Below are 144,179 nucleotides of genomic sequence, written 5' to 3' on the forward strand. Positions count from 1 at the left end.
TTATAGAATCCATCACTGTGTTTTCAAATGTGCGAAGAACATTTACCAAGACAGACCATATTCTTAAATCAACTCTCAATAAACTTAAAATAATCCAGTCATACCAAGTACCTTCTGATCACGGTGGAATTATAAATCAATAACAGAAACATATTTGAAAAATCCCAAATGTTTCAGAAATGAATAACAAGCTTCTAAACAATCCATAGGTACAAAAAGAAATAGCAAAGGGAATTTGAAAAGTATTTTGAGCCAAACAAAAATGAAAAACAAACATATCAAGTACTGTGGGATGCATTTAAAGTAGTGCTTATTAGGAATTTAACTTGTAGCATCTTTACAGGAGCATCTAAGGGATTTTGCTTTTGTCATCTGTGGCTATTAAAATTTTCATGGGTTGAGATAATCTACTAAGTCAGGAGTATGGATTTGAATGGGTGCCTTTAAAAATATTTTCTAATTGAATTATTGTTGTTCATTGCTACTGACCTTATGAATTTAGAATCCTTTATTGAGTACTTTTATTAATTCTCATGATTTTTTTCAGCAAATCTGTCTGGCCTTTCTGAGTACATAATAATCTCCTTTTCTTTTCCAACACTTATTTTTATTTCATTAGCCCCACATCTCAGAATTAGTATGAAATAGTAATAGCAATTATTAGTAACAATGCCTTATTTATGATTTTCACCAGAGTGCTTCTGATGTTTATCAACTTCTCAAAGAGATCTGTGCCTGGAGAATCCCAGGGACGGCGGAACCTAGTGGGCTGCCGTCTATGGGGTCGCACAGAGTCGGACATGACTGAAGTGACTTAGCAGCAGCAGCAGCAGCAGCAAAGAGATCTGTAATTCTGAAAAATTAAGAACCATTGTTTAGAATCCTGAGTTATTAGCATTCATACAATCTTTATTCTGCAGGTAATGATTCTTAAGATCAGAAAGTTTAAATGACTAGTTCCAAGGTCTTAAAAGTAGGCAGTAGAAGAACCATGACTAGAATTCCCTTTCATTTATGGTTTTGTTATCAAACCTTACAACACAAATAGTAATAGTTTTCCTCATCTCTGATTCTTTAAAAATTGAAAACATTGCATTTGTATGTTTTTTGGTAACAAGTTTATTAAGATATAATTCACATACAACTCACACATTTAAATGATACAGTTCATGGTTTTTAGCTCATTCACCAAGCTATGCATCATCATCACAATCATTACTAGGATATCCTCATTACTCCAAAAGAAACCTGGCATCACTTAGCCATAACCTTCCAATTCTCCCATTCCTCCTGTCTCCCTCTTTACCTCCAGGCCTAGGCAAGCACTCATCTGCTTTCTGTCACTATGGAGGTACCTACTCTTAATATTTTTATACAAATGGAGTCTTATGTGGTCCTTTGTGACTGGCTTCACTTGGCATGTTTTCATTGTTTATTCATGTTGTGGAATGTATCAGTACTTCATTTCTTATTGCCAAATACTATTCTACTGCACACCTATAAAGTGAAAGTGAAGTCGCTCAGTCGCATCCAACTCTTTGCAACCCCATGAACTGTAAGCCTACCAGGCTCCTCTGTCCATGGGATTTTCCAGGCAAGAACACTGGAGTGGGTCGCCATTTCCTTCTCCAGGAGACCTTCCCGACCTAGGGACTGAACCTGGGTTTCCTGCATTATAGGCAGACGCTTTATCATCTGAGCCACCAGAGAAGTCCATTGCACACCTATAGCACTTATTTATCAGTTGATGAATATTTGGATTGTTTCCACATTTGGCTATTATGAATCTACTGTTATAAACATTCAGGTGCAAGTTTTTGTGTGGACACAAGTTTTCATTTCTTTTAGGAGTGAAACTGCTGAGTCAGTAACTCTGTGTTTAACATAGAGTTAAACATAGGAAAACAGCTTGCCTTCCAAACCACCTGCACCATTTTACATGCCCACCAGTGGTACATGAAGCTTCAAATTTCTCTATATTCTTGTCACATTTGTCATTGTCTTTTGGATTATAGCCATTCAGTGGGTGTGAAGTGGTATTTTATTATGGCTTTGATTTTCATTTCCATGTGGGTTAATAATGGTGAACACTTTTTCATGTGCTTACTGCCTATTAGTATATCTTTTATTTTTTTTTTTTTTGAGAACCATCTATATCCTTTGCTCATTTTTTTAAAACTTTGAGAATACTTAAATGTGTATTAGTCATTCAAATTTCCTCTTCTGTGAATTTCTGTCACTTGCATAGTATTGTGTTGCAGTCTGGCACTTCAGTTCAGTTCAGTCGCTCAGTTGTGTCTGACTCTTTGCGATCCCATGAATCACAGCACACCAGGCCTCCCTGTCCTTCACCAACTCCCAGAGTTTACTCAAACCCAGGTCCATCGAGTTGGTGATGCCATCCAGCCATCTCATCCTCTGTCGTCCCCTTCTCCTCCTGCCCCCAATCCCTCCTAGCATCAGGGTCTTTTCCAATGAGTCAGCTCTTTGCATCAGGTGGCCAAAGTACTGGAGTTTCAACTTCAACATCAGTCCTTCCAATGAACACCCAGGACTGATCTCCTTTAGGATGGACTGGTTGGATCTCCTTGCAGTCCAAGGGACTCTCAAGAGTCTTCTCCAACACCACAATTCAAAAGCTCAGCTTTTGATTGATTCTTTGGTGCTCAGCTTTCTTCACAGTCCAACTCTCACATCCATACATGACCACTGGAAAAACCATAGCCTTGACTAGATGGACCTTTGTTGGCAAAGTAACGTCTCTGCTTTTTAATATGCTATCTGGGCTTCCCTGGTGGCTCAGACGGTAAAGCGTCTGCCTGCAATGCAGGAGACCCAGGTTCGATCCCTGGGTGGCGAAGATCCCCTGGAGAAGGCAATGGCAACCAACTCCAGTACTCTTGCTTGGAAAATTCCATGTACTGAGGAGCCTGGTAGGCTACAGTCCCATGGGGTCACAAAGAGTCGGACACGACTAAGTGATTTCATCTTCTTCTTCTTCAGGTTGGTCATAACTTTCCTTCCAAGGAGTAAGCGTCTTTTAATTTCATATACAGTATCAATTGTATTATTGCCTTTTTCCTTATTAACTATAGGAGCTCTTTAGGGTAGATATGTATCTTTGTACATTTGTAGCTTGAATTTTCACTACTTTGTGATCTCCTGATAAAAAAAGACCTTAAATTTAATATTTTCTGTTCAATTATCAATCTTTCCTGTTATGGTTTGCAATTTTTGAATCTTGTTTAAGAAATATGCCCTTATATCCTTCATGAAAGGCAGGCAGTGTAGTGTACTGGTTAAAAGGGAGACCTACGATTTCCCTGGTAGTCCAGTGGCTAAGACTCCCACCTCCCAATACAGGAGGCTCAGGTCTGATCCCTGGTCAAGAAACCAGATCCCACATGCTATAATTAAGACCTGGCACAGCCAAATAATCAATTAATTAAAAATAAATAAGTAAATAAAACAGGAACTCAAGATGCAGTTTACCAGAGTACAAATCATAGCTCTTCTACTTTATGGTACTGTGGCCTGGGGAAATTTAGTTAACCTCTTTTGCCTGAGTTTCCTCATCTATAAAATGGAGACAATATTAGTAGTACTTACTTCACAGCGGTGTTATGAGGACTAACTAAATTGGGATACAGAAAATGCTTAAAATTGTACCAGCACATAATAAACATCAAGTAGTATTATTATTGTTTGCATCTTTATTCCACCTGATTTATTTTGTGTGACGTAGAAAACTAATTGGATTTTTGTTCCATACAGATAACCAATTCTTGAAACACTGTTTATTGAACAATCTGTCCTTTCTGCATGTTTTTGTCAACGTTTCAAGTTGGTCTGTCCCACACCTCTCCATTCTATTCCATTGGCCTACCTGTATCCTCCTGACTCTTAAAAACTTTAATATACCTTGCTTGCTGTTCAGGCAAATTCCTCTACCTTTTAATTCATCTTCAAAATTATCAACTATTCTTACACCTTTGCTCTTAAGTATGAATTTTAGGTTTACCTTGTCAAATTCCATAAAATCTCTGTGGGTATTTTGACTGGATCTCTGGTTAAATTCTGGTGGAATTAAGTTTATGGTACCTCTGTCACTACCAATGACAGCATAACTGAAAGCTCCCCAAAATGTGTTTCCTCATACAATTGACTATCAGATAGGATTCTTGCACATATATGTCTAGTTGACAAAACCCACATCAAATGATGATGTCTTAGCTATAAGAGAAGGTGAAAACATGAGTTCTGCCTCCTATTTTGGGGAGGGCAACTGAAGAGGAGATGGAGAGTTACACAGATATGATAAAAGTGTGCTATATATTTAGCCCACTATAGAATTTCTAAATAAGTAGTTTTGTTCTTTTTGAAATCTTAAAAATTTATTTTTCTTGTCCAGCTGCTTTTGTAAGGAAACTAGAAAATTACTGAATAGAAACAGTGATAATGAGACAAGATAATTCTTGTCTCATTCTGATTTTAAAGGGAATGAGTCTTACATTTAACCATTAAGTGTAATATTATGAATCTTTGTTACATAACCTTTAACTGATTAAGAGTTTCCTTTTTTTTTTTAATTTTATTTTATTTTATTTATTTATTTATTTTTATTAGTTGGAGGCTAATTACTTCACAACATTTCAGTGAAGAGTTTCCTTTTATCTAGCTATAATTGACATATAATAGTATATTACTTCTAGGTGTATAGGGTAATGATTCAGTATATATTGTGAAATGGTCACCACAAAAAGTCTAAAAAATGTCTATACATTTAAAAGTTGCTAAGAGAAGAAGTGTGAAAAGTTCTCATCATAGGAAGAAACTATTTTTGTTAACTACATTATGGTGATAGATATTACCTAGATGTTGCACATTTTTAACTGGAAAATTTATCCTTTTTATTAAGTTATAGTAGTTCTTTACATATCCTAGGTTTTTCCCCTTGTATCTCTACACTTTGGGTATCCAAATCCCGTTTTTAGTCATATTTATATTTATCATATTTTCACCAAATCATTTTAGATATGTGATTTGCAAAAAACTTCTCCAATACTGTCAGCTGTCTTTTCACTTTCTTAACAGTGTCCTTTGAAGCACAGTTTTTAAAATTTGGTGATGCTCGGTTAGTATCTTTTTGTAGTTGTTTCTTCTGCTTTTGCTGTTATACCTAAGCAACCATTGCCTAACTCCAGGTTATGAAGATTCATGCCTATGTTTTCTTCTATTGGTTTTATGATTTTAGATGTCACATTTAGGTCTGAGTTAATTTTTGTGTATATGGTGTGACGTGGGGGTCCAACTTCATTCTTTTGCATGTAGATAACCAGTTGACCCAGCACCATTTGTTGAAAAGACTATTTTATTTTCCTTTAATTGTCTTGGTACCCTTCAAGAAAATCAATCGCCTTAAACATGAGGGCTTATTCTGGGACTCTCATTTCTATTCCATTGATCTATATGTCTATTCTTATGCCTATTATCATACAGTCTTGGTTACTGTAGCTTTGCGGTAAGTTTGTAATTAGCTGGTTTGAGTCCTTCAACTTTGTGTTTTAAAGATTATTTTGGCTATTCTGGCTCCCTTGAATTTTGACATACTTTACCATCAGCTTGCCAATTACCATAAAGAGGTCAGTTGGTAATTTGATATGAATCTACAGGACAATTCGAGGAGTGTTGATATCTTAATACTAAGTCTTTTGATCCATGAACATATCATTTCATGTATTCAGGGCTTTAATTTCTTTCAAACTGCAAATATTTTTTTAACATGCAAGTTAGCTGACAAGTATTCACACATGGCTTTTGGGAACTGCTTAGCAGCTGTAACTATTCCTTTTATTTTTATGTAAAATCATTTTAATGTGTCGAAATTAAAAGCACAAAGATGTATAAAACAATATCTGTTGCATTAAATAATTTCTGAAATAAGGAAGGGCAAATAAGTAAAAATCTTTTAGTTAATATATAAACTGGGGAAGTATAATGAAACATGTTTGAGACTGAAAGGAAACTGGGAAGCTTTTTCCATCTCTGTGCTTAACTAACCATATGACCTTGGGGAAATTATATCTCTAAGATTGTTTCTTCACATTTAAAATGATATTGTGATTTTTCCTAAATAGAAAGTCATGGGTCTATGCAACCAATCTATAACATAGCATGCAAATTATTTTTAGCCTAAATCTTGAGGATTAATGTTTATAGAATTGTTTGAAGTTGAGACCTTCAACATCCCCACCCACTGCTTCCCTCACTTATATTTTTCTTATCCAAATCCAGTTGCTTTTGGAAGTATTTACCCATGATTTAATACCAAGTACTAATATTATTCCCTATCTTAGAAGCCTAAAGGAAAAAATATGTATAAAAGATTTTTACTTGCTGCAGATTAAATTAAAGGAGGATTTATATGGGGCTTAAATACCTATAATAAGTATAAAATAGAATTATGAGCAATACTGTGGCTATGATTCATCATTAAAATAACCAGGAAATGGATGCCATCTGTTTTAGTCAGAATGTTAATGATAATAAGCCGACTTAAAACATCCAGTACAGTAAATAAGATAACAAGTGTGGGCCAATATGAGGACTATATATTTAAACCTCTCTTTTTTTACTGTTTGAAAGTATCCTAGCATAAAAATCTTTAAGAAACTTTTTAAAAAAGTAAAGTATCTTTAATATTGTGTTAGTTTCAGGTATACAACATAGTGATTCAGGATTTTGCAGATTGTATTTCTTTATAAGTTATTACAAAATATTGGGTATAACTCCTTATGTATACAGTAAATCTTTGTTGCTTATCTGTTACACAGAGCAGTTTGTATCTGTTAGTCCCATACTCCTAATGTTCCTCCTTTTCCCCACCTTGATAGCGGTGTGTTTTCTATGTCTGAGTCTGTTTTTGTTATACATCCATTTTTTTTAGACTCCACAAAAGCTAGGAAACTTTTAATGCACCACTTTTCTTAGCATCCCTGGACCTCCAGTTATCTCCCATGTGAGATCCATGTATTCAGGAATTGTTGTTTTAGTGGCTAATTAGAACCAGTTTTTTAATTGGCTTTTGAAGCCAATACTCAATAGCACCATCTACTGTTAATACGGTGGAATTTAATAATAGTGAAAAGATCTTCACATTGGAATGAATACAAGAAATCATCTAGTCCCAACTTCATAAGCTCACAGATAAAGAATGTGAGGCGCAGAAAAGACACGTAACTTGTTAAAAGTCACAGATTTACTGCTAAAACTGTATTGCAAGGTATTGCAAGTTAAAATTTCTGTAGGTGCTTTCAAAGTAAGGAAACACGTGGAAAAGCAATTTATCCTAGCGATCAAGTCTCTGAGGTTAAGAACCGAGCTGGTTCTGCTCCAGTGTTATCTTAGGGCAAGTTAATTAACTTCTCTGTGCTTTAGGTGCTATATGTGGTAACTGGCTACCCATGTGCTTCTCAGGGTTTGTGTAAGAAGAAGTATCAGTCAGTACACGTAAAGTGCTATGCTTGATTATGGTGATCGACAATGGCGGTATGACTTTTATGCACGAGTGGTGGAGCTACCTTCAAGTTCAGGCCTCTCTGATTTCAGTGTCCATGTTTTTGACCACAGCAGATATCAGAAGAGACTGGCATTATCTTACACGCAAAATAATTCACAGGCATTTGATAACACAGTATTTCAAAATATAAGCCTACTGGCATAGCATGTTTTATGGGATTCTTTGATTTTGGGAGTCTAGGAAGTTGGGTCTCATCTTCAATACTTGGAAAAGAGATCCTTAGTTGTTTGTGTTATCATTTGGCCCAGCAAGCTTCCTCTCTTTTAGTGATAGATCTTATTATCCTCTTTTCCTTGAGGGTTCTGTAGAGAGTAAATGGTTCAGAGAACAAGTGATGTAAAAAGGGTCAATGTCCAGAGGAGTCAGAGAAACAAGAGACATGTGATATCTTAGAAATCAGGCAAATACATCCTGTGGGGTACCTCATTCCTAATAAAGTGGGAAGGAGAACCTTGCCCTGTCATCCCACTTTCATTCTCTTCATTTAGCAACAGAACTCTCAAGCCTATACTTTCTAGTCTCCTCTGGAGACACTAGAGCCAGTGATGTGAGAGTGAAATTGCTGGATGCCATTTTTAAATTTGATCTGAAACCATTAGTCATTTACTTTTCCATTCTCTTTTCCCCATTCCTGTAGGCTGAAATGCAAATATGGCAGTGACTCAGCTTTAATCTATAGAGAAAGAAAATACCTTAGAAGATGAAGATGTGAGGTAGTTTAGAATAGACTAAGAAATAGATTTTAACAGTGCAGTCACTCATTGGAAACTGTGCATGTGGTGTTAAGATAGTAAATTCAATGCATAAGCCAACAATCCATTTATGCTTAGACATAAAGAGGAATGACATACTGATTCATGCTACCTTATGGATGAGCCTTGAACATTACTCCAAGTGAAAAAAATCAGACACTGAAGGCCATGTATTGTATGATTCAATTTATGTGAAATGTTCAGAATAGGTAAATCCACAGAGACAGAAAGCAGATGAGTGATTGCAGGGGCTAGAGGGGTGCTCTAGGGACTTCTCTGGTAGCTCAGGCCATAAGCAGTCAGCCTGCAATGTGGGAGACCCAGGTTCAATTCCTGGGTTGGGAAGATGCCCTGTAGAAGGAAATGGCAACCCACTCCAGTATTCTTGCCTGGAAAAACCCCATGGCTGGAAGCGCCTGGCGGGCTACAGTCCACAGGGTTGCAAACAGTTGCTCACAACTGAGTGACTTCACTTTAGAGCGGTATTGGGGTACAGAGTGACTGCTAGTGGGCACCAGGCTTCTTTGGGGGGGGTGATGAAAGTGGTCCAGGATTACTAGTAATGATTGTGCCCCTTTCTGAATACAGTAAAAACCACTAAACTGTACATTTTAAAGGAGTGAATTTTATGATATGTGAAGTCTATCTCCAAATATCCATTTGGAGTAAATTACACTTGAGAGTTCTTCTCCCAGAGTCTAATACAGTTAGTTTACCTCCAATGTAAAAAACAAGTTGCCTTCTTAACTTCTGAGTTGAGAACTAAAGTATCATGCTTGCACTGAGGCGCCCTGTTACAAATAATGTATAACTTGAATCACCTGCAGTTACATAAGATTCTCACATAAAGCATAAGGGACATATCAAAAGTATTCAAAAGGGAATATGTATACTCCAGGGGATAAAAGATAACTTTCCAAGAGGTTCTCAGGCACAGATGGTTCTAAGAAAATGAATTTCCAGATCTTCAACTTGCACGTATTATCGTTTCTAGACTGGTCTGTGGCTCAGTTGCCATGTCATTAAGTCCTATTGACCTTTCCTACCTCCCAGTTTTCAATTTATAGGAGAAAGGCATACTCACCTGTCATGAATTCTTACCATCGTGGAAACTTCAGGGTGCCAAACAATCCGACAGTTTGAGATACTCTTGTTTGGGGAATGTGCTTATTCGCTCAGTCACGTCTGACTCTGCGACCCCATGGACTGTAGCCTGCCAGCATCCTCTGTCCAACCGGTCTCCTGTGTCTCCTGCATTGCAGGTGGATTCTTCACCCATTAAGCCATCAGGGAAGCCCCCTTGCTTGAAGCCTCCTTTAAACCAAGGACCATAAAGCCACGATACGGCGTTGCATTTTTCCCTGTCTTGTATTTTTGACATACAATCCAGAATAAGTCCAATCAGTTGAATATTTTAGTAAAATTCCTTTCATTCACTTATACACGTTTAGAAGAAAAATCTACAAAAATGAAAGCTAGGAAGAGAAGCAGCCAAATCAGGTCTTCATTCGGTACATGATTACTGGCTTCCCACACCCCCATCCCTAGGAAGTAATTTCTCCAGCAGAGTGTGAAAAGGAAGCGCCCGAGGATGAAGGGGTCGGGGGCCAAGGCTTTCCCTGAGACCAACGAAAAAGCAGGAGTTTCTCCTACACTCGGGTTAACTGCCACATATTTATGTGCCACAACGGCACATATTTATGCCCGCTGGTTGAGTCCACCTTCGTAGCAGCCCCTTCTAAAAGCATGGTTGTGTTCAAACGGTACGTAGGCGGTTTAAGCCGGCACCAGAGAAACCTCCAAGAATCCGGCCGGCAGCTAGCTCTCTACGGTGAGCAGGTGCCCCTAATCATTCCAGCAGAAGCGTGGGAAAGGCGGGGCGAGCCGGCCGGAAGTTGCGAGAACAGCCACACAAGGTTTGTCCACTGTTTCCAGGGAGGACCAAGTCGGCGTGGAAGGCGAATGGGCACCTCCCCAACTGTGACAGCGCCGACCACCAGCGTCATCCTATCTACTCCCTCGTCACACCTCGCTGATCTTTTACGCGCTGAGAGAACCAGGCCGAACGTCGCGCGGCTCCCCGCCTGGCTCCGCCCACCACGCTCGTAGCCCCGCCCCAGACCCGCCCAACAGGAGGTCCACCTATCGCACTTCCGGCATCAGCCGGCCGACCAGCCTCTTTCCCTCTTCCAGGCTCTGTTCTCCCGCCCCTATCGACTTTAACACTGTCACGTGAGGGGCGAGCGCGGGGGCTGCCGGGATAAGTACGCCGGTGGGTCAGGGTTCGGCCTCAATATGGCGGTCCCAGTCTGGCAGTGACCAAGGCTTTGCTGTCGAGAGGACTACCTGGCGACTGCCGGCGTCTCCACCTATCAGGGTGGAATGCGAGGACGCCGGGGCGAGCGCTGAGGAGCGGCGGTGACGGGGAGGGGTCGGTGGCGGGTGCTCCGGGAGCCAAGGCGGCAGCGTCTGTTCGTTCTATTGGTCTCAAGGCTTCAGCGCCCGGCCCCGCCCGGCCGGGCCAGGCCGGCGGGCGGCGGCGGTAGCTGCTGCAGCCGCAGGATCAGCCTCCGAGGGTGGGCCGGAGGGCGGACGCCGCCGCTGCCTTTGCCGCGGTGATGGCCCAGTGTGTACAATCAGTGCAGGAGCTCATCCCGGACTCCTTCGTCCCCTGTGTGGCCGCGCTGTGTAGCGACGAAGCCGAGCGGCTTACTCGCCTCAATCACCTTAGCTTCGCGGAGTTGCTTAAGCCCTTTTCTCGCCTCACTTCGGAGGGTATGTGGTCTCCCCTTTGCACTGAGCTCCCGCAAAGCCGGGGTCGGGAGAGGGAAGTCGGGAGCCGGCGGGGAAGAGAAGGGCGGTGTTTACATCTCGGAGCCGGGAGAGTGGCGTCGGGCTGGGGCCCCGCGGTGTCTTTAGTGGCCGTAGGAGGCAGTTCCGTAAAAGAGATGGTCAAGACAGCAGCGTGGTTCTGACCTCCAGTTTTTCGGGCACTTCCCGGACAAACCAGACTGTTGGGCAATTAAAGAAAAACGTGAGCCGCGGAGAAGGGCATTGAGCCTGTTCTCAAGGGCCGTAGGGAGGGAATTAGGAAGTTGCAAGGCAGGTCAGCCTTAGAAGATGCTCGCTGTTAGACCAGTGAGGTCTTAGTAAAGAAGACGAATCGTCTTCCCCTGGGAGTTAAACTGGGTTTTCAAAGTTGCCTTAAGTATTATATTCTTTAGCAGTGAGGCGTATCCCTTTCAAGACTTCCGTTTACTTTACTTTTTTTCTTTTGAAAACATCTCTCTAGGTATCCAGAATTTTACTTTACCCCTCAAGCAAATAAAAAGTATTATAAAAGTAGTGAAACTTGCAACAGCCTTTTTTTTTGCCTGATGGATGAGGAAATAAGGACAAGTTGTAGTTATAATAATTTAATCGAGTTAGTTGCAGTTATATAGATCTATAGGGATGGAAAAGTCCTGAAGTTTGTGGGGGTTTTTTTTCCGGATAAAAGTTTAATCAACAGGAGAAATATCTTTTATTGAAGAGTTGCCTGTTTTCTCCAGCTTTAGATTCTTTATTAGGGAAAAGTAAGCGTAATAGTAGTCTAGTGTGGTTTAATCAATATCTTTACCTGTACTTTGCAAACAGAACATTGAAAAATATGGGTAAGATTTTCTGTTAAAGACTTTAAAAAGGTTCTATAATAAAGGTTGTCAAGACAACGACCATGATGTTTATTTGGTTATGATGACTTCTTCACACACAAATTCTGTGCCGTAAGTTTTATGTATTTACAGGCCACACGTGTGTATTCTTTGGGAGAATACTTCCATTATAAGTTCACTTTTGTATTTAAAAGAGACAAGGAGCTATCCAAAATAAAACAGGTTGAGAACTCTTGAATTTCCTTCAGCGTGTACCTTAGCCATCCATCTCATCTCCTGCAGTATTTTTTACTAACTAAACAAAAAATGACAAAGTGCTCTACATTCTTAAATTCTTAAAAAACAAAACAGGGGAGCAAATTTGCCTATGATTGGAGTGCTCTTTCCTGCTGTGTTAATAAAGAATAGTAGCTAACTGATATATATACTTAGCGTTTCTCTTTTAGTCCGTCTTGAGTCCTATGAGAAAGGTACTGTTAACACCATTTTAAATTTGAGGACATCCAGGCATGCAGATACTAACTTGGTCAGTCTTAGACAGGTGGGAAAGATTTAAAAACAGGCAGTGTGATTCAAGACAAGGTGTTCTTAGGAAAATCATCTTATCTCCTGGCAGTGTTTAGAATTACTTATTCACAGGCAGGAGCAGTACCTTCCAGTAGTAACAATGTGACTAGCATGCATAACTTGAAGTTGCTTTGTAGTCACATTGTAAAAAGATGAAAAGAAATTGGTAAAGGAGATTAAATAATATCTTACTTAATCCAATATTTTCAAACTTGTCATTTCAACAGATAATAAGTATACAAAAACTTAATGAGATATTTTGCATTCATTTTTTATTGCTAAGTCTTTGAAAGTTGATGGGCATCTTACACTTATATCAACACCTAAGTTTGGACTAGATATATTTGAAGTGCTCGGTAGACACTTGGGCCTGTTGCCTTCTGTATTGGACAGTGCAGTGAATAGAGGCTGAAATCTTTACTCTTTTCCTTGTGTAGACTGCAAAAGATTTAGGGATGGAGTATAATGAGATGGACTTGAATAGGTAGGTGTTGGTGGACTGGAAGAGGATGAGCATTCCCTTTTGAGAACAGAAATGAGGTTAGAATGGTAGGGACTAAGGTAGAAATGATAATTGAGTGGTTGGGGAACAGTGGGAAAACTCCCTTTTTAGTACCAGATAGTAAGGGAAAAGGCCTAGATAAGAAAGGATCTTGAATTCTGGGAAAGGAATTTTTGATTTCCTATCTTGTGGGTATGTGATAGTTAAAAGATTTCTTGAGCAAGGGCATGGAGTTTGGGGGAGTTGTGTGGTTCGTAAGCAACTGAGGTTTTATTTTTTAATACAGTAAAGTTTTATGTGTTGCATAAAGTTAAAAGATATTATTTTTCAAAATACATTCTGTAGAACACCAGTTATGTATGTTTCCTGAAAAAATTTTGTGGTCATGCTTAAAAAGCATGTATTTGGGAGAATTAGTGTCATTTAGTGTATTAAGAGCTCTGGGAACACCTACTGTCAAGAGACCTTTTAAAAGTGTAATCTAGTTTCCCAAATTTATTTGAACATGAAGTTGACTTTTTAGAAACATTTGTCTTGAGCAGCCAGTAGTCTGTGGGCAGCACATACTGGGGAATGTTGCTTCAAGGAGCTATATGTGGTAGTCTATAAAAGTAAGGCAGTGGTGGAGCTGAATTTCACCCTGAAATTGAGATGTTATATGCTATGTAAAGTCACCTTTTGTGACGTTATAATCTTAATAAAGCCTTAATTATTTAATTTTGAAGCTTTTGGATTTTTGTGCATGAATTAAGAGCTTTTGTCAGTCACTTTTAATTCTTGCCTTTCTCTTTATTAAGCTGGGTTTGTGCTACTCCAGTGTATTACGTATCAATTGTTATGTAATAAATTGCCCTGAAACTTAGCACCTTAAAACAAAGTGTTTTTAAAAATTAATTTTATTTGCTTGTTTTTGGCTGTGGTGGGTCTTGGTTGCTGTGCGGGCTTTTCTCTAGTTGTGGCTGGGGGCTACTGCTGTTCCAGCGCAGGCTTCAATAGTCGTGGCTCCTGGGCTCTCAGGCACACGCTCAACAGTTGTGGCACACCGGCCCAGCTACTCTGTGGCACGTGAGATCTTCCTGGATTAGGGATCGAACCCGTGTCTCCTGCACTGGCAGGCAGATTCTTTACCACTGAGCCACCAGGGAAGCCCCCAAAGCATCTTGTGCCTCTCAGTTTCTCAGGGGTCTGGGAGTGGCTGAGCTGGACTATTGTCTCTTGAGGTTGCCCTGGAGCTGTCCGCAGGGGCTGTGGTCATCTAGGGCTGGGGGATCCACTTGCAGGCTCACTCCTACAGTTGTCATTTCACTTCTTCACTGGGTGTTGGCCTGAGACCCCAGTTCTCTGCCATATGGGCCTCTCCAGAGGTTCCTTGAGTGTCCCTATGACCTGGCAGTAAGTTTCTCCTAGAGGGAGTGATGAGAGAGAGAACCCAAGATGGAAGCCATACTCTTAAAACCTTATCACAGTAGTTTTTGCTGTATTCCAGTGGTCATACATGGGCTTCCCAGGAGGCTCTAGTAACATATCCACCTGCAGTGCAGGAAACATGGATTTGATCCCTGGGTCAGGAAGATCCTCTGGAGAAGGAAAAGGCAACCCACTCCAGTATTCTTGCCTGAAAAATCCCATGGGCTGCAGAGCCTGGTAGGCTACAGTCCATGGGATCCCAAAAGAGTCAGACATGACTTAGCGACTAAACAACAAGAACATTGGTCACACATATCCATCCTGGGATGTGGGAGAGCATATACTGGGAAATATCGGGATCATCAGGTGCCGTTTCAGAGGCTGGCTGCCACACATTGACTCATTTCTGGTTTATTGATAAAATTACCCAACAACTAATGACCCATTCTGAATATAGGACACAACTCTTAGTAGAATAATTTTTTTGTGTTAACACTTAAGAATACCAGAGTCAATTTAAAATTTTGAGAGAGGTTTAATATACATAATGGTTGCTTATGTTATTTGACAGTTATGGATCAACTTCAAGGAAACTGCTTGTATCCTAAAAATATCAGAAATGTATCATAGTATTTTGATGTTTTTTGGTTTCTCTATTTCATAGACCAGCTGAGAAGTTTAATTAGGGAGCTTGAGTATGTTTATTTAAATCATTTAGAAAATGAGCAATTACAGATGAGTGCAAAGAATGCAAGAAGCATCTAGCTCCCTACTACCTAGAGCCAGCAAATCTTGTCATATTTGCTTTGTATCTTTTTCTTTGCTTTAAGAAACGAAGTTGAATTCACCTTTTACCCTTCCTTAGTCCCATATCTTTCCTGCTTTTACCATAGGTAATCATTATAATAGAATTTGTGTGTATACTTTCTGTACATATATTTAGTTTTACAAGTACACATATTCATGTCATTTAGTATTTTTAAAAGCTTTTTGTCTTATATTTTTTAATTGAAAATTTAGACATCAGCTGAGAGAACACGTTGGAAATTTAGGAAGAGAGTTTTAATGGATAACTGGTAACTTTATTTAAAAATGGTAACTTTATTTAAAACATAGGCGGACCTGAACTTAAATGTTTATTATAAAGCATTTCCTATTAGGAGAAAATGTCATTTTTTTAGTGGGTAGGTACGCAAAGTCAGTTTTCTAAGAATTGCCTTGTATTGGTATATGATGATTCATGACATACTTGAAATAGAGGATATTATATGTGCTGCCACCATCCTAACTACCTACTCATGTGTTAGGCCTGTGCTGAGTGCTTTATACTTACTATGTCTTCTAACAATATCTCATCTAAATGTTAAAATAACCCTGTGAAGTAGGTTATTTCCTTCATATGTTATAGGTGAAGAAAAAAATGAAGCATGGAAAAGGTTAAAAGTTGTTTAGGATAACCCAGTTAAAAGTAGTGGGTTAGTATTTCAAGTAAAGTCTGACTCCAGGATTTGGGTCCTTAATCTGTATAATGGACTGCTTCTAGTGCTACCATGGAAGCTAATCATCTTGTCTGATAATGAGAAAAAAATATACTTACATTTCCTCCTGTGCACCTTGGGCCCTGTCTTACTACAGTTGCCTGAGAACCTCTTGCCCGGCCTTGAAGCTCTGAGCCCTGGTTATAAATAATCTAGACTGAGACAAGGCCTGTAGTAGGGAGGAGACTAGAGGTATTTATTAGGTTGGGAGAAGGATTATGGTTATTGATTTTTGTTTTCTTCCTTTTTACTAGACTTTGTTTTTTAGAGCAATATTAGATTCACATCAGAATTGAGCGGAAAATACAGAGTTCTCGTATACCTCCTGTTACGTATACACCATCATCTACTATCAGCATCCCACACTAGAGTGGGCATTGATCTTTATGATAGTACAACAGGGGCTGAGCATTCAGGCATCACTGTCAGGGACCCAGAGGAACCCCGCGTGCAGCATTCAATGCCTTTTCTCCCCTTTACTATTTTCAGTTTTGATACCATAGATCTCACACTGCCCTGGACCAGCCTTAGGGAAAGTGAGAATCAGAGATTTGGTATGGATGGTGGTTGGGCTTCCCAGGTGGCTCGATGGCACAGAATCTGCCTGCCAAGCAGGAGATGGGGGTGTTTGATCTCTGGGTTGGAAAGATCCCCTGGAGAAGGAAATGGCAACCCACTCCAGTGTTCTTGCCTAGAGAATCCCAGGGACGGAGGAGCCTGGGGGGCTGCCGTCTGTGGGGTCCCACAGAGTCGGACGTGACTGAAGCGACGAAGCAGCAGCTAGTGTTGTTGCCTGGAAAATTCCATGGACAGAGGAGCCTGGCCAGCTACAGTCCAGGGGGTCACAAAGAGTCAGACACAACTTGGCGACTGAACCACCACCACCACCACATGGATGGTGGTTATGTGCTGCGTGGTCAATCGCTTCAGTTGTGTCCAGCTGTGACCCTATAGCGGAGAAGGCAATGGCACCCCACTCCAGTACTCTTGCCTGGAAAATCCCATGGATGGAGGAGCCTGGTAGGCTGCAGTCCATGGGGTCGTGAAGAGTCGGACATGACTGAGCGACTTCACTTTCACTTGTCACTTTTATGCATTGGAGAAGGAAATGGCAACCCACTCCAGTGTTCTTGGCTGGAGAATCCCAGGGATGGGGTCGCACAGAGTCAGACATGACTGAAGTGACTTAGCAGTTAGCAGTGACCCTATAGACTGTTGCCCGCCAGGCTCCTCTGTCTATGGGGATTCTCCAGGCATGAACACTGGAATGGGTTGCCATGCCCTCCTCCAGGGGATCTTCTCAACCCAGGATTGAACCCACATCTCTTATGTCTCCTGCATTGGCAGGAGTTCTTTACCTGCTAGTGTGTTCTTTACCACTAGCCACCTGAGAAGTCCTCCCTGGCAATTCCAAAGGTAAGAGAAAGGAAAAGACCTATGGTAGAGTAGCTGTGAGCAGTAGCGTTACCGGAGAGGAAGGTTAGACTGTCTAGCTAAGCCCTTTGGTGTGTAATGGAATGTTGTTGTTCAGTTGCTAAGTCCTGTCCAACTCTTTGGGACCCTGTGGACTGCAGCACACTATAAGTCAGTTGTATTTTGGAAGACTGTTACACTTGGAATGTCTGGTTTCCAAATTGAGCATCCTTTGTAAATCATTAACCCAGTTTTTTTCTTTTTAATTGTTATTATAATCGTTGGCTTGTTATCCTTTGTGTAGAATTAATTTCAAGTGTTTTTTTCTTTTTTAAGTTCATATGAGAGATCCCAATAATCAGCTTCACATAATTAAAAACTTGAAGATAGCTGTAAGCAACATTACCACCCAACCACCTCAGCCTGGAGCCATTCGGAAACTCTTGAATGATGTGGTTTCTGGCAGTCAGCCTGCAGAAGGATTAGTAGCTAATGTGATAACGGCAGGAGATTATGACCTCAACCTCAGTGGTATGTAATAAGGTTTATTATTATTTTTTAAATGATATTTCTTTTGTTAGAAAAGGTAATTCTGTAACTTGGAAATCATTCAACATACACTTAAGTACTTGCTGAGTGCTTGAGCCTGAGAATACGATGTGGAAGACAGGTCCTTGCTTTTTAGGAGATTACAGTCAAGTAAGCAGGCAGCCATTCAAATAACTACGAAATACATGATTTTACTTTTTCATAATGAAAAATTTTTTTGTAGTTCTACTTGTAAATGCCTAGAACATGTGCATAATATTTCTTAAATGAAAGAAACAACAGTAGACAAAAAAACCTATTCTTTTGTGATATTAGTAATACAGTGATTATGTAAAAGCATTAAGTTTATTGTCTTTTATCTTGCTTAGTGTTAAATGGAGGAAATGTTTATAGTATATAAATAAATACTTATCCTAATCTGATGTGACTGGTAAATGTTTTCATAATAAAATTTGTAGGTGAAACTATGTGATAATATGTAAAGTCAGTTAGCAGTATTTGGTGTGACTCTTTGCCAATGTGGAAAAGACTTGATGGGGGGACACGGGATAGATTTTTAGAGGGAAAGATGAAAAGTACATCATCTAGGAATTTTCTGGTGGTCCAGTGGTTAGGACTCCAAGCTTCCACTGCAGAGAAGCATGAGTTTGATCCTTGGGCAGGGAACTTAGCTCCTGCATCCTCCATGCATCATCTAGTTAGGCTATTTTAGCTACCTAATAATCATCTTAGATCAGTATAACTTATAATCTATTATATTAATGCCTCTTAATTGCATAGTTGAAGATTTTCCCAAACATACAAAGAGAAATTAAGAGGACTCTTGTTTTAGATCATGTAGTTACTTGGTTGCACTTGTATAGTTAGAAATATTTGTAGATTTACTTTGTTTAAAAATTAATAATTTTTCTTCTTTCTATGTCATTTTAATTCCAACAAGATAAGTTACCTTGATAGGATTAAGTTTAGAAAATTTTGGTTATCTTTACAAATCAAAAGAATCCATTTCAGGATATGTACTTTAAGCAGTTCCTGGCATAACTAATTTTCGTGAGGCAAGATTTGTGTATTTTTGGGAGAAAGTGATGGAATTTGAATTATTTCTCTCATCAGTGGAAAATTTGAAGTGTGAAAGGTGCTGAATCTAATGCCAGAGTATCCAGGTTTTTATATTACCATTGCCAGGGTTAGTTGGATAATCTGAATCAATTACTTATTCAGAATCAGTTCTGTTCTCTGAAGATGAGAGAATTTGACTACATTACTTCTTAAGGCCTCTTCTAGACCTTTAATCCTGTGATTCTGTTTTATAGGGACTTTAACATTTTTATTATTCATGCAACAAATATTTATTGATTTCTCTCTATATGCTTTGCACTGAGATAAGATGGTATATGTAACTTCATAACCTGATCAATAATTAGGAGACATTCTAATTTATAGTATCTTAAAATACATTATAATAGAGATATAGCATATCTAATATGCCAGAGTGCTGAGGGGCACAGAGAGAGGAATTAACTATCATATTTTTTCAAAATTATCTTTTTTTATAGTGCAGATACTTTCCTGACCTCCAAAGCTCATGTACCTTTTACTTTAAAAACAATTATTAAAATGAAACATGCACAGAAAGAAAGCAAAAGTGTTAGTCAGTCATGTCTGACTCTGTGCGACCCCATGGACTATAGCAGGCCAGGCTCCTCTGTCCGTGGAATTTTCCAGGCAAGAATACTGGAGTGGCTTACCATTTCTTTCTCAGGGGATCTTCCCAACCCAGGGATTGAACTCTCATCTCTTTTGTCTGCTGCATTGCAGGCAGAATCTTTACTGTCTGAGCCACCAGGGAAACCCCATACTAATAGAGATAATGCTGAAAAGACTTAAGAGAAACAAGCAACAGTAATCTGCTCTCTGAACCCCTGCCCCACCAACTTTCATTGGTTTTCTCTGGTATTCATTTTGTGTTTCCAAGTAATATTTTTATATGGTTGTTTATGGCTTAATTATCCTAAAGGAGATAAGTCCTGGGTGTTCATTGGAAGGACTGATACTGAAGCTGAAACTCCAATACTTTGGCTACCTCATGTGAAGAGTTGACTCATTGGAAAAGACCGTGATGCTGGGAGGGATTGGGAGCAGGAGGAGAAGGGGACTACAAAGAATGAGATGGCTGGATGGCATCACCGACTCAATGGGCATGAGTTTGAGTAAACTCCGGGAGTTGGTGATGGACAGGGAGGCCTGGTGTGCTGCAATTCATGGGGTCGCAAAGAGTCGGACACGACTGAGCGACTGAACTGACTGACTGATGGCTTAATTAAAATTTTTATTTATTGATTTCTCATTATAATTGATGAAGATTTAGCTTAAGTACGCCCCTTCTTCCATCTCCCTAATGTGGTTTTTTATAATATTTGGTTAATATTCACTGTTGACAATACTAAGTATTCACTTCACTGCTGAGCCGAATATTGGGCTTTCAGTTCGTTTTTATACAGCATTTTGTTTTTTTCGGGATTTAGTTAATCACCTTTTGAAAAAACAACTTGCCCAGAGTTCTTTGTATTTTTTGCTAGTTTCTCAACCTTCCAGTAGCCTCCCAGTAAGATTTTCCCTTTGATAGATTAATTTGAGATAATCCATTTATTAAGGTCTCCTTCCTAATGTCTTCTCTCTTTCTACTCCACACATTCTCAATAGGGAATGATAAGCATTCCTCAAGTGGGTGAAAATTTGGTAGTTGGGGGACAAAAAATATATACTACAGTGATTTGTGGCTCTCCAAAGGACCACAGTACATTAATGGATACATAGTATATCTGTGGTATTATGTAAGAGTATTCTGTGGGGAGAAGGAACAATTAGAAGAATATTTTAAAAAGCTCACCAGGCGGGTTGGGGGGTTGGAGGGGAGAGGGAATATAATGAAATGGAAGTTTCAAACACTGTTCTACTCTGTCATGGTTTGGCTGCATTCCGAGACCTGCTCCATAACTGCTAACCTGGAGATTTCCTTCCCTACTCTGTAGCCTCTCATTCATATCTTTAGGTATATTTCATTGATTTGGTAAAGGACATCTCCAGTATCTTCCTAAAAAGATTTATGTTTTGGAAGGTAAAATTTTTCAGGAATGAATGCCTGAAACTACTTAGGCAGACTTTAAAAAAGAATCTCAAGTGGTTCGGACAAGCTTCAGAAGAAAGCAGTTTCTTTAGCTTCTTTCTCTGCTACTTAAGGCATTTCTCTTTAGCTTTATTGTTACATTGGTCTTGAAGGCTGAGAATGTGAGATGCTGAAGTACTGAATTTATTTTAATAAAATTCTGTTAGAATAATACTCTGGAGATTTGAGAATGTGAGATGATGAAGCACTGAATTCATTTTAATAAACTTCTGTTAGAGTAATACTCTTTGGAGATTTGAGTGGTTTTATCCATTTTAAGTAAGATTAATTCTTTGTCTAGAAATACTCTCTAGTTTTACCATTAATGTGAGTCGTCATACTTTTCACCCATTCTGTTTATGAAATACATGTTAGATACTTACCTCATAAGCCTAGCTTCACAGTGCCATTTCTTCATCAGATTGGTCAGTTAAAGCTAGTGTTCCTTGGTATAGTAGTTGGAGAGACATAATGATGGAATTGAAAGAATCCTCATTATGTATAGCTATTTCCTCTGGTGGTCTCAGTTTTCCAGATTGTTCATAATCTACTCCTTGTCTGTTACTTTTTTTCCACTCAGCTACTACTTTTTGGTATTTGTTTCCATTAACATGTCTGTTTAATTTTTCTAAAATGGAGATAACTTTTGTTATCTTTTATCTATTACCTATTGTATTTACTCTTGATTTACAGTATTATCTGCTAAACTCAGACATTGACCTTGAAAAGTATAGTTTGGGCTGCACCTTGTTTTGGTAAGAAGGAGGAACATATTTTCCATCCTTTTTCAGTATGTAGTGTACTTTTTTTGGTTGTCTTTATGTTAACTACTATTACTCTGTAAGATACCATGAGACTTTAGTGAATAGTCATGTGTAAACAGTGTTTTAGGAGATTGTTTAAATATTCTTTAATGTCTTTCCAAAGATTTTTACTTAAAAGCATAAAGAACCCTTTTAAAAAGTGGTTATTATTTAAAATGTGGGTAGTGCAAAATAGGAAATTATTGTTCTTATTTTTCTAGTATCTTGAAGTATTTTTCTGTTTTTTGTCCTGGGAATTGCTTATCAATACCAGTTACTTTGAACTATAAGAAAGTCCTGGCATAATGAAATTCCCTAGGATGATACAACAGTGAACAAAATCACTGTTATATCATCCTTCAGCTTGAAATTTTGTATTGCCCACAGTTCTACATCTTCTTTCAGGAAGTTATGAAAGAAGTTTGGAGACAACATCTTTATAGTCATATCTTTATCTTTTTTTTCTCCATTGAACACAGTTGAGACTTGGGAATTTTTAGTCCATATTAACAAAGAAAAGAAAACTAACAGTGGAATACACAATTTTTCACAGTTACTAGACAAATCAGAAGATGAATACAGTGACATATGGCAGTTTAGACTCATGCTATCTAGTAGAAATAAATGAGCCACTTACATAATTCTCAGTGTTCTGTAGCTATAATAAAGAATGTAAGAACAGGGAATTCCCTGGTGGTCCAGTGGTTAGGACTCTGTGCTTTCACTGTCAGGGGGCCCAAGTTCAATCCTTGGTCAGGGAACTAGATCTCACAAACCTTGTCACTTTGCCAGGAGCGGGGAAAGAAAGAATATACAAAGATATGAGTGAAATTAACTTTAATATATTTAATTTTAACACAAATATTATCATTTCAAATGTAATCAATGGAATTTTTTGTGTGTATTATCTTCAAATTTTTATGTGTATTTTCTTTTTTTTAAATTTTATTTTAATAAATTCTTAAAAAAAATATTGGCATGAATCAGCATGGGTGTACTTGACATGAATCAGCCATGGGTGTACATGTGTTCCCCACTCTGAACCCCCTCCCACCTGCCTCCCCATCCCATCCCTCAGGGTCATCTTATACTTACAGCACACCTCAGTTCAGACAAGCCACATTTCAAGTGCCCAAGAGCCAAGTGTGGCTAGCGGTTACTTACCTTACTGGACTGATGACAGGGGTGAAATTGGTCATATATAGAAATCCCAGTCTTTGGGTCTTCAGATGACGGTATCTAGGACAGTTGTCTTCAAACTCAAGAGCTGATGACTGAGCAATGCATTTCTAAAAACAAAAAGAAAATACAGTATTTTCACCCAATTTAACAGGAAGGACTTAGTTTAACAGGAAGGACTTCATATAGTATTTTGAAATGCTAACCTAGACCATCCCATTTTGTTAAAGGACATGTGACCATATTCTTTGATCTTTTATGATGTTTGGGTAACAGAATTTACTTGATACAGTTTGTTTCAGGCATGTGTATGAAGGTAATTGGAAGGAATCAGATGATGTAGAAATGAAAATTCATTAACTTAATCACTGTGTTTGCTGTTTAGAAGTCTAAAGAATGAAAATGCTTTGCAGTGATGGAGCAAAATAAAATGACCTTTTTTGTTTTCAGCAAAATTTTGAGCCATCATGTTTTTCCAAAATGTTGCACCTTGGCTGTGCAAGAAAAACCAGAAACAGTGATAAACTAGAAGTTGTTAGACGTCTTTAAATCTGGAATCAGTATTTACATGGTGAATGTGTTCTAGGTTTGTGCATAATAGTTGATGGACTTTCAAAAAACAGTGCCTAATTGAGGCATATATCTTTGAAACTGGGAATAGATGGAATACAATTTGAGATTGCTTTATTAAAATTTCTAAAAAGTTTGTTTTGGTTTTATTCTTAATTCTGTGAATAATTTATAAAATGAATTAGAAACACAATAAAATATCAAGGGTCGGTTAAATCCAGATAGTAAATGCAATGACTATTTTTCTTGATATACTGAGGGTTAAAAGGAATATAGTTTCAAAACAGAATGATCTGTTTTTTAAAAAAATCTATGGTGTATGAGAAATTTAATTATTGGGCATAAGTTATCATGGCTTGCATCTCTTTAGAATACTTTGATTTTTGCTGATTTTTTTTTTTTTTGGAAAACACTTGATTACAACTGTTTGGAAACAACTCTTCAAGGATAGTTTTCAAAAAAAAAAAAGGATAGTTCTCAAGGGTGTTGTTAAAATACAAGGTTAGTGTTTCTTAGCTCTTCATATTATTTAAGATTATTTGATTTGCAAAATGCTCATAAATTTTATATAAAAGTTCTGGTTTTAGTTTTTTATAGCTTTTGTAGTCTGAGATCTTCTGAATTAAACCATATATTCTGATAATCACTGTCAAGTATTTTTGACTCGAGACTTCTTTTATTGAATTAAATAATTATACATCTAATTATCATATTTCTTTCCCTTACTTGAATATTTTCATTTGGGAAGATATTATTTTGCTACTACTGTTTATCAAAAGTTAAAGTTTTAAGTGCCAGCATTATGTGGAATTTGTAATATTTCTTAGTGCTTTTTTGTTTAGTCTGAATGGTGGTTTTCTGGTACTTTCAACGTTTGTGAATGACTAGAAAGGGAAAATAGTGATTTATGGGTGATGTTTCTGTTTAGGGTAGCCAGTCTTTTTCCCTTACAGGTTTGGGACTACTGATAGAGAGTGTTTGGTTTCAATAGAAAGAAGACGAGAGTTGCTATAGGTCTGTCTCAATGCCTGCAGCCCTTGTTAGATATGTATTTGAACACTAATAACTTTGGCTTCCCAGGTGGCACATTAGTAAAGAATCCACCTGCCAGTGCAGGAGAGACAAGAGACACAGGTTCAGTTCCTGGATCCGGAAGATCCCCTGGAGTAGGAAATGGCAACTCACTTCAGTATTCTTGCCTGGGAAATTCTGTGGATAGAGGAGCCTGGTGGGCTACAGTCCGTGGGGTCGCAAAGAGTTGTACACGACTAAGCATGCACACACAACTCTGTTTGCCAAGTTACTGGCACTAAGAAGGGAATGAAGAATAAATGGGGAGAGAGAGAGATGGCTGCCTTTTGTATGAGTGGAGGATAGAGCATTACATTTTTTTTTTTCCACTTCTTGGCTGCCGCCTTTACCTTTCTTACCAGGGGAAGAGTACATTCTACATAGAGAAACTAACTGGTAGGATATCATGGTTGCTGTTTCAGTTCCAAGCAAAGAACATGTAGAGAGGGAAAGGAATATGAGCAAAACACTGATTTCATCCCAAAATATGTACAAGAGAATTTTTAAGGGATGAGAAGTGTCACTAAATGTTAGTCTTTTGTTAACATTAAAAAAAAAAAAACAACCTTTTTTTCCCTACATGCTGCTAAAATGTTGCTTGAAAAAGCAGAAAGAGAGGGATACCCTAATCTTCTGCCATGTGAGAAAAATGGAGGAGGACTTCTTAATTAGCCCTTCAAGGAAACATGTGGCTGAAGGAAAAAGTTACCTCATCAACCTGAATGTGACCGACTTGAAGGATAAAACCCACTTCTGCCATATATTTAGAAAATTTTCCTTTGTTCCTATATTCTTTGTTGAGTACCCAGTGTTTTCTTGTACCAGTATTTAGAAAGTATTATTTCAGTTTAAGAACTCCTACATGTGTATGTGTGCTTTTTTCTTTTTGATTTTTTGTTGTTGTTGTTAGATTTTGTTATCTGGAACATACTGTTGCAGAGTCAAAACTATACAAAAAGGTACATTCACAGAGGCCTAGCTTCTGTTCAGGCCCTTCCCCTTTCTCATCTCTTCTTTCTGTTACACATGGTGGCATTTGTTAGATTCATCCTGTCTTTTCTCTTGGACAGAGTAAACTAATACATGTGTGGCTCTCTCTTTTTCCCTTTTTTTCACAAAATTGCATACTTTTCTACTGTTGTCTTTTTTCACTTAATTGATCCTGGGGGCACTTCATAGTAATCATGTGGAGATTTCCCTCTTTCTCTTAAAACTTCATAGCACATCCGGTGTGTGTCCCATAGTTTACTTAACTAGTCCCCTCCTGGTGGACATGTGCATTTTCTAGTCTTTTATTACAGGAAATGTTGCAATGAATAGTTATTTTGGAAGACCTAATTTGTTTATTCAGAACTCCCCAACCCACTGTGAAACAGACCCCTTGTCATATGTCTACAACTTACCTGTTTTTTTGTTAAATTTAAGCATTGTTGAAGCAACAAAGAAAATAGAAAAATAAAGTTGATAAAGTCATTTCCCCTATCATCTGTGGTGATTTCTTATCTAACCAAATTTTTCATTATTTATATTTTATTTTCTCTTCATTGGTACTGAGTGAAAATAAAAACTAATTTTCAAGCTAGAGACTCATTTTGACTGATTTAGGGGAAAGATATATTTACTGGTCAGTAAGAAAATTGGTTTCCTGTTGTAACAAACTAGTCTGTGTCATTCTCCAATTATGCCACTGTTCGTGTATATGTATATATATAGTACTATTTCTGGGAATGTTTTTCCTCTTCTGTAGCAAGAAAACATGAAAATTTTGTAGTACTAATCCTCCTAAACAATATGTGGGTTATTCTCATAATCCGTTTGTTGAAATTAAAGTTATTTTGTATATATGATGCCAGGTTGGATATGCTACTTGGTTAAGATGAGTAGCTTTATTATTTCAGCCTTCCCAGTTTAACGTAGTATTGCAGTGTAAAAAGAAAATATACTTGCTATGCTTTCAGTGATTATAAAAATAAAACAAAAAGTACATAAGGTTTTATAGTCAGCATAAGTAACTAGGAATAGAGTGTCCTTTTAGTAAAACTGTGATTTAGATAATCTGCTTAAATCTAATGAAATGACCAAGTTTAACAAAATTCAAGTTTTTAACAAGTTAGAATAGTTGTAATGTAAAATGCTTAGCATGGAGTGAGAGAGATTTGACATTTTAAGAATCACATGACATACATCTATACAAAAAGTAAAAATACACATCTTTGTATTTGATTGTGAGGTAAGCATGTTTTGAAATTCCATTTGAAGAGGTTTAGTTGCTGTCATACTCAGGTAATGATGTAAGGTTTATCAGCTTGACCACTATTGACATTTTGAGTGAGATAATTCTTTGCTGGTGTTGTAGTGGGATGTGTGTGTGGGGTATTGTTATCCTGTTTTCCTCAGTGTAGGATGTTCTCATTATTCCATCGTTCCTGACCTGTTTCCCTAGATGCCAGTAGCACCCCTCCTTGTCCCTATTTGTGACAACTCACAGTATCTCCAGACATTGCCAGATGTTTCCTGGGGGTCATGATTGCTCTTGGTTGAGGACCACTGTTCAGAAATAATGCCATTTATGAGAAAGAGCTACTTATAACAGCGTGACTAGTGGAAGGGAAAACTATAGTTCTAACATCTGGTTGTTCACATAGGTAATATTGAAAGCATTAATAAATAAACTGTGGTATCATTGTGTAGGTTTGGGAATAGGTCAGTTTTATTTTTGCAAGTGCATGTACTGCCATGTATGAATATATTTGTGTGTATAGCTTATGTATGTATATATATATATTAAAGCACATGTGAAAAATGCTTGTTTATTGCTAGAAATGATGTTTCATACCTTTTAGGAATATGAACTTGAAATGTGGTCTGTTGTAAACTGATTCTACTGAACAGTTTTAACTTTTTCTTTATTAATTTTAGCTACTACTCCATGGTTTGAGTCTTACAGAGAGACCTTTCTTCAGTCGATGCCAGCGTCAGATCATGAATTTCTGAACCACTATTTAGCATGTATCCTTTGACTTTTATGTTCTCTTAAAATATTTGGAAGTTACTGATGTCAGAAAGAGTTACATAAATGCAAAATTGTTGAGAGGATGGAAAAATTATTTTTTATTGAAATGCTTCAGGTTTTCTTGTTGTCCTTGTTAAATGGCATCCTAGATTCAAGACTGGTAGAACTAAGTTTTGGTTAAAAAATAAGAATACTAAGAGCCTGCTTATTTTTTGTCATCCAACTTGCATATTTCATGCTTAATGTGTTTTTAAGCTATTTTAGAAAGAAAAAATGTAAACTGTCAGTGTTAATTGCTTTTGCTGGTTGTCTCAAAATTCCCTGGTGGTTCAGACAGTAAAGAATCTGCCTGCATTGCAAGAGACCTGGGTTTGATCCCTGGATCGGGAAAATCCCCTGGAGAAGGGAATGGCTACCCACTCCAGTACTTTTGCCTGGAGAATTCCGTGGACGGAGGAGTCTGGCAAGCTACAGTCTGTGGGGTCTCAAGAGTCAGACACAACTGAGGGACTAACTCTTTTACTTTCAAAATTAACTGCTTATGCAAAAGCTCAGATTTAGAAACAGCTTTCCATCCTTTAGTAACAAGTTTTATAGCTGTTAACCTCCTTTCACAGTTATGACTTTCATTTTTTTTTTAACGTGGTTACAGAGAAAAGTTGAGAAGGGACAGAGTATGAAATTGCATCGAGATGGAAGGGAGAGGATCAAGACTCAGCAGAAGTTTTATGTTGGTAGTTGGACAGTTTTCATATTGTCCATTTTTATTTTCATAGATTTCCTTATTGTATAGATAAGTGATCTAAACAGCTGTCAGCAAGATATCTTTAGTACTTAGAACCTTGAATTATATAGAAGTGTTGAAGAAATTATTTTATGCTTGAAGGAAAACCTGTAAAAATCAGATTTTGTTTGTTTTAGCTCATAAAATACCTCCTTAAATTTACTTTTAAAGAATAATATTAAAACAAAAATAAAGAATAATATTAATTATTGGACTTCCTAGATGGCGCAATAGTAAAGAGTCCGCCTGCCAGTTCAGGAGATGCAAGAGACACAGGTTCGACCTTTGAGTCGGAAAGATTACCCTGGAGAAGGAAATGGCATCCCACTCCAGTATTCTTGCCTGGGAAATCTCATGGACAGAGGAATCTGGCGGGCTGCAGTCCACTGGGTTGCAAAGAATTGGACATGACTGAGTATGCATGCATGCAGTTTATTTTAATAGGATAATAGTTACTTGATAAGTGATAATTACCTTAATGTGGTTTACAAGGTATGTTGGTGGCATCCTCTGGTGAAGCTGAACCTGTGGAACAGTTTTCAAAATTGTCACAAGAACAGCATCGAATTCAGCACAATAATGACTATTCCTACCCCAAGTGGTTTATACCAAATACACTTAAATATTATGTACTTTTACATGATGTAAGTGCAGGAGATGAACAGAGGTAAGCTTTATTTTTTTTAATTTTAAAATATTTCCTGTCAAATGAGTTGACATTAATTTGGACATGGCTGAAGTTTTTGATACATTTTTCATCTAAGAAGGTAAAAATTTATTAATAAATTAGCTAGATCTTTTATTTGAAGTTATATTCGGCAGCTACATTATTTTATTTCATATGCTTATCCAAACTTTTCCTTCAGCATATATGTCTATTAATCTTTGTTCACGAGTGCTTGCCATTTTATATCTGTAGATCTTAGCTGTTGTTTCTTACTTTGTATATTATTATTGCTCATTATTTTCTCTTGTCCCTTTCCCAGTTTTCCTGTAACTTTTCGTTTCCTGGTTTATAGGCACTTCTTTTTTCACTCTTCACTCTCATCACTTTATATTTTTAAACTTGATGTTTTTCACAGTCTCAAAAAAAACATCCAAACACTTATTTCGTATGTCCCCTTTAATATTCGTTGTTGGTGATTTGCCATAGTCCTTTTATGTTTGGGATAAGAGAATAGCTTATCTTTAAAGATGAGTTCTTAGAAAAGTAAGATAATATTAAAACAGTTTTATGGCTTTTTCTGGCCAGTGGGAATGGGGGAGAAGATGGGACACCCAATACTTTTTTGTTAAGAGGGAAACTTAAATGTCCAAAAAAGGTTAAATGCGTTGACTTTTTGCTGCTTTGCAGTTTATTTTGATTTTTGGTTTAAGATATTGATCAAAATTAATCTTTTGTTTCAAACTGTTATTCTGTTATGTCAATGCTGTTTAGAAAATGCAGTTAAGTAATTGTTTTTTTGTCCTTGTTCTGAGCACACGCCACCGTTTTAAAATAAAAGTTTTCTCGATAAAACCAAAGAATTGTTCTGAGGATTACTAACCTTTATAATTTTTTTTGACATCATAAATAATCTGTATCTTCTTGGATAAAGTATATTATATAAATAGGAATAATTTGAACTGGCTTTTATTCGTTTCAATTGTTTGAATATGGATACCTTCCATATTAAATGGTTATAACATAGGTATTTAAGTGGTAATTAAAGTGTTAGAGCAGTGTTTTTTTTTTTAATCAGTGGTTCTTATGCTTAACAGTGTCATTGGTAAAGCAAGTAGATGTTTAGTTTATTGTACGTGAGTAAATATACATACACATATACTTTATGTGTTTATACAAATTTATAACTGTTTTACTTAACCGACCTTAATTTTACAGTGTGTAATAGGATTTAATTATTTGTTAGGTTTGTTATTTGTATAGTATTAGTATCTGCATTGAATGGGATATGTCCACATGTTTTTTGATACCAGATAGCTGATGAGTTTAGCGAGAAAAACTAATTAGGTTAGCTCTATGTTCCAAAATTTCATTTCCATTAGAATATACTATTTGATTCTTACGCTGACTTACTTGAATTGTCTTATCTCTTACCAACTAGCAAGTCCAGTTAACTAAAAGTAAGGAAATCAACTGCTTTTTGTTGCATCTGAGATTAGCTTATGGGTCCAGCTGATAATAAACTAAGCAAAAAAGTTGGATTTCTATATAATAAGTATTTTGACTGCTTTTCTTGTTTTTTTTTTCTTCTTCTAAACTGTGTTTTCTTTGGAGACTGCTTAGGGAAGGGTAAAGTGTAGCAGTAAAAGATGATTTTTTTGGGGGGATGCTATAATTATCTATTTTAGCACTTATATTTTTTGGTAAGTATCTGTTATCTAAGGCAGAATTTCCCAAAGTTATTTCCTGAAGACTAGTCCACATAGTTGAGTTTCTGATTTATAAGTTTGAACCCACTGTTTGGAAATTCACTGTACACAGTAGCAAATGGAAGACTCAGAGGTGGTCTGCTGCAAAGAAACTGGTTGGCTTGATTACTGTAGTTCCCCAAACTAGTGTGACCACTGAAACTTTCTTTTTTAATAACATGAGTATTTTTAAAAATTTATTCTATGAGACGTACTTTGGTAACTGTACTTTAAGGTGATAACCAAGCTAGCTAACTTCAGTTAGAATCATGAACTTTGTTTTAAGTTTTAAAATTATGCTACTTCTAATATCTTTTTTGGGAACTATGTTTTTCATGGTTTTTGTATTATTTTAACATCTATTATTGCCTAAGATCCTCTCTCCATTGGCTACACACTTTTCCACTTTTTATTTTAGAGCTGAGTCAATTTATGAAGAAATGAAACAGAAATACGGAACTCAGGGTTGCTATCTACTTAAAATTAATTCTCGAACATCTAATCGAACATCAGATGAACAGATACCAGATCCTTGGAGTCAGTATCTCCAGAAAAATAGTATTCAAAACCAGGTATATGTAAAAAACAACAATGAAGCAAACCACAAAAGCTGTATTTCAGTTTTATGGCTAATGGCATCACTGTAGAATTTGTAGAATTACCAGTAGTTATTTTATGGAATCTGGCTAGTTTTGATCCATTAGTATGTGAGCTCTTAATGTTTCAAAAGCTGTTTTTAACTGCAGTAATCCCTTCTGTGTATACCCTTCAGGTATAAATATCAGTGTTAATTGTTTTCTTGAAAGATGAAAAGTGGAGACTTCCCTGACAGCCCAGTGGTTAAGACTCTTGTGCCTCCACTGAGGGGGGAATTAAGATTCCACAAGGCGCATGGTGTGGCAAAAAAAGAAAGATGAAAAGTGAATTATACATTAAGAATTGAATTAGATTGACTAAACACGTATATAATAGAATTTTTGGCTTGCACATTAAATTCATTATGAATGCTTACAGTCAATTCTTTATTATCCACATGCTCTGGGGGTTGCCTTCCTTCATTTTCAACATGCTGTTCTTATGGCCACCTTTTAGAGCTCATACTTTTTAGGTGGGTGGGCTTTTTTCCCTAACTTTCCTTTGATTTCCTTTTCTTTTGAATTTCCAGGAAGTTTTGTTTCTTCCTAATCAACTCTTCTAATGTTGATTTCTAGACTAATGTTGGCTGGTGTGTGGTGGGTGTAAAGTTTCACGTTCTGTCCAACTTTTAAGATAGAATTTTATGCCACTTGGTACTGGTCAAATGCCAAGTTATATGCTTAATTCAGATAATCAAGAGTTGACTGTTTTTTGTTTAGAAGGAAGATTTCCAAAGTAAATGGAAAATATATTTATATTTTGTATAATTAAGCTATATTATATATTTATGTGATACTATTTTAAGAAATATGAATTAGAAAGTATGTACATTTTGATGTTCTAATAGAAATATTGTTTAATAATCTGTTTATTTGCCTTTTTTTGTCTTACATATGAAATTTTAAATCACTTTAGATTTAAAATTTTACTCACTTTAATATTGAGATGATTGTTGACCTTCTTTAAGATAATGCTGGGGAAGAATGTTTGAGAGAAAAAGAACCAGTTGGAGGTAGAAGAGCTTTTAAATGGTGTTTCAGGGCCATACCCAGAATAGGAATAGTATTGAAATACTCAGTTTAGAATCTAACCATCTAAGGTTGGGAAAGGGAACATAATAGGTCAGATTGTGCAGTTGGAGAACTTTTAACAGAAGACAGAGCTATAGATATTCTACAGCTTAGAATTCTAGAAGTCCAGGATTGGAGGATAGTTTAAAGGTTGTCAGACCCAGTCGTCATTCTGATGCTTTAATTTCCTTTAAATCTGTGAGTGACCTCATCTGTTGAAAGTACTCACTGTCTTTTTAGGTGACCTGCTCCATGCTTAAGCAGCTTGAGGATCAACCAAAATTTTTCTTCTTTTACTTGTACTCAATCCTATTGGGACCATGTCAGTTTTTCATTAAGATGACTTTCAGAATATAGAACATAACTCTCATGTCTTTTAAAATATTTTTCTAGGCTAAATATACCATTTTTTCAGCTCTTAACTGTTTTTAGGCAATTTCTTGTCCTGATCACCTTCCCCTTATTAAGTTCTAGGTTATATATTTTTCTCAAAGTCTGGCACTCAGAATAATACCTCATGGTATTAGTGGGCTCATGGAGTAGTATGGACATTGTTTTTTTGGTGGCTGAAACAATACCCTTTGTACAAGTAAACATTGCATTGGATATTTTTCCAAAACTTCTGTTTTCAGAATTCATTCCAGCCTATTAATACTGCGTCCATGAGCCCGCGGATTCCATACCATCCTTTTTTACCCCTGCTGACTCCAGTAGTCCATCTGTCTTGCCATTCTTCCTTACATAGTTGCACATACAGGGATTCATATAGGCCTGTGCATATCACATATAAACATAAACTGAGATAGAAGTAACTTGAATTCTGAAGAATTAGGGTAGTTTGCATGTGAAACAATATAAGGATATAATAAGTGTGGATTTAAGTGATAGAATATGATACATGGAAGAAGTTAAGAATTTGGAGGATTAGAAATTTTTTGCTGTAGGAAAAAAAATGAGGTTTATTATAGTTGATAAATTTGGTAATATCTTAAACATGATTAAGTATAATCGTTAACACTTTTTGTATTTTATTTTGATAGGAATCATATGAAGATGGCCCTTGTACTATAACTTCAAATAAGAATTCCGATAGTAACTTGCTTTCATTGGATGGATTAGATAACGAAGTCAAAGGTCTTGATATACTTTCTCTTAAGTTTGTCTTTTGATTGAAAATAGCACTCTTGTTAAAGCATGCTAATCTTTATATATAAAAGATGGGGGAAATTTTCATAGTGAAAAGAGATAATGGACAGATTAGCTTTTCCTCTGAAGATTTTATTGAGTTATTTGAGTTTGATGTTTTTTGATGTTTAAAAATTTGTTTTATAAGAGTAATAAGTCAAACTTCATAAAAATTTTTTTGGTAGAAAGCAAAGGATGGTATGATATGTAGCATTAATTATTCCCCCATTCACGTAATTTTGAGAGTTTTATTTTTGTATTTTAAATTACAGTTTAGATAGTGATAGCTTTAAAATTTTTTTGTTATAATTTTTTTCATTGGTTAGTTATGCTATTTAAAAATAATTTTTGTATTTTAACACTATTTTTCTTCGTTTATTTACATGAATTAAAAGTTTTCTATTACATATACTATGTATTAACCCAAGTCCTGATTTTAGGGGGAAACTTGAATGCTGTTGTCTTAGACTTCTAAGACATACAGTAAGAGAAAGGGTTCCAATACTGTTTCTTTTCTTTAGCAGTATGGTAGTAATGCCGCAATTTTCTGTTGCTTTCTGAGAGTAAAAGAAAGATCTGTTTCTCAGTAGATGGCTTACCAAATAACTTTAGAGCTCACCCGCTTCAACTGGACCCCGCCAGTGACTCCTCTAACAGCACTGATGGCCCAGATCATGTCAAATCCGCCTCGTCTTTACACGAAGCAAAGAAAGCAAATGCGGGAATTATCCATGGTGCATGTTTAACCCTTACTGATCATGATAGAATTCGACAGTTTATACAAGAGTTCACATTTCGGGGCCTTTTGCCACATATAGAGAAAACGATTCGGCAATTAAATGATCAGGTAAGACTTAATTATTTGCATTAGTATTTTTTAAAATTTCAGGAAATAATAAACTTGAAAATATAGTAGTATAAGTTAAAGAGTTTATGTTTTTATTTTAAAAATAGACCAATATTAGAATTTATTAACTTATTATCAGTGATGAAATTCTAGTAAATCCTAGAAGAGGCTTATTTATTTTTACTAGGGATTTTGGGTGATTTTCTTTAAATCATTGTTATTAAAGTGCACATTTGCTTACTCTTAAAACTTTTTAGTTATTTAGAATTTTTTGTTTTCTATGTAAGTAAAGAATACTAAACTCATGTTTGTCAACATATTTCATTTGTTTTCTTAGCTAATATCAAGAAAAGGTTTGAGTCGATCTCTATTTTCTGCAACTAAAAAATGGTTTAGTGGCAGTAAAGTTCCAGAAAAGAGCATTAATGAGCTAAAAAATACATCTGGATTGCTGTGAGTAAAATATTACTGTTTTTAGTTTCCCTGTATTTAACTCTGATTAGTGTTTAACTAATGATGTTCTGCAAAAAATGACTATATCTATAGTTTATTAGTTTCATTTTGGTCAGAACTCCAGTAGATAAGAACAGTGACCATAAATAAGTTATATTAAATAAAAAAAAAAAACTATAAGTAATTCCATATCTAAAAATAAACAAGATCACAGGGAGGTCACATTATTTTGGGTCTGTTTTCCTTAAAAAGATAAGGGTTGGATTAGGTATTCACTGATAACTCTTCTTTATTAAAGTACTGAGGTCTAGTAATTCTAAGACATAACATCTATTTAGAAATTTTGTCTAAAATCTGGTTTTAAGGGGAAATAAAATTCATTTTAGATTTTTTTTTGACTGTACATAAAGGTGAGTCACCTGGAATTGATCATTTGCTTCCTAATTTGACCATGGGGAAAGTGCTTGCCTTCTGAGAAGTTCTCAATATAGGGATATAAATTATATAGATACAGGTGTAACAGTCTGTTTCCAAATATCTTTGAGAAATTCTGCCTGAATTTTTATAAGACAGAATCAGATTTTCCTGTGTTTTGGACAGTTGGGCATCTTTTTAGACATTTTGTAATATTTAATGGCTGAGAGGGCATAGATGCTGAATTCCTTTCTTGTGTTGTACCTACAGGTATCCACCAGAAGCGCCAGAACTTCAGATCAGGAAGATGGCTGACTTGTGCTTTTTGGTGCAGCACTATGACTTGGCGTACAGCTGTTATCATACTGCAAAGAAAGATTTCCTTAATGATCAAGCAATGCTTTATGCAGCTGGTGCCTTGGTTGGTATTCTGTAGTACTATAATCTCTTGTTTCTGCTACCATGAATGACTTAGAAATTTTTTTTATGAAATGGCAAGTGGAATTTTCCCTAGGGATAAAGTTGTACTCAAAGAGCACATAATGCTTTACAGCTTTTGAATTAATTGATGATAACTTGATGGATTTCTCTTAAATTAGTATCTTCAAACATGGTCATACATGAGGGTTTCTTAGATTTGATTAGTACTTTCTATTTAATTTGAACTACAGTTTGTACTGTATTTCCAGGATAAGAACTTCTCGTTTTTAGAGGATTCTTTTTTTTTCCTCTTCAAAAATGTTTTAAAATTGTTTGAAATTTTTTTTCTGATCTAAGACTGTTTATTGGTTAAGAACATGTACTTTGGTGTGCAACAAACTTTCATCTTAGGCAAGTTACTGAACATCTCTAAGCCTTAGTTTTCTCATCTGTAGAATGTGAATCCTAAATATGGTTAGATAAGGTACAAGGTTTGTAAAGTGCCTGGCACACTACCTTATATTTAGGCTTGTCAGTAGGCATTGGCAATGTTAGTTTTGTAATTGATATAAAACCTAGGTATTTCAGAAAGAATTTTCTGTGTTGCCTTATAAACTTCTAATGTAATTGAAAAGTTGTCACAAATATGTTTGTAATGTGCTTTCTGTGCTTAGAAAAGTGTAAACTAGCATTGTTACTTTCTACATGGTCTATTTATTTAAACAACAGGACACGTGACTTAAAGGGAAACTAGGATTCATTTCTTTTAGGGTAATTTATCCCACATAAGGACAGATTGCCCTGCATGTAACAGCTACATACAGAAAAGTTACAAAATTGTTCTTGGTTTTAAATGATAAATGAAAAACATTAAAATTTTCCAATTGGATATGGTATGCAAGGATTTTTATGTCCTTTTTGTATTAGAACAAAGTGAGTTGCTGGAATATAAAAATAAGAGCTGAAAGAGTATGCCACTAAATGGAGAAAAGAGAAAGGGATATTTTCAGAGAACCAGTATTTTTCCCCATCTCATCCCCATTTGATGTTGAACAAAGCATACCATTGGCCATTTGGTTTTAAAAAAAAATGCTGTGTGCTTGTGCACATACACCAGTTACTTTATGTTCAGTTAAAGAATGGGGAAGGGGAAAAGGAAAGAACAGAGAAACTGTACTGTAGTAGTCAGGATGTGGTGGAACCAAATTGCAGCTTCCTAACTGAGAATGTCTTCTTGGTCTGGAGGAATAGAATTCTGGAGTTAAGTAGCAGGTTCCCTTTTTAGTAGAAACCTCTTGTCTGCCACTGGAACACATCAGTTGTATCTTCAGCCTCCATTTTCAACTGTGCAGGTGTGTCTGTTTCATGGATTGGCATCCAGACAAACGGGAATCTGGTCTGCCTCGTTGACAAAGCCTGTTGTTCACAGTAGGCTTCCATTAGTTTACTAAGTAGTGTGTGCCTCTTGATCTTAAACTGCGTCACAGAACCCTCTGTCCTGCCCCCTTCAAATTAATAGGATTATCACTCTCAGTCTTGACTCCTCCCTTGGGCTTTTCATTGGCCGTGCCATGTGCAGGAGTCTCCTCAGCTGTTGCTTCCAAAAAGAGGTACCAGGTCCACACCAAAGGGGCATACGAGCGAGTGGCAGAAGGAGGTGGCGGCAGAGGTGGCGGAGGCAGAGGGCACACGTCGTGTGCTCGCTTCCCCACGCTGCGTGCCTCTGTAGTCTTCTTAAAAACGTGTAAGCTATAAACAGTGTGAAGAATAAAAATACATGAGAACTCTACTTCATTGATAATTATCATGTAGATAACCTGTTTAATAACTGCCATCTATTTTGTATTTATTTTAATACTGTATATATAAAAATAAGATAGTCATTTTAAAAAGTAAAGCTAAAATAGCAAAAAGTCATCTAACTTTTAAAAAATCTTCAGGAACTGAAAATGTTGATGAATGAAAGTATTTGAAAAAAAAAAAAAAGTATTTGAAAAAGTATTTGAATTGTCCTTGGTTAGACAACCTCTGGTGTATGGTTAACTAACATAAGCTAATAGAAAATCACAAACACTTAAATGTTATTTCATCAATACTTTATAATGTAAGTTCATAATTACAAAATTATGCATAATGTATCTGAAAATTGAAAGTTTGAGAAAACCTTATGGCAGAAAATTTGTATGATATTATGGTATTTAAGCTTTTTCATTTCTGTCTACGATCTGATTAATACTGCATTTAAACCATTTAGATGGAGGCAAATTAGTGGCATATCGGGCATATTAGTAGAGGCATATGAAGGGAAAATAACTGAACACTGGAAAGAAAAGGCATAGCTGCTGTAACGTATGCACACCTAAAAATCGTTGTAGTCTATGATTACCTTAAAATAATAAGCCTTTAGAGAAAAACTGGTCTGGTAGAGTCCTCTAAAAGCTATGTATCTTTGTAACCAGAGCATGAGGTGTTGTGTGAGACAGCTTAGCATAGTGGAGGTTATCCCAAGAAATAAAAAAAGTACACAAAACCAGTTTGTGAACCCTGGGGTGGAGAAAAGAACTCGTAACCAGTGGCGTTGTCCTGAAGGTAAGCATGGAAAGAAGTGCAGCCTGCCTTGAGCAAGAGCTGTGCAAGGCTGGGAGTATACATCTCCAGAGAGACGCCCCCTGCCCTCAGGCACACACACTTACAAAGAGTAGGCATTCAGTTTTTATTTCTTAAAGCACAGATTACAAAAGCTCCTGCTTGGGCAAGAGCTAAGTTCAGAGCTTTTTCCTTTCCTGCTGAAGGTTATAATTCTTATTTGCTATTTTTGATCCCCTTGCCTAAGAAAAACTATTTTGAATGAGTAAAAATTCTGTTTGTACTGATACCACTTTCCTATTTAGCATTCACATAGTAGATAATTGATCACAGACTATACTGCCTGTCTTTTTTGATGAAAATTAAGATACTTAATTATTTTAACTATAAAGTTAAAAGTTACATCACAGCAAAACCAATAAAAAAATTTTGGAGAAATACTGTTTATTTTGTAGTTTAATTTGTCATAACTAGCTGAAGGTTAAGTAGGTCACTCCAGTTCTTGACGAAAGTCTTTGTAAAATGTGTTAACCTGTTATTGTATACTGTAAGAAATGATTTAATGGTTGATTATTGAATATCCTGCAGTTACTTGGGGTGATCATTCTGAATGTTTCATTGTATCCTTAGAAATTGTTAGCTTGTATGTATATTGATTTGTAATTTCTTGCAGAATTAAATTTGAAAGTAACTTAGAATTTGAAGCTTATTTTTCTTACAGGATTTTTTCCTTTGTACACTTTTATTGATGTGTGTATGTATGTATGTGTGTGTGTATATATATGTAGTATATATAGTAGTATAATGCCTATGTAGCAAATATAATGTATTTTTATATAGTATTATACAATATATGTGGGGCTTCCCTGGTGACTCAGATGGTTAAGAATCTGCCTGCAATTCAGGAGACCTGGGTTCGAGGTTGGGAAGATCCCCTAGAGAAGGGAATGACTTACCCACTCCAGTATTCTTGCCTCAAGAATTCCATGGACAGAGAAGTCTGGTGGGCTACAGTCCATGGGATCTCCAAAAAGTCAGGCATGACTGAGCGACTCACGTTTCCACTTTCGTGCTCTATATGTAATGTGTTTTAGTTTTTTTGTGTAATGTAGAACCCTCTGTATATTCATTATATGTATTAGTTAAAATATAAGCTGGTTAAGAAAACATGATGTTTCAGAGCTATAGAAAATTTTGTCACTTGGAGATCACATATTCAGTTGCTTCAGTAAATTTTTGCACTGGATGCTGAGGATACAGATACTCTGAAACAGGTAGGGTTCGTACTGTCATGGAACTTAACTAGGCTGTCAGGTTAAAGGCTTTAATCATCCCAGTTTTTTACCCCATAATTTATTTTTGTGTTTTTTTCCTCTATTTTAAAAACTATTGCAGAAAAGTGTTTATTCATCCTATAAGTAGGTTGGCATTAGCAAATTTCCCCCAATTTATGGAAGTTTCATTTATTTCTAGTTAGATTTTTATTAAAAGTTGGTGTATATGAGACTACAAGTATGAATGTAATACAGTATTTTACTAAGAGTCCAAAACCTTCATTTTTATCTTCATTTCTTTCTCTTTTTTGGCTGCACAGTGAGGCATGCAGGATCCCAGTTCCCTACTAGGGATGGAACCCGTGCCTCCTGCATTGGGAGCATGGAGTCTTAACCACTGGACTGCCAGGGAAGCCCCTCATCTTCATTTTTATATCCTTTAGCACCATTGTATATTATTTGAGTTATTGACAATGGAATGGGTCTTTGAAGGAAGAAGTCCTAAGAAGTTGAAAGATCAGTTTCAGAAATGGTTTTTGTGTCTTCTGATATAGAACATGAACCATAGAGTTTGTAAGAGGTGAAAGGTATATAGTACAAGTTGTTGTGAGCTCTGTTTTCAGATATTGAAGCCAATAAATTGGAAACAGATGTACTTTGTTTCTCTGTCTATGGTTCTATCATTGGTTTGTTCTCTACTCTCTAAGGAATAGGCAATAATGAGGAGGTGGCAGCAGAAATCTTACTTGATAGTTACAGACCATGACCGAAAGTGTTTACTAGGTCTTCTTGAAAAAAACTCATTTAAATAATGAATGACCGACTTTGGAATGTGATTGGAGAACTGTAAAACTGAAAGCATATAAACATAATTATTTCCAAGTCTGCATTAGGCTATCAAATTTATATGTGACTACATAAAAAAACTCAGTGAACTGCATTCCTATTTTTAGACTCTGAATGCTAAACTGACTACAAGAATTTTCTTGTTTTGAAATACTGTAATGTCTTTTCCTCTAGGAAATGGCAGCTGTGTCAGCTTTTCTTCAGCCAGGAGCACCCAGGCCATACCCTGCACATTATATGGATACAGCAATTCAGACATACAGGGATATCTGCAAGTAAGTGACTAGAATATTTATGTTCTATCCCTTTAGAGATAAACTTGACATTTATATTGTTATTAGATATAAGTGGTTCTTTGTTTTTTTATGTTTTAATCTAAAGCTCCCATATCAAGTTAATATATAGATGAGGAGGTCATTTTTACTACATTTCCCTTTCCTGGAAGGATTTGTAGTTAGGAATTAGTTATATGTAAGTTGAACTTACTTGTTTCATTGAGGGCGATTTGTATTTTGAGAACATTTTTAACTTTAACTACTGTCAAGCCAGGAGTTAGCTAGTTTGAACTTTCCTTGTTAAATAGGCAGATACAGAGAGTTAGATAATGGTCTCGGGAAGAAAAAGAGAAACGTTTTGTACATGTAGTGAGTTCTGTTGAAACTCCTTGGAAGTCAGAACTCACCACCTGTAAAGGAGACTATTAAAGTTGGTCCAGAGAAGGTTTCATGGTATGTTTGAAGAATAGACCTTGAAAGAAAGGTGGTTGGGATTTGAGAACCATAAAGATATTTCAGGAATTTTGGTTGGCAGCAACAGTATTTTGGATGTAACACTACTGGAGAAAAGGAAGAGAGCCCAGGCTAGATTAGAGGGTTTTGTGTATATGGAAAGGTGTTTTGAGAGAAATCAGTGTGGCAGAGCATTAATTCTCATTTATTACTATTTTTAATCTGTAGTTAAGCTTTATGTTTAATAAATGGGGAGTTACTGAATATTTGAGTAGAGCTTTGACATGGTTGTTTTTCAGAAAGATTAATACTAGCCTTTTCTATGTAGAATGGAAAAATTAAAAGATGAGGATACAAAGGCAGTTTTGTCTGCTATAGTGTTGAAGTAGTAGTAGTAGTCATAATAATGTGTTTAGAATACAGCACTAGTAATAAAGATTAACACTGATATAGCACTGTGCCAAAGTAATTTATTTGCTCATTTATTTTTTACAACAAACATATGAAATGGTGGATACTATTATTACTGCATTCTACAGGCAAGGAAATTGAAACATAAGAGTTTAACTTGCTGGAATGGGTGAATTTAACTCAGATGACCATTATATCTACTATTGTGGGCAAGAATCTCTTTGAAGAAATGGAGTAAAACTTCACAGTCAACAAAAGAGTCTGAAATGCAGTATTTGGATGCAATCTCAAAAACAACAGAGTGATCTCTGTTCGTTTCCAAGGCAAACCATTCAATATCACGGTAATCTAAGTCTATGCCCCAACCAGTAATGGTGAAGAAGCTGAAGTTGAATGGTTCTATGAAGACCTACAAGACCTTTGAACTAACACCCAAAAAAGATGTCCTTTTCATTATATGGGACTGGAATGCAAAAGTAGGAAGTCAAGAAACACCTGGAGTAACAGGCAGATTTGGCCTTGGAGTACGGAATGAAGTAGGTCAAAGGCCAACAGAGTTTTGCCAAGAGAACACACTGGTCAGAGCAAACACCCTCTTCCAACAACACAAGAGAAGACTCTACACATGGACATCACCAGATGGTCAACACCGAAATCAGATCGATTATATTCTTCGCAGCCAAAGGTGGAGAAACTCTGTACAGTCAGCAAAAACAAGACCGGGAGCTGACTATGGCTCAGATCATGAACTCCTTATTGCCAAATTTGGACTTAAATTGAAGAAAGTAGGGAAAACCACTAGACCATTCAGGTATGACCTAAATCAAATCCCTTACGATTATACAGTGCAAGTGACAAATAGACTTAAAGGATTAGATCTGATAGAGTGCCTGAAGGACTATGGACGGAGGTTCATGACATTGTATAGGAGACAGGGATCACGACCATCTCCAAGAAAAAGAAATGCAAAAAAGCAAAATGGCTGTCTGAGGAGGCCTTACAAATAGCTGTGAAAAGAAGAGAAGTGAAAAACAAAGGAGAAAAGGAAAGATATACCCATATGAATGCAGAGTTCCAAAGAATAGCAAGGAGAGATAAGAAAGTCTACTTCAGTGATCAGTGCAAAGAAATAGAAGAAAAGAACAGAATGATAAAGACTAGAGATCTCAAGAAAATTAGAGATACCAAGGGAACATTTCATGCAAAGATGGGCTCAGTAAAGGACAGAAATGGTATGGACCTAACAGCTATTAAGAAGAGGTGGCAAGAATACACAGAAGAACTATATAAAAAAGATCTTCATCACCCAGATAATCATGATGGTATGATCACTCACCTAGAGCCAAACATCCTGGAATGCGAAGTCAAGTGGGCCTTAGGAAGCATCACTTTGAACAAAGCTAGTTTCAAATCCTAAAAGATGATGCTGTGAAAGTGCTATACTCAGTATGCCAGCAAATTTGGAAAACTCAGCAGTGGCCACAGGACTGGAAAAGGTTAGTTTTCATGGCAATGCCAAAGAATGCTCAAAATACTGCATGGTTGCACTCATCTCACACGCTAGTAAAGTATTGCTCAAAATTCTCCAAGCCAAGCTTCAACAGTATGTGAACCATGAACTTCAAGCTGGTTTTAGAAAAGGCAGAGGAACCAGAGATCAAATTGCCAACATCCACTGGATCATTGAAAAAGCAAGAGAGTTTTAGAAAAACATCTATTTCTGCTTTATTGACTATGCCAAAGCCTTTGACTGTGTGGATCACCACAAACTGTGGAAAATTCTTAAAGAGATGGGAATACCAGACCACCTGACCTGCCTATTGAGAAATCTGTGTGCAAGTCAGGAAGAAGCAGTTAGAACTGGACATGGAATGACAGACTGGTTCCAAATTGGGAAAGGAGTACATCAAGGCTGTATACTGTCACCCTGCTTATTTAACTTATATGCAAAGTACATCATGAGAAACGCTGGGCTGGATGAAGCTCAAGCTGGAATCAAGATTGCTGAGAGAAATATCAATAACCTCAGATATGCAGATGACACCACCCTTATGGTAGAAAGTGAAGGGGAAATAAAAATCCTCTTGATGAAAGTGAAAGAGGAGAGTGGAAAAAGTTGGCTTAAAGCTCAACATTCAGAAAACTAAGATCATGGCATCTGGTCCCATCACTTCATGGCAAATAGATGGGGAAACAGTAGAAACAGTGATAGACTTTATTTTTTGGGGCTCCAAAATCACTGCAGATGGTGATTGCAGCCGTGAAGTTAAAAGACACCTACTCCTTGGAAGGAAAGTTATGACCAACTTAGATAGCATATTAAAAAGCAGAGACATTACTTTGCCAACAAAGGTCCGTCGAGTCAAGGCTATGGTTTTTCCAGTGGTCATATATGGATGTGAGAGTTGGACTATAAAGAAAGCTGAGCGCCAAAGAATCGATGCTTTTGAACTGTGGTGTTGGAGAAGACTCTTGAGAGTCCCTTGGACTGCAAGGAGACCCAACCAGTCCATCCTAATGGAGATCAGTCCTGAATATTCATTGGAAGTTCTGATGCTGACGCTGAAACTCCAATACTTGGGCCACACAGTGCAAAGAACTGACTGATTGGAAAAGACCCTGATGCTGGGAAAGATTGAAGGTGGGAGGAGAAGGGGACAACAGAGGATGAGATGGTTGGATGGCATTACTGACTCAATGGACATAAGTGTGGATAAGCTCTGGGAGTTGGTGATGGACAGGGAGGCCTGGCACGCTGCAGTCCATGGGGTCACAAAGAGTCAGAGACGACTGAGTGAGTGAACTGAACTGAAGGGCATGCATTTAATAAATGGTTGAGCCAGTATCAAATCCTGCCCTTTTTATTATTGTTTGAAACTATATTGGAAGTTTCTGGCAGAAGAAACAGCCTTCCGTCAAAGAGGAACCTTCAAAGAAGTCTGAAAAAAAGTTTCAAAAGATAGAAGAACTATGAGAGGGAGGCAGTAAGGAAGCCAGAAGTCCTTTAAAGTCCTTTCTCCGCAAAGGGCTAAAGTTCTCATAAACTCTTCTCTCTGAGAAGATTTTCCTTGTCTTCATGAAGCCCAGAGCTTTTGCAGAGAGATTCACATTCAAGACAAAAGTGAAAATATCCATTGACCCCGATAGCTATATGGCAGTCTGGTTTTTTCCTCCTGTTCACAACAGACTGTATGCTTTTTCTAAATACACTCTTAACTGTCATGCATTTACTGTATAATCTTCCTTCTAAGTTACCATGTTTGGTAAGGTTTATCATAAACGTAATAGATATTTGGGGATATACTACATTAGTTACACATAGCAATTTTAAGAATCTCCCCAATCTGAGAAATATTAAAATATAAATAAATTTTCTTAAAATACAGGAAATAGAGTATACTTTAGCTGTGCCCTTAGAATGCCATGCCCCACTTTTTAACTGATGTAGTCCTATTTATCTGGATAAATTTCTTATGAAGCTTTCCCTTCCCTCCTTTATCTCTCATATCGTAATAAAGATCAGTTGTACTCTTCATTATCTGTTTTATGTCAGTTTCTGCTTTTAAATAGGGATTGTGTTTTAGAAACGGCTTGAATCTGTAGCACTTCCACTGCTTGACACAATGAGTTTAAAATGTTGCTTAAAGACTCAGTAAAGTCCTAGACTTGTAGTAGCCTTGTCACTTCGTAACTGGTCATATGGGGGAACATGTGAAGACAAAAAACAATTACGTTAAGATTTATAAAGTTTATTAAAGATTCTTTAAGAACTGAGCTTATTTGAGCATGTTGTAGTATATGTAAATTGTTGTTGTTTAGTTGCTAAGTCATGTCCGACTCTTTGTGACCCCATGGACTGTAGCCCACCAGGCACCTCTGTCCATGGGATTTCCCAGGAAAGAATACTTAATTGGGTTGCTATTTCCTTCTCTAGGGGATCTTCCCAGCTCAGGGATCAAACCCGTGTCTCCTATGTCTTCTGTATTGGCAGGTAGATTCTTTACCACTGAGCCACCTGGGAAGCCCAAAGCACTCTCAGATAGTCATAAATACCAACCCTCTAAAAAAAATCATGGTTTGTAGAAAGTTTATGGCAGATGACTACAGTAATTTTGGAAGCAATGAACTGTATTTTAAAAGTATAACTGTTCAGAATGGCCTTCAAGTTAGTGATCCTTGGTTGTAATTTTAAGGCCAAGCGGTATTTTCATATAAGGATTAGAAAGTAAAATGAGAACTTTGCTGCTTCAGTTGACCCTTGAACAAAATGGGTTTGAACTCTGCGGGTCCAACTTATATGTGAATTTTTTCACAAAATATGTACTACAGTACTACACAATCCTAGGTTGGTTGAATCCATGGATATGTAACCGTGGGTACTGAGGGCCAGCCGCGTAATTTTGACTACACTGAGTGGTCAGCAACCCCACTCCCTGAGTTGTTCTAGAGTCAGCTGTATTTCTGAACAAAAGGATTCCATCTTGAAATTTCTCAGTTTTCATTTACTTTTATTCAAGAATAAATAATCCAGTTCTAGATTTTTGATGGTAGAAGTCCATGAGAAAAATCAACTGATTTCATATTTTCAAAAAGAAGATTTTGGTCAGGAACAGCTAGATAGCACTAGCTCCTCGATATCTCCAGGTGAAACATCTCAGTAGTACTACCAGAGAGAAAATGTCTCATTATTCCCAAAAGTAGTCAGTAAAATGAAATACACTGTAAACCAGAGTTTACAGTAAGGAAAGAAAAGAAATCTGGACGAAATGTTTACCTTCCTTTATGTCTGAAAGCAGGTTTTGTTTACTAACTGCTGGTTCCAGTTATGTTCTAGCATTTTTCATATAGGAAATGTGACTTTTTATTGTGTTCTTTTTTTTTCTCTAAACATTTATTTATTTATTTAACTGTGCCAGGTTTTGGTTGTGGCACGTGGCATCTTTAGTTGAGACATGTGAGGTCTAGTTCTCTGACCAAGGATCAAACCTGGGCCCCCTGCATTGGGAGTGCAGTATCTTAGCCACTGGACCACCAGGGAAGTCTCCTTATATTGTATTCTTACTGCAAAATTATACACTGATAAAAAGTTTTGATGAGTTAAGAGATTCTTTGAAGTTGTTTTATTTAACCGTTTTTGGTAAGTGGAAAACAGGGATATGGATTTCTTTTAGAATTGGAAAGTTTTGTTGAATTCATGGTTACTGTGATGTACTAAAATATTATTCTAGTGCTAATTATATTTTTCTTGACTTTTTTTCTTTAGGAATATGGTATTGGCTGAAAGATGTGTATTGCTTAGTGCTGAAATCTTAAAAAGCCAAGGCAAATATTCAGAGGCTGCAGCTCTCCTAATACGGTTGACCAGTGAGGTACTATAACTGTGTAGTACTTGTTTTAATTAGTATTGTTTCATATTTTTAAAAAAGCATTTTCTTTTTTCTTGAGAAGGGTATGCAGAACAAAATTAAAGGGGCATCTCTTTTTTGGAATTTATAACCTGGCTACTTTAGTAATTTGTAGAATTAATTTTAAATGCAATGTTTTGTAAACAGGATTTATTTTATTTACACATTTTATGTCTACATGATTATTAACCACAGCCATGCATTGTATGTCTTCTGTGAATTAGGTTTTGACTTATGGATAACAGTATTTAAAGCAGCATGCATATGTATCATTCCTGATGTAAAATCGATACTTAAAAATATTCAGGAATTTTTAATTTTGTTTTCATTCATATGAACTTGTTAAATCATCCTAAGCATTTTAAAAATTCTATATTATGAATATTTCAGAAGGAGGAAAAACCTGCTCATAGCTGCTTTTTAAGGTTTCCAACAGACATTAAGTTGCATTAACTATAGGCTTGTAAAGAATGGCAGTAATATGATTAAAGACATGTTTTTTTAGATGAGTGCTCAAGAACAGAAAAAACAGACACGTTTGTTTGCCCATTAAATATTAACTTACCCTAGGGTTTTAATCCTTGGACCGTTGTACCTTTTTACTTTTGTGTAATCTATTTACAGTTACGATTTTCACTCTCAAATCTCTCCAGCCCTGGAGCTTTAGATTTGAATGACCAACTGCCTTTTTTTTTTTTTTTTAATTAATTTATTTATTTTTTATTTATTTTTTTTATTAGTTGGAGGCTAATTACTTCACAACAGTTCAGTGGGTTTTGTCATACATTGATATGAATCAGCCATAGATTTACACGTATTCCCCATCCCGATCCCCCCTCCCACCACCAACTGCCTTTTAGACTCACCTACTCGAGTGTTTCCAGTGCACCTTTGAGTTCACATATCAATAACTAAACTTAATACTTTGTAGATCATGATCTTAAATTGTAGCCAACCAGCTCCTAATTTGCTCAAGGCAGAAACTATTTGAGATGCTTCTGTAGTCTTCTATACTGTTAGTGACATAGAGGATTTTTTAACTTCTTAAATATGTGTTCTTTTTATAACTTCAAATATTTCACTTATCTTTCTCTTCTTAAAATCCCTCCTGTTACTATCCTAGTTCGTGTCCTTAATGTCCTTCTCCTGGACTTTGTCCCATTTCATCTTTTCTTCACCTCAGTTCAGTGGTTCCGATAGCAATTAGATCCTTCAGATGGTACCCAGGTTGTCCTCAGTGTGTCTGTCCTGCCCTCTTATATGCTGTGAGACCTGACATATCATATATTGAAAATTTATGTTTAAGCTGTTAGCTTCTTGAGGATAGGAAACTGTTGTTTCAACTTTGTTTTTCCCTAGTGGCCAACACTGGGCTTGACACATGGTATATGGTTTACAGATGTTTGTTGAGCTGAACCATTAACTATTCTAAAAAGGTTTCTTTAGGATACAACTAAGTAGGCTAAGGGATGAAAATAAAAATATTTTATAATTGATACTGTGTGGACAGTGACCAATATGAACAGTTGTCAGACATAAACTGTTTGGTAGAGTTGAGTATAGGCTCTTGAGTGTGTTGATGTTCTCTCTTTTAATAAATAATCTTAACTTAGGTTTGAATATGTTGGCTATGTTTTTCAGCCTAGGAATTATCCGTGACTGTAAAAGGAGTTTATGGTTTAGAAGCTTGGAATAAAATTTCTTTTATTAGAGCAGATTCTTGCATTTCATTGTAACATTATTTTCTTTCACTGTTTTTTCTTTCAAACTTTTTTTTTAACCCTTTTTCAAACCTGGATGATTTATTTTGTTATGAAATTCTAGAAAATTTATCATTGTCTTTTAGTGCTTTGGGGTGAAAGATGGGGGTGAATGTATTTCCCTCGAAGTTGTGCTTTTTAGTGGCCTTTTCTACTGTGCTTTTCAGGTATTTCTTTGAAGTAACTTGAAAGTAGAGACTGCTAGGCATAATGTGTCTAAGATTATTAAATTTTAGCTAATAATTTACATTTATTGTGCTTTTGTTTACTGGAAAAGCTGTATAAAATGACAAGTCCGTTTATCCTGAGGATAGAGAACTGAGTCACACAGTCTTGACACTCAGGAATTGTTTTTCCTAGTTTTTTGTTAATACCATCATAGCCCTTGACAGCTGTGATGCCTTGGTGAAAAGAGTTGAGCTTTGAGTTTGTTGTTTGCACTGTAAGTGTAGGGGCAAGTGGATCTTACTCTTGTGTCGTGCCCTGGGATTTTCAGCATGGCAGAGCAAATAGAGCTTCATGATAAAACATGTCCCATTGATCAGCACATAGGTAGTATGTCTAAATTTGGTGCTTTAAAGCATGATGCTTTCCCCCTACTTGTGTCTGTATTTCTGTGTTGAACATTTATTCTGGTCATATGATGCTTTTTGTGTGTTACTCCATTCAAATACAAATAGATCAGCTTATCAGAGGTATTGTAATAGCAGCAATTTGCTGTAAGTTTCTCCAGCTTGGGAGGAACTGTTCTGTTCCTGTGGTAAGTTGGTCAGCTGTTAGCACCTTTCCTATTAATTTCACAGTTATGCAAGGGAAAAAAATCTTAGTGCCATGCCATCCTTGAGATCTGATTCAGTGAGGTTTGTACAGCTGTGGTCTTCATCAGCTGTGTTTTCATGTAAGTTTTTACTGACGCCTCTACCCCAGGTGATTTTATACCTGGTTGCGGGCAGAGTTCACAGACTGGAGTTCTTGCTGAAGTGGCAGCCTGGGTTTTTCCTTTTCTCAGTTCCTCACAGAGCATGCATGATGGCCTTGTCATAGCATGGTTGTGAGCTGCCACTGAAGTAAAATTGTATACTTCAAACATTCAAAGCCTCTCCTTTGTGGATAAAGCTATCCCTCTGTGACGTTCTGCCATTTTTCTTCCGTCAACAAGAACAAAGCGGCAGTGAGATGTAAGTGCAGTGTTTAGCTCTGCAAATCAACTCTCAGAAAGCAGCTTTACTGAACGCAGGAGGCACATTTTGCTTCAGCTAAGTTAATATATGCTGTGGACTTCCAGGTCTTTCTTGGGTTGGTCAGTCCAGTTAAAGTGGAGACTGTTGAGGGTTTACTGTCCTGGTTCTCAATTGATGTACATTAGAATTATGTACACACCACCAAAATCATCTCAGGTATATTCCTTATTTTAATCAGAATGTCCAGGATTGCTGCCCACCAAGTTTTGCAGGATAATGAAGCTTTGTAGAGAATTAAGATGTTTTATGCTCTGTGTGTGCATGCATGTGTGCGTGTGTGGATGTGTGTGCATTGCTGGGCATAAACTTAAGAAATTTACTAGACTTAAACTGACTCCATTGAGAAACCTAAATTCCAAAGTAGATTTAGAGGGAATCTACTTGTTCTAGATATTAATGATAAAGTAATAGAATAGAATGAGAATTTAAATGCTACATATGATTGGCTGTCATTGTGTCATATTAGTGGGGAATGTTAGATTAGTCACTGAATGGTATTGTGACACCTGATTAGCTGATTCCTATCTAATTCATTGCATAATATAATTATAGCTTGATTAAGTTATAATATGAAAAAATGAAATAACCTCAAAGAAAATATGGAGCATCCCAGGTGGCGCAGTGGTGAAGAATCTGCCTGCCACTGTAAGAAATGCAAGAGACATGGGTTTGGTCCCTGGGTCAGGAAGATCCCCCTGGAGTAGGAAATTGACAACCATTCTTTGCCTGGAAAATTCCATGAACAGAGGAGCCTGGCAGGCTGCAGTCCATAGGGTCACAAAGAGTCGGACATGACTGAGTGACTGAATATACATATGCACACACACTGGAAGAGCATATTTTTAAATTTAGGAATGATAACATTCTTTCTTAGTTTGATGCAATATTTTGAAGCCGTGAAAGTGAAGATAATGTGTTTGACTACTGAAGAATAGACTCTTTTATAGCAAAACTGGGAAATACTATTTGCAAATGTATGACAAAGGCTTAATATTGATTAAGTGTACAAAGGGCTCTTACAAGCTAGATAATCACAAAAACCCATTCACAAATGGGCATAACAGACAGTTTGAAGAAAAAGTACAAAGATCCCTAAACATATGGTAAATGAACAGCCTTACTATTAAAGAAGTCTAAGTTGAAGAACTAAGTATTATTTTTCTTTTATGAAAAAGGTAAAAAATCTTAAAACTAATTTTTGGCTGGGTAGAGTAGAAAATAAACTCTTGCTCTCTGGGAGTTTTTACAGATATGATCTTTTTTGTACCGATATACACATATATTGATTAGAATTTGAAGTATATGCATAGCTTTCATTAACTAAGCACTTCTATTTCCAAACACTTGTCTAATAAAAATATTTGTATAGTTATTAAAAAATATTTTTTAAAGATGTTTATTGAAGAGTTTTTTTTGTAGTAGTAAAAGTTTGTGGCAATATTAAATCAGTCAAGTGGAGACTATATTAATAAATTATACATTTATATAATGGAATATAAAGTGGCTTTAAAAGAAATGAGAGATGTAGATGTTTTGGAAAGATGTTGATGGTACTAAGGTAAAAAGCGAGATAATATTGTGTGTAATACAATTTCTGTATAAGAACATATGAATATCAAAACTGTGGCATTTAGTATATAAATACATACGTACTTAGAGAATGAGAGAAATGGAACAGGCCAGTACCATTTTGGTAATGGTAGTTATCCCTGAGTCAGTCAGATGAGGCATGAAGTGGGGAAGAAAGATACTTCCTTTTTTTCTTCAACATTTATTCTTAAAGGAAAAAAAAGAGGCTACATTTAATAATTTTTTAAGAAGAAAGCATTTTCCTAAAAAAATAGAGATGTAAATGCCCTGTCTTCCCCAAGTAATTCTGATGCCTTGGTTAACAACTGTTTGTTAATGTTCATTCCTGGTTTTTCCACTCACTAGCTTTTGGATCTAATTAACTAAGAAAATCATCTAATCATTTAGTTTTTGTTATGAGGAGGTCTGAAATAGATAATATCTACCATCTACTGAATGCTTTTCCTCAGATGTTTCCACTCTAATATAATTTTATGATTGCTACGGAGATAGTTGCAGTAATCAATAGTCTATGAACACTTTTTGATGTGACTATAATTTGTTGAAATTATTGCATTTAAAGTCAATGTTTTTTGTTTTCAACTTTCCCTGGGGAAAATAATGGCAGCAGAACACATGGAAGGGCATGGTAAGTTCAGCTTGAGAATAGCTGAAAAGCTAGAGAAAGTTTGGTGAAAGAGTTGTTGATGCTTGATCAGCAACCTTCCGTGCTTTCTCAGTTATTTGTCAAGTGATGATAGCTCTGTCAGTTGAAAGATTGTCCTTATGGTGAGGCTATAAATGTACAATGTGGTTTTTGTAGACTCTGTTGTAAGTCAGTTGCAGTGGAAACTAATTTGAGTTGTATCATTTACTAATACACTAATAGTAGGTGATAATCTTTGAAGGGGAAACCTTCTGGATGTTTTAATGAAAAGCAGTTATTTTGGCTGTTTTAAACTAGAGCAAAACTGAGAATTCCTTTTAAGTATAGTAAACCTTTAGAGAGGATAAAGTAACATTTGATTATTTAATGATCTACATACATTCTGTTTTAGCTTTCTTCTTTTATTGGATGAATAGAAATAGGCTATTGTATGTCACAGATCAGTTTCCAGAAGAAATTAGATTTGACTCTTATTCTGTACTCCGTTTTCTGGTTTGAGTCAGTATTCCTATATTAAATTCTCAGTTTATAATCTTTTTTTGCCATTTGAAAAGGGATTGCATTTCTTCACAGATTTATTACATGGTGCATATCACAACCAGACTTTTGACTTTATGTAAAGTGAAAGAAAGTGTTTCATGGTAGAGACTTCTTTGAACTTTTTTCAAATTTGTGCTTGTTGGAAGAAAGAATCATCAAGACTGGATTGTCTATTGATCTCTGCTCTTAGATACTACCAAGTTAAATATTGGATGCACTGTATATTATTTTAAGAAAGAAAATGTTTTTCACTAATTAACTCTGTAATTTTGTTAAATTAACCTTCTTTTTCTTTAAATATTCAATAGGATTCTGATCTTCGAAGTGCACTTCTTTTGGAACAGGCGGCACATTGCTTTATAAACATGAAGAGTCCCATGGTTAGAAAATATGCATTTCATATGATATTGGCAGGCCACCGGTTCAGTAAAGCAGGGCAGGTGAGTGTGCTGGCTTTAAACAGAAGATAATTTGTTATTTATTTTAATTTTTATTTGTTGTAGCTTGTTTATTTTATAAATGTATGTTATTGCTAATTTTTTTATTTAAAATTATTAAGATGAAACTAAATTTTGTATTGAGGTAATGTGTTACATTGGTAAGGACATGAGATTTGGATTTAAACACGTCTAAGTTTAAATCTTGATCTTGTGCTCACAACTTTTTAAAGTTATGTCTTTGAGCCCTTTTTTTTTTTATTTATAAAATTTGATTTTGTCCAAATTTCTGTGAGGCTAAATGATATATGTGAAGGCCAGGTATACTGCACTTAAGTAACTTTAATCCTTCTTAAAGGTGATTACTTCAACTCTGGTCTTCTGTTGTTTCTCAGAGTATCTTTTAATGGTATTTGCTAAATATTTAATAGATAGAAGTCATCTATTTCTTCTCACTGGGAGCAGCTAGGTTGGAAGAGATCTTTATTAATTTGGAGAGATTCCCTGGCCCCCAGTAGTCCTTTTAAACATTAGCTGGAGGGAGCTTTCTTGAGGCAGAGAATGGTAATAGCACCTGAGATAGGGTCATTTGAGTCTGTGTGTGCTCAATTGTGTCTGACTCTCTGCAACCCCATGGACTGCATGACTGTGACCCCTGCCAGGCTTCTCTGTCCATTGTGGTTTACTATAAGTATACATAAAAACGTGGGCTTAGTATTCATCTGTATATTCCAAGCACTCTGCTAGGAGCTGAGCTTACACTTGTAAAGCTAACATGGTCTTGTCTCTTAAGGAATTTTTTAATCTAGTCAGAGAGTATGAGGATTTTTTAAATTTAATTAATATGAATTTTTATGAACATTCCTTTTTCAAAGTCTGTGATAACCAAAACATGCCAGTGTTAATTCAAAGGTGCAAAGAAGGAAAGGTGTTCAAAATTACTCTCAATTTCATGGAAGAATGTCATGATTTATAAAAATCAACTTTTCAAGATTGAGTTCCTCTACTTTTGGAAAATGGGAAGTTAGAAAATATGTGAACTTGCTTTATATTAAATACAAAATTGTAAAAATATTTATGAAATTAAGTCTTTATAATAATTTTATGTACTTTATGATTAGAATTTCTCAGATTCTGAAGTGAGGAAAAAAATTAAAAAGCTCTGATTTTTCACAGCCCATTTTCCATAGTTAGTACAAATGCATCTGAAACACTATCCCGTTGTTTATCTTTGCTTAAAGTGTTCTATTAAAGAAATCTACAAAATATGTTAAGTAGAAGAAAAATTATATGCCCCACTAGGAATGGTTCTGTCATTTTCCCACATCTTTGTCCACTTCTGTGAATGATTTCACTTGTGGTTTTGATGTCATTGAATCCTGTATTTACCTTCTAAAGGTACAGGACATATTGCCTTTAGGAAGTGCATGGCAGGTTAAAAATGCTACATTTTGGTAGGTTGAGATACATTTGCTCTCTGGCCTAATAATCATCTTTAACTGTAGTTATCTTGTGGAGTTAATGATTCCAGGGTAGCTGGTTTGCTGTTTTGTGACCTATATACCTTGAACCCAGGGGATTGCTTTCTCAAATAGTAGAAATCTGAAATATACAGACCTGTTAGAAAAGCAAATATATGTCCCACTGAAGTTGGTAAAGAACAGTGTCTTCCTTGGACAATAAGGTGCTCATCGTGCACATAATTCTGACTCGGGCCAAGTTGTTTCTGAGAAGCTCCAAAACTTTTCATGACATTTTCATTAAAAACAGATGTGGCTATTGACAAAGATGAGTGTGAAGCATAGAGGAGATTATATGTATATAGTGATGTCATTTTTCAGTCCTCTGTGATTGCAAGTTCATGCTGAATTGCTTATCTTATCCCCAGAAATTGTTTATAGTTCAGTTTTTTTCCATTAAGAATATTAACAAGTAAAAGGTATTTAAAAAGAGAGCCGACATTATAATCAGTATTAAAAAAATTAAAGTGCTGAAGAGGTGTTTCTGTTTATGCCCAGTATACCCTGTATGATCTTTCTATTACTTTGAAAGGCAAACTTTAAATCCTTGTTACCTCTTAAATCTCTTTAGATGCTTTTCCAAGAGATCCTAAAAAATGCACTTGAACTTGACACTTTTAGACACATTTTATTGTTTCTCTGTATCTCTCAGTTTTTTTTTTTTTTTTTCTCTCAGTTTTTAAGATTCAGTATTTGTTCCTTTACTAAATGCAATATGGAGATTGGGATTTTGTTTGTTTGTTTGTTTTATTTTTAAGAAACATCACTTAAAAATTATTTTGAAATGATCTCAAACCTATAAAATAGTTTCAAGTACAGTTCAGAGACTTTTGTTTACCTGAGCCATTTGGGAGTTAAGTTGTCTACCTGGTGCCCCAGTACCCTCCCAATGCTTTAGGATATATTTCGTCTTTCTTAGAAACAAAATTCTTTTCTCCTGTACAACAGTAAAACAACAATGCCAGTCGAGAACATAGCACTTAATACAGTATTACTGTCTAATCCTCAGACCCTATTCAAGTTTTGATAGTTGTATAGTGAAGGATCCTGTCAGAGGGTACTCTGACTTTTATGATGTTGACACTTCCGATGACGATAGGCCAGTTATTGCCTCCATTTAAGCTTGTTGAATGTTTCCTCATCCTGAGATTCACATCAGGTATATTTGTAGGAGTATCACAAAGAAGAGACTGTGTTCTCACTGCATGCTGTGATGATTTTGATTTTGATTTTGATTTGCCTTTATTACCTCTTGATCAAGAAAACATTTCCTAAAAAAAATTGACCAATTCTGGTTGAAAATGATACAGATTTTGTTAATCTACCAGGAAGAGGGTGGGTATAAGAATTTACTCTGAAGCAAAAGGTTTAGTGGAGAGAAACCTTTTTCTTGGTGAAAAAGTGAAAAAAAAGTTCGTTATTCAGTCAGGTCCGACTCTGTGACCCCATGGACTGTAGCCCTCCAGGCTCCTCTGTCTGTGGGATTCTTCAGGCAAGAATACTGGAGTGTGTAGCCATTTCCTTCTCCAGGGGATCTTCCCGATCCAGGGATTGAACCCAGGTTCCCTGCCTTGCACACAGGGTCTTGAGCTGCCAGGAATACCAAATCCCATTTTTAGAATGGAGGTTGTCTGAGTTCAGAGGGTGGCATTAATACGTAATTAAAGCCTAACACCTATTCATGGGTGTGGCAGCATGCAGCCTTAGGCAGAAGAAAAGAAAGCCAAACACTGTCACTATCAAAGACCAACAAATACATGTACACACATAATCACTGCAGATGGTGATTGCAGCCATGAAATTAAAAGGTGCTTACTCCTTGGAAGGAAAGTTACAACCAACCTAGATAGCATATTGAAAAGCAGAGACATTACTTTGCCAACAAAGGTCCGTCTGGTCAAGGCTATGGTTTTTCCAGTGGTCATGTATGCATGTGAGAGTTGGACTGTGAAGAAAGCTGAGCGCTGAAAAATTGATGCCTTTGAACTGTAGTGTTGGAGAAGACTCCTGAGAGTCCCTTGGACTGCAAGGAATCCAACCAGTCCATCCTAAAGGAGATCAGTCCTGGATGTTCATTGGAAGGACTGATGCTGAAGCTGAAACGCCAATACTTTGGCCACCTCATGCGAAGAGTTGACTCATTGGAAAAGACCCTGGTGCTGGGAGGGATTAGAGGCAGGAGGAGAAGGGGACGACAGAGAATGAGATGGCTGGATGGCATCACCGACTCGATGGGCATGAATTTGAGTAAACTCCAGGAGTTGGTGATGGACAGGGAGGCCTGGCGTGCTGCGATTCATGGGGTTGCAAAGAGTCGGACATGACTGAGTGACTGAACCGAACTGAACTGATACCTTCATACTCATATATGTAGAATTAGAAGACACTTTACTGTTCAGTCCAGGGCAGTGGTATAGAGAGCTGACTAACCAAATTTAGACTTCACAAGATAGCTCTCAGCTACAAACTAACAGCAAGTCTCTCACTGATCCATGACTCCACGTGCTGCTGCTCTGGAAAATCCCAGATGGTTTTTCACAAAGTCAGTATCATCCCTGACTTCTCAGACTTCTTACGCTTGGACAGAGCAGCTGCTTGTTTGCTTCAGGACCTCTTGGTTTTTAGCGATCATTGCAAAGTTTAGTTTCATTTTCTTCATCATCCCAGTCTCTGTTAGAAGAAGAACTCGTTACTAGTTATTTGATTGTGTGTGTGTGTGTGTGTGTGTGTTGATTGTGTGTGTGTGTGTGTGTGTGTGTGTGTCCGGTCCCAGAGAAATTTGGATTGTAATACTTTGCTTTATATATTTTCTTGCAGAAAAAACATGCTTTACGCTGCTATTGTCAAGCCATGCAAGTTTACAAAGGAAAAGGCTGGTCTCTTGCAGAGGATCATATTAACTTCACCATTGGGCGACAGTCCTACACTCTCAGGCAACTGGACAATGCTGTGTCTGCTTTCAGGCATATTTTAATCAATGAAAGTAAACAATCTGCTGCTCAACAAGGGGCCTTCCTCAGAGAATATCTTTATGTTTACAAGGTGAATACTTATTTTCAGCAGTGGATATTAAAATTACATTTGTCATTATTTTCAGCATAACTCATTTTCAGTACTATCTAGTAAGAGTCTTACAAATGGTTTTATTAGACTACATATAATTATCTTTCATAATAAAATGTAGCAGACTAGGCTTTTTGGTCATAAATCTGAGTTACATTGCCCTTCTACAGTTCTCATAAAAGAGAATTTTAATATTACAGTAAACATTTGATTTGTGGCTGTATTTGGAATCTTAAAAAATACCACGAGCTTTTGGGACTGTTTTCTTATGTATTTTTGAATTATAAGTGGTTTTACAGCATTTAGGTTATTGTACCATTCTTTGGAAAAGTACATTCCTCTCAATTTCCTATGGAAAATGAGTAGGTATGGATCTGTGAGAGGTAGACATTACTTTGATGTAATGCAGAAAAATTAATAGGAAGAAAAAATATTTCACTGGACAGGAGGATAGCAAATTTAAAGCATTATTTTGTGGACAGAATGGAAAGTTGTAATTTTTTCCTCAGGGTCCATGAATAGTAAATAGTTTATCTGTCCTGCAGAATATAATTACCCTTTTTTACTTTATTAATTTGAAACCATATGGGTAAGAATTTTGGCAGATAGAATGCTAAAATGAGTCTAGGGGAGGGGGGATCGGGATGGGGAATACATGTAAATCCATGGCTGATTCATGTCAATGTATGACAAAAACTGCTACAATATTGTAAACTAATTAGCCTCCAACTAATAAAAATAAAGGAAAAATAAATAAATAAAATGAGTCTAGGAAGTAAAATACATATAAAAATAATATTTGGAGCTTTAGCATCCAGAGAGAACTAATTTGCTGAGTAACCTTAAGGAGATTTTCTTGGACCAAAATAAATATATCTAAAGTTCTTCCTCGTAAAATTTTATGACTCATATATTAAGTAAAAGCATCACTACGAACAAAGCTAGTGGAGGTGATGGAATTCCAGTTGAGCTATTTCAAATCTTGAAAGATGATGCTGTGAAATTGCTGCACTCAATATGCCAGCAAATTTGGAAAACTCAGCAGTGGCCACAGGACTGGAAAAGGTCAGTTTTCATTCCAGTCCAAAAGAAAGGCAATGCTAAAGAATGCTCAAACTACCGCACAATTGTGCTCATCTCACACGCTAGTAAAGTAATGCTCAAAATTCTCTAAGCCAGGCTTCAGCAGTATGTGAACCGTGGACTTCCAGATGTTCAAGCTGGTTTTAGAAAAGGCAGAGGAACCAGAGATCAAATTGCCAACATCCGCTGGATCATTGAAAAAGCAAGAGAGTTTCAGAAAAACATCTATTTCTGCTTTAGTGACTATGCCAAAGCCTTTGTGTGGATCACCACAAACTGTGGAAAATTCTTCAAGAGATGGGAATACCAGACCACTTGACCTGCCTCTTGAGAAACCTGTATGCAGGACAGGAAGCAATAGTTAGAACTGGACTTGGAACAACAGACTAGTTCCAAATAGGAAAAGGAGTATGTCAAGGCTGTATATTGTCACCCTGCTTATTTAACTTATATGCAGAGTACATCATGAGAAACGCTGGGCTGGAAGAAGCACAAGCTGGAATCAAGATTGCCAGGAGAAATATCAATAACCTCAGATATGCAGATGACATATGCACCCTTATGGCAGAAAGTGAAGAGGAACTAAAAAGCCTCTTGATGAAAGTGAAAGAGGAGAGTGAAAAAGTTGGCTTCAAGCTCAACATTCAGAAAACTAAGATCATGGCATCTGGTCCCATCACTTCATGGCAAATAGATGGGGAAACCGTGGAAGCAGTGTCAGACTTTATTTTTGGGGGCTCCAAAATCACTGCAGATGGTGACTGCAGCCGTGAAATGAAAAGCCGCTTACTCATTGGAAGGAAAGTTATGACCAACCTAGATAGCATATTGAAAAGCAGAGACATTACTGTGCCAACTAGTCAAGGCTATGGTTTTTCCAGTGGTCATATATGGATGTGAGAGTTGGACTGTGAAGAAAGCTGAGCACCGAAAAATTGATGCTTTTGAACTGTGGTGTTGGAGAAGACTCTTGAGAGTCCCTTGGACTGCAAGGAGATCCAACCAGTCCATCCTAAAGGAGATCAGTCCTGGGTGTTCATTGGAAGGACTGATGCTGAAGCTGAAACTCCAATACTTTGGCCACCTCATGCGAAGAGTTGACTCATTGGAAAAGACCCTGGTGCTGGGAGGGATTAGAGGCAGGAGGAGAAGGGGACGACAGAGAATGAGATGGCTGGATGGCATCACCGACTCAATGGACATGAATTTGAGTAAGCTCCGGGAGTTGGTGATGGACAGGGAGGCCTGGTGTGCTGCGATTCGTGGGGTTGCAAAGAGTCAGACACGACTGAGTGACTGAACTGAACTGAGTGATTCTTAATATTCTTTCTTAGCATGCCTTTAACAGCTTGTGTATTAAAAATGAGGACGGATGAGAGTTCTCTCAGAAATTCCTTTCGTCTTTTGTGTCTCTCTCAGAATGTGAGTCAGCTCTCCCCAGATGGCCCTTTACCGCAGCTTCCTTTGCCATACATTAACAGTTCAGCAACCCGGGTTTTCTTTGGCCATGACAGACGACCAGCAGATGGTTAGTAAAGTTTAATTTGGCTTTGTTACCTAGTGACTTTTTCTTTGGAGTTATTTCATCTTTTTCCACTAAAAAATAATATGTAATTGTTAAAGAATATTTGAAAGTAAACAACTATACCATATCATCTTGTCATCCTGCCACTTGAACCTACTACTTTGGTGCTTTTCCTTCCAGCTTTAAAATCTAAAAACAATAACAACAAAATAGCTGTATGTATCATGAGTTTTCTCACATAATATAAAGAAATTCTCATACAGATTATATAATCTTGATAAACATTTTTAATGGTTGTAATGCATTCAATGGATATAAAGTATTTTGATATTTGCTATATGGTGTCCATCTTCTTTGATTATATGAAATCTAAGTTGTAAGGGACATCTTTGTGGATGAATCTTAACATTTTATTATGGAAAATTTCAAGTGTACACAGATGTAACGAACAGTTGCCAATATAATTGCTGTTCTTGTTCTGAGACTTTTTTAAAATTCAGGATTATTTCCTTAGCATTGAGCTTTAGAATGGCAATACTGGGCCAAAAGTTTAAATATATTAAAGGTCTTTATGCATGTTAAACTTTGTAATTCTAAGTCTTTTTAATTGGAGCTTAGTATGTTTCTTTTTGAGAGCGAATTTAGTATTTTATTTAAAATATTTATCAGGGTACTTGTAGCAGCATTGTTTTTAGTAGTAAACAAATGAAACAGAATGAATTGATAGATTTTGGTATCTTCATATATTGGTTTCATGCTGTAGGATGTGAGTGAATGAGTTCTGTATATTTCAGTGTGGATAATACCACAACATAAAGTTGAGTGAAAAAAGTTGCAGAAGGATGAATCAAAAGTTATTTCATTTATATAAATTTCAAACATATAAGCTAGTTCTATGAGCTGTTTATATACACACTCATATTTGATAAAGTAAAAACAAAAATTATGAATGTGCATGCTACAACTTTGGAATAGCTCTGGGAAGAATTGGTACCAGTGGAAGAGATGAAGAAGAGAGAGTTGGGGAAGGTGAGATAGAGGAAATCAGCTTCATCTGTAACATTTATTGTATTTTTTTAATAAAATTTAGTTTCTTATAACAAAGTTGACATTTCTTAAATTTTGATACACAAGTATTTGTTATAATATTTTCCATGTTTTGTCCGTATGTTTGAAGTATTTCATATAAAATTGTGGGCACTAAGAAAATATATTCTGTCAGAGTCAGAAGGAAAAGGGCATCAGTATTACAAGTTGAGTTCCAATTAGGCTACAATTAGTAAGAGAATATTTTTCTCTCAGATAAAATTGAAAACAGGCAAGAATGGTATATGTATTTATTTGGATACCTTAGATTTTTATTTAAAATATATTTCATTTGAGGACAGGTGTTAATAAATATGTATATTTAATAGTGACACTTTTCTTTTTTTTTTTTTAAGGTGAAAAGCAAGCAGCTACTCATGTAAGTCTTGATCAAGAATATGACTCTGAATCCTCTCAGCAGTGGCGCGAACTTGAGGAACAAGTGGTGTCTGTGGTCAACAGAGGAGTCCTTCCACCCAACTTCCATCCCACACAGTATTGTTTGAACAGTTATTCAGATAACTCAAGGTTTCCCCTTGCAGTTGTGGAAGGTGATACACTTGAATTTTTATTCATGGTTTTTTACTTGTTTGTTTTGCTTACAGCGTATTCACAGTAATTTTTTGCATGCCAAATATGACTGGAGGCTGAGGATACAAAAGTAAATTGAGTACTTATTACTTAGTGAGCTGCATTTATAAAACCAAGCAGTGGGGACTTTAATACAGGAATATTCAATGTGCTTTTGGAATGTAGAAGGGAGAATGACAAAGAGTACAGAAAAATTATGGGGGAAGTCTTCTAAGGAAGGTAATTTCAAAACTGTATCCTGAATAAATGCACATTTACAAAGTGATAAAAGACAGTCTAGGCAGAAATGCAGAGCTTTGAAAACAAGGTGTGTTCAGAGAATTGAAGCATATGGTGATGTGTAGGGTTTATTAAAATTACTAATTAAGGCTTTTCTTTTACAGAACCAATAACAGTGGAAGTGGCTTTTAGAAACCCTTTGAAAGTTCCACTTTTGTTGACTGATTTGTCATTGCTCTGGAAGTTTCAACCTAAATATGTCAGTGGAAAGGATAATGAAGAAGTTAAAGAACTAGTAAGTTGTTAAAAGGTATTTGTAATAAGCATGTTTCAGTAATAGTCTAACAAATGCTGTAATAACATTTCAGCAGTTTCTGTTCAGGAAGCTGAACTTACTCTTTTCTTATGCTTATTTTCCCTCATTACAAAATGTATGATAATATGCTTATTGTTGAAAATTAAGAATATAGAATTTTTCCTTGTGATGAGAACACTTGGGATTTTCTCTCAATAACTTTCTTGTATCACATGCAGCAATATTAAGTATATTTATTATGCTTTACATTGTTTCTTATATGTTATAACTGGAAGTTTATACCTTTTGATTGCTTTTATCCAGTTGCTCCTCTCCCCGCCTCCTACCTCTGATAACCACACATTAGTCTCTTTTTCCATGAGGTTGTTCATTTGTTCTGTGTTTTCGAAGTACAGTTGACTTAAAACTCTACATTAGTTCCTGATACACAACCCAGTGGTTCGCTATTTCTTTGCATTTCAAAAGGATCACCATAAGTCTAGTTGTTGTCTGTCACCATTCAAAGATGTTACAGAGTTATTGACTATATTCCCCACTTTGTACACTTCTTGTGACTCATTTACTTTGTAAGTGGGAGTTTGTACTGTTAAATTGCATTCACCTATTTCTTTCTTCCCCCCAGCCCCTCCCCTCTGACAACTATCTGTTTCTTCTCTGTATCTATAACTGTTTCTGTTTCATTATGTTGTTCACTTTGTGTATTGCTTAGCACATAGTAAAAACCTAATAAATGCTAACTATAGCTATTGTCATTGTTGCTAAGTGTTGATATGTAGCAGTGTTAATAATCTGATACTTTATTCATTAGAATGTATATTTTACATATTTTACATACATATATTTACATATATTTTACATATTTACATATATTTTACTTTTCAGGTAAAAGGTGAACCTGAAATGATCGGAACTGAAGTTATTTCAGAATTCTTAATTAATAGTGAAGAATCTAAAGTGGTAATTACTTTATTACTTTTCTGTCACACCTTTCTAAAAGTAAGATGACAACAGATTTTTAAAGCCTGTGTATTTAGTTTGTTTTCTAGTTTTCTTAAAAATTAAGATTTATCATTTTAGGAGACTGAAATTACATAGAAGGAAATAGGTTGGGAAAGTAGGTTTGCAGTGGTTTTTAGTTTGTTAATTTCCTAAGAAGCCTGGTGAAAAAAGGTTTTGCTTTCTTCGTGGGTTGAGTGTTTTAATTTCATATGATATTTGGTTGGCCAGAATATCTTGGTTTTTATTAAAAGTTGTGATGCCTATAGTTACTGAGTTTAGAAAGTTTCTTTTGAAGAAAATGCTTTCCAGTAGGAGAAATCAATTGAGAATTAAGTAAATTTAGGTCTGAGCTTTTATTTCTGTAATACTACAGAATTTAGGTGTTGCACTATTTAAGATATTGTGAAAACAGGTAATAAGAGTGACTTAAATATCTCCACAGGCAAGGCTAAAGCTCTTTCCCCATCACATAGGGGAGCTGCATATTCTGGGAGTTGTGTATAATCTTGGCACCATTCAGTGCTCTGTGGCAGTAGATGGCATTGGTGCTCTTCCTGGATGTCACACAGGTAAAGTTATGGCATTGCTGAACAATTAGGAGCTAATAAGTAAATCTCCTTAGAATAAATTGAGAAATGAGCTATTTTAAAATTAGGTTTAAAGTACCTTTAATAAAGACATTCAATCAGATGAAAGAATGAATAATTTGGATTATTTTTAACTCTGCCATTGCTTAAAAAAAACAACTTTATTCCCTTCTGATGTATTTTTGATAGTTCTGTGGTTCTACCCTATGTATTTTTCTTCTTTGTTACTGATCCACATTTAGTAAATTCTAAATTAATGTATTCTAACCATTGGTTGAGATGTCTGCTGCCAGTACAAAGGTTGACTAGGATAGTCTCTTTTTTTTGAATATTTATAAAAACATAGAGTGAACCAAGGACCAGTGTTTTCACATCCCTGAATGTGAAATGACATAAAATTCTGTCGTCTGTTTTGTAAAAAGAGAAGGGTTTAGAATTACGCTGGTATTCTTGGTTCCCCAGAATTGGTAGGTTTTACAAATTTTTGAAGAGTGAAACTACCAGATACATGTTTAACACAGCTTGCCTTTTTTTTCCCTTTAATTTCAGGAAACCATTCTCATATTATTTTGTAATAATTATATGTTGCTATTTGAGTTTAAGTTGACAAGACTAGAGAGAGGGTTTACTATAAAATTCCTCACTTCTGTCTCTTCATTTTAATAGCTGTCTATTTTTAACAAATTAATAGTCAGCAGACTTGAGTTTGGCATTTATAAAAGCTGATTATTAATATTGAAAAATCTTTTGGGACCCTTGGAAAATCTGTTGGTTCTTTTAAAATTTAGTTTGAAATTTCTCCTTGCTTGCATATCTAGGATAATTTAGTAAAACATTTTTTTGGAGCGTATACTGAAATAGAATGAATCCATAAGAATTCAAAAATTTTAAAACAAAAAATTGCCACTAAATGTATAGTATTCTGCATTTTACTACTACATGTATAATTCTTGCTTGACAAACACCAGAGAAGATGCTTTTACAAATAATACTGCTAATTTTTAAATACTTTAAGTAAGTTAGCTGAGTGTTAAAAACTTTTTGAAGCTTCTTTCCTTCCCCACTAACCTATGATTTTAATTTTGTACCACAAAGTTATGATTGTCAATAAATTATAGCTAATTACTTCATTAAGGTACCAAATATATGCATTAATAAATAGTTTATAAATTTTTTATGATGTTAGTGGGAGAAGACCATGACTTAACTATTAAATTGTACCTTATAGTAGAATTTGAGTGAGGTTTTAGTGTAAAATGCTAATAGGGATCTGGGTCAAATGAGGTAATGGAAATGCTACCTTGTACGTCTGGTCTGGGCAAATCACAGTGATCTTCAGCATATTAAATGTTCTAAGTATTCCTGCTAAGAGGGAAATGGCAACCCACTCCAGTACACTTGCTTGGAAAATCTCATGGACGGAGGAGCCTGGTAGGCTACAGTCCATGGGGTCACAAAGAGTTGGACGTGACTGAGCGATAGGTTCTAAGTATTCCTGCAGGAAATACAGTTGTCCGCCTTCGCTGTTTTCACACCTACATGCAATGTGTGGAAGCTTTTGGGGAAGAGCTCACATGCATATTAAATGAGTTTAATTTTGAGAAAGCTATGTATATTATAATTTGCTTTGTGTAGTTTATTGAGAAGGTACAGTTAAGTCTGTTGAGAAAGTATATTTATAATCCAGAAATAATTCAGATTAGTATATATATTTGAATATGAGTAGCTGTTCTGTCAGATAGATCTTTTTGGTTGATTATAGGTTTCAAAAACTTTCCATTTGATGATGTGCAGTCCTTCTGCAAAGTAAGTAAATCCTAAGAAAATGAGAAATTAAAGCAGCATGCAGTAGTAGATGTGGTTAAGCATGAACATAAAATATGCTTAGTTCTTTGCTTAACCATGTTAATTGGTAATTGTCTAGAGTTCTTCTAGAAATAATCTGAAACATACAGTACTCATATATTCAGACTAACTTGATGTCAGTTAACTTATCAAATTATTTTAGGGCATTGATTGTTTTTTATTTCAGGAAAACATTCCTTGAGTATGTCAGTCCGAGGGAGACAGGATTTAGAAATCCAAGGTCCTCGACTTAACAACACAAAAGAAGAGAAAACGTCTATTAAATATGGTCCTGATCGACGTCTAGATCCCATAATCACTGAGGAAATGCCACTATTGGAGGTATTTCAGTTTTTAAAATTTCATGGGCTTAATAATTTATCTCTAAGGTGAGGATGATATTTTGGATAGATTAATTTTAGACTTTGTTGATATATTGAAGTGCAGTTTTAAATTCTTGGTAAGCTAATGTTAAATAGATGTAATTCACAAAGACAAGATAATCATGCAAATTGGCATTAAGTGACAGCCAGGTTATAAGATATAATCCTCAAAATATTAATAGAAGTTGCGAAAAAGCTTCTAAAAGAACACTTTGATTGTTATTAAAATCAGTGGCTCTTTCTGGGTAAGATATAAAAATAACATAGGAGTTAATTTTTATAAAATACTTAAGCAGTAGATAGGTGTATGAATAAAAGCAATATTCACTTCACTTTCTTTGTGTCCCACAGTGTCCTGCCTTCATGCAGTCTTTTAGCTGCAAAAGATAGAAATTGATGCTAGGTAGTATTAACCCCCCCCCCCCCACACACACACACACCTATTACTTAGTTCAAAGGAGTTTGGAATAACCTCATGAAAACTATAAAGCATCATAGAACAGTAAGCTCAAGGAATAATAAGGACTCAGCAGCTCCAAGAAATTTGTAAAACCTTTAGAAAGCATTACTTCCTAAATAACTTTTTATTTTATATTGGAGTATAGCCAGTTAACAATGTTGTGATAGTTTCAGGTGGTCAGTAAAGGGACTCAGCCATACATATACATGTATCTGTTCTCTTCCAAATTCCCCTCCCACAGCCTACTATGTAACATTGAGCAGAGTTCCACGTGCTGTATAGTAGGACCTTATTGGTTATCCATTTTAAATATAGCAGTGTGTACATGTCCATCCCAGACTCCTATTTTGATATGACTTTATTAGTCTTATAACTTCTGGTCTTTGTGCCACTTCATTACAAATATCAAGTGTCTGGGACAGAACTGTGGCCCACTTGAATCAGGTATCTGACTGAGAGGCAGGCCACTGGCACAGCCATGAAGTGTAAGTGTGAACCCTGGAAGGAAGTTCTTCCTCCTGCATCCTCAGATTTCCCTGGAAGGGGAGTTAGAAGCTTAGTCATTCACCATCAGAAAGCGCCAGTGATACCAAACTGATGTTTCTCTTTTCAGACCTTTCCTTGTATATTTGTATATATTTTTAGTAATCATACTGCACATTTTATTCTGTGACTTGCTTTTTGCCTTTATCAACAAAACCTGGCCTTTGTTTTCATTCAGTAAAAATTCTTTCACAGCTGCATAAGGAATGCATTTATTCAGATAGTTATACTGTATTTTAGTCATTTATATATTGATGGGTATGGTTCTGGCTTTTCATCATTACTGACAGTTCTGTAGTAAATATTATGTAATGTTCTGTCCATGCTCTAGTTTAGGCAGGACTTCCCTGTGGCTCAGACGGTAAAGCGTCTTCCTACAATGCAGGAGACCTGGGTTTGATCCCTGGGTTGGGAAGATCCTCTGGAGAAGGAAATGGCAACCCACTCCAGTACTCTTGCCTGGAAAATCCCATGAACGGAGGATCCTGTTGGGCTACAGCCCATGGGGTCACAAAGAGTCAGACACAACTGAGTCACTTCACTTCACTTAGTTTAGGCTATAGACTTTTAGAAATGGAATTGTTGGATCAATTGTGCAGTGTACCACAGAAGTACCTTTAGCAAGCCTCTCAGAATTGACAGTTTTCCTTACAGAATGAGAGCGCCATTGCCTCGTGCCAGTGCCATACTGGATACTATCATGTTTTTATTTTTGTTTTTTTTTAAACTTTTGTAAATCAGACTGGTGAAAAATGGCATTTATTTGGTAACTGATAAGGTTGGTTAGTCTTCATTTTTTTTTGTCTGTGTGATTTTTTTCTTCTGTAAGTCCATATGATGCCTTTTAATTGGGTGTTACTTCCTTTTTCTCATTGGATGATTTTATGGGTACTAATCCTATACTTATAGTGGTGGGAAAGGCAACATGCTCATGAAAATGGTGGTATCTGTTGGTGTTGAGCAAAAGGTATTGTTGAGCTGCTTATTTTCTGCCCAGATTTTACACTTGCTTAATTATGTTGCAGACTTCCCAGGTGGCTCATTGGTAAAGAGTCCACCTCCCAAGTATGAGAACACGGGTTTGATCCCTGGGTTGGGAAGATCCCCTGAAGAACGAAATGGCAAGCCACTCCAGTATTCTTGCCTGGAGAATCCCATGGACAGAGCAGCCCGACAGGCTGCAGTCCATGGGGTCTCAGCAGAGTCAGACATGACTTGGTGACTAAATAGCAACAACAATTATGTTGCATTTAAAGAGCTGTATGGGGGATTCCCTGGTGGCTCATGGTGAAGAATCCGCCTGTCAATGCAGGATACACAACAACGATAATAATAATAATAAATAAAGAGATGTGTAGGGCAAGTAGAAGACGTACAGACTGATGTCAGTACTCATTTCTGGTTAATAAATACTTGCACATACTTTATCTTTCATCTGGCAGTTTTCATCATTTAAGATTTTTTTAACTTAGTTAAGAGAACTTCCATTATATTTGAATGAGTAATAGTATACCTTAATATTAGTAAAAAATTCATAGAATATTCCCATTCCTAATATCGTATGTCAGAAATATTTCATAGAGTTTGAAGTGTTTTAAGGAAGTAGTGAAAGAAGTAATCAGTCTACAACATCTGATGAAAGTCTCTTAATCAAAACAAGAGTGAGCATGAAAATTACTGAAGCTGAGAAAAGATGAAAATTAAAGTGCCCTGTGTTAACTGTCACGTGTGTGGCGTACTGAAAGCATACAGCTGTGAGCTGTATCTACTGATTAGAAATATTTTGGTTTTAAGTTCTATTGGAGAAAAAACAGTGTCATTGCAAAACTTTTTCTTCCCTTATTAATTTTTTTTACATTTCATTAGAAAAAAGTTTTACATAGAAAAGTAGAAAGAAGAGCAGGCCCTTCAGGTTCTGTCTGTAGGCAGTGTGTTGTGTATATGACATTGATTCAACCAGACTTGCCTATGTCAGATCACTTGATGTTACAGATGAAATCACAATGATTAGCCTTATGTGTATCATTTTTACTTTATATGCCTATCACACATCTTGAGGAGTTAGTGGAAGTGAAAGTCCTGGTTCTTGGTCTTATTTTCCATTAAAATTTGAAGCTGTTTAAAACATCAATTTTTTATGAGGACTTTCAGCAGAAATGCATTTGAAGTAAAGGCTAGATATACTGGTTCTCCTTAGAGTCAACATAGTCTATTTAGTAAAACCTTATTCTGAAGATATATACACAGTATCCTACATACGGTTTATCACTGGTCCTATTCTATCACCCTTCCCGTTCTACCCGTGGCTTACCCGTGTTATCTGGGTATCTGTGTGTTTTAGTGCATCTTTACAGTACTCTTACTTCACTGGTTACTCATGCGGTTGTTTTTGATGTAACAATTCCAAAATTGATATTCCTTCACAAATTTTAGCTTATTTGATATTGGCTAATTAGTGCATTATCTGTGTTTTCAGTATAATGTTATGCTTAGTTTTTTTTTTCCCTAACTTCTTAACCTGTGTTTTGGATTTCTGCATTAATCCCTTATTTTCTCGTGTCCATTTTTGAAGCTTCTCATTTCCCCTGATTTTATCTGATTCCTTAAGAATTTGGCCAGAATGAAGTCTTATTCAAACTTAGATTGAAAGACACAGATGTTTCCACTGGACTTTGATAACTCCTTTGGGACAGCCAGCTATAACTTTACTCTTTATCCTCTTTACCCTTACTCCTCCTTTCTTTGATTCTGTCAGTACTTCTGACATTTATGCTTGTGGATCTTTTAAATGCAAATGACTTACTGGATGATTTTGTTAGTCCATATTTCCAACTCTTTAGTACTGGTCGACAGTCCCTATCTGAAATCCTGAGGCCAGGCATGTGTTCAAAGTCTTTTTTTTTTTCTTTTTAATTTTTAGAAATCACACATATGCATGTGTGTTTTTATCATCTACATTTTGTGACCCCTGTTGGGTTTGTGGCAGCACCGGTTATCAAGCACATTAACATAGCTTGAATGAACCACATGAATATCGCACAAAATGGGAAAGGCTATAAAGAGTCTCCATTAGTCAGATCAGGTTTCCCTCACACATTGGGTTATGGAAACCCTGAGGATACTCAGAGATGCCAGGTTTAAAAATTATGGATGTGGAATCATGCTTCTGTATGTTCTCCTCTTTTCAGACCTATTGTGCATCGCTTCATTTTAATGATGTATGGATAAATAGATAAGCTACTTTTTAAGTTGACAGTGTTAGGGACTCTTCAACTGATAACTGTTCATGTAATCATGTTAAATTACTTATAGCTTGTCTTAACCATAATCTACACAGTTGTGAAAATTTTGCTGGTGGCCCTCGAGTTGTTGACATTGTACCTTTAATATGTAACTCTGAAATCTGCTACTGAGTAACATTGGTCTCTGTCTTATCCCTCTTTTTAAAAATGGAGTTCTTAATAACCACATACACAGGGAGATATCAAAGAGAATGAATAAAATACTTGTAACCCTGTAGTAAAGAAATAACAGCATCTTAAAGTGTTATTCAGTAGAGTTCAGAATTTTTAACAGACAATATAATAATATTTTTTCCCTCCAATGCAGGTGTTCTTTATACATTTTCCTACAGGGCTCCTCTGTGGAGAAATCCGAAAAGCCTATGTAGAATTTGTCAATGTCAGCAAATGTCCTCTTACTGGATTGAAGGTTGTTTCTAAACGTCCAGAGTTCTTTACCTTTGGTGGTAACACAGCTGTTCTGACACCGCTGAGTCCCTCGGCTTCTGAGAACTGTAGTGCTTACAAGACTGTTGTGACAGACTCTACCTCTGTGTGTACAGCACTTGTATCATCAGCTTCTTCTGTGGACTTTGGCATCGGCATAGGAAGTCAGCCAGAGGTGATTTCTGTTCCCCTTCCTGACACTGTTCTTCTACCTGGAGCTTCAGTTCAGCTACCAATGTGGTTACGTGGGCCAGATGAAGAAGGTGTCCATGAAATTAACTTTTTGTTTTACTATGAAAGCATTAAAAAGCAGCCTAAAATACGGTGAGTATTATAAAATTTTTTAGATTTAACCTCTGCATTGAGGATACATATATATGAAAAAAGTGAAAGTGTTGGTTGCTCAGTGGTGTTCAACTCTTTGCGACCCCAAGGACTGTATGTAGCCCACTAGGCTCCTTTGTGCATGGAATTCTCCAGGCGTGAATAGTGGAGTGAGTTAGCCACTCCCTTCTCCAGGGGATCTTCCTGACCCAGGGATCTAAGCTGGGTCTCTTACATTGCAGGCAGATTCTTTATCATCTGAGCCATCGGGAAAGTATATACCCATTCAAATAAACATTTTATTATTTGTTAACATATGTCATTGTTTACTAAGAAATTACCCTTATCCAAATTATGCATGAAATTTTTATCTGAGGTTGTCCCTAATCTGAGTAGCCAAAAGTGGAAAAAAATTAAGCTACATTAATCTTTTTCATGCTTCTTTCTGTAAACTTCATGGTTTTTTGATACAGCTAAGTACTATGGTCAGAGTTACCACATAATAATAAAATTCACAGGTACCATGAATTAAGAGTGTCATTTGTATATGAAGACAGGTTGCCTGCAGTCATCCTTTTTAAAGAAAATTATTTTAACTTTTCCTTTTCTCTAGCCCTCCTCTGCCTCCCCAAATTTATGTGTTTGCAGAGCAAGTAATTTGAGTGGTGGTATGGGTATCTCTGAAGAAATTAAAACACAAGGAGCTGTAGCTTGTATATTTGCACAACAGTATTTCGTGCTAATCCCATTGTCATTTCTACAGAATTAACTTGGAATAGTTGTGCTACTTTAAAAAATTTATTAACTATTAAAAATATCGTAAAAGGCTTACTATGAGAACAAAAAGATACAATACTTGTAAGGAAAAGTATGTTGTAAGTCCTCAGTAAATGTTAATTCCCCTTAAGAAGATGAGTCATCTGGCCAAAGCAATTCATTAAGGCTTTGTGGAATGTAGTAGTGGTGAAATGAGCTTCCAAAGAAAGTAAAGATTTCAGAATTTGAATGTCAAAGGGTATAGGCAAAAGAGTAGTGGGTATTCCAGGAAGTAGCTGTATATGTGGATGAAAACTGACAAGTTAGGAGATACAAACTGAATATAGTTAGTTTGGCTACAGTGTAAAATGTGTAAAACGGGAATAAAGATTGAATTGTAAAGCTCTGCCAGGTGAAAGTGTGTAATTTATCAGTACTTGGTCAGCATCCAGTAACTTTGGAACTGTTATCAGAAGAGTCATAATCAAGACATACGGAGAAGGCAGTGGCAGCTCACTCCAGTACTCTCACCTGGAAAATCCCATGGACAGAGGAGCCTGGTAGGCTGCAGCCCATGGGGTCGCTAAGAGTCGGACACGACTGAGCGACTTCACTTTCACTTTTCACTTTCATGCATTGGAGAAGGAAATGGCAACCCACTCCAGTGTTCTTGCCTGGAGAATCCCAGGGACGGGGGAGTCTGGTGGGCTGTTGTCTGTGGGGTCGCACAGAGTTGGACACGACTGAACTGACTTAGCAGCAGCAGCAGCAGCAGCAGCATAATCAAGACATAACTATATGATGATTATTTTCAGGTCTGTGCTATGGATGAGTTTGATGAGCAGGGAAAAAGGGAGACTAATAGTTTTCTTCCAAACTGGGAGTAAAGAATTGAACCAAAGTTAGGCTAACTAGATACTCTTACATTATTGTATTTGTCTTTGTTTTTTTAAGAGTATAAATGGTCCTGAGAGTGAATGGGTTTTAAAAGCTTTATTTGGAATTAGAGAATCATAACTCTGGGAGAGGTTCTTAGATTAAATTTGTAACTTTTACTTCTTTAGTCACAGAATATTAAGACATACTGCAGTCATTTGTACCAGCCGATCTTTGAATGTGCGAGCCACTGTCTGCAGAAGTAATTCTCTTGAAGATGAGGAGGGCAGAGGAGGCAACATGCTAGTCTTTGTGGATGTGGAAAATACCAATACTGTAAGTTGGTTTAAAAATAGACTTTGTTTTTAATAATGAACTTTTTTCCTTCACAAGACAGTATAAGCTAGGAATTTAGGGAGTGTTCATTTTGAATAGAATATAAAAATATCCTACTTCTCAATTTGCTTTTGTGGTTTTATCCTTTAGTGCTTCAAATAAAAGGATCTAGTGGTATTAATATGCTGCATAGTTGTATGATATATAGCCATACATACCAGTAATTCAACCCAAAAGAGATCTTATAAAATGCTTTCTAGTCTCACCATTGAGAACGTCTTTTGATGTAATTAAATTTACAAAGTTCTATTAGAAATTCACATTCAGTAGTAACTTGATAACCCCTCACTTACACATTTCCAACAGTACCATTTCCTTTATATAAAGCATTTCAAACATATTATTTACCATTCCTGTTTATGTACTCTAAATATCAAAATGAAAATCTTGAAGGAAGGGAATGTGATCTTATTAAAATAGAATTTTAGTTCAGATTGATTCAGTTTAGATACCTATTTGAATTGTTATTACTTCTGTAATGTCCTTTTTCTTTCAACTCCATTAATTTGTTAAGGTCACTTTGTTTGGTGATCTTCTCCAAAATCAGTATTTGTAATAGGAAGAATGTCTGGATAATTTGAAATTAGCTCTTGTTAAGGAGAATAAAAAAATTGCATGCAGTTTAAATAAATGTAGTTGATTGTATTTTGGGATTCTGTTCTTTGTTGCTTTTTTGCCTTAAGAATGTGATAGAAAGATGAGAAAAAATAAAATGAGAGTGCTATGGTTTTGATTAAAATTGATAAGAAATAATTTTTGATAAATAACTCAGTATGATAGATTCTAATAACTGAATGCCTTTCAATATTTAAAAATTTGCCACCAGAAGTATATTATAATTAAATCTGTTTCTTGGATAGGTGATGACTTACCTGTTTTCAGAATGTTTGTGGAGGAGTTTAAATAATTGCCATTACTGGCAATTACTGAAATATATAGTGTTAATTTATTTCAGAATAAAAATTGCATTTTATGTTAACGGATAGTGACTTTGGTAGCAGTGTCCTTCTCAGTAAAATATACTAAATTAGTGCTTCTAAATCCTGAATGACTCTCTTCTTTTTGATAGAGTGAAGCAGGTGTGAAGGAATTCCATATAGTACAAGTATCAAGTAGTAGTAAACACTGGAAGTTACAGAAGTCTGTAAATCTCTCTGAAAACAAAGGTTTGTGCTTTTTCCCTTTTCAGAATAAATTCTGATATCTTTATTAGTTGACTTTTCTTCAGAACAGTACCACAATGTAATAAGATTATTGGTGCCTTTCTTATAATTAACTTTTTTAAGCATTAAATTGTGCGTTCATTACATTGCATGATTTTTAATGGAACTACTCATCTTAGTCGATGATTTCCCATCTTTTTATTCCACATCTTTTCTATTTGTATATTCTTTTTAAAAAAAAATTCAGTTGTGGGACTTCCCTGGTGGTCTAGTGGTTAAGACTTCACCTTCCACTGCAGGGGGTACAGGTTCAATCCCTGATTGGGGAGCTAAGGTCCCACATGCCTCGTAGCTAAAAAACTAAAACATAAGACTGAAGCAGTACTGTAACAAATTCAATAGCAACTTTCACAAATTGTTTGCCAACAAAAATAAAAATTCAGTTGTAAAATTAGTGCTTGGATACATGGTCACAGTCAAAATTTCAAACAGTACAGAAGCATATAGACTAGTTTCTTGTTTCCTTTACTGTTGGTAAGCTGATTTTTCTGTGTATAATCATACTTGTATGTTGATTGGCTTTTCTGTGTATTTTCAAACCCATATAACACTTAAAAGAACATGCACACTTGTGATACGTATTGTCTAATTGTTTTCCAAAATATTTCTATCATTTTATCATCTTGCCGGTAATATGAGAGTGCTTAGTGCTTGTCAGAATAGATTGAAGCTGGCAAAATGATACTTACTCTTTCTAGAAAGAATTGTACATGTATTTAAAAGATTAAAATAATGTTTTAAACCCTTACCTAGCCTCACAGTAATCCTTAATTTTGGAATTTATACAAAGGAATTAATTCAAAAATATAAGAAGATTCATATATTCAGAGCAGTTTATTGCAGGGTTATGTTTAATAGGGAAAAATCGAATGTATCTTTAATGTGAATTAAGCTACAACTCGTCATTAAAATATATAAGCTTTTAAAATGTGTCTGTAATATAGTGGGAAAATGCATCATAGCAAACTGTGTGCATATAATAATATTGATATAAATTATCCACATGAAAAAATACTGATAGGAAATGAAATGATAGAGTGGTGGGGTTGTGTACTCCCTGGCTCCCAGATTCTAAATTTTCAAAATTTCTGTTTATCTGTATGAACATGAATTTCAGAAAGATTTAATCTTACCCTTTTAAAGAATTGAATGAGATTTGCCTCATTGAGAGAAAAGCAAAGATGTTTTCAGTCAGTCAGTTCAGTTGCTGAGTCGTGTCCGACTCTTTGCGACCCCATGGACTGCAGCATGCCAGGCTTCCCTGTCCGTCACCAGCTCCCGGAGCTTGTTCAAACTCTTGTCCATCGAGTTGGTGATGCCATCCAACCATCTCATCCTCTGTCGTCCCTTTGTCCTCCTGCTTTCAATCTTTCCCAGCATCGGGGTCTTTTCTAATGAGTCAGTTCTTCGCATCAGGAGGCCAACGTTTGGAGTTTCAGTTTCAGCATCAGTCCTTGCAGTGAATATTCAGGACTGATTTCCTTGAGGTTTGACTGGTTGGATCTCCTTGCAGTCCAAGGGACTCTCAAGAGTCTTCTCTAGCACCGCAGTTCAAAAGCATCAATTCTTCAGCACTCAGCTTTCTTTATATATAGTCCAACTCTCAACATCCATACATGACTACTGGAAAGACCATAGCTTTGACTATACGGACCTTTGTTGGCAAAGTAATATCTCTGCTTTTGAATATGCTGTCTAGGTTGGTCATAGGTTTTATTCCAAGGAGCAAGCGTGTTTTAATTTCATGACTGCAGTCACCATCTGCAGTGATTTTGGAGCCCAGAAAAATAAAGTCAGCCACTGTTTCCATTGTTTCTCCATCTGTTTGCCATGAAGTGATAGGACCAGATGCCATTAAACATTATTTCTAATGATGAAATGTTTTCCAGTTTGACTATAGAAATCTGAGTAATGAACTAGCTTTTACCATGTTACAAATGGAGAAAGATCTTTGAAATTTTCTCTTTTCTTTTCCTAGATGCCAAACTTGCCAGTAGAGAGAAGGGAAAGTTTTGTTTCAAGGCAACACAATGTAAGGAAGATGAAGGTAAATTCATTTTAGTGTCTCGCTTTCTAAAATGGTCATTTTCTATTTCATGCCAATGATATGATTAGTTTATTCTCCTCCATTTTTTAGTTACGGAGGCCTCTGAAAAATACACCTTTGCAGATATCATCTTTGGAAATGAACAGGTATGCAAGTAAACCTAATAGCATTTGATATTTAAAGTTATAGTTCTGGAGTATCTTGACTGTTTTGGCAAAACTGTTACCCTAGTAATCTCTAAATTCTTTGGTGGATGAACATGTCAGCTTTGTTGAGTTTTGCAACTTGATGTCATGCCCCCAAGCAAATAAAAATGCTATATGTAATATGCCGTTTTAATTAGTAATTTAACATTAGCTTTCTTTTAGATTGTAAGATACTCAGGAGATAAATTTAGCCCTTGGCATTAAAAAAAAGGAACAGGATTATATGAAAGAACCTATCTATTTGGAAAAGTGGTCATAGTGGAACATACAGATGATGATCCCCTGGATTTGGGAATATCAAACGGTTCTGAGACCCAAATAATAAGCTGTTTGTAATTTTGTTTTTTGGTAATGGGATAACTGTGAAAATTTTTTGTAATTTTCATAATGAGCGAACTATGTGAACAATGGTTTACCAGAAAAAAGTTCATGTCTGAGGGGGAAAATCTTATGTATTTATTAATATTTAATAATTAACTTGGAAGCTTAACATCTACTTAACAGAATTTATAATGCAGGAAATTAAGTGTCGAGATTCTACAGTGAAACACAGTATTCCATTAACTAGGGGAAATTCTGTAGTTCTGAGTCTGTTAAAAACCTTTTCTCTTATTCTCTCCCTTCAAGTGTAAAAGTCAAGTTAATGCTAATAACTTCATTTGAGTTGTGTTTCATTGGGTATCACCTAGTCTTCTAAGTATTTGATTGGGAAATACTTGTTATTTTTAATAGTAAAAAAAATCTTTTAATAGGAAAAAATAATTTAAAAAATTTTCTTTTTAACAATTTACTTTTTTAAAAAACTGAAGAATAATTTACAATATTTTGTTAGTTTCAAGTGTACAGCAAAGTGATTCAGTTATACATACATATTTATATATATGTTGTTCTTCAGATTCTCAACAATTAACTTTGAATTTTCTTTGAATACCCATTTGTCTTCCCTGGATACTTGGAAGGTCCAAGTTAATGTCATGGCAGTCTAGATTTAAGATTCAGGGTAATTTGAACCAAATGTTTTAGATGTTCAGGCATTAGGGTGGCCTTCTTATATTCAACCAAATTGATAAGAAATATGTAAGTTGTAGACATATAAATTTTGACAGGGTATATTTAATTGAAAACACATATAGACAAGTGATTTTCTTTTAACAGATAGTAAGTTCAGCAAGCCCATGTGCAGATTTCTTCTATAGGAGTTTATCTTCTGAATTGAAGAAACCACAAGCCCAGTCTTTGGTGCATACAGAAAAACAGTCAGTAGAGGATGTTATGAGATTAATCCAGAAGTGCAATGAGGTGGATTTGAATATTGTGGTGTTGTGGAAGGTATGTGTTGTTAAATTATTTCAGCAAGCCTCATTTATACTTGATTCTTAAGCTGAACAGTAAATGTAAGCTATTGTGTATATTTTTTCTGCTTAAATTTTCCAGTTTGAGTTTGAAAGCTGTTTTATAACTTTTTGTTAACAGTTCCGGATGACTTTTTTTTTTTTTTTGCCTAAAGGAAAAAAAATTCATTCAAATTAAATGACTTTGTTCTGTTACTTATTACTTACAAGAGGTACTGAGAATATTGTAAAACATGATAAGCTCCATGAAAGCAAAGTGCTATTATTAAACTCTTTATTGTGGGCATTTTCAAACTCTGTAAAAGGAAAAATAACACCATGTACCTCTAGGTACCCATTACTCAGGCTCTAGCAGCCACTAATTTGCTGCTGTTCATTTTCCACCTGTATTCCATTAGCTCCTTTATTTTTACCTTCATTTATTTTTTATGCTGTACTATATATTTTTAGTGACCATAATATTGCATCTATAAAAGCATTTTGTAAACTGCTTTTCTAGCAGATGAGGACTTTCTTGTTTAATATAACCCTGCCATATGATTATCTCACCCTAATTAACAGAAATTCTCTATAATTACCTAATTGTTGGTCTTTGAATTTTCCAGATTGTTTGAAAATATCATTTTAATTAAAAAAAAAAAATCAGATTAAATGCCATCTACACATACACATGGCAAACTAGAATGAGGTAATTTAGTCATTGGTCTCCCCTAAAGTCAACTGAGGGTTTCATCCCTGGGTTGGGAAGTTCCCTTGGAAGAGGGCATGGCAACTCATTCCAGTATTCTTGCCTAGAGAATCCCTACAGACAGAGGAGCCTGGCGGGCTACAGTCCATAGCGTTGCAAAGAGTCGGACATGACTGAAGTGACTTAGCACACACGCAAAGTTAACTAACTATAATACAGAGATTTATTTTTCACAGTATACCCTTTTTATCTTAAGTATGTGTTTTTAGAAATGATTCTACACTGAAATTTAAGGTCTTGCCTAGGGATATTCACCTGAACTATGTGAAGAGGTTTTATTTTTGTATTGTCTAATACAGAGGCCTAACATTGGGACATATTCATGTTAGATGATTGGAACATGCATTTTAAATTGTTGCACATGTTCTAGAGTGTTCTTTTTACTAAGCTGTACATTTTAAAATAAACTTTCTTGAAACCAAGCGGGCTTTACATGAGTTCCAATAACAGTACTTAAGCAAATTGACTTTTGTTGATTATAGAAGGTGAAGATGCTTAATGCTTAAAGGATAAATTACACACTGTTTTCTTGAAATAAAATGTCCTTGAAGCTTTGAGTCAAGAAAATTCTATTTTTAGCCTCAGTAGCATTGCCCCTTTATGTAAACCAGCCATCCATTAAATGTATAATAGACCATATGCATTTGTAGCTGTCACTCCACAGATTCCTGCCATGTAACAATTATAATATATCCAAGACAGGATCTTGAGTAATGTATGCTGTATTCTGTACTTATTGTTGAGCCCACAGTAACCTTGGTTGCAGGGGTGAGTTATCATTTTAAAAATCACCCTGAATGAAAATCAACTACTATTATTGCTGATCACATGAAGAAGAAGAAAACTACCCAAGATTGTGATGCTCCTTAGTTAGGGAATGGAAGTTTGAATAGATTAAAGGATGGGATATTGTCTGGTAGTGGCTAGTATCTGTGGTAAGTTTGTGATTCAGCTCATTTGAGAAAGTGACTAGTAGATTTTCCTTAGTGAGGGCTCTGGATAATGCCCAAAGGATCCCCTTGACTGAAAGAAAACTTGACAGTTCATTTAAGTTGTGGAGTGGATGCTTAGGGAACATAGCACTCTAATAAAATATGATTCAGAAGAAAACTAAGACCTTGGACAACATTTTTCTTTAAAAGATAAATTAGTTGTAAGGGGCTATAATGAAAGTGTGAAAGTGTTACTCACTCAGTCGTGTCCAACTGTGCAACCCCATCCAGGCTCCTCTGCCCATGGGATTTTCCAGGCAAGAATACTGGAGTGGGTTGCCATGCCCTTCTCCCGGGGGTCTTCCCAACCCAGGGATTGAACCCAGGTCTCTTGTATGGCAGGCAGATTCTTTACCAACTGAGCCACCAAGGAGAGCCCAGGGGGTTGTATAATACAGCTTCTAATTATTTTTAACCAAAAATAAAAGTTTGTTTTGAAAAACGAAGACTTTGTGCAGGAGAGACTGCATTATAGGATTGAGCATGATTTTTTTTTGATCCCTTGAGACCACTGAAAGAGATGTATGTCCTGTGTCAGGACTTTATCAGCTGTCATCCTCTCGATTAAAGGTCACTTCATCAAATATTTATTTAACTCCTCCTGCATTTCTCAGTTGTGCGTGGATGGATGCTAAGCAGGCCCTGGGCCTGCCTGGGCCTTAGTGCAGCACTTCTCCAAGTGTGATCAACGGATGGCAAATTGCCACACATGATAAGTATAGAAATTGAAAATAAACATTTTAGGAATGTTTATAGCATTTGACTAAGTAATTTTGAATCTGTCGAGTCTAATAGTTAAAAAACATTGGGCTTGTCAAAAAAAAAAAGAATTTAACCATCTGTGTTTGCGTAATTATAAGTGTATCAGAGCCATTTAGAGATTTTATTTTCTCCAGGATAGAAGAAGTTCAAGAAGAAGAATTACATGCTGGAATAAGTTTTAATATAGATTAAATCAGGCCATTGTATAAGAAGAAAAAAGCCCTTTTTTTTTTTTTTAAAGCTTACATACTTAAATTTAAGATCTCCAAGGACATGGCGTTTCCACTGGATTTACAGTTGTATACTCACTGATTTTGCTCTACTATGTGATAACTCTGGTGCATCTTAGAAGCACAACTATAAGAAAAAGGCTTCTGCCCACATATTGTCAGTCCAGTAAAGAAAAAAGCTTGTGTCATGGTATAGCTTTTTAGGCTAGCTTCTTAAGCACTCTAGAGAAGATTGGGAAAGGTTTCAAGATTTGTTTCTCGAATATCCAGGCCAACTGTTTTATATTGAGGCAGAGCAGATTTTGACACTTCATTGATTGAATGAATGAATGAAAGTTAGAAATGCTGACACAGTCTTGAATCTTGGTATTTGATAGATATTAGCTATAATACCTCAACTTTCCAGCAGATTTTGCCTTGGTTACTTTTGAGGTTAACTGCCAAGCAGGGGTAACATTTTTGTGTTTTGTTCTTCTTAGGCTTATGTAGTGGAAGACAGTAAGCAGCTTATTTTGGAAGGTCAGCACCATGTTGTTCTTCGCACTATTGGAAAGGAAGCCTTTTCATATCCTCAGAAACAGGTAATGACATGTTTTGGGGCCTCCTGTGAACTTGTCGGGGTTTTTGTTTGGTTGTTTTGTGTTTTTGAAGGTGTCTGATTTCTGCAAGCTTTTATTTATTTGTTTATTTATTTTCCCATTTATTTTTATTAGTTGGAGGCTAATTACTTTACAATATTGTAGTGGTTTTTGCCATACATTGACATGAATCAGCCATGGATTTACATATATTCCCCATCCCGATCCCCCCTCCCACCTCCCTCTCCACCCGATCCCTCTGGGTCTTCCCAGTGCACCAGCCCCAAGCACTTGTCTCATGCATCCAACCTGGGCTGGTGATCTGTTTCACCCTTGATAATATACATGTTTTGATGCTGTTCTCTCTAAACATCCCACCCTCGCCTTCTCCCACAGAGTCCAAAAGTCTGTTCTGTACATCTGTGTCTCTTTCTGTTTTGCATATAGGGTTATCGTTACCATCTTTCTAAATTCCATATATGTGCGTTAGTATACTGTATTGGTCTTTATCTTTCTGGCTTACTTCACTCTGTATAATGGGCTCCAGTTTCATCCATCTCATTAGAACTGATTCAAATGAATTCTTTTTAATGGCTGAGTAATATTCCATGGTGTATATGTACCACAGCTTCATTATCCATTCGTCTGCTGATGGGCATCTAGGTTGCTTCCATGTCCTGGCTATTATAAACAGTGCTGCGATGAACATTGGGGTGCACGTGTCTCCTTAAGATCTGGTTTCCTCAGTGTGTATGCCCAGAAATGGGATTGCTGGGTCATATGGCAGTTCTATTTCCAGTATTTTAAGAAATCTCCACACTGTTCTCCATAGTGGCTGTACTAGTTTGCATTCCCACCAACAGTGTAAGAGGGTTCCCTTTTTTCCACACCCTCTCCAGCATTTATTGCTTGTAGACTTTTGGATAGCAGCCATCGTGACTGGCGTGTGATGATACCTCATTGTGGTTTTGATTTGCATTTCTCTGATCATGAGTGATGTTGAGCATCTTCATATGTTTGTTAGCCATCTGTATGTCTTCTTTGGAGAAATGTCTGTTTAGTTCTTTGGCCCATTTTTTGATTGGGTCATTTATTTTTCTGGAATTGAGCTGCAGGAGTTGCTTGTATATTTTTGAGATTAATCCTTTGTCTGTTGCTTTGTTTGCTATTATTTTCTCCCAATCTGAGGGCTGTCTTTTCACTTTGCTTATAGTTTCCTTTCTTGTTCAAAAGCTTTTAATTTTAACTAGGTCCCATTTGTTTATTTTTGCTTTTATTTCCAATATTCTGGGAGGTGGGTCATAGAGGATCCTGCTGTGATTTATGTCAGAGAGTGTTTTGCCTATGTTCTCCTCTGGGAGTTTTATAGTTTCTGGTCTTACATTCAGATCTTTAATCCATTTTGAGTTTATTTTTGTGTATGGTGTTAGAAAGTGTTCTAGTTTCATTCTTTTACAAGTGGTTGACCAGTTTTCCTAGCACCACTTGTTAAAGAGGTTTTTTTTTTTTCCATTATATATTCTTCTGCAAGCTTTTATAGTGAGATTTGAGTTGGGGGTTGGTGGCAGAAAGCTGATTAAAATTAAAAATGAACATAAATTGATTTTGAAGTTCACTAGCCCTTAATAAGAGCATTAAGAGGCATTTGTGATCCTGGAGTTTCCTAAGATATACTCTTTATTGAATCTAGAACTCATAGTTATAAAAAGAATTGACTTATGAGAGGACGGAACCGTATCCCCTATCTTACCTTGCTTATTGTTCAGCAGGCCCACACCATTGCAGAACTCCACGGGGCTGGTCACGTAGTGTAAAGGAGGGCCTCTGGAGTTGTACAGCAGCTGGTAGTACTGTTTGTTTTCTTAGTTCTCCTAAAGTACTGTTTAATCTTATCAAAAGTTCTCATATATATAAATAAAATGTAAGCATATTTAGTCCTATGATTCAAACAGTGACCTTGTATTATGTTCATAAATAATTGATTCTAATTGTCATGCTTTTCTCCCCGTTATTTTTGACAGCTTGTAGTTTGAAATAATTTTGAAACTTAAAGAGAAAATCTTATAAAGCTTTTCTTGGACCTTTCACTCAGGTTCACCACTGGTTAACATTTTGGCTTATTTGCTTATCTGTTAATGTACATAATAATTTTTTTCTTCATCATTCTTGGATTATCCCTTCCAAGTAAGTTGCAGACATCTTGCCTATCTGCCCCTAGATACTTGACTGAGAGAGTATTCCTGAAGACAAAGACAGTCTTCTCCATAATCACAAAAACCATTATTAATTCAGGAAGTTTAGCATTGATGCAATACTCATATATACAGTCTAAATTCAGATGTCATCAACGGTCTTGGTTATAAGGCTTGGTTTGCTTTTTTCCCATTCAGAATTCAGTCCAGGATCGTGCATGGTGTTCACTTCAATCTCTTAGTTATTTCTGAACCTTTATTTTTCAGTTATCATGTAGACATTTTTGAAGAGCCTTGGCCAGTTATTTTAAATATAGAATAATACTTTGAATATTTCTTATGATCAAACTAAAGTTACACATTTTTGACTGAAATACTTCCTAAGTGATGTTATATCCCTGTCAGTGTATTACTTAAGAAGGCACATGAGGGTCTCCCCTGATGGTCCAGCAGTTTTTGCCTTTGAATGCAAGGGGTTGGTTCGAGCCCTGGTTGGGGAGCTAAGATCCCACATGCCTCAGGGCCAAAAAACCAGAACATAAAACAAAAGCAATATTGTAACAGATGCAATAGAGACTTTAAAAATGGTCCACGTCAAAAATTTAAAAAAATAAAAAGGCATTTGATATTAATTCGTCCCATTATAGGTGATGGATCATTTGATTAAGATATTACCCACCATGTTTTTCCACCATATTACTATTTTTTCTTTTTATTTATAAGAAGAAGTAATAGTGGGGAGATAATTTGGGACTATGTAAATGTCTGATTTCTCATCAAAGTTAGATATACTAGCTTTATATTCTGTTGGTAATATAATTTGAATTGATTTTTACTTTAGTGATGACTAATGGTAATTTTCTGTTAGGTTTAATGAAGATATATTTAACCCCAAATCTGTTTCTTACTTTAAGAAAGTTGTTTTTCTCAAACTGATTTGATTAATTAAAAATCTCATTTTATTTATAAATTGTCATATTTTGATAATTTGGAAAGGCAAGATTTTCACTTATAAAATGAAACAAGGTGTTCTGTATAAAATTTACTCATGTTATATTCCCATTTTACAAAAATACTGTCTAGGGCATATCCTTTTTATTTCTCTGTATTTCACTTTTGAAATATTTTACATGATTAGCTGAGTTGCGAGATGTGGCATGTTCATCATATTGAGGATAATATATATAGAGCTCAGAGACTTTTGGATTGATGACTTAGTGCAATTTACTTGCATAACTTGATAAACTTTCGCTTACTTATAAAACAGGAGAGTATTTTATATCTTACCTCTCTTGTGATGGAACTCTGTCTTGGGGTATAACTGTCTGTCACCCTTATTGGAAAAAACTACTGTACAAATTGTCCAGTACTTATTGTGAAAATTGTTGCTGCTTTTAAGCTGAGAGAGAGGGAAGCTTCTGTCAGTATTCCCTTGGTAAATTAGCTTCAGGTTTTTGGTATCCTTTTATGGCTGTTGTTCATGTGTTTGCCTCCTGGTAGGTGGTATGTAGAGATTTATTCAATATAGTTTAGAGGTCTCAAATAACAGCTTGTTTATCGTAGATGATTATACTATGTTAAACAATAGGATACTTCTTGAACTTTTTATTAAAGTTTAACAAAAATGCAGAAGAGCCACTTTTCACAAATTGAAGAACACTCCAGTATAAGCAGGACCCAGATTAAGAAAGGGAATACGACGTGCACTTCAGAAGTTCGGCTCCTTCTGGCTTCCAGTCACAAGTTTTTCCTTCTCCAGAGTAAACCTCTACAGTCACCTTCCTCTCACTCATAAGTCAAAAACAAATTTGAATATTGCTTTTGAGGCTGTATAAATCAAGGATCAGCAAACTTTTTCTGAGAAAAGCTGGATAATAAACATTTCTGACTTTGCTGGCCAGGTCTTTGTCTGAATTACTCATCTCTGTTGTCCAAAAGCAGCCATAGCCAGTATATAAACAAATGGATGTGGCTCTCTTTCCATAAAACTCTCTTTACAAAAACCAGAGGCAAGCTTGCTTTGGCCCATGGGTTGTGGTTTGCCAGTCCTGGGTGTAGATCAGATTCTAACTAGGCTACCAAGAATTAAAAAACAAAATTTTCTGATGGTAAAGGAAAACGGAGAAAAAAGTAATGAAGGAAGAGGACTTCCATGGTGGTCCAGTGTTGGGAGTCTGCCTATCAATGCAGAGAACATGGGTTTGATCCTTGGTCTGGGATGATCCCACATGCCTGGGGACAACTGGGCCGGTGAGCCACAACTGCTGAAGCCCATGCCCCTCGAGCCTGTGCTCCACAGCAAGAGAACCCACTGCAGTGAGAAGCCTGTGTGCTGCAACTAGAGAGGAGCCCCCACTCACTGCGGCTAGAGAAGGCACACCCACAGCAAGGAAGACCTAGTGCGGCCAGAAATAAATAAGGAGAATATTTTTAAAAACGCACGAAGCAGATGATATACAATTGAATGTCTATAGCCTAAGTACTAAGCAGTTTTATTAGATGAGAACCACAGCAACTTTTGAAATTATTATTATTGTGAACCCTTTTTTATATGTGAGGAAATTACCCAGGATCATAGAACTATTATGTGTGATTGTTGGATATCAAGTTAACACCAGCACATAATAGAGAATGAATAAATGATTACAGATCCTAATTTTTTATCGTAGGTTGTATTGCACATGATTCCTACTGTTTGTTAGTTTTTACAGCAGAAAAAATATTGTATATGCTTTATTTTATTTCCACTGGTTTTTTTTTTTTAATTTCCACTGGTTTTAAGCTTCTTTTGTTTGTATCTGTTATACCTTATTTTAAGAAGGCAGTGTTTTCATTGTCGTATTTTTTCTTTTCTCAGGAGCCACCAGAAATGGAACTATTAAAATTTTTCAGGCCAGAAAACACTACAGTTTCCTCAAGACCATCAGCAGAGCAGCTTTCTAATCTTATTAAAACGAGTCTTCACTATCCAGAATCATTTAATCATCCCTTTCATCAAAAAAGGTTTGAGATGTATTTTTGTTAAAATTTTTCTGCAATGTACACACATGTATGTGCATGCACACACATCAACACATTTATTAATAGCATTAACACAAATATTGAAGAAGAAATCTAGAATAATATTGAGTATACAGAAATTGCCATTAAGTAATTTACCCGTTACTATGGTTATTATTACTGTAATTAAGAGATGGATATTTCCTCAGCCAATTAGTTGTCAAAAGTTTTCTTTTGATGAATATATTTATCATTAAGTCAAAAAGAAGGAAAAAAATAGTATAGCATTTTGTTTTTGTTTTAGATACAGAATAAACCTAAGACATGACTTTGGTATAGATTCATCAAACAGTTTAAATTTAGACAGCACCATTGACTTAAGGTTTACCAAGTGTTAAACTTTTGGGGGGATGATGTATTTATAATTTTGACAAATAGCTTGATTACATAAATTTGAGGTTCTAAAATAAAAGGTCCTAAGTCAGGTGATACTTCAAAAAGGAGCTGGTTTGCAGATAGAAAACAAATGGAGTGAAGTCTGTTAGAGCCAGTCTGTAAATTAGAATTGAAGATTGAAGGTGTGAGTTTTGGTGAAGTCACTGTGGGTAGGGGTAGGGAAGAGGTGGGATCGAACAAAAGAGAATGGTGACCCATAGAACAGTGGTATTGGAGAGATGAGCTAAGGAAAAAGGATTCCATCAAGAAGAATGGTTGAGAAGTAGCAGTCAAAGAATTAGGAAGACAAGATCAGTGAGTAGAAAGTGGGATCACAGAGGTGGAGCGAGAGCAGTTCAAGGAGAGGAAAGTGGCTACCAGTTTTGAGTGCTGCAGAAAAGTCGTTTCATTGGTTCTGACAGTAAAGAAATTGTTCCTGATTTTGAGAAGACTATTAACTGTATGGGAAGTGGAAGCATGACACAGTAGGTTTTGAGGAGAGATGGGGCTGGGAAGGAAGTAAGGATTCTAGTGTAGACCAACCAGCCTTTCAAAAAGCCTGACTGTGAACAGGGATCAGAGAATATCCTTCAGTATTGCTGTTTTCTTACTTAGAAGATATGGATGTATTTATGGTCTTGAAGGAAATGATAGGATGCAAGAAGGGCAACAAAACCCTTAATAGATGAAACGGTAACACTGAAAAGTGGCAGGATTAGCTTTGGACAGAAAGATGAAAGTAGGGAGAAAATTTTAACAAGTTTGCACATGCCTCCCTTTTAGAGAGTTTGTAGGAATGAGGTTAAGTACTCAAAGTTCTCTAGGAAATAAGAGGAGAAAGGGTAGAGAATTTTTAAAAGTGAAATTTGAGGATAACTACTGAGAGGAATGAGAAGCTGGCTGAGAACACACAGAGTGCTGGGCAACACGAAGACCTTTACAGAGACTTAGGAGCATCAGAGATATCTAAAAAGTAACTTGAATGGTGCTAACCATTTTTAAACCTTTTTATTGTGAAATATAACACATAAAAAGTGAAGTCATTCAGTCGTGTCCAACTCTTTGCCCACCACACTGTAGCCCACCAGGCTCCTCCATCCATGGGATTTTCCAGGCAAGACTACTGGAGCGGGTTGCCATTTCCTTCTCCAGGGGATCTTCCCCATCCAGGGATCGAACCCAGGTCTCCCACATTTTAGGCAGATGCTTTACTATCTAAGTCACCAGGGAAGTATAACACATAGAAAAGTTCTCAAAACTGAAAATGTGTGGCCACAGTGATTCTTTTTCACAAAACTAATACCCAAAAAATCATATCTAGGGAAGAAATTTAAAAATTGCTAGCAATCTCAGCAGCAGCAGCAACAATCTCAGAAGCCCCCTGTGTACTTGCTGTCCATCCCCAGTATTAGCAGTCATCTCTTTGCTCCTCTTTCATTATAATTTTCCAACCAAGTTTACATCTCTGTATTTTGATTTTTGTGGGGTTTTTGAACTTTATTGTATAAGTGGTATTATACAGAGTTTATTCTTTTTATGCCCAGTTTCTTTCAAACTAGCTTTACTAATTCGTACATCCCACTAGTAGTACAAGGGAGTTCCTTCTGCTGATATCTTCACCAACACTTTCTGTTGTCAGAGTTTTAAAAATTGTAGCTATTTAAGTTATTTTTAAATACTTTTGGTCTTAAATATTTGTCTAGGTCTTAATTGCTTGGTACTCAGTCTGTGTGCCTTTGACTGACAGAGGCATGCTGGGATCACTTGGGGAAATTTTTTAAAAAATACAGATGCTTTGATCCTACTCCCAGAGATTCCTGTTTGATTGGCCGAGGGTCGGGGGCAGGACATCCAGAGTTCCTGAAGTTCTCCAGGTGACTCTAATGTGCAGCCAAAGCTGAGGAAAGAAATGTTTTATCCCTACTGAACCTGTCTTGACTTCACACGCATCCATAGATAGTTTTGATTCCACAGTGTTTCATTTTACCTCACACTTCTGCTTTGTCCCTATTTATCAAACCCTGTCCTGCTTCATGTATTTCCTGAACATCTTAGATTCCACGGTGCTGCTTACTGTTTAAGACCTGGGCTGTGTGTTAGAGGCTGGAACATGTAGGACTTCTCATTTTGTTAGGGTTGAAAAGCATCATAGAAACCTGGTAGTGCAGGGAAGTATGTAAAACAGGATAGATTTGGTCAAACTAAAGCAGAACAGTGAGCTAAAATAAAGCACCACAGAACTCAAACTGTGCATGGAAGTATGTGAAAGCAAGGAAGGCTCGAGAAGGATGACATACAGCAGTTTCTTCCAACTTGGCTGCACATTAGAATCACCTGGAGAATTTTTAAAATCCTGATGTTCAGGCCAGTTAAATCAGAACCTCTGAGAGTAGGACCCAGGTGTCTGTATATTTTAAATAAATCCTCAGATTGCCACAATAATGCTTTGTGAGACACCACTCCAGAATTCAGTAGCTTACAGGGTACTTATTCCCACACTCATGGGTCTGCAGAGCATTGACAATTTCACTGATTGTCCTTCAGGTTGTGGGTTGGTTGGATTCATGTCTGTGCACATGTATTTTGGGGGTCAGTCCAAATGGGCAGCAACTAGCTCTTCTTCTCATGGCATATCTCTGAAGTACAGAAAGTGAGCCACGTTGCAGTAGCACATTTAAAGCTTCTGCTTGCATCAGTCATTATCACTCCATTGGCCAAATAGCCTCTCCTTCACAGTCAACAAAGATGATCCCCCATCACACAGCTGGAAGGTGAGGGGAGTGAATAATTGTTAAACAATCATCACCATTACCACAGTAATCAGGGTTTAGAATCGGTGAAGTAGAGGGTCAAATGACTGGATATACCTGTGAAACTGAAGATCAGAAGCATAATGGAGTGAGAGAGCTGGCGATTATGGTCAGTGAGTGGAAAAGCTGAGGAGTATTTCAGAGGTAGTTATTTTAGGTGACTAAAAAAAAAAGTTCACAGTTAAGTCATGAAAGATAGATGACTGAGTTTTGAATACTCCTGGTGGTTATGGATGTGATAGATCAAGGGTTTGAGAAGGAGCTGAATAAATTGTCTACCTAAACAGTGAAGTTCACCAAAAAGATGACAAAATTCAGGATTGAAAAGAAGAAAGCAAACTCATGCAGAACCTTGTAATAAATGAAACCGGTAAGATGATGTGGAAGAGAAGCCCTGTGCAGTGCTTTCTATCCAGGTGGCAGGCCTCTGCTTGACCCACATAGTAGATGAATCAAGGGTGGGGTGGGGAGAAGCAGATGCTTCCCTCAATCTACCTCCGATATTTCAAAATGCTTATCCCTTCCCCTGCCCCAAGGAATCTCTGTTGCACTGAGTTACGTTCCTTGGTTTAGTTTGTCAGTTTGAGGGCAAAGAAAAAGAATAAAAACCTTGGAGTAGTTTATGACAAAAGTAGAGGTGTTTTTATAGGAGAGAGAGGAGGAAGAACTCAGCAAGTGGTATTAACTATATTAACGAGACATTCTGGCCTGAGATGCGGAAGATCCTGGAAGAGAAACAGTATCTGTCATGGCGAGGCCTGTAGAGGCAGCTGTGTCCTTAGCCAGATTTCAATTAAAGTGAGATGTGGACACACAAAGAGAAGAGACTGAGGATCTAGAGGAATGTTCTTAATGCCGTGGAAGGGGGGCGGCGGGACAGGAGGCAACTTGGTCACGGCAGTGGGACACGGGTCAGCAAGGGAATGAGAATATGGGAAAGAGCAAAGCGTCATACTGGGCTTAGCTGCCATAGCTCCTCACAATAAGAAGTCATGTTAAATAGTGTTTGTGAAGCTTTTGAACTTGTGCTAGGCATTATTGTCAGCGCTTAGCATATTTGATCTTACCCAGCCACAAGAAACTCAGGAGATGGGGTAAAGTTATTATTCCTAGGTTACAGTTGAGGAAACTGAGAAACAGAATTGTTGAGCTGACATGTGAATCCTAGCAGTCTGACTCTAGAACTCATGCCTTTAATAATACCAGATTTTAGTGGTGGGGGAATGGTTGTTAGCAGTTTGGTCTCAAGGCACTGTTTTTGGCTCATCAGATGAGCGTTGTAGAAAGGCTGTTGTGTGAAGCAGTGACTTTTCAAAGGTAGTCCCAGAGCAGCAGCAGTTGGGAACTTAATAGAAACACAGATTTTGGGCCCCACCCAGCCCTTCTGAATGAGAAACTCTGGGGATGGAGCCCCAGTCTCTTTTATCAAGCATTCCTGTGACTGTGGTGCACGTTGCAGTGGGAGGATCGCATGTCAGGTATGAGAAACACCCAGGTGAGATTGGTTTACATCAGAACACTAATTCAGAGGTGATTAGTAAACCAAGAGATGCAGTGACTTGAACTTGTAAGGAATGTGAATTTTGAGTGAAGTCACCAGCCTCCAGAGCTGTGTAGGAGACAGAATTGATAGGAATTTGTGACGAGTAGTAAAAAGTTGGGGATAGGGGGCTAATGAGGCAATAGCCCCCATTCCCACTTTAAAAAAAAACCAAACACTTGGGATGATGCCCAAGCTTTGCTGGGGAGATGAGGGTGCTATTCAGTGAAACAGTGTTGGAGGAAGAAGAGGAGTGAAGATAATGACTTCAGGGTTAGGAAGCATCCAGATGTCCTCATTTCTTCTTTCACTGGAAGCATTTAGATAGAGCATGGAGGATTTGAGGCTCAAATGGTAACACTGTTAGAGTTCCTGAGGTTTTGCTTTGGGTTACAAGTTCCATGACTGGAATCTAACTTGATGAGGGGCTCTAGACTGGACCCCCAGTCGTTAGTCTTGGTTGTCCTCCATTCCTGTGAGAAGTTTGTGGGGGAGGTCAGGGTGGAGCACCAGTATAATCTAAGGATGAGTTTTTGAAAGTATCTTAGCTTTTGTCTAGGGAAATCTGTTATTTGCAGTGTGGTTTAGGAATCGTTTCTTAGTAAGAGGATATAAAATTTCTGAGAGGATAAAATATATTATCTGAGCAGAATTTTAATATTGTGTGAGCTCATAAGATTTTTTTTTATTATCTCTCTACTATTGTTCTTTATGTTAATAGGGTAAAATATTTTAAGTAATAGTATGTAACCAGGCTTCATGTGTGCATAGATTATGTTCATTTATTATGTTCTTAATGTGTACTCTGCACCAGTCTGTTCTTAGATCCTCTTCTCTCACTCCGTCCTTTCCCCTGTGCTGTAGTGACTTACTGATCATAAAGTGAGATCAGAAACTAGGTTAACTGAGCAAATAAGTCTACTTGAAAGGGCTTTTCTCATAACTTGCTATACAGAAATAATTCTCATAGTTTCCCAAGCGTGATGGCTTCTGTGCAGATTTGATAGGATAGCAAATGTCAGTCTAGGCCAAGTTCTCAAAGTTAAGTAATTTTTGAGAAACACAAAGAACAGCATTAGTTGGCGTTTTCACGATTTTTTTTTCCCTCCATTTATCTTTCTTAGTTGCAGTTATTTCCTTCTGTTTTTCATTTTGGGAAATAACCACTTAGAAACATTTTGGTTATTTTTAAAGATTAGCTTTAATAAAAGGAAATAAAAATGGTTTTGTGAATGTATATATTCTAATATTTAGTATTCAAGCATTGTATTAATAATATGTTTTACTTCTTATTTATGTAAATCATCTGGCTTGAGTGATTTTAGAACTCAGTTTTTTCCCTTACTTGAATATAATTGTTTTTGAGGATCTTATGCTGCTAGGTAATTGTAAGTTTTATTTTCAAGAAACTGTTTTTGTTTTCAATACCCCATTAATCTTTTTTGGTTTTTCTTTTCCACAGCCTTTGTTTAGTACCAGTGACCCTTTTACTTTCCAATTGTTCCAAGGCCGACGTCGATGTAATAGTTGATCTTCGGCATAAAACAACAAGGTAAAGATTTATTTAGAGCAAGCTTGTTTTGTAGTTAAAGATTGAGTTGAAAGTAGTTTAATATTTCGAAATAATTATCTAATAATTATTATCTAATATAGATATTAGATAATAGATAATTATTATCTAATCTATCTAATATAGACACAGTTTACTCAGACATACCCTTTTTTGTTTGGTATTAAGAAGTGTTAGCAAAGGGACTTGCCGACTCTGCTCTCCCGAGGCAGGCATCCCAGGTTCGATTCCTGGTCGGGGAACTAGATCCCACATGCCACAGCTAGGATTGAAGATCCTGTGTGCTGCAGCTAAGACCTGGCACAGCCAAATAAAAAAAAGAAGTGTTAGAGAAGAGTTACAGAGATTTGTCTTAGCATTTCAGTAGTCAGAAATGAAAACTGGTTTCTAAAAGCAGCAATTCTGGCCAGAGATGACAATTTTTATAAAAGCTTGTTGGTGATAAAGAACTCTAAACTTGAAAATCAGTAAGTTCATGATAGAAGTTTTTTTGTCTTGTTTTCTGATTTATAAAATAATGCTTAACAGCAAAAAAAAAAAAATGCAGGTCTGTACCGGCACTCTTAAGAGCTAGGTGCTTTTCAGAATTCAGAAAATTTGGAATCTATAGAAAAACAGTGTGAAACATATGCTGATTATTAATTACAGTATAACACTGCAAACAGGATCTGGGTCAGCTCTCTGAAATCCGAACATGTTTTGTGTATCATAAATTAATTAACCAATGTCTTATTGGTAGACACTGGGTTGCTTTCCATATTTCAATATTATAAAGAGTCTCAGTATTGTAACCATTCTTATATATACGTTTATCTTTATGTGTGGAGAACCAGGTGGTTAAAAGCTCAGGTTTGAAATCAGGTTCCCTATTTACTGGCTGCTGTCGTGAGTGTTAAATGAGATAATTCATTCTTAGCATTAAGTCTAGAACATAGTAACTGTTAATAAATGTTAGTTATTATAGAAATAGTAATATTAGTTATTACTATTGATGTTATTATTAACAAACAGTTGGCATCATAAAATAATTTCTAGAATTAGAGTTGCTGGATGAAAGGGATGTGTTACTGGGGCTTTGGGAAAAAATTCCTGAAGAAAAAATACCTTCCAACTTACCCTTTTCCTCCTCCCTTAGCCCAGAAGCTTTGGAAATCCATGGATCATTTACATGGCTGGGACAAACACAATATAAACTTCAGCTTAAAAGCCAGGAGATTCACAGTTTGCAGCTGAAAGCATGCTTTGTCCACACAGGTGTTTATAACCTTGGAACTCCTAGGGTATTTGCCAAGTTATCGGACCAAGTCACGGTGTTTGAAACAAGTCAGCAGAGCTCCATGCCTGCCCTGATCATCATCAATAATGTGTGACAACTTACAGATTTGTACTGAAATCCACGGGAATCAGTTTTATTTTACTGAATGGGTTTTACAGCAGTATTTGAAATGCCTAACTTGTTCGGGAGGTTGGTGTTGGATCACTGCAGAATACTTTTGGTTTGTCTATTTGTTGATGATGCAAAGCACGTTGGACTGAGAATACTTAAATTCTTTTTTTGTATTTCTTTAAACCTTGGTAATAATTTACATGCTCATAATACAGAATTTCAGCATATCCATGCACCTTATTAAGCCCCATCTTAAAACCAGTGTCTAAGTCTGCTGTTACAGCTTACTGATGGTATATGAACATTAGGAGATGATTTGAAGGAAGAAAGGGCCTTGTTGGCAATACTCCTGTTAAGCCATTAGTCTATAAATTCCAGCTTTACTGTGAAGTTCTATAGAGTGTTAAATACACGGTTTCTTGTCTTACTTCACACAATTCTCTAAAATCAGTTTGAACTTTGGTTATGAGTCTTCATACTTCAGTATCTGGTCGTTCCTATGGCTTATACATAACTTTGTAAAAAGAAAAAAATTTTTTTCTGATGCTTTGAATATAGTTTTGAAAGGAGTTTGACTTTCCTCCCCCCTCATTCATCTCAGCATAGAGTGCACTATTTCACAATATGAGATTTTTGTCATTTAAATTATCATATTCTTTATTATGTAACTTTAACAATTGAGTTGATCTGTTTAAAATATAAATCTACTCAAGTTAATTAAAAATAAGCTTTTAAAAAATGTATTATATTTATAACAAATGTACTGTAAATAGAATAAAGACATGCTATTCACTGTATAGATTTATTAGATGCCTTTTAAAAAAATTCTGAGAACTTAATATATTCTTTATTCAAAATCAGTGCCAACCATATTATTATAGCAGGTAGCAGATGAGTTTCCTGAGAAGGCATTACCTTTGTTTCCAAAAGTGAAGAACAGTCTTTATTCCTACAGTCCTTGGTGGCTGTGTTATAAAAATGAGCAAATGAATTTTGTCTTTATATGTGTCATGTCTGATAACCAGTTACAACTTTGATAATCCTTTCATATCTTGGGAGAAAGGAAGATCTATGCTTATTGACACTGTTGTAAATAACCACAGTGCAGATTCTGATGCTGGTTATGGAGGACTAGGTAATTTAGCTCTCCTGCTGAAGAAAAGCAAAATGTCGGAACGAAATCAAAGAAAATGTTTTACTACTAAAAAAAAGCATTGTCAGTATAGTTCATTATTAGAAGACCAGAATCCAGGAGAAGAAGTCTAGAGAGATGAGACTTGGGCCTTCTTTGCCTTGGGAGGTTTGCCCACGTGGGAAGAAGCAGCTGAGAAGCAGAGCCTACAGTTGACTGACTTTGAGACAAAAAGTATAGGTCAGGAGAACTATTTGAAACTGAAGGAAGGAGAGAAAAAGGATGGAAAGTAGGCCCCCAAAAGATAAGAAACCTACTGGATTCTGTAAGAAAGTCTTATATCTTTTTTTGGAGTCTGAGAAAGGGGAAAAGATAGGGCAGAAGCATTTGAGAATTTTCTGAGATGGACAAGTTACAGATTCAAGTAGTTCAGTAAATCCCAGACAACATAAATAAAAAGGAACCTGTATCCAGATGCATCGTAGTGAAACTGCTGGAATTTAAAGGCAAGAGGAGAACCTGTCCTGAATACAGAAGACAAAACTTCCATGAGTGAATGGTAGCAGTAATTCAACTGATAGCAGACTTCTGAACAAAAATAATGAAAGCCAGAAGATAGTTCCTTTCAGTCCTTTGAAGATACCCTACTAACTGCTAAGCCTGAATTCTAAACGACAAGGATACCTGTCAAGAAGGGAAGTGAAACAAAGATATTTTCAGACAAAACCAGAGTTTGCTTCCTTCCTGGTGACTGAGGATAATGGTGTCTGTGTGCGTGTGTGTGTGTGTGTGTGTGTCTGTACGTGTGTGTGTATGTGTATGTACGTGTGTGTGTACCTGTGCGCACACATACTCCATCATGTCTGACTCTTTGCAGCCCCATGGACTGTATTCCACCAAGCGCCTCTGTCCATGGGATTTTCCAGGCAAGAATACTGAAGTGGGTTGCTATTTCCTCCTCCAGAGGATCTTCCTGACCCAGCCGTCGAACCTGTGTCTCTTGCGACTCCTGCATTGGCAGGCAGATTTTTAACCACCGAGCCACCTAGGAAACCCTGTGATGTCTGCCTGAATCTAAATCTTTACACTCATTCTCCAAATGAAGTATACAAATCAACAAGAGCAGATGAAACCATGCCTACCCTGTGCTTTTAGCATAACTAGACAGAATACTAACTTCAGACTATCTGCACATAATCTGAAAATTTAGCCTTCAATTCCAGCTGCCTATCTTGACCATCTATGGCAAGTCTTTGTAGAACGGATGGATGTGGGGAAGACAGGAATCTGGAAAGACACTGTGGAAGGGAGATAAGAGAACTGGGCTTAAGGATGAGCCAAAATCACTCAACAAAGAGACAGTCATTCTGACTTAAAAATACGAGACATCTGGTAGACCAGAGCTCTTGTGACAGGCAAGGCACTTGAAGCTTTGCAGTGGGGCATTGTAGGAGCAAGGAGGTGGGGGGCGGGCACAGGGTCTGTCCATCACATGGCTAAGGAAGTACCTCCTGATAGGAATTAGAGTGTTGAGTATTTTGAGGCTTGTGCAGCTCAAATCAAGTGAAATTTTTCCATTAGATTTAGACCCTTTTGCTGGAGTTCCAGAACACTCCATTAAAACAATCTAGAGGGCTGAAGATAGGATGGGAGGTGGGAGGGAGGTTCAAGAAGGAGGGGACGTACGTATACCTATGGCTGATCTGTGTTATTGTGTGGCAAAAATCAACACAATATTGTAAGGCAATTACCCTTCAATTAAAAAGTAAAATGCAAAATATTAAAAAAATGCAAGTGCCTGTAGGTACCCCGATAGCACACCCTCATCAGTCTTTAAAACGTAAGATTTCTCAAGCAGGCTATAAGGGCAGTGATACTTGGAATGGAACACAGAGCAGTGTCTAGAAGGGCGGATGTGTGGCGAGCTGCTGGGAGGAGCAGAAATTGGGGAGAGAAGGAGGAAAGGATAGGATGCTTAAGGAAAGAAAGTTTGATCTATTTCATGATTTTGCTTAGGGTCAGTCATATTTGGTGTTTCTCACCTCAGGATAAAGGTTTGGGTGTCCTGTGTCATCTGTCCTTGCCTTGCCTCCCCATGTTTTTGTTTTGATTTTTAAGCTTTGATTGACATCAACTTTCCTAAAACTTGTTAGCAGTTCTCAGTCCCTTACCTATTTGAATTACTGTGTACTTGATGGCAGGAAAGGACACATCTGATAATTGGATGTTTGTGAAAGGCAAAAAGCAAGTGTTCATTTTCACATGTGAATGAATAGTTCATTAGTTAACTGAATATTCTACCAGGATGTAGTGTATAAAACCATCTGAAATCTTTTTAAGATCTAGCAATCTTGCTTAGAAAGTCAGCTCTCAAAATAACTCTTTGGGACTTCCCCTGGTGGGCCAATGGTAAGGAATTCGCCTGCCAATGCAGGGGACATGGGTTCGATCCCTGATCGAGGAACATTCCACACGCCACGGGGCAGCTAAGCCCATGAGCCGTAACTACTGAGCCCACTCCCCCTAGAATCCATGCTCCACAACAGGAGAAGCCCAGGGCCCCACACCTGGAGAGTAGCCCCTGCTCACAGCAACGACGATCAAGCACAGCCAAAAACCAGTTAGAATAACTTTTTGAGCTAGAGAAGAGGCGTTTGACTGCAGGAGGCAAACAATAGGGAATTTTAACGCAAAGCACAGAGGAAGAGGAGGAGGGTGCTTGGAAGGGAGCTTTCATCCTTGAAGGAGAAGGGCTATGGGTGGGCCAGGATGGCTGTACTGGGGCAAGTGGACCCAACCCTGCTGCCACCAGACAGCAGACTGTCTGTCCCAGTCTGTCCCCGCAGCCCTCTGGGGGAGCTGCACAGAAGTGAGGAGAGATCAATAACCCCATTTTCCAAGTTCAGGAAAACAGGCTCCTGAGAGCAAAGCTGCTGATTGATGCAGGCATCTCATCTACCCTGCCACACCTTCTGCCTGAATTCTTGGTGCAGGCTTGTGGCAAGGTGGAGAAGAAAGTCACCTCTGGGGGCACATATTTCCTTCTTGTACGTTAAGGGCTGTGATCTGCAGGGGGGACAAAAAGCAAATTTGAGCGTGAGAGGGAGATATAATGAGTAGGTAGGTGTGAAACCATACACCTCAGATGGGACTGGAACCCACAGTCTTCCAACTGGTAGAAACACTCAATTCAGATGTGATGATGGGTGACAAGATTCAGCTAACCTTCAGATTGGATGAAGTCAGGTGGTAGAATCAACTGATGACTTAGTACCTGGAACAAGGACTGAATTTTAGCCTTTGGCCAAGAATGCCACTGCAATGAGAATAGGTTACTGGCCCAGCTAGATTCCTGAGCCCCAGTGTGGAGGAGCTTTATAATATTTTTAGCCAAGACACATAGCTTGAACTCCACTTAGATCTCCTTTATGTTGATGTCCAATGCTAATGTCTGCTGGGAGAGCTGATATTTGAAAGGCTTTTGGTAGCCACTTCTGGATTTGTGGACTGACCAATTTTTCAAAAGCGAAATAACCATCCCCGGGTTAGATACTTGAAGTGTTTCTTAACTACTCCTAGGTGGTTAAAACCATTTAACGTACATATTTGTCACACTGTCTTTGGTAAAATATTTTAAAGTAAACTATACTCAATATAACATTTGATTCCCAAGGCACAATGTTCAAGACAGAATTTCCTTTTAGATTGATAAGAAGTGTAATAAGACTTAAGTCTTAAATTTAAGCACAGTATATTGTAAACTTGAATTTCCCAAATTGTCTTCCACTGAATAGGATGTTAATAGGTATTAGGTGAAAAAGTAGGGAAATACGGAATTAAACTAAAAAGTTATCTTAATTGCTCATGTGTATTTCTGGGGAGTTTCCCAAACATATTGATAGGGACCAGGCCTTACTAACCAAAGCCTTTTTCAGAACTAATGATAGGCTCATAGACGAGATTGGCAAACTTTTTCTGCCAAGTGGCAGATAGTGGTTTAGGTTTTGTGGGTCATATAGGCTGTTGCAACTACTCAGTTCTTCCCATTGTAGTGCAAAAGCAGTCAAACACAAAATGTAAATGAATGATTGTGACTATTTTTGTAAATATCTATTTCTGTAAATAAAGTTATATTAGCTTTGACACTGAGGGATACTGTCAGCGTATCTTGGGAACCTGGACAAAGAGGAGAAAGGAGAGAGGATGACCTTGTTCTTGTTTAGTTGCTCAGTCGTATCCGACTCTCCCGACCCCATGGACTGTAACCCACCAGGTTCCTCTGTCCATGGGATTTTCCAGGCAAGAAAACGAGTGGGTTGTCATTTCCTTCTCCAAGGACTACCTTAGGGAGCCATGTTCCTCTGTCCATGGGATTCCCCAGGCAAGAGTACCAAAGTGTGCTGCTATGCCCTCCCCCGGGGGATCTTCCAGGTGGACCCAGGGATTGAACCCAAGCCTCCTGCCATTTCTGCATTGCAGGCAGATTCTTTACTGCGGAGCCACCAGGAAAGTCCTCCTTCCTAGGGCACATTTCCCGTTAAAACATAGCAAGTGGGTCCTGAAACCAGCTATCCACTAGAGGGCAGCAGACGTGCAGTTTTGCCTCAGCGCCATCCTTACTACTTGCCTTTGAAGTGTTGGAATTAGCCTTTTATGAGATAGCCCTTGGTAGAGTTGGGTATCACATCAAACATTTTTTCCTTCTACTGTAGAGAATTAGACGAGTTAATGATAGTTCACCAACCTAAAGTTACTATATTAGCTCAGAAAATACTTCCTAATTAAAGCTGTTGCTGACTTTTTAGTAGTCTTTATTTCAGAGAATCAAGATAGATGGGTTTTCTTGAAACAGTATTTTAAGATACTGTAAAGTTTCATTGATCAAAAGTCATTAATTTGTCATTGTGCAATCTAAAATGAAGGCTAAAATGGGACATTGTTAATGAAACCTCTGATAAAATATGTGGGTGAGACTTCTTCCATCCCTGTTTATTAGCTATGGACAAACCTCTTAATGTCTTTGTTTCCTTATAACACAGGATTCTTTTACAATATATTTAAGTGAGATGATGAGTTTTTAAAGTTCTTAGAGCTTGGTTGGTATCCAGTGCATGCTGACTAAGTCAAATCATGCGTTGGTGAGCTACTGGAAAATTCCTCCCAGCAGGATATGACATTATAGGACAAGATGACTTAAACCAGAAGAACTACCAGGCAATGTGGAGAACAAGAGAACTTATCAGCTTGATTCAGTCATTTAGGCAGCTTTTTATTTTATTTTTAAAAGTATTTATTTGGTTGTGGCAGGTCTTGGGTTGAGGCATGCAGGATCTTTAGTTGCAGCATGTGGGATCTAGTTCCCTGGCTAGGAATTGAACCTTGGGCCCCCTGCATGGGGAGCTCGGAGTCTTAGCCACTGGACTGCCAGGGAAGTCCCTGGGAAGGTTTTTAAAAGTATCTCACCATTATCCAAAAGTCATAATCTGGGGCTAAGAAGAAGTTGGCTTGCATAATCTTTCAAATTCTGAAATAAAAGTTACAGTATTATAAACTAAAACATTGATTTGAAAATCAATACCAAGATTGAGATATCAAGTATAATACTTAAATATTTTAGATATTTAAAGGGAAGTTGTAATATTTTCTAAGCAAAAATGGAAGGGACTATGATTTGGGGCACATGAGTTTACTCGTGGATAACGAACCATAATCTCTGCAAACAAGACTATCTTGGAAGAACTAGTACCAATGACTCCTAAGTCTACATGGGTTGGAAACCAAGGCATTGCTCCTTCAAACATGAGACCTTGGGAAAGTAAAAGTAACTTAACTACCCAATTAGTCTTCTCATTCATACAGTGCTGAACTATTCATACAACAATAGTTCCGCTCTCACTGGGTCGTTGTGGTGATCAAATGATAAAGTTTCATAAGTTCACTGACTGGTAGTGAACACTCAATAATCTGTTATTTTTAAACATGATTTACTTAAATCCCATTTGAGAATACCCATTGTAAGTTCCTCTAATAGATGCCATTTCAAATGACTGCATGAACCATAAACCCATAATCAATTCTATCTATAGCAGCCACTGCACTATTTTAAGTTTCCAATTTTGTTCATGATTATAAGCTTTATTTTGATTACAGCCTTGGGCCTCGTGCTCATTGACTTGGGTCTCATGAAAGGAGCAAAAAGATTTGCTCCCTTCATATCATCCTTTCCTTAATACTTAGAACAGTGCAAGACATATGCTAGAAATTCTTGTTGAGTTGAACCGAAGACTTGGTTAAATTACTTTTTGTCTATATTACATTGTGTGATTAGCAGTGCCAGTGGGCAACAGTTCTTCGATGGCTTTATTTAACATGTGTATAATGCCTTTTTAAGAAATGTTTGTTTATTTTTGGCTGTGCTGGGGGCTACTCTCTAGCTGTGGTGTGCAGGCTCCTCATTGCAATAGCTTCTCTCGTTGCAGAGCGTGGGCTCTGCGGTGCACGGGCTACAGTAGTTGTGGTACATGGGCTCAGTAGCTCTGGCTCCCAGGCTCTAGAACACAAGCTCGATAGTTGTGGTGCACAGGCATAATTGCTCCATGGCACATGGGATCTTCCCAGATCAGGGATCAAACCCGTGTCTCTTACACTGACAGGCAGATTCTTTACCACGGAGCCACCAGGGAAGCCCTTTACAATGCTTTATGGATGAGAAATATTCATAATCCTGGCACTTAGTTTGATAAAAATGAGCTTTTAAAACTGAATTCACATACTTGGAGTCATATGAATTCATTTTCCTGTTAAGAAAATGGAAGAAGACAATAACTAGTCTTTTATCCATGACAAAAGTTTAAGAATTGTAGGGAAGTGGAAACACTGGGTTTGCTTTGTATTTGCCTTGTTTCGCTAACATTTTCACTAAAAGTGACTTCAAGTTTAGGAATTCTAATGGATCATTCATTCAATAGATATGAATGTGGTTTTGCCTTGGCACTGTTTTAGGTGCTGGAAATCCCATCCTAGGCATTGGCTGCAGTAATAGCTAATACTGAATTAAAGATATTAACTTTTGGGGACTTCCATGGTGGTTAAGTGGCTAAGACTCCATGCTCCCAATGCAGGGCCTCAGGCAGGGTTCAATCCCTGGTGGGGGAACTGGATCCTACATGCAGCAACTAAGAACTGGTGCAGCCAAATAGATGTCAGTCAGGTCAGTCGCTCAGTTGTGTCCGACTCTTTGCGACCCCATGGACTGCAGCACGCCAGGCTTCCCTGTCTATCACCAACTCCCAGAGCTTGCTCAAACTCAGGTCCATCGAGTTGGTGATGCCATCTAACCATCTCATTGTCTATGTCCCCTTCTCCTCCTGCCCTCAATCTTTTCCAGGCTCTTTTCCAATGAGTCAGTTCTTCGCATCAGGTGGCCAAAGTATTGGAGTTTCAGCTTCAGCATCAGTCCTTCCAATGAACATTCAGGACTGATTTCCTTTAGAATTGACTGGATGGATCTCCTTGCAGTCCATGGGACCCTCAAGAGTCTTCTCCAACACCATAGTTCAAAAGCATCAATTCTTCGGCACTCAGCTTTCTTTATGGTCCAACCCTCACTCACATCCATACGTGACTACTGGAAAAACTATAACTTTCACTAGACAGATAGCAAGGTAATGTCCCTGCTTTTTAATATGCTGTCTAGGTTGGTCACAGCTTTTCTTCCAAGGAGCAAGCATCTTTTAATTTCATGGCTGCAGTCACCATCTACAAGTGATTTGGGAGCCTAAGAAATAAAGTCTGTCACTGTTTCCATTGGTTCCTCATATATTTGCCATGAAGTGATGGGACTGGATGCCATGATCTTCCTTTTTTGAATGTTGAGTTTTAATCCAGCATTTTTACTCTCCTCTTTCACTTTCATCAAGAGGCCCTTTAGTTCCTCTTCACTTTCTGCCATAAGAATGGTGTCATCTGTGTATCTGAGGTTATTGATATTTCTCTGGGCAATCTTGATTCCAGCTTGTGCTTCATCCAGCGTGGCATTGATGTACTCTGCATAGAAGTTAAATAAGCAGGGTGACAATATACAGCCTTGCTGTACTCCTTTCTCAATTTGGAACCAGCCAAATAGATACATAAATTTTTTAAAAATACATTAATTTTTTTACCTTAAATGTGGCACTCTTCAGACAGCAACTGTATGAGTAGTACATTTGTGAAGAATCGGAATTTCATCTTTGAAAGTTACAGGAAAGTATTTTGCTATGTGAATTTACTAAACCAGGCAATGAAATCTTTTGTTAACATTTTTCAAGTCACAACCCTTACATTTTTTGCTCACTTTACTTACATACTGTAAATGCATTCCTTTTGGTGTATGCTTTTGAGTTTTGACAAATATGTATAATCATGTGACTGCCATCATGAGTTACTTACAGAAGAGCTCATCACCCCCCCACACCCCCTCATGCTGCCCCTGTAGTTTCCTAGTGCTGCTGTAATAAAGACTACAAACTGGCTGAATCGCACAACAGAAATTAACTGCACACTCTGGAGGCCAGAGTCCAAGATCAAAGCTGGCAGAGCTGGTTCCTTCTGAGAGCTGTGAGCCCTGTTCCACCCCTCTCCCCTCCCTTTGGTCGGTTTGCAGGCAGTCGTTGGTGTGTGGAATCACCATCCTATCTCTGCCTTCGTCTTCTCCTGGGGTTCTCTCTGTGTGGATGGCTGTGTCCCAATTTCTCTCTGTCTTTTTTTTTTTTTTTTTTTTTAATAAAGACACCAGTCATTTTGAAGGAAGGGCCCATCCTACTCCAGTACGACTTCATCTTAGCTTAATACATCTGCAATGACCCTATGTCCAAATAAGGCCACATTTTGAGGTACTGGGGAATTAGGACTTTATATGAATTGATTTAGGGGGTGGGGACACAATTCAACGCATAACAGTAGTCATCCACTACCCCAGCTGTCATCCCTGGCAGCCGCTGACCTGTTTTCAGGTCCATAATTGTTCCTTTTTCAGAGTGTCCTGTAAGTAGAATTACACAGTAGAGATCCTTGTCTCTGGCTTCTTTCATTTAGCATACTGCATTAGAGATTCATACACATTGTTGCCTGTATCAGTAGCTTATATCCCTTTTTATTGCTGAGGAGTATTCCATTCAATCACAATAAACTGTGGAAAATTCTGAAAGAGATGGCAATACCAGACCACCTGACCTGCTTCTTGAGAAACCTGTATGCAGGTCAGGAAGCAGCAGTTAGAACTGGACATGGAACAACAGACTGGTTCCAAATAGGAAAAGGAGTACGTCAAGGCTGTATATTGTCACCCTGCTTATTTAACTTATATGCAGAGCACATCATGAGAAACGCTGGGCTGGAGGAAGCACAAGCTGGAATCAAGATTGCCGGGAGAAATATCAATAACCTCAGATATGCAGATGACACCACCCTCATGGCAGAAAGTGAAGAGGAACTAAAAAAACCTCTTGATGAAAGTGAAAGAGGAGAGTGAAAAAGTTGGCTTCAAGCTCAACATTCAGAAAACTAAGATCATGGCATCTGATCCCATCACCTTATGGGAAATAGATGGGAAGACAGTGGGAACAGTGTCAGACTTTATTTTTTTGGGCTCCAAAATCACTGCAGATGGTGACTGCAGCCATGAAATGAAAAGACGCTTACTCCTTGGAAGGAAAGTTATGACCAACCTAGATAGCATATTAAAACACAGAGATATTACTTTGCCAACAAAGGTCCGCCTGGTCAAGGCTATGGTTTTTCCAGTGGTCATGTATGGATGTGAGAGTTGGACTGTGAAGAAAGCTGAGTGCTGAAGAATTGATGCTTTTGAACCGTGGTGTTGGAGAAGACTCTTGAGAGTCCCTTGGACTGCAAGGACATCTAACCAGTTCATCCTAAAGAAGATCAGTCCTGGGTGTTCATTGGAAGGACTGATGCTGAAGCTGAAACTCCAATACTTTGGCCACCTCATGCAGAGAGTTGACTCATTGGAAAAGACCCTGCTGCTGGGAGGGATTGGGGGCAGGAGGAGAAGGGGACGACAGAGGATGAGATGGCTGGATGGCATCACTGACTCGATGGACATGAGTTTGAGTAAACTTGCGGGAGTTGGTGATGGACAGGGAGGACAGGCTTGCTGTGATTCATGGGGTCGCAAAGAGACACAAGTGAACGACTGAACTGAACTGAACTGATTCCATTCAATGGATATACCAAGTTTGCTCATCCATTCACCAGCTGCAGGATATTTGAGTTAGTATCAGTTTTTTGAGATCATAAATAAGCTTGCTATTAACATTCACATTCATGTTTTTATATGACCATAGTTCTGATTTTTTTTTCTGGTGAATTCCTAGGAGTGGAATTACTGTGTCACATATATGCAGGTCATGTATGTTTAACTGGATAAGAAGTTCCCAAATTTTTTCTAAGGTAACTGTACCTGTTGCATTCTCACCAGCAATGAATGAGAATTTTTGTTTCTCTGCATTCTTGCCAGAAATTAGTATTTATTTTCAAAACATTTTAACTATTATAATAGGTACATTAATCTCAGCGTTTCTTTTCTTTTTTTTTTTTCTTTTTGGCCATACCACATGGCTTGTGGGATCTTAGTTCCCTGACCAGGGATTGAACCCATGCCCCTTGCAATGGAAGTGCGGAGTCTTAACCACTGGACCACCAGGGAATTCCCATCTTAGTTGTCTTAATTAGCATTTTTCTAATAGATATTACTTAAAAAAATTTTTTTAATATGGTGGGTATCTACTGTTCATACTGCAATTGTTATGCTATGTAAATCCTTTTCTCTCTTGATATTTGAGGACTCTCTTTGTATCTTTTTTCTTAGAAGGAAAATCACTGTATTTTCATTACAGGTTTTAAACCTTGTTGTAATGTATTAATTAGCATGTGACTTAATGGGCTTTCCCTGATGGCTCAGCAGGGAAAGAATCTGCCTGCAATGCAGGAGAGACAGGAGATGTGGGTTTGATCCCTGGGTTGGAGAGACCCCCTGGAGGAGGAAAATGGCAACCCACTCCAGTATTCTTGCCTGAAAAATCCCATGGACAGAGGAGCCTGGTGGGCTGCAGTCCATGCGGTCACAAAGAGTTAGACGTGACTGAGCAACTGAGCAAGCAAGCAAAAGCATTGCAAGTATTACTGCCTATTAAGAAAATTAGCTTGCAAACCATGCTTTCTAAAATGTGAATAGATTATAACCTCCAAGCCCACCAGAGTTGATGATTATGGCTGCTATTTAAATACAGATTTTGAAAAATGCATGATTTTTAGACTATATTTCTGGAAGGTTACAGAAGAACCCAATCATGGTGATTGCCTCTGGACTGGAAAGTCAATAACAGTGGGACAAGAGTGAAAAGGAAACTTGTTTTTCACTCTATTTATTTTTTTTTCACTTTATATTTCAAACTAGGCAAATATCTTTCTTTTACAAATTGAAATAACTACAAACAACTTAAAAGCTAATTTCCAGCTTTTAATTAAGCAGCTCTGAGTAGGGAATCATGAATTTATAAATTCAACAACAAAAATGTTAACTTTTTAGGTTTCCTTAAGAATTTGTTTTTATGAATATCATGATAAATGTAGAATTATCTCCTAAAGGAATGCATAGCATCAATATTTACCAGTTTTTGCTGGTTAATTACTACAGTTTTCACATTAACTAGACTCATAATAGTCTAGTTTTTCTTTGTCTCTAAATGATGTTTTTGGATCCATTCCCCTTGATGACAAAGAACTGGCGTGTTCCCACAGAGATTCTCACGAATTATTTTACATAACTCATGGGGCAAAACACGTCTTGTTTCCTCACATGATGCTCAGTTTCATTCTCTAAAGAACCAGTGACCCAAATTCTGTGTGTAACAGAAACTTGAAGGTTTGTGGCATTGGAGTACTTTGATCTTGAAGCCAGCCCAACAGCAAATAGAAACCAGCCTTCCAAGTCAAAGTCCTTCGATGACCCTTATCCTTGGGCATCATTTCCCACTGGCCTACTTCCCACAGTTTCCATCTTATCATCTTGCTTCCAGACCTCACTGTCTCCCCTTTGGACTGCCTCCAGACCTGCAATCTTCTACCTTGTGCAGCTTGGAAAGAGCAGGACTCTGTAGGAGTGAAACTGAAAGACTTCTTTTCCACCCCCCAGCCACTCCAAATACACACCCCCTAACCCACCCAGGCATATTGATTGAAATGTCAGTAACTCTTTCAACATCCTCCTGTCACTCTAAATCTTAAGAACAGCCTCAATTCCATCATTAAATTTTCAAAACACTTCAACAGCCAGCATTCTGAATGTCATAATGTTAAACCTCTAGTTTCCTGCTGGGAACCCTTAAATTGGGCAGGGGGGTAGTGTGGCTAACTTCTCCCTTTTTCTAATGTACGCTTCTCCCCTTCTGTCTTGATATGCCTGGCTGCCTCCAAATCTCCCAGAATTGTCTTCCCTCCCTGAGGCAGTGGGAATCTGACATTGACATCCTCTGGGCACTTTGGTCTTGGTAGCTGTTTAAATCTCATTCTCAATAACTTGTCCTTGAGATTCTGTATCTTGTGCTCTTGTTATGTAGAGGGGTTTGGTTCATTAAGTGTTTGTTTTTTTATCTGATGGGTGTGTCTTTTGTTACATATTCTGTCTGCTGTGTCAACATTACTCTGATAATTTCTCTAGTTCTTCCTTTTTCCTTCTAGTATTACATATACATGTGTATGTATATATTTATATATTGTTGTTTTGAAAGTCGCTCAGTAGTGTTTGACTCTGCAACCCCATGGACTATAGAGTCCATGGAATTCTCCAGGCCAGAATATTGGAGTAGGTAGCTGATCCCTTCTCCAGGGGATCTTCCCAACCCAGGGATTATACCCAGGTCTCCCACATTAAAGGCGGATTCTTTACCAGCTGAGCCACCAGGGAAGCCCATATATATATATATATATATATATATGTGGTGGTGGTGGTTTAGTCACTCAGTCATGTCCGACTCTTTTGTGACCCCATGGGATTTCCCAGGCAAGAATAGTGGAGCGGGCATTTCCTTCTCCAGGGGATCTTCCAGACCCAGGGATCAAACCTGGGTCTCTGCATTGCAGGCGGATTCTTTACCTACTGAGCCACCAGTGAAGCCCAAATATATATTTATAGTACATATTCTAGTACAGTTTCTAAACCCATCTTTAAAAGAAATGAGTTCCTTGATCTATTGTTCCTATTTTCTAGAGGTCTTTGGAGAGAGGGTTATATGTAGTTGCTAATGTTTTATCCCAGTAATTTTTCTTATGGTTGAAGGTTTTTTAGATACATATACATCTATAATTTTAGCTATTGCTACTTTTTAGCCAATTAAGATTAATAGCTGTAGAAACTGCTGCTAGATATTTTGCCTCCACTCTGCCTCACTGCAAGATTTTTTTTCTCACAGAAATGGCTCGTCAGTGTAATTTCTTGTTCAGCCCTGCCTTCACTGGTTTTCTTCAGATTCAGACTCAAACAGGAGAGACCGTCACCTTGACTTTTTGTGACAGAACACACTTCTGGTTTTCCTCAGACACATCTGGTGCTTCCTTTTTGGCTCCTTTTTAAGCTCATTTTCCTTTCTTCAACCACCAACAGTTAGCCCAAATTGTTTGTTTTTTAATTATTTATTCTGGCTGTGCTGGATCTTCGTTGCTGTACCCAGGCTTTCTCTAGTTGCAGCGAGTGGGGGCTACTCTCTAGCTGTGGTCCTCAGGCTTATTGTGGTGGCTTCTCTTGTTGCCGAGTATGGGCTCTAGGTGCTCGGGCTTCGGCAGTTGGGGCTCCTGGACTCTGGAGCACTGGCTAGAAGTTGTGGAGCATGGGCTTGGTTACTCTGAGGTATTGGGATTTTCCTGGACCAGGGATCGAACCCATGTCCCCTGAATTGGCGGATTCTTATCCACTGCACCACCAGGGAAGTCCCTAGTTGTTTCTTAAAGAGTGAGCTGCTTGGGGCATAGAATGAAGTTTCCATTAAAAGTGGGGTTTGATTCTGCTCCTAATTTTTATTTCCACACTTCTCTGAGATTGGGGGTTAATAAGCTTAGGGAATCATAGGGAAAGTGACCTTCCTCCTGAATTTCTAGGGTGCCCAATTAAGCATTTAAAAATTAATGGTGCTCAAGGACTAGATGAATTAATAAAAAGGACAACAGAGAAATAGCTTTATAATAGAAAAAAATTCCAGAGAAATGAGGTTAAAATGAATTTTTAAAATATTCTGATACAATAAATGCTATTCTTTAGGAAGTTATTCCTTTATTATGAAAACCAGAATCATAGGCTCAAGGAAAGTTAATTAAAATCTAGGGAATGTCTGTTAATCTAAAATGAAATGCAGTTTGGGGAGATCCAAACTTGTTAAGTTTAATATATTAAAAATTGAGACTATCTGCCTAGCAGTTAAATTTTTATGCTGCATGTTTCATATTGAATCAATTAGAAAATGGGTAACTGCAAATCAGATGTGATTTATGAAATAAATGATTATTGCTAATGCCATAATTAATCTAGTATAATTAACGTTACATAATAATTCCTTTATTTTTGTATATAGGAACTTGGAAGGGGCAACTTTACACACTCATCTGCCTATTTACAATTATTTTAAAATGTAAATTTAGGTCTACCATATAGGAATTTGGAATTGGGTACTTTTCACAAACATACCTTTATTTATCAGTTATAATTCATTTAAAATGTAAGACTGGGGACTTTCCTGGCGGTCCAGTAGTTTAGATTTCACCTTCCAAGGTAGGGGACTTTCGAGAGTCCCTTGGACGGCAAGGAGATCCAACCAGTCCATCCTAAAGGAAATGAGTCCTGAATATTCATTGGAAGGACTGATGCTGAAGCTGAAACTCCAAAACTTTTGCCACCTGATGCAAAGAACTGATGTATTGGAAAAAACCCTGATGCTGGGAATGATTGAAGGCGGGAGAAGAAGGGGATGACAGAGGAGGCGATGGTTGGGTGGCATCACCAAATCGATGGACGTGAGTTTGAGTAAACTCCAGGAGTTGGTGATGGACAGGGAGGCCTGAGGCCTGGCATGCTGCAGTCCATCGGGTGCAAAGAGTTGGACATGACTGAGCGACTGAACTGAACTGAACTGAGGACTTGCACTTGTTTAATCTCATGTAATTCTCAGGTAATTCCTTGATAAGCTTCTCTGGTTCCTTTAGTCTGACCTCAGTTGATCTTCTCTGTAATAAAGAATGCTAACTCCGTTTGTTGGGGGTTGTGGTTCTGTAAAGAGCTCAAGGATGTTATTTTGTGTATCCCTTGAGGGGGAACCAGGACCCTGCCTAATGAAGTTCTCTTGGCTGCTCCTCCCTTGTCTCTGCATCCCTTCCCTTCCCTGATTAGCAACTCTTGGAATCTGCCCCTTATGACTCAGGGAAGATCATGGAGGTTGGAGTCTGTTCCCTGCAAACAAGGAATGGGGGACATTGAAAGGCCCTATAGCCCCTCAGGGTCCTGCTTAGTTTCATAAAGTTGGGAGCTGGGAGACATTCAAAGTTCAGAGAAGGAAAGAAAATTCTTTGTTTGGCTATAGCCTAGTGCCTAGGTGGCTGTCCTTGGCATTTTGATTAGTCACCTTGAGGCATGTACATTACACTGGTTTCTAATGCAGGAAGGCAGGACATCAGAGCCACCTCTGTCTAATGGCCTCCTTATTTAATTTAACAAGAGTAACAGGCCGAAGAGAGCTGGGGGGTCCCGCCTGGGAAGTGAGGAAGCTGCTTTCCTCTGTTCTCTTCTTGCTTCTCCAGCCTGCATCCTTGCTTCTCCATCAATCATGGCCTCCAGTTCAATTCAGTTCAGTTGCTCAGTCGTGTCCGACTTCTTCTGACCCCATGGATGGCAGCATGCCAGGTTTTCCTGTCTATCACCAGTTCCCAAAGCTTGCTCAAACTCATGTCCATCGAGTCTGTGATGCCATCCAACCATCTCATCCTCTGTTGCCCCCTTCTCCTGCCTTCAATCTTTCCCAGCATCAGGGTCTTTTCCAGTGAGTCACTTATTTGCATCAGATGACCAAAGTATTGGAGTTTCAGCTTCAGCATCAGTCCTTCCAATGAATATTCAGGACTGATTTCCTTTAGGATGGACTGGTTGGATCTCCTTGCTGTCCAAGGGACTCTCGAGAGTCTTCTCCAACACCACAGTTCAAAAACATCAATTCTTCGGTGCTCAGCTTTCTTTATAGTCCAACTCTCACATCCATACATGACTACTGGAAAAACCATAGCTTTGACTATACAGACCTTTGTCGGCAAAGTGATGTCTCTGCTTTTTAATATGCTGTTTATGTTGGTCATAGCTTTTCTTCCAAGGAGCAAGCATCTTATAATTTCATGGCTACAGTCACCATCTGCAGTGATTTTGGAGCCCCCCAAAATAAATTCTGTCACTGTTTCCATTGTTTCCCCCATCTATTTGCCATGAAATGATGGGACCAGGTGCCATAATCTTAGTTTTCTGAATGTTTAGTTTTAAGCCAAGTTTTTCACTCTCTTTCACTTTCATCAAGAGGCTCTTTAGTTCTTCTTCACTTTCTGCCATAAGTGTGGTGTCATCTGCATATCTGAGGTTATTGATATTTCTCCCGGCAGTCTTGATTCCAGCTTGTGCTTCATCCAGTCCAGCATTCCTCATGATGTACTCTGCATATAAGTTAAACAAGCAGGGTGACAATATACAACCTTGACGTACTCCTTTTCCTATTTGGAACCAGTCTGTTGTTCCATGTCCTGTTCTAACTGTTGCTTCTTGACCTGCATACAGATTTCTCAAGAGGCAGGTCAGGTAGTCTGGTATTCCCATCTCTTGAAGAATTTTCCACAGTTTATTGTGATCCACACAGTCAAAGGCTTTGGCGTTGTCAATAAAGCAGAGATAGATGTTTTTTAAGGACATAGGGGACCGCTGTTACTACTGCCCTGGCTGAGACTGGGAGCCCACACCACACTGTGTGTGGGAGTAGGGTGGCCTGGGGGTTCCCTGAACATAACACCTGTTTCTACCATCAATCATTCTGGGGTAGGATGGGAGTGAGGAGGACATCGCCTGGGGTAGAGTTGGGTCTGGACTCAATTTGTGAAGATGATGGGAGATGCCTGGGATTCCCACTGGGGAGCCAGGCCTGCCCCTGTCCCGAGGAGGTCTGTTGTAAGCTGGTCAGGAGTTCTTGAGGTTAGGTTTGTAGCAGGTACACAATGTTCTCAGCATCATTTTCTGTATGCCTGTGCATGCATGCTAAATCACTTCAGTCGTGGACACTCTTTGCGATCCTATGGACTGTTGCCCACCAGTCTCCTCTGTCCCTGGGATTCTCCAGGCAAGAATACTGGCGTGGATTGCCATGCCCTCCTCCAGGGAATCTTCCCAACCCAAGGGTTGAACCCTAGTTTCTTATGTCTCCTGCGCTGGCTGATGGGTTCTTTATTGCTGGCACCACCTGGGAAGCTCTCTTGTATTCCTCCTTTACCAAAAATCAATAAAAGCCGCCATCTGGTCTCAGCTGTTAGTGGCAACAGGATCTCTGAGCTGAAGACCGAGTGGAAGCATTGTTTTGACTGTCATGAAGGACAGCTGACCCCACTAGGGGGCGATTTCACAAGGCTTACCAGGGTTGCAGGTTAAAAAGAAACATGGAGACCTTGGAAATGCCGGCAAATAGCTAGGAAGGCACTTTGGAGGAAGCACGCCTGTGGGTGTCTGAGTCAAAATAAGTTGAATAAACAAAGATGTAAGCCCGCTCTGAGGTCACAGGCCCATGTCACTGGTAACAGGATTCACAGAAATGTCTTTCAGTACCCTCCTCCTCCCTTTCCCCTAAAACCACACTCAGCTGTTGACCTTCAAATAGTGATTTAGCTTCCCCAATATCTGCCAACAGGGAGAGAATACATTGATAGTTGTTGTTTAGTTCCTAAGTCATGTCTGACTCTTTGCGACTGCTTGGACTATAGCCCGCCAGGCTCCTCTGTGCATGGGATTCTCCAGGCAAGAACACTGGAGTGATTTGCCATTTCCTTCTCCAGCGGATCTTCCTGACCCAGGGATTGAACTCTCATCTCCTGCATGACAGGTGTATTCTTTACTACTGAGCCACCAGGGAAGTCCTCGTTGGTAGTAACGTGTATTCCAGTCCTCCTTCAGGCTTTATTTTGCTCATTAATCCATAGTACTCTTCTGGTCCATAAAGCAGTCTTTTTTTGAGCTTGGTACGTAGGAATCAGTCCTTATGTGTGTACCTACTGTGTACACAAACAAAATCAATTTTTTTTTTTTTCAGAAACAAAAATGAGATCTGGGGCCATAGCCTCTTATATTAATCTGTTCTGGTTGCCAGAGCAAAGTACCATGGACTGGGTGGCTCAAACAACGAAATTTTATTTTCTCACAGTTCTGGGGCCTGAGGATCCAAGATCAGGTGTGGGCAGGTTTGGTTCCCCTGGAGGCCTCTCTCTCTGGCCTGCAGATGGTTGTCTTCCTATGGTGTCCTCACAAGGCCTTTTTTCTGTGTACACATCCCTAATGCCTCTTCCACTTTTCATAAAGGACACTGATCAGGAACTTCCGTGGTGGTCCAGTGGCTAAGACTCCGTTCTACCAATGCAGGGGGCCCGGGTTCGAGCCCTGGTCAGGGAAATGGATCCTGCATGTGGCAATGAAAAATCCTGCAACTAAAACACCCTGCATGCCTCGACCTTGTAAAGATCCCATGTATTGCAACTCCAGCCAAATAGATAAATAATAAATATTTTAAAAATAAAAAAAAGTAAAGTGATCCTACTGAATTACAGCCCCACCCTTATGATCCTAATTACCTCTTTAAAGGTTCTGTCTACAAATATAATCGCACTGGGTGATGGGGCTTCCACATGAATTTTGTTCACAACACCCTCCTTCCTCTCCCCCACCCCGCCAGGAACACCATGAAGTTTGGACGCCCAAAGAATCCAGCCTCGCTCCCTCGATGACCTTCCCCAGTGACCCCTTTCTGTGACTGCATCTCCTTCCCATACAGTCCTTGTCACCCCTGACCAGGCACCGGGAGTCTCCCCTTCACCTGAGGATGCTCACCCTGGAATCCAGTCTTGCCCCCACGCTTCCTCAGGTTGTCACCCTGGGTGACTCCAGCGAACGGAAGACCCAGCAGCAGAGCTCACATCTTTACAACCGGGTCAACCCATTGATAACTCCCTCCCTACTGGTCTCAATTTGAAGCTCCTTCGTGGATCCTTACACAAGTCACTCTGGAGGCCCTCACCCTGGGATCTGTCCTAAAGTCCACGTTCTCTTCTTCAGCATCAGGTAGCTTAGCTCTTCTTGAGAAAACCTAAGCGTCTTTATTTATTCATTTTTAATTAATTTTTATTGGTGCATTGGTGATTTACACTTTTGTGTTAGTTTCTGCTGTACAGAAAAGTGAATCAGTTATAGATATACATATATCGACTCTTTTTTTAGATTCAGTTCCCATATAGGTTAGAACAGAGTATTGAGTAGAGTTCCCTGTGCTATACAGTAGGTTCTTATTAGTCATCTATTTTATATGTTTTCTGTTGTTCAGTTGCTAAGTCATGTTTGACTCTTTGCGACCCATGGACTACAGTACGCCAGGTTCCTCTGTCTTGGGAGGCTTCACTGTCTCCCAGAGTTTGCTCAAATTCATGTCCATTGAGTAGATGACGCCATATACATATTATATGTAGTAATGCATATATGTCAATCCCAATCTCCCAATGTGTCCTCTGTAAACATCCTTAGTACAGCGATCGGCCCAGAGTCTGCAACCTCATTGAAACATCATTGGAATTTCACTTTACCCTCCTCTTGGTCTGGTTCCTCACAGTAGTTCTTACAAATCTAAGCTTCCAAATAATAATATACTTCTATGTGTCAGTCACTGCTCAGAGCACTTCTTATTAACTATTAATGCATTTACATTTAATTCTCGTAACAACCCTGGATGGTAGGTACTATTATTGTTACTTCTTGCCTCATTTTATAGATGAGGAAATCAAGGCACAGAGACATTATAGAACTTACTAAAGGTCACACAGTTACTGCTCAGAGACGTTATATAACTTACTCAAGGTCACTACGGCTACTAAGTACCACAACTAGGATTTAAATGCAGGCATCCTGTCCCACGTGAATCCCTCCACCTGAGCGATCCCACATCTGAGACCTGGTTCCCTCAGTTATTTCCTGTCTTCAAATTCTTTCTTTCATTAGCTTTTTCCAGTTTTGTGATTCCCCAAAGCTTGATTATGTCAACATCTGTTACACTGAGTGAATTCACCAGGACTGATATATCACACAACCCTGAAAAGTGGCATGCTAATGTATTTATAGTGACACATATAACTTCCAAGGAAACCAAGTGTTCATTTGAGACCAAGCTTAAATCTCATCTCCAGAAGGCCCTTTATTGCTTTGTTGTTGGCTTTCCTCAGGCACTTTTCATTTGCTGCTGTGTGTTGCTATTATCTTAGTTATTACTATCCTGTGACATCCAACTAGACTGAAGGTCTATCTGCTGAGAACAGCGATGATACCCAGTCTTGCTTTTTATGTTTGGCTCAGCATCTTGCACACAGTGATCACACATGACAAATCTTCTTGGCTCGTTCAGTGTTTTTTTCATCCAACACATATTTATTGAGCTGCTACTGTGAGTCAGACATTGTTCTAGACTTTGGGGAGTTAGTAGTGTATAAAACAGACAGTGAATCTGATTGCATGGGGCTAATGTTCTAGCAGAAGGAGATGAACAACTAGGAAATAAATATATGTCAAGTTATGATATGAACTAAAGAGAAAAATAATTCAGAAGACAGCATTCGGGGTTTGAGAGGGGTTGTGGCCTTATTTTTACAGAAGGGGTCAGAGAACAGCTTTGCTGTCTAAGGTGACATTTGAGTGGAGACCCGAATGAAGTGAGGGGGCAAACAAAGAACTGGCTTTATCAGCATGAATGTTTATGAAGCTGCTGGTTTAGGTCATCTGACACCACTAACCAGTCACATCATTTTTTTCCCTAATAAAATGTTAAACATTTAGAAAAGCTGAAATAATTTTACATTGAACACCATGTCCCACCACCTAGATCCTACTGTAAACATTTTGCTTTATCACACATCTCTCTATCCATCTCCTATTCATCCATCAAGTCATCTTTTTTCCCCAATACAATTGACTGTAAATTAAAGACATCTGAATATTTTCCCCTAAATACTTCAGCATACATATCATTAGTTCAATTCTTTTTAGTTTATTTTTCCTGTATGTAAAATGAAATATACAAATCTTAAGTACACATTTGCTATTTTTTTTTTTTTTTGCTCCTTGGAAGAACAGTTATGACTAACCTAGACAGCATATTAAAAAGCAGAGACATTACTTTGCCAACAAAGGTCCGTCTAGTCAAAGCTATGGTTTTTCCAGTAGTCATGTATGGATGAGAGTTGGACTATAAAGCTGAATGCTGAAGAATTGATGCTTTTGAACTGTAGTGTTGGAGAAGACTCTTGAGAGACCTTTGGACTGCAAGGAGATCTAACCAGTTCATCCTAAAGGAAATCAGTCCTGAATATTCGTTGGAAGGAGTGATTCTGAAGCTGAAACTCCAATACTTTGGCCACCTGATGTGAAGAACTGACTCATTGGAAAAGACCCTGATGCTGGGAAAGAGTGAAGGCAGGAGGAGAAGGGGACAACAGAGGATGAGATGGTTGGATGGCATCACCGACTCAATGGACATGACTTTGAGCAAGCTCCAGGAGTTGTCAATGGATAGAGAGGCCTGGCATGCTGCAGTCCATGGGGTCGCAAAGAGTCGGACATGACTGAGCAACTGAACTGAATTGAACTTTTTAAAGAAAGCAACCTTTGTTGTTAAGTCTTTCAGATTTTTAAAAATATTTATTTGATACCAGTTGGTCTTAGCTGGAGCACGTGGGATCTTTGATCTTTGCTTTTGCATGCTGGATCTCTAGTTGTGGCAGGTGGATCTAGTTCCCTGACCAGGGATCGAACCTAGTCTCCCTGCACAGGGAGCATGGAGTCTTAGCCACTGGACCATCAGGGAAGTCCCATACATTTGCTAACTTCTGAGAGACGCATACACTTGTATAATCCAAATTCTGTTCAAGCTGTAGAATATTACCTTGACCGCAGAAAGTCCCCTCCTGTCCTCATGTCTCACCCCATTAATCCCTGGGCTCAGCTGGCAACCACTGTTTTACTTTTTATCACTATGGATTTTGCCTGTTCTAGAACTTCGTATAAATGGAATTATACAATATACGTTCTTTTGAGGCGAAGCTTTTTTCACTCATAATGTTTCTGAGATTCATTCCTGTTGTTGCATATAGCAGTAACTTTACTTCATTTAAAACTCTAGTCCAGTGGCTCTCAATCAAGGGCAGTTTTGCCCCTCCAAGGACAGTTAGCATTATCTGGAGACATTTCTTTTTTTTTTTTTTTTTGACTGTGCTATGTGGCTGGTGGGATCTTAGTTCCCTGGACGAGGATTGAACTGGGGGTCCTGGCAGGGAAAGTGCAAAGTCCTAATCAGTGGACAGCCAGGAAATTCCCTGGGGACATTTTTGGATGTCACACGACTGGGTTGTTACTGGCATGTAATGATTAGAGGCCAAGGACGCTGCTGAATGTTGGGTCCAGCGAGGACAGCTCCCTCCGCCCACCTGACTACAAAGGATTATCCAGGTCCAGAAGTGGAGAAACCCTGCTCTGCATGTGTGCTCAGTCGCTTCAGATGTGTCTGACTCTTTGTGACCTCATGTACTGTAGCCCACCAGACTGCTCTGTCCATGGCATTCTCCAGGCAAGAATACTGCTGTGGGTTGCCATTTCCTCCTCCAGGGGATATTCCCTGGAGGATCTTCAAGAATCAAACCTTTGTCTCCTGCATTGGCAGGTGGATTCTTTACCACTTGAGCCACCTGGTCTAGCCAGATAAAAAGCAAAATGGGTATCTTTCCATCCAATCAATATCTTCTGTCAATTATCATTGATCAACTAAGGTATTAGATCTGGATCTTTGCTTAGTGTTAGTCTTCTTGTTTTTGTTTTTTTACATTTTAAAAAAGGACAACATTTGCAGAAAAATAATTTTTATTTCATAGTGGAAAATCCATTTGTCAATAGCAGACTCAGGTAGGAGGAATTTTGGGTATGATTCTTTCCTGGGATTCATCAAATCCTATTGCATTCAGACTTCCTGGAAAATCCAGGTGGGGTGCAAACTTCACTAGCCTCTGGGAACCACCAAAGCAAATGCAAGTTAGAAATTTTTCTTTTCTGTCCTTTCCTTTTCTTCTCTTTCGTCTCTTCCTTTTCTTTTCCTTGTTGATATCCCTATGAGCATGGAGAGTGACTAAAGTGGCCACTTTAGATTGAGAGAAGGTCTAAATGTTTCTTGTTTTCATATTTTTTCCCATTCAGAGCAATATTCCAAGAGCAGAAGGAAGCTGGTTGGGGGGTGGGTAGAAGCAGATGGTACTTTGAAATGTTCTGTTATACTTTTCAAAAAAAAGTCATTGACTACAATACAGAGAACATGAGATTCCTAGAAATGTATTGGAGAGGAGTTGCATTAAGTGTCTCATAAATTTAATGGCTACTGATTAGATCTATCTGATAGATTTCTTGAATTTCTTGTTTCAACAAGAGCTGTGATTAGCATTCACATAGCTCCCAGGCACTTCTGAAAGTGGGGTTAAAAACAGAAGAGAACATTTTCTTTAAAATTAGCTGCTGTGAAGTTCTCTTTTTATGAGGTTTTTTATTATCCCCATCCATGTTTGGTTTTTATTATTTGAACTATTTTATCTATGGTCACTAATTATTTTAAACATTAATGAGAAAAATTAATAAAATCATGGATGTAAATGCCATATTTGTAACTTTGGATTTTATTTTCATTGTATTTCTGACTCTCCTTGTGTCCTAAATACAATATAATCTGACTATTGATAATCAGTTTTTAATCATGATTTTTTTTTTACTTAAGTATATGTTAAGTTAAACAATATACTTACAAACAAATAATTTAATGATATATAAAACGCCTAGGAGAACAAATCACACTAAAGCCTGTTGTCTAGTAGTATCTGTTATCTAATATTTACATTCACATGCTTAAAAAATAACTTCCTTAAAAATATGTTTCTTGGGAATCCTCCTAGACTGTTGGTGGGACTATAAATTGGTACAGCCACTATGGAGAACAGTATGGAGTTTCTCTAAAAAAGTAAAAATGGAGCTACCATATGACTCTGCAATCCCACTCCTGGGCATATATCTGGAGAAAAGCATGGTTTGAAAGTATATTTGAATGTTCATTGCAGCATTGTTTCACAGTAGCCAAGACATGGAAGCAACCTAAATGTTCATGGACAGAGGAATGGATAAAGAAGATATGGTACATACACAGTGGAATATTACTCAGCCATTAAAAAGAATACATTTGAATCAGTTCTAATGAGGTGGATGAAACTGGAGCCCATTATACAGAGTGAAGTAAGCCAGAAAGAAAAACACCAATACGGTATACTAATGCATATATATGGAATTTAGAAAGATGGTAACGATAACCCTATACGCGAGACAGCAGAAGAGTCACAGATACATAGAACAGACTTTTGGACTCTGAGAGAAGACGAGGGTGGGATGATCTGAGAGAATAGCATTGAAACATGTATATTATCAACTGTGAAACAGATCACCAGTCCAGGTTTGATGCATGAGACAAGTGCTCAAGGCTGATGCGCTAGGATGACCCAGAGGGATGGGATGGGGAGGGAGGTGGGAGGGGTGTTCGGGATGGGGAACACGTGTAAATCCATGGCTGATTCATATCAATGTATGGCAAAAACCACTACAATATTATAAAGTAATTAGCCTCCAAATAATATAAGTAAATGAAAAAATAATAAAATTAAATTAACAATTATTATTAAAAAAAAAGAAACTTATAACAGGAGCCAAATGTGATCTGTTATTGCTCACCAACAGGCTTTTCCTTATAATTAAGTTAATTATAGTTATTATAATTATAACAACTATAATAAGCATTATAGTTATAACTATAGTTATTGTATTTATTAATTATAATAATTATTATAGTTGTTATAAATTATAGTTATTAATCTCCTTAATCCAAATATATATCTTTTGGCACAATTAGCTTCTTACCCAGTGGGGTCCAAGTGATATTTTCCTCACAGGTTCTCTCAAAAATTCCATCCTTGGTCATAAATTCCAGATGAGAACATTGTCTTTCTTCTACACAAGAGTGTTATATTGGTTTTCCAGGGCTGCTGTAACAGAGTATCACAAATAGTTCGCTCAAATAACTGAATTTTATTGTCTCACATGCTGGAGGCTGGAAGGCTGAAATCACGGTGTCAGCAGATTGGTTACTTCTGAGGCTGTGAGAGCAGAATCTGTTCTAGACTTTTCTCCTTGGCTTGTAGATAGCCATCTTCATGTTCATGTGGCATTCTGCCTGTAAGTGTAGATGACTCCAAATCTCCCCCTTTTATAAGGACACTAATCCTATTGGATTAGGGCCCCGCCTAATGACATCATTTTAACTTGATGACCTTTGTAAAGACTCTGACTCCAAATAAGGTGACATTCTGGAACTTCCCTGGTGGTCCAGTGGATAAGAATCCACCTGCCAATGTAGGGGGCACTGGTTCCATCTCTGGTCTGGGAAGATTCCACATGCTGTGGAGCCCATGAGTGACAACTACTGAGCCTGTGTACTGCAACTACTGAAGCCCAAGCACCTAGAGCCCGTGCTCCACAATGAGAGAAGCCACTGCAATGAGAAGCCCAAGCTCCACAACTAGAGCATAGCTCCGGCTCACCACAACTAGAGAAACCCTGAGCAGCAACAAAGACCCAGGATAGCCCAAAGTAAATTAATAAATAAAATTATAAGAAGTCTTTGTCTAAGGATTAATCTCAAAAATATACAAGCAACTCCTGCAGCTCAATTCCAGAAAAATAAATGACCCAATCAAAAAATGGGCCAGAGAACTAAACAGACATTTCTCCAAAGAAGACATACAGATGGCTAACAAACACATGAAAAGGTGCTCAACATCACTCATTATTAGAGAAATGCAAATCAAACCACAATGAGGTACCATTACACACCAGTCAGGATGGCTGCTATCCAAAAGTCTACAAGCAATAAATGCTGGAGAGGCTGTGGAGAAAAGGGAACCCTCTTACACTGTTGGTGGGAATGCAAACTAGTACAGCCACTATGGAAAACAGTGTGGAGATTCCTTAAAAAACTGGAAATAGAACTGCCATATGACCCAGCAATACCACTTCTGGGCATACACACTGAGGAAACCAGATCTGAAAGAGACACGTGCACCCCAATGTTCATCGCAGCACTGTTTATAATAGCCAGGACATGGAAGCAACCTAGATGCCCATCAGCAGATGAATGGATAAGGAAGCTGTGGTACATATACACCATGGAATATTACTCAGCCATTAAAAAGAATTCATTTGAACCAGTCCTAATGAGATGGATGAAACTGGAGCCCCTTATACAGAGTGAAGTAAGCCAGAAAGATAAAGAACATTACAGCATACTAACACATATATATGGAATTTAGAAAGATGGTAACGATAACCCTATATGCAAAACAGAAAAAGAGACACAGAAATACAGAACAGACTTTTGAACTCTGTGGGAGAAGGTGAGGGTGGGATGTTTCAAAAGAACAGCATGTATACTATCTATGGTGAAACAGATCACCAGCCCAGGTGGGATGCATGAGACAAGTGCTCCGGCCTGGTGCACTGGAAAGACCCAGAGGAATCGGGTGGAGAGGGAGGTGGGAGGGGGGATCGGGATGGGGAATAAGTGTAAATCTATGGCTGATTCATATCAATGTATGACAAAACCCACTGAAATGTTGTGAAGTAATTAGCCTCCAACTAATATTCATTGAATTAGTTAGTAAAAAAAAAAAAAGAAGTCTTTGTCTAACAGTTTTATTTATGTGTAACTGGCACATAATGAACTGTGCATATTTAGAGTGTGTACATTTGGTAAATTTTGACAAATGGTACACCTGTGAAACCACCAGCAGAATCAAGATAATGAATGTAATCAAGATGATGAATGTATTCAAACAATGAATATAATGAATATACCCCCTCCACCAAGACTCCCCAAGTCCCCTTTGTCATTTCTCCTTCTTGTTCTTCACCAACTCCTGTATGCCCAAGGCAACCACTGATCTGCTTTCTGTTATTCCACATCATTATGCATTTCTTATGATCTTGTTAGGTTGGTGCAAAAGTAATTGCGGTTTTTGCATTGTTGAAAATTGCCCGCAGGAGGGCATGGCAACCCACTCCAATATTCTTGCCTGGAGAATCCCTATGGACAGAGCAGCCTGGCAGTCTATAGTCCATGGGGTTGCAGAGTCAGACACGACTGAGTGACTACGCATAGCACAGCACTGGAATACATTCTTAAATAAATGTGGTTATGTTATACATCATGTACATCATTTTAATGTTCATTTCATGCTTTATTTATTTATTGTTTTGCTAATCACTTATTACTTGCTGTACATTTTATATTTATTTTAGACTAGGGAAATGATGTTAGACAAAAAGCAAATTTAAGCAATTTTCTTTTTTGAGTTCAAAATGGATTGTAAAGCAGTGGAGACAGCTCACAGCATCAACAGTGCATTCAGCCCAGGTGAACATACAGCGCAAAGGAGACAAGAGCCTTGAAAAGCTCAGTGGCCTGCCTTCGGAAGTTGACAACACCAGTTGAGAGGATTATCGAAACTAATCCTCTTACAACTACGCAAGAAGTTGCCCAAGAACTCAGTGTTGACCATTTTATGGTTATTCAGCATTTGAAGCAAATCGAAAGGTGAAAGAACTCGATAAGTGGATGCCTCATACTGCTGCTGCTACTGCTAAGTCACTTCAGTCATGTCCGACTCTGTGCGACCCCATCCCTGGGATTCTCCAGGCAAGAACACTAGAGTGGGTTGCCATTTCCTTCTCCAGTGCATAAAAGTGAAAAGTGAAAGTGCAGTTGCTCAGTCATGTCTGACTCTTTGCGACCCCATGGACTGCAGCCTACCAGGCTCTTCTGTCCATGGGATTTTCCAGGCAAGAGTACTGGAGTGGGGTGCCATTGCCTTCTCCGGATGCCTCATAAGCTGACTGCAAATCAAAAAAATCATCATTTTGAAGTGTCATCTTCTCTTATTCTACACAAAAATAATGAACTGTTTCTCAGATTGTGAGATGCAATGGAAAGTGGATTTTATATGACAACTGGTGACGACCAGCTCAGTAGTTGGACAGAGAAGAAACTCCAAAACACTTCCCAAAGTGAAAGTGTTAGTTGCTCAGTCGTATCCAACTCTTTGCGACCCCATGGACAGTGACTCACCAGGCTCCTCTGTCCATGGAATTCTCCAGGCAAGAATACTGGAGTGGGTAGCCATTCCTTTCTCCAGGGGATCTTCCTGACCAGGGATCGAACCTGGGTCTCTTGCATTGCAGGCAGATTCTTTACCATCTGAGCCAGCAGGGAAACCCTTTCCAAAGCCAGACTTACACCAAAAAAAGGTCATGGTCACTGTGTGGTGGTCTACTGCCCATCTGATCCATTACTGCTTTCTGAATCTGTTGAAACCATTATATCTGAGACACATGCTCAGCAAATTGATGAGATGCACCAAAAAGTGCAATGCTTGTAGCCAGCATTGGTCAACAGAAAGGGCCCAATCCTTCTCTGCAACAAGGCCCGACTGCACACTGCACAACCAAGGCTTCAAAAATTGAACAAATTGGGCTACAAACTTTTGCCTCATATGCCATATTCACCTGACCTCTCCCCTACCTCTCACTTCTTTAAGCATCTTGACAAATTTTTGCAGGGAAAACGATTCCACAACTAGCAAGAGGCAGAAAAAAAAAAATGCTTTCCAAGGGTTTGTTGAATCCCAAAGCACAGATTTTTATGCTACAGGAATAAGCAAACTTATTTCTCATTGGCAAAAATGTGTTGATTGCAATGATTTCTATTTTGATTAATAAAGATGTGTTTGAGCCTAGTTACAATGATTTAAAATTCACGGTCAAAAACCACAATTACATTTGCACCAACCTAATATATGAATTGAGTTGTAAGTACCTAATCTTTTAGTTTGCTTATCCATTCACCTGTAGATGGACATTTAGGTCATATCCAGATTTTGGCTATCATAATGAACTTTAGCTAACAGCTATGAACATTTGTACAGAAGTCTTTCAATGGACATATATTTTCATTTCTTTTGGTAAAATGCCAAGGAGTGAAGTGTCTGGATTATAGAATAGGTGTACATTTAACCACCTCAGAAACTACCAAAATGTTTTCCAAAGTGGCTGTATGACTTTATATTGCCAACAGTCCAAGTCGTTCACAGCCTCCCCAACACTTGGGATGTTGTTCTTTTACATTTAGTCATTCTAATAGGTTTGAGGTAGTAACTCATGGGGGATTTAAGTTGTATTTCCCCCATAAATAATGTAGACTGTCTTTTCATGTAATTTTTGGTCATTAATTTAGAAGAGCTTATTGTTGAACAAAATTTCTTAGACAAATTTGATCATGATTTTGCCTACATTTATTTTCTAGGGTCAAGAGAACTAGTAAAGTTCAAAGGGGAGAAAGACAGAGGCAATGAAAATCAAGGTATTAACTAGCTGGGAGAAAGAATGATTACGTAAGTAGCTAATGTTTTTCAGAGTAGGAAATATTATAGTTTCATTTCTTATCACGACTCTATCAGTGGTTGCAAAAAAAGCCTGTGAGGGCTGGGTCCCAGATGCCAGGTGTGCTGTCTACCCAACAGGAAAGAACAACCGTCTACAAGCAGACGATGCAGATATATCTATGGTGCTCATCACTGGGATAACAAAATTTCTTCCCCCAGCTGAGGTGCTCATTAGTCCCCTCAACCTGAAAGGGTGACATGGGGTCAGGCAGAGAGCAGAAGCGAAGGGCCCGGGAATGCAGCTGACCTTTATATAGGCCATTGCCTGTCATGATGTGTTTCAGGATCCAAACAAAGGTGCAGAACACACAGTTCTTTTACTTTCCAGTCTGGAGACTATTTTTCCCCCAATGCTATTGTTGCAGAAAGGGGGAACCCCGTCCAGGGCCCAAGAGTGGGCTCTTTTCTAACTCAGAAATGTATTGTCTGAGAAGACACACATGCTGACAAAGCAAGAGACTTTATTGGGAAGGGGTGCCTGGGCAGAGAGCCAGGGGGAGGGAGCCCAGGAGGACTGCTCTGCCTTGCGGCTTTAATCTCGGGTTCGTTTCCAGGTTGTCTCTGATCAATTTTTCTGACTCAGGGTCCTTCCTGGTGGTGCATATCACTCAACTAAGATTGATTCCAGTGAGAGGAGTCTGGGAGGTTGGTAGGACATACAGACTGACATCTCCTCTCTCCTTTAGACCTCTCCGGAATTCTTCAGGTTGGTGGTAACTTATTAATTCCACACTCCTTACCAGGACCTCCTGTTTTGGATAACTCATGCAAGTGGTTACTATTGGTCCTGGCCAGGGCAGGTGGTTTCAAGTCAGTGGTTCCCTTAACAATACTATTACAGAGCATATGTGACAATATAATTGTTCTAATTAATAAAGTGAGGAGAGTTAAGTTTCTGTGGACTGTGTGAGAAAGGGAATCTCTGAAAAGAGAATGGTGTTGGAGCAATGAGGGCTGTTGAATAACATGATGAGGTCGTGAAAAACAATTTAAGAATGGGCTTCATCTGATTTTTAAGATTTGGAATTGCTGTCTCATGAATACCTCTGTCGACCTCAAATGTCAGTAAATTCTGTTATATGCATGGATGCCTCATTTTGACTCTGTGTGAGCATATGAGAGTATGTGTGTTTTAACCAAGGACAAGAAGTTGAATCTGACATCTAGGCTGGCACACAGGAGGTGATAGATCTCTGAGTAGTATTGAGTCCTCTGGGAGCACAAAGCCAGAATTGCTCAGGGAAACATAAACTCTGGGGAATTTGCAGAAACCCTTGTTATTGTTGTTTAGTCGCTCAGTCGTGTCCAACTCTTTGCGACCCCATGGACTGCAGCACGCCAGGCTTCCCTTGTCCTTTACTATCTCGTGGAGCTTGCTCAAACTTGTGTCCACTGAGTCAGTGATTCCATCCAACTATTTTATCCTCGGTTGCCCCCTTCTCCTACCTTCAATCTTTCCCAGCATCAGGGTCTTTTCCAATGACTCGGCTCTTCTCATCAGGTAGCCAAATTATCACAGCTTCAGCATCAGTCCTTCCGATGAATATTCAGGATTGATTTCCTTTAGGATTGACTGGTTGGGTCTCCTTGGAGAGTCTCCAAGGGACTCTCAAGAGTCTTTTCCAACACCACAGTTTGAAAACATTCGTTCTTCAGGGCTCAGCCAACTCTCATCCATACATGATAACTGGGAAAAAAAACATAGCTTGACTGTATGGACCTTTGTCAGCAAAGTAATGTCTGCTTTTTAATATGCTGTCTAGATTTGTCATAGCTTTTATTCCAAGGAAACCCTTGGAGACCATTAAAAGTTCTAATCTGTTGTACATTAGACCTCTCACAAGTGTGGGCAATAGATTAATCTAATTTAGCTTAAATTTTCAAAAACAGAATGACATTTATAAGAATTCAGCCAACAAGAAGCTGTCACAACTCAGTCAATGAAAAGTCACTAAACTTTGAACTCTCAATGCTTCCAAGTTTGTTTACTACACCCTCCCAACTTCCTTTCTCCTCTTTTTTTTTTTTTTTCCTTCCTCCTCTTTAAAACCGTCCCTCTCTCCTTGCTGCAGGGAACTTGCATGTGGCTCACCATGGTTGCAGACCCTGAATTGTGATTCTTTGTTGATCCTGAATAACACTTTTTTTAAAAAAATAGAGAAATAATAGATTGTCTATTTGTTTTAGGTGAACAGGTGTTGCAAGTAATGGACTGCTTACCTCTACAGTTAGTCACTCAGTAGTGTCTGACTCTTTGTGATCCATGACCTGTAGCCTGCCAGGCTCCTCTCTTCATGGGATTTCCTGGAAGATGAAAATTAAGGCCTCTCCCACACTTTGGGGACCTGAGGTTGATAGATTCCCATCCAGTGTTCTTCATCTTACAGAACTGACCCAAAAAGTCGCATGAGCATTTGACATCACCCTCCAAAGCAGGAAAATTTTAAAAAACACAAAACTTTCATTTAGAGAGTATGCTGGGCCTGTGATGAATTTAAGAATGCTCATTACTAGATGCTTTGCTTATTAATACACTCCCAAGGTAGGAAAAAGCACACAGAACAAGCATGCAGATGAAAAAGTATAAGGATTCATACTGTGAATCAGTGTTTGTCTTCATGAGCATTGTGCGTGTGTGTCTGTGTGTCTGTGTGTCTGTGTGTGTGTGTGAAAGAGATCTATTTACTGTTGATAGTGACCTGTTGGAAGGTCTGGAAGGACTGAAAGTCGCATCTGTGTCTGACACTGGCACAGAGACCGCAAAGGCGACCAGACTTGAAGCAACCAAGCCCTCGACTGATGGTTCTATGGGGCTGAAAGTTGCAAAGTATATCTTGGCTTGTGCTGCCTGTCCGCACGGGAAGACTTCAGCCCAAGGTGAAAATATATGGACCGTGACTTAACCATATTTATATCCATGAGATGGAGAATGTTGTATGAAACCCATTTGCCCAAGCTCAAATGGTCCATGAGGCAGTTTAAAATGCCCAGGAACTGTACAAACAGGCTTCCTTGGGTCGTACTTTGAACAAGTGGAATAAGTGAAGCAGGTACTTTTTGTGGCCTTGCTGATGTTTTCCCACTGATATTGATCCATGAATGCTACAGTTTTTTCAGTAGACCAATGGTTTAAAGCATGTACAGTGGTGAGGAGTGGGAATTTTAGAATCTCCAGTAGGACCAGGTTATTATTTGATTCAAACCAGAGTTTCTTCCTTTTACAAACCAACAGTTACTGAATTTTCAATCTTGTTTTTCCTTTTCTGAGGTCAGTTGTTGTACTTTTCTAACAAGTTTTCCTAAATTATCATTTAGGGAAGTATCTGTTAGGACAATGGCAGAGACTTGGCTGCTATTGGTTTCTTTAAGGGCAGCATTTAAAAATCTATTTATTTATTTGGCTGTGCAGGGTCTTAGTTGTGGCACACAAGATCTTGGATATTCATTGCAGCATGCAGGATCTAGTTCCCTGACCAGGGATGGAACCCAGGTCCCCTGCATTGGGAGTGCAGAGTCTTAGCCACTGGACCACAGGGAAGTCTCAAAGGCAGCATTTTTTTGGGAAACGTCAGCAAGGTGATTTCCCTTAGCTTCCAGAGAGTCAAGTTTAGAATGCCCTGAAATCTTAATAATAGCTAAAACAGCAGGTCAAACTGTTATATCCAATAATTCCTGAAATAGGGGTCATTTAAAATTCTATTTCCACTGGGAGTAAGGAAGTCACATTACTTCTTTACTTTATATTCTAAAATCATAAACTATTTCAAAAGCCTATTCACTACCAGTTATAAATGTTGGCAGTTTTGCCCTCACCCTCACGTAAAAGCGTATAATTCAGCATGTTGTTAAGTAGCCATTGCTAAAGATGCTGCCTCAACAATATCAAAAGAAGTAACAACAGCATACCCAGCGCATCATTGACCATTGTCACGTTTAAATAAGAACTACCAGTAAACCATAAGAAGTCAGCATTACCCAATGGAATTTCCTGCAGCTCTTTGCAAGGAGTCAGATGACACTTCAGTGTTAAGTGGTCACGAGGGACTTGGTCAGTGACAGAGGGGAGAAGAGTAGCCAGGTTAAGGTTATGACAGTGGGAAGGAGTGATGGAAGAAGCACTTAACAAGGGACTTCATAGGAGGTGAGGCACCCGACTGAGAAATACTGAATGTGATGAGAATTCAGGAGGGCTTCTATTGCTTGATGTACAAAAGTGGTTAAAGAGGATCCCACAGTGATTTTTCTGGTGGTTTTAACCAAAAAGGCAGTGGCTGTAATGGCTCTAAAACAAGGTGGGTATTACCCACATGGCCCAGGGTCCAGTTGCCAACTATAATACCCTATGGGTCATTGGTGTCCCCATGTTTGGGGGTGAGTACCCCAAGGGCTTCCCTGGTGGTTCAGATGGTAAAGAATCCACCAGTATTGCGGGAGACCTGGGTTTGATCCCTGGGTTGGGGAGATCTGCTGGAGGAGGGCATGGCAACCCACACCAGTATTCTTGACTGGAGAATCCCTGTGGACAGAGAAGCCTGGCAGGCTACAGTCCATGCAGTCGCAAAAAGTCGGATATGACTGAGTGACTAAGCACTATTACTACACCCCAAGGGCATTCCCTTCCTTTTCATATACAAAAAATAAAAAGGGGATCAATAATGGGATGTCCAAGGGTGAATTCATCAAACTCTCCTTTAAGGCCTTAAACTTCTCATGGTTCTTCCCATGAACTTGTGTCTGGGTTTGTCACTGATGAGTAAAACACAGTGGTTTGACCATAGAGAGACATTTAGATTGATCTTCAGCAGTAATCCACTAGCCTGAGAAAATGTCACAGTTGGTTCTTAGTTTTGGGAAACTCAGGACACCATGAAGCCTAGCTAGATCCAGCTGTTGTCCTTGTCCTGATGGCAGATGCCCTAGATATTGAACCTGGGTTTGGGCAAACTGGAATTTTCCTTGGCAATCTTATGTCCCTTTAAGGCTAAATGCTTTAGCAAGTGGGTTCTGGCTTCTTGTGATAGGCCTGAGAAAAAGAGCAAAGAAACAAATCATCCACTATTGACTGCAACCAAGTAGAACCTCTTGGGAACTTTATGTCAAACAGATTAGCTTTTAGGATTTGCAAAAAAATAAGAAGGATTCTCAGTAAAACCCTGAAGCATTGCTGTCCAAGTGAACTGGTTTCCTCCCCAGCTGAATGCAGCAAGGTATTGAAGAGCTTCATCAAACTGAAATACTAAAGACTACTGAGCATAAATCAACTACAGTAGTGGGGGTGGGTGTTAGTCATGTATGAGAATTAGGGGCAGCTGGGTGTCAATAACAAGGTTATTTATTGCTGGGAGGTCCTAGATAAACTGCCACCCTCACCCCTTAGGTTTTCTCACGGGTAGTTACAAAGACTAATACAAGGGATCATGAGGTCTTAAGTCTTATAATCTTCTATTATAGTCTTTATGCCTTCAAGGGCTTCTTTACTTACAGAATATTGATTCATTCTGAGAAGAGATTTCAAGAGAGCTATTGAATCTTGATGAGAGTTATGCTGTGAAGTTTTCTAATATCAGTTGCTGATTTTGCCCATAAAGACGGTGGTAGCTGACTCAATAGGGACAAATGATAGGTATTTTCAGATTTGCACTAAGACTGTTAGAGATGGAACAAATAAAATGCATCACAGGTTGACTGCATTGATCACTTATTTCCAAGTTCTAAAATTATTTTCCCGTTTTTGGGAGAAAGGAATCCCAGCAAAATCCTTCTGTAAGAAGTCTTGCCCTAACAAATAGGGTGGAGGAACTAAGGAGAAAGGGATGTGTATCTCTCAAAGAGCCAAAACAGGAACTTCCCTGACAGTCCAGTGGTTAAGACTTTGTACTTCGAATGCAGTTGATGTGGGTTTGATCCCTGGTCTGGGAACTCCTTGGAAGGACTAATGCTGAAACTGAAGCTCCAATACTTTGGCCACCTAATGCATTGAGCCGATTCATTAAAAAATACCCTGATGCTGGGAAAGATTGAAGGCAGGAGAAGAAGGGGACGACAGAGGACGAAATGGTTGGATGGCATCACTGACTCAACATGAGTTTGAGCAAGCTCCGGGATGTGGTGAAGGACAGGGAGGCCTGGCATGCTGCAGTCCATGGGGCTGCAAAGAGTTGGGATACGATTAAGCAACTGAACAACAATAATTGGGAACTAAGATCCCACATGTTGCCTGGCACCGCTGGGGTGGAGGGTGTGGGGGAGGAGCCTAAACACAGGGAATAGGTTGGGAACCTCTCGAAGTTCATTAGAGATCCCCATAATTTGAACAGGGGCTGCTTAATAGTCATGGGTCGAAGAATAAGAATGTGGCCCCGGTGTCAAGACCAGAAGAGACTCATCCCCAAGATGGAGAAATGTCTCTCCAAGCCAGCTTCAAGAGAGGAATGGGAAGAGCCTCTACAGTTCCTTCAGGTCTTGTTACAGAGAATCGTGAGGATGTTAAAAAGGCTGATTAGAGAGCTAGGAGACTGAAGTGTTTTGATTGTTTTTTAAATCTTATCTATTTATTAACTTGGCTGTGCCAGGTCTCCCTCTCTCTCTTCTTTAAGACTTATTTATTTTTGGCTGCTCTGGGCCTTTGTTACTGCGTGAGGGCTTTCTCTAGTTGAGTGGGGGCTACTCTTCATTGTGGTGCTTGAGCTTCTTATTGTGGTGCCTTCCTTTTCAAAATTTGAAACATTCTGAAATCTGAAACACAACTGTTCTCAAAGAAGAGACTGTGGATTTGTATTTGCAGACAATCTTGACATCTGCAAATATCAACATTTATCACTACTTTAGGAATTGAATCTTTATCTCAGGTATACCAAGAAGCCTTTGCTTCTCTCCAATATTCTTTTCAAAATTCTGGTTATCTGCTTCTATATCTACTCAAGGAATGTGCTCAAGATTACAGTCTTCTCAAGTCTGTGTTGCCTCTTTGTTCTAAGTCTAATTATTATCATTATTTTTTGTGTTTGTGGGGAAGAGTCATTTCTGTTGGGGTCTGTGTCATGAATGTTGTTGTTTAGTTGCCAAGACACCATGGTTTATAACCCATCAGGCTCCTCTGTCCATGGGATTTCTGAGGCAAGATACTGAAGTGGGTTGCCATTTCCTTCTCCAGGGGATCTTCCAGACCCAGGGATTGAACCCCAGTCTCCTGGATTGGCAGGCGGATTCTTTACCGCAGGTCCAGATGTGTCCCTGAAACTCCACTAACCCATTCTCTTAGAGTAGGATCTCAGGAGAGATCCTACTTCATGTTCACTATGGTGCCAGTTTCCCAAACAGGGCTTCTATTAAATATGTAAATATTGACAATAGTAAGGAAGGAGGATCTGGAGTTCTGGCTTGAAATAGAGTGTTAGTTCTTCAGATAAAACATTGCATCATTGGTGACTTTGTTTAGTACTGGAATTCATTAAAAGCATATTTCTAATTAAATCCTTGCCAAGCTGAAGCCATGCTGGTTAACTCCACCTACTCTATTTGGTATATTAAGTTTAGTTGCTTTTATTAAACAACTTGCTCAGTTTTGGCAGGATATTAAATTATTTTCTGTAATTAAACGGTCACGCAATATTGATTAAAAATACTGCTAGCGCACTGTTAGTGCTCTAACTTTTTCTCTGTTTTGAAATAATTTTAGAATGGAAACTTTGATCCAAATATTTACCCACTACAGATTATTGATGGTCTATGATGTGACAGCCCTTGCCACTGGGAGTCACAAGAGTGAATGAGACGCAATGCCTGCTTTTGAGATACTCATATGCTGATCAGAGTGAGAAATGTTCAAAACTCATCTGATTGATATTAAAACTGGAATATGTTGTAAAAGATACAAAAACCTATGGGGCCGGGAAGGTGATACTTGCCTTTGACCATTGGGTGTGCCCCATACAGAGCTCCGTTGTAGAGTTTCACTCAGAATCAAAATCAGTGGCTTATATTCACATTTAACCTTCTAAGTTAGCAGACAGTGTGGAGATCACAAAACATCACTCAGGATTTCAGTCCAGCTCTGCCACTAACTTTTTGACTTATAGGATCCCCATCAGAGTCATCTGGGCAGGCTTATTAAAAAGGCATATCCTAGATAATACTGCATTGTATAATTGAAACTTGCTATGAGAGTAGAACTTAAGTATTTTCACCACACACACACACACACACACACACAAATATCAACATTCTTCAGCAGGTGAAGACCTAAGCACGTGCTGAGACCTTGGGGATGCATAGTGGCATGAAAAGTGGATTGTGTCTTCACGAAGCTGAACATAGTCAGTGGTGTAGTATGAGGGTGCCAAGGGCCTCACTGTGCATGTATGGGGAGAAGGGGGTCCGTGTTTAGATTGAGGATTTAGGAAAGGCTCCCAAAAGCTAAGTAGAGATAGAAGGAAGGACAGTTTAGGCAGAAGGGATAACAATATAAAGGCAAAGAAGTGTCAGCTAGCACATTATCCCTTTTTTTTTTTCTGTCGTTTGATGTAGGGCTGGTGCAAAAAGTGCCTTTTGAAGTGTGTTGGCAGATAGGGCCCAGGGTAGGAAGACATCAGGTCACGAGGGCCCTTTATCTTTCAGGTGGAAAATTGTTTAATGATTTATGCAAGGAGAAAATGTGGGCGGATGTGCTAGGAAGATGGTCACCTCAGCTCTAGTGTGGAGGGCACATTGAGAAGGGGCAACGTTCTGTCACCCATGAGACTCTCAGCATCTCTCTTTAGTTCTGTTCTCACCAAATTCTGATTGCCAACATCTTGACAGAAAAAGTGAGAACTCACTATCAATGTCAGAGAAAAGCAAACCAAACCAAAGAAAACAAAACAAACAGGAAAAAGAAAAAGTATATCCTTCCAGCCCCCAGCAGTGCTAATATTTAATACACAGCAATTAAATTTCTAATGAAAATCATTGCTACAAAAATCAGTCTGAGTCTGAATGTTGGTGTCTCCTTTCTCCTTCTATGAGAAGGTTTTATTTCTTTTCACTAAAGTTTAAAGAGGACTCAGGGGTTTGTAGGATTCATTCAGGAGCAATTCACTACAGGAATCTGTTAGGGGGATGGGCAGGGAAGCGCCATCATTTGATCCCAAAAAAGCCTGTCATTTGACTCCGTTTACAGTGGGCAGTGCACATCAGAGGGCGGTGTAGCCGGGTCTGTGACCTACTTTGTGGCTAAAGTCTTCCACTGTTCCTGGGAGGGAGGTTATTTTTGTTTCTGCTCATCTCTCACACACACATGGAACACAAACATCTGATGCTCCCTGAACACACACCAAAGTTGTAGGACAAAATGGGCTTCAAGGTTATTTCATTTATGCCTCTTCAACGTGATACGTCTTTTTCTCCCAAATGAATTCCATGCAGCATATAGAACTTTTAACCTTTTACTCATCTTTTCCTTACCGTCATCTTTTTCTTTTTTTCTTTCTTTTTAAAAGAATATTTCAAGGCTTAAGTGGCTGGCTTATGAATTGCCAGGTTTTGTGCTTCTGGATATAAAGCTTGTTTTGTCTTCCTGAAAAACTACACTAAAATCTTCTTTCTCACTTAGTATATTCCAACTTAAAAAATGATAATTTTTAAAACTTTCAGTAACATTTCCTTAGGAAAAGGACAGGGAACGTATCTTCATGGTACCCTTAGAAGAGTTTGGCGATGGAAGAAACACATGTAGTGTCTATGTCTTTTAATATCTAGGGATTTGTTGGCTTCTAATATCTTTGGATTAGTCTGGTTTTAATTTTATCCAGCTCATTTAGAAAGATATTGCCATGCTTGTTCAAAAGGAATCCTTCTCACATATGAGGCAGTCATTGTGTGGAAGTTTATTCAGACTACTTTCATGTGTTGTTTTTTTTAATTTATCTATTTGGCTGTGCCGCGTCTTCGCTGCTGCATAAGGGCTTTCTCCAGTTGCATCGGGGGGCTTCTCTCTAGCTGTGGTGTGCAGGCTTCCCATCGTGCTGGCTTCTCTTCTTGCGGAGCACAGGCACTACACACGTGGACTTCGGTAGTCAGGGCGCACATGCTTAGTTGCCCAGCAGCATGTGGAATCGTCCCAGACCACGGATGGAATCTGTGTCCCCTGCGTTGGCAGGTGAATTCTTAACCACTGGACCACCGGGGAAGTTCCAGACTACTCTTATGTTTTGATTTGATGAGACAGGTCTGTGGGTTCATCTAGAATCAGGAGGCTTAGTTAACCTTCTGTTTCCAATGGTGCCTGGTATTTGTGAGCTTGGGAAAATCTTTTCCTTCCCATCAGAATTTGTAGTTCATGGCAATAAACCTTACTCAGGAATTTCACTAACAACACACCAAAATAACAGTGCAGACCATAAGAAGTAAAGAACATAAGCTTTAGAATAAGACTCGTCTGTGTTCAAATCCTAACTTCACTAATAAAAAGCTATATGATATCAGGGAAGTGACCCTTGTGTTTTCATTCCCCACAGTTCCAGGCTCCGCAGAAGCTCTCATATCCACTCCCTTTGCCATCTTTCTATTTTACACACTGCTGTTTGCCACCAAACTAGCTCTCTTCTTGACTCCCAGCCCCCAATTTGTCAAGCTCTTCCTATTCTTTCTGTTTCCCAAGTTTCTTCTCCATGGGCACCTCCATGCTCTTTCTCAAGTGGAAAAATTTAGCTATTCTTAGATTCTATGTCTCTTTTCTAAGTTGTTCACCCATTAATTCTAACAAAGGCAGATACTTAAAAGGAATTATTTTTAAGGGACTTTCCTGGAGGTCCAGTGGTTAAGAATCCACCTTCCAACGCATGAGACATGGATTCAATTCCTGGTTGGGGAACTATGATCCCATGAGCAACTAAGCCCATGCACTACAATGAGAGAAAGCCTGTGTGCCACACACAAAAAAAAGACCCAGTGCAGCCAAATAAAATAAATTATTTTTAAAATTGAGGTATGATTGGCATACAAAAAGCTGTACCTATTCAGTATTAATATATGCATCTTGATGAGTTTACAGGTAAGTGTAAACCTGTGAAAGTATGACCATAAACAATGCTGAAAACAAAACCATCACCTCTAAAAGTTTCCTCCCTCCCTCTTTAAGAAATTCTTGTTACGTCAGTGGGATTTACCTAAAACTGTAGCCTTCCTATGTCAACATGACTTAGTAGTTCATTCCTGAGAACTTGTTCAGAACAGATACAGTTGCAAACCAGTAAATAACTTCAGGGTTTGCTTCAGGAAATTCCCATAAACCAAGTCATTGGAGATAATAAATTGCTTACCTGGGCGAAATCTTGTTCATTAACCGCAGGTTACTTATTCAAGACCCTTGCTTTGCTGTGTCCACCAACCTAGATATAAATAAGTAAATAATAAAGTAATTTTAACATATTATATGTAAAAATAAACTCTATATTTATGTATCATATAAATAAATTTCCCTGCCTTGAAGACCCATCTTAAATCCATGTTGAGCTCAGACCCCAGAGCTGAATTCATATCTCACTTCTGAGTTCCCTCTTTGAAATGCTGCTAAGATCGCTAAGGTTGCCTTCTCTCTTTTGGAGAAACTTCTAATAAATTTAGCTTTGTTTTATTAAAACCCGGTATTTTGGAGAGATGAACAGAGCAAATAAATATTTTCTAATTTATCTTATGTTCTTGGTAACTGTGTTTAAAAGACACAGAAAGAACTGCCTGTATTTATAATTTGTTTTTTTTTCCAGAGAATCCTTTTATTTATTTATATTTTAAATTGAAGTATAGTTGATTTACAAGGTTGTGCCAATCTCTGTTATACAGCAGACTGTACACATATATATACACCTTCTTTCCAAATATTCTTTTCTAATATGGTTTATCCTAGGAGATTATACATAGTTCCCTGTGCTATACAGTAGGACCATGGTGTTTATCTATTGTAAATGTAATGGTTTGCATCTTCCCACCCCAATTTCCCTGTCCATCCCTTCTCCCCTTCCTTCCCACCTCCTCCTTGGAAACCACAAGTCTGATCTCTGTGTCTATGAGTCTGTTTCTGAAGAATCCTACTTTTAATTAGAAGAAATACTAGATCAAGCTCATGAAATAGCTTTATTTCTGAAAGTGAAAGTGTTAGTTGCTCAGTTATGTCCTGTTCTTTGTGATCCCATGAATTGTAGCTCACCAGTCTCCTCTGTCCACAGAATTCTCCAGGCAAGAAGACTGGAGTGGGTTGCCATCTCCCACTCCAGGGGATCTTCCTGACCCAGGGATCGAACCCAGGTCTCCGCACTGCAGGCAGATTCCTTACCCTCTGAGCCATCAGGGTTCATATCTTTATTTCTGGGATGTGCTTAACTTTTAGTGGACAGGACTACAGCTGGCCTTAGGCACAACTGTGAAGTAGGTTAAAATGAATTTCAGTATAATAAGTTTGCTTTGTCTCCTGTTCCTCACTGAATCTTTGACAAACCTACCTGCGTTAACCCAGATTCTCCTGCTGTCCTGGGACATGTACTCAGTTCAGTCAACTTGTTCCCCAAGTTCTCGCCCCTTCCTCTTAGCCACATGTACCCCTCTCACCATCACCCTGAGACAGGCTGGGCCCTGGGACCCTTTGCTGTAGTGCGGCCATGCTTGCTCCTGGACACACCTCTCCTAGAACAACCAAATACAAAGAAACTATGCGGGATTAAAAATAATTGTGTGCATTCTCACTCAGGGAAACTCTGGACAAAAGATGCAAAGAGACCAAAAGACCCAATTGTTACTTCTGAAGCTCCCGGAGCAAAAGCAATTTACTGAGCAAGCTCCCTTGCACACACCACCACCTAAGGGCAAACCACCCAGCCACCCCTCCAGTTCGACTCCTCAACACATCCCTATCCCCACCCCATAAGGAACAAGTTTGTCTCCACCTTGGGGAGTGAGCTAGCAAGGGAACCTGTTGTTTGCTATCACTCCCCCCTACTGCAGCAGGGACCCCAATACAGCCTTGCCTGAATTTCTTCTCTGGCCTCTGATCAATCTCGATTGATTAAGGAGGTCAAGAATCTCATTAACAATTTTCTCACTTCTTCATAGGTTCTTGATTTTTTGTTTGTTTGTTTCTTGTTTTTTCATTTATTTTTATTAGTTGGAGGCTAATTACTTTACAATATTATAGTGGTTTTTGTCATACATTGACATGAATCAGCCATGGATTTACAAGTATTCCCCATCCCGATCCCCCACATTCTTGATTTTCAACAGGTTTATAGCCCTAAGAATCAGAGAGGAATTCCCATCTCTGAGCTCATGTCCAGGATCGAGGGCCCCTGAAAGCCTGCATTGTTAACAATATGCTCAGAATTTAGCTTTATCCATTTTGGGCTGAGTGTTGAAGAATTGATGCTTTTTAACTGTGGTGTTGGAGAAGATTCTTGAGGGTCCCCTGGACAGGAGATCAAACCAGTTAATCCTAAAGGAAATCAGTCTTGAATATTCATTGGAAGAACTGACACTGAAGCTGAAGCTCCAATACTTTGGTCACCTGATGCAAAGAGCTGACTCATTAGAAAAGACCCTGATGCTGGGAAAGATTAAAGACAGGAGAAGGGGACAACAGAGGACGAGATGGTTGGATGACATCACTGACTCAATGGACATGAGTTTGAGCAAGCTCTGGGAGATGGTGAAGGACAGGGAAGCCTGGCATGCTGCCGTCCATGGGGTCACAAAGAGTCAGACACGGCTGAGTGACTGAACAACAACATTTTGGGGTGTGAGCAGGTGGGAAGAGAGTGCATGAAGATGAAGGGGAGGACAGGGAGGGAAGAGGTACAGAGGGCCAAGAAGGTAGATAAGATTAGCATCTCCTGGCATGTGACCCTGGCAGTCTCAGAAAATAACATACATTAGCATGTTGAAGCTTGGAGTTGCGACCTTCCAGTGAACCTTCTTATTTAATCTGTGATGCTCAGAAAGTTGCTTAAAGTTCTATAATGACAGGCAGAACTCAAAAGACAATTTATCTGTGATCACTCAACATCTAAAGAGGGGAGTTAACTGGAAAAAAAAAGTAGGTAATCTGCTGGCCCTGATAAGTAAGGTTTTAGTCCCCAAGAGAGGAGGCTCATATTACTATTCTAGGCAGAATGGAATGACACAAAGGCAAGTCTCAGGCTTCAAGACTTTTTGTAATAAGGGACTTCCCTGTTGGTTCAGCAGCTAAGACTCTGCTCTCCCAACGCAGGGGCCCTGGGTTCGATCCCTGGTCAGGGAAATGACCCCTCATGCTGCAACTAAGACTTGTGCAGCCAAATAAATAAATAAACAGAAATAAATATATTAAAAAGACTTTCTGTGATAATTATTGAGTGACTGCTGTGTACCAAGTACCAACAATGGGATATGTTTTATTCTTTTTTCCTCAAAATTCACTAAGAGGTGAACATTGTTAGGGATTGTTATATTTTTTTAAAGAAATTTGTCAACTGTTTTTAACTGCCTGTCAATTTTAGTTGTTAGGTGTGAAAATATCAGTGGTGTGCATAAGAAAGAATTTAAATCTAACATGCTGACTCCATCTTCTCCTCCCTTGTGCCACTTAATTATAAAACATCATAAAGTAATTACTGTAGCCTCTAATAATGAACTTCATTTGTAATGGAGAAATTTCTTAATGATTTTTATGTTGCAGTCAATCTTGCTGATGATTTTGGAGGTTGATAAGTGTTGAAAATGACTTGGGAAGTAGCACTGACTTAATCTAGATAAAAATACGCTTTTCCTTGCCTGTGCTCACAGGATTTATGCTGTATTTGCAAAATTGAACTATGGTAAGAAATGCTCTATAATATGTCTTAATTGCAAGAGAACAGACTGTTTATTCTTCTCAGTCATTTACTGAGAGAGTTTTTGTTGTGTCAGCAAGTGATGTGAGATTGATAAGAAGTGCTTCAATCATATGACCTGAATTAGTGTAAAAAAGGACTGTTAGAGTCCATCTATCTTATTACACAGATTACTTGGCTATGAGGAAATAAAGTAGTGAGGAAATCTGGCTTAGAATGTAGACCAGAGTATATTAATTTGAGGACATGTTTGTGAGGCTCTACAGGGGAAATAAGGGGAACAGATGAATAAGAGGACCAAAAAATATAAGAAATCATGCAAATTGGGAAAATTCTCTGTGTTAAAGGAAATAAGTGAAGAAGGGGCAGAGGAGTCTGCTACCCAAGGGCAATAAGACAATATGTCCTAATGGGGGTTTGCATGGAATGAGGGGTTGGTCTGAGAAATAGAGTCACCAAAATCATTAGGAGAGTCAAGGGAAAGCCAGGGCGATTGAGATGTTGGAGGAGGCTCCTTGGGGGCACCAGGAAGCTGCTCTTGCTGGACCAGTACATGAGCCCACTGGAACACAGCGCTCCTCAGGACGAAGCTCGCCTGCAGTGAGCTGACCTAAGCTATCAGCTACGCAGCTTCTATAGTCACAGTCATTGCCAATGCCAGCTTGAATTCTCATGCTCCACCCGTCTTTTCTCCCTTGAAAATATCCCTTCCCATTTCTGTGATCAGATACACCCCAGACCATGGCTCAATTGCCCCCCACAAGGAGTGGTGGGCAATCTGTAATTATTCCTTGAGCTGCAGATGGCTTTGATAGAGGGTGTGGAGTCCAAACCTTGGAGGGGCAAGGGGTGAAGAGATTTTGGTGTGATGTGGGGGGAAAATGTAAACTCCCAAGCTTATAGGTAATATGCAGAACATTAATCCTCACCCTAGCCCTGAGCCTCAAATCTTTGCTGATTTGTATCCCTGGCGAGACAAAGACGGACAGGGTGAGGAGTGAGGGGGCTCCTGGAGGAAGTAGAGGAGGTGTTACAGATACTGATGACTTGAAAAGGAAGAAGGGCCCTGGCTGGTGTGACTCTTTTTTAAAAAAGCTTTTTTTTGTTGTTGTTTTTTAATGTGGACCATTTTTAACATCTTTAATTGAATTCATTACAATATTGCTTCTGTTATATGTACATATGTGTATACATATTTGCTTTTTTTGTCTGAGAGGCATGTGGGATCTTAGCCCCCTGACCAGGGATCAAACCTGTACCTCCTTCATTGGAAGGCAGAGTGTTAACCACTGGACCACCAGGGAAGTCCCTAAGTTATGACTCTGATGCCAGCTGGTTGAAGGTTGGGAATGGAATAGGGTCAGACATGTTTGGGGAAATTCTGTACCTGACGTGAAGCTGTTCTTGAGAGAAGTGATCTTATGCTTTGACAGGAACTCTTCATTTGGCAAAATGTCTTCTCTGTCAAACTATCTGCATCAAAGTTCCATTTTAGGAGCAAATCTTGTGTAGTTTCAAGGGAAATTGAAGATGGGGAAAAGACAGAATAATCTAGCTATGAAGTGACTGGGGCTTTGAATGGAGCCCCGGCAGATGGTATGATAACAGCTTATCTGAACATGGAGGATATATGAGATGACAAATGGAAATCCATTCTGGTGACTCCCAGATACTGGTCCAGGGCTCAGCTGGATCATAGAACAATACAGATTCCTGGGCTTCAGACCAGACTTTCTGATTTGGAATGTCTGAGGGTCCTCAGGGGTGATTCTGAGGCAGACTGGAGGTCAGTCAGTCAGTTCAGTCGCTCAGTCATATCCAACTCTTTGTGACCCCATGGACTGCAGCACGCCAGGCTTCTCTGTCCATCACCAACTCTCAGAGCTTGCTCAAACTCATGTCCATTGAGTCGGTGATGCCATCCAACCATCTCATCCTTTGTCATCCCCTTTGAAGGTTGGAGCCATTTACCACGGTTCAGAGGGCTCAGCCTTGGCTTCTGATTAAAATCGCCTGGTGAACTTGAAACAGGGGCTGCTATTCACACCCCACCCTGTACCATTTACACAAGTCTTCAGGAGGAGCTCACACATACTAGTAAAAAGAAATCTCCCAGGTGATTTTAATGTGCAACCAAGTTTGAGAATCAAGGCTGTAGACCATAACGTGGTTGTTAGACTTCAGACTTGATGTTCTCAGAGCTTAGAAATGTAGCAGGGAGAAGCACCTCTCACAGACTGCTCCCCTCACTTCCCGCCACCAACAAAAATCATGTTGCAGGTGAAAACCTAGGGTAAAATATTTGGCATTTGTTACTTTCATTTTTAGGAAGCACATAAAACTGATTGGGGGAAAAATGGTTGAATACCTAATTCAAAATATCAGGATAGTGATATCTAGTGTCGAATTTAGATGCTGACTCAGAATTTCAGTATTTTCCCCCCTCCCCCACCCCTTTTGGTGGATATTATTTAAAGCAAAATTCAGAGAAATAATTTTCAGTAGTCTTTTAATAATTTCCAGAGTCTTCAGAGCTATAAACTGGATGATTTGGTGATGGCGTAGGGGAGCTGGTGAGTAGGGGGTGTGCCAACTCGAGAAATATAATTATTCCTCCTCTTGCTTTCTAGTAGATCTGGAAAAAAACAAAACCTCAAAATCTGACATGGCAAATAATTGAGCCTTTCAGAACAATGTGAAATAATTATCCCAATTACCCGGGTGCTGAGTTGAAGAAGATCTTTTTATATTCCTGTCTGACCTCAAATCTAGAGCTTTTTCACCCACTTCTCTGATCAGAGGTGGAGACACTCAACTTTCCAGGAAGACGGAGAATATCAGCCTGACTCAGACCCAGCCACACAGACCAGAGTGATGTGAGTGCTCAGACCTCCCTTCCTTCCTGGCATATTCATGGCTCGCCGTGAACTGAAGGAGAAGTGGAAAGCTCTCAGGAAGATTGAGAAAGAGCCATGCGGGAGCCCAAATTTTGCCTCCACTGTCTCCGTACAGGTGAGTCCATCCTTGTTTCAAGGCTAGCAGGTAGGTAAGAGGGAAAGCCTTCGATACACTTCCTTCCTCTCTATAGAAATGACGAATCTTTACTGTCTGAGGCACCAGGGAAGCCCGATAGATAAGAGAGCAGCAAGAAAAGAAGCACCTCTTACCCTAACTGCAGGGCTTCCCAGGTGGCGCCAGTGGTAAAGAACCCACCTGCCAATGCAGGAGACATGAGAGGCACAGGTTCGATCCCTGGGTCAGGAAGATCTCCTGGAGAAGGGAATGGGAACCCACTCCAGTATTCTTGCCTGGAGAATCCCATGGACAGAGGAGCCTGGCAGGTTATAGTCCATAGGGTCGCACAGAGTTGGACACAACTGAAGTGACTTACTATACCCGCTCCCCAACTGCGCACAGACATTCTTCTGAGTAAATGGTGTTATTTTCTGCAAATGAA

The 144,179-nt window shown here is 38.1% G+C and overlaps 1 protein-coding gene, 1 non-coding gene and 1 pseudogene across 3 annotated transcripts; 2 read left to right on the forward strand and 1 right to left on the reverse strand.

The window, feature by feature from the left end:
- Positions 1 to 10,615: 10,615 nt before the first annotated feature.
- TRAPPC8 (trafficking protein particle complex subunit 8) lies at positions 10,616 to 95,616 on the forward strand. Of its 2 annotated transcripts, none has more exons than XM_043443873.1 (29): positions 10,616 to 11,106; positions 17,748 to 17,942; positions 27,669 to 27,758; positions 29,039 to 29,213; positions 31,377 to 31,530; positions 33,705 to 33,798; positions 34,440 to 34,696; positions 35,034 to 35,149; positions 35,834 to 35,984; positions 40,864 to 40,964; positions 47,092 to 47,197; positions 53,319 to 53,450; positions 57,785 to 58,009; positions 60,533 to 60,641; positions 62,081 to 62,275; positions 62,699 to 62,829; positions 63,733 to 63,807; positions 64,292 to 64,418; positions 66,469 to 66,623; positions 71,277 to 71,719; positions 73,540 to 73,687; positions 74,817 to 74,913; positions 76,949 to 77,017; positions 77,108 to 77,163; positions 78,379 to 78,552; positions 81,787 to 81,888; positions 86,935 to 87,080; positions 93,325 to 93,414; positions 94,568 to 95,616. In XM_043443873.1, exons 1-29 carry the CDS (start codon positions 10,950 to 10,952, stop codon positions 94,800 to 94,802), a joined length of 4,305 nt encoding a protein of 1,434 aa, XP_043299808.1. In that variant the 5' UTR covers positions 10,616 to 10,949; the 3' UTR covers positions 94,803 to 95,616. The 2 variants fall into 2 exon arrangements, with proteins under 2 accessions (XP_043299808.1, XP_043299807.1); XM_043443872.1 differs by having other exon boundaries at positions 10,626 to 11,106; positions 34,437 to 34,696.
- Positions 22,617 to 22,690, forward strand: TRNAE-UUC. Its single transcript has one exon. It is a non-coding gene; the product is annotated as a tRNA-Glu (tRNA).
- On the reverse strand, positions 37,265 to 37,818 carry LOC122425364 (annotated as a pseudogene).
- Positions 95,617 to 144,179: the final 48,563 nt, after the last annotated feature.

This window comes from Cervus canadensis, chromosome 23 (genome assembly GCF_019320065.1).
Source record: "Cervus canadensis isolate Bull #8, Minnesota chromosome 23, ASM1932006v1, whole genome shotgun sequence".
NCBI classification, from domain to species: Eukaryota; Metazoa; Chordata; class Mammalia; order Artiodactyla; family Cervidae; genus Cervus; species Cervus canadensis.

Excerpts from the sequence above, each read along its gene's own strand:
- TRAPPC8 (XM_043443872.1), top strand. The coding sequence starts at position 10,950 with ATGGCCCAGTGTGTACAATCAGTGCAGGAGCTCATCCCGGACTCCTTC. Across the intron at positions 64,419-66,468 it reads TCTTCCTGGATGTCACACAG|GAAAACATTCCTTGAGTATG; the intron begins GTAAAGTTATGG and ends TTTTTATTTCAG. Across the intron at positions 74,914-76,948 it reads AAATCTCTCTGAAAACAAAG|ATGCCAAACTTGCCAGTAGA; the intron begins GTTTGTGCTTTT and ends TTCTTTTCCTAG.